At 41.2% G+C, this 144179-nt stretch overlaps 3 protein-coding genes, 1 long non-coding RNA gene and 3 pseudogenes across 4 annotated transcripts; 4 read left to right on the top strand and 3 right to left on the bottom strand.

Annotated features, from left to right (window-relative positions):
* Nucleotides 1-38216: 38216 nt before the first annotated feature.
* Nucleotides 38217-40230, top strand: LOC148877287 (cinnamyl alcohol dehydrogenase 1). Its single transcript, XM_088964755.1, has 5 exons — nucleotides 38217-38449; nucleotides 38614-38727; nucleotides 38849-39076; nucleotides 39206-39645; nucleotides 39743-40230. Exons 1-5 carry the CDS (start codon nucleotides 38361-38363, stop codon nucleotides 39943-39945), a joined length of 1074 nt encoding a protein of 357 aa, XP_088820881.1. The 5' UTR covers nucleotides 38217-38360; the 3' UTR covers nucleotides 39946-40230.
* A 16284-nt stretch (nucleotides 40231-56514) lies between these two features.
* LOC148877284 (CBS domain-containing protein CBSX5 pseudogene) lies at nucleotides 56515-101844 on the top strand (annotated as a pseudogene).
* LOC148877286 (putative aspartyl protease At4g16563) lies at nucleotides 58231-60472 on the bottom strand (annotated as a pseudogene).
* Nucleotides 76090-79367, bottom strand: LOC148877285 (protein FAR1-RELATED SEQUENCE 5-like; annotated as a pseudogene).
* A 155-nt stretch (nucleotides 101845-101999) lies between the features above and the next one.
* LOC148877283 (uncharacterized) lies at nucleotides 102000-115944 on the top strand. The gene is made up of 3 exons (XR_016112866.1): nucleotides 102000-102216; nucleotides 105866-106042; nucleotides 114862-115944. It is a non-coding gene; the product is annotated as an uncharacterized LOC148877283 (long non-coding RNA).
* A 4772-nt stretch (nucleotides 115945-120716) lies between these two features.
* On the top strand, nucleotides 120717-121954 carry LOC148877282 (uncharacterized). Its single transcript, XM_088984208.1, has 2 exons — nucleotides 120717-121113; nucleotides 121189-121954. Exons 1-2 carry the CDS (start codon nucleotides 120718-120720, stop codon nucleotides 121822-121824), a joined length of 1032 nt encoding a protein of 343 aa, XP_088840334.1. The 5' UTR covers nucleotide 120717; the 3' UTR covers nucleotides 121825-121954.
* An 8121-nt stretch (nucleotides 121955-130075) lies between these two features.
* Nucleotides 130076-131747, bottom strand: MYBR1 (myb domain protein r1). Its single transcript, XM_088984198.1, has one exon. It carries the CDS (start codon nucleotides 131503-131505, stop codon nucleotides 130513-130515), a length of 993 nt encoding a protein of 330 aa, XP_088840324.1. The 5' UTR covers nucleotides 131506-131747; the 3' UTR covers nucleotides 130076-130512.
* Nucleotides 131748-144179: the final 12432 nt, after the last annotated feature.

Genomic DNA, 144179 nt, shown 5'->3' with positions numbered 1-144179 from the left:
AGGGGTAGTGTGGGGCGACCAGCTCGAGTCTCGTAAATACTACGTCGCCGCCCTAAAAGGGAAAGCCAAGGTGGCCAACGACTTCGAGTTGGAACGACCTACGGAGTAGCATGAAGAGCGAGCTATGCCCATAGAAGAGACGTTCGTTGTACCTACTTTGACAGATGATCTAGATCAGACTCTCTAGATCGGCGCTTCAATCGATGAGCCTCTACGATCTTAGCTAGTAAGCTTTTTGCTTAAAAATTTAGATGTTTCTGCATGGTCCGCGGCAGAGATGCCCGGCATAGACTCCAGAATCATTACTCACAAACTGAACACTGATCCTATAGTTAGGCCCGTTAGAAAGAAGAAATGCAACCTAGCCCCAGAGCATTGGAGAGCAGTTGACAAGGAGGTCGGGAAGCTCCTCGCTGCCGATTTCATCAGGGAGGTCCATTACCCGAGTTGGGTAGCCAACCCCGTTTTGGTAAAAAAGGCCAATGGTAAATGGCACATGTGCGTTGATTATACCGACTTGAGTCGAGCTTGCCCAAAGGACTGATTCCCACTTTCCAAGACAAACCGTTTGGTGGACGCGACCTCAGGGCATGAGTTGTTGAGCTTCTTGAATGCTTACTCGGGCTGCAATCAGATCAGAATGGACCCCACCGATGAGGAAAAAATGGCCTTCATAACCGAACTAGGCATGTACTGTTACAAAGTCATGCCCTTTGGGCTAAAAATGCCGGGGCTACTTTTCAAAGACTTGTAAACCGACTGTTCGAGCCGCTGATTGGCAGAAAAGTAAAATGTTATGTAGATGACATGGTTGTTAAAACTCAGTTTTCAAATGATTTAATAAAAGATCTACATTCTATTTTTTAAATTTTGCGCAAGTTTAACATGAAATTAAACCTGAACAAGTGCGTTTTCGATGTCACCTCGGGTAAATTCTTAGGTTACATCATCAATCGACGTGGCATTGAGGCCAACCTTGATAAAATTAAGGCCATCTTAAATATAAGACCACCCCGGAAGTTGAAGGAGGTTCAGAGGTTGAACGGCCGCATAGCCGCTCTAAGCCGCTTCATGTCTAAATCAGTAGATCGTTGCATGCCTCTTTTCAAGGCAATTAAAAGAAGCAAGGGCTTCGAATGGACCGAAGAGTGCCAACTCGCTTTTGATGAGCTCAAATGGTACCTCGCTAGCATCCCGGTGTTGACCCGACCTGAGGAGGAAGATGTGTTGGAGTTGTACCTCTCCGCAAGTGGCGAGGTAGTCATCTCGGTAATAATAAAAGAAGTAGATCGGGTCCAACGACCCATCTATTATGTTAGCAAAGTATTGCAAGAAGTAGAGACGAGGTATCCAGAGATCAAAAAGTTGGCGTACGTGCTAGTTGTAGCAGCTCGGAGACTTCGACCGTACTTCCAAGCTCATACGGTCGTCGTCCTCACCAATAAGCCTCTGAGGCAAGTCTTGCTCAAGCCCGAGGTCTCCGGTAGGTTGACAAAGTGGGCGATTGAACTCAGAGAGTACAACATCCAGTACAAGTCATGAACTGCTATCAAGGCCCAAGCCTTAGCTGACTTTATCGCGGAATGCACCTTCAGCACCGAAGTCCCTAGATCAAACGAGCCCGAGCACAGCGAGGAAGCTTCGACCAGCGCGGCCTCTCTCCTAGTTAGATAGAACCCGACCTGGGATGAGGAGCCCTGGATCCTCCATGTGGATGGCTCATCAAATCAGCAGGGTAGCGGGGATGGAATCGTTCTGTACGGGGCAAGAGGTGTGAAATTGGAGTATGCGCTATGCTTCGAGTTCACAGCATCCAACAATGAAGCGGAGTACGAGGCACTGATAGCCAAGCTGACCCTAGCGAGTGAAGTAAAAGCTAAGCACATCGTTATCTGTAGTGACTCCCAGATCGTGGTCAACCAGGTCACCGATGAATATGAAGCTCGCAAGCCAACCATGATCGCCTACTTAGCCAAAATCAGAGAAGCTCTACTCAACTTCCAGTCCTACTTCATCAAGCAGATCCCAAGATCTGAGAATGCTGAGGCCGATGTCATATCCCGATTAGCCAGCACAAGCGATAACACCATGAAAACCATATACATAGAGAACCTGCCTCGACCTAGCATTCTCGGGGGGGGGGGGGGGGGGCAGAGGAGGTTGCTCCTATCATACAAGCAGAGCCGAGCTGGGTTGATCCACTCATGAGCTATCTGTTACACGGGACCCTCCCTACAGATCGTAATGCTAGCAGAAGGGTAGAGCGTTAGACAGCCAAATACGTCATAATAGACGGACGGTTGTATTGAAAATCCTACACGCTTCCTTATCTACGCTGCTTATGACCTTCTGAAGCCGAGTTCGTGCTCCGTGACACAAATGAGGGCTTGTGCGTCGGACACATAGGGGCCAGAGCTCTCACCCAAAAGGTGCTACGACAGGGATATTATTGGCCAATGATGAAGGCAGACGCGATTGAGTTCGTGAGAAGGTGTGACAAGTGCCAGAAGCATGCCAACATCCACTACCAGCCCGCTGCCGACCTAAAGTACCTTACCAGCCCGTGGCCCTTTGCACAGTGGGGGATCGATATACAAGGACCGTTTCCACCAGCGACAGGACAAAGGAGGTTCTTAATGGTAGCAGTTGATTATTTCACTAAGTAGGTGGAGGCCGAACCTCTCGCAACGATCACGGCACAAAGTGTACAGAATTTCTTCTGGATGAATATAGTTTGCCATTTCAGACTACCCCGAGTGCTTATCTCTGACAACGGCAAACAATTTGAGGACATCAAATTCCATAACTGGTGTAAAGACAAGGGGATACAACAAAATTTCACCTCGGTGGCGCACCCTCAAGCAAATGGTCAAGTGGAGGTCACAAATAGAGTCATTCTCTATGGACTGAAGGCATGTCTAGCCTAAGCTAGGGGACTGTGGGTAGATGAGCTACCCAATGTACTATGGGCTTACCGGACCACTGTGAAGACCGCAAAGGGTGAGACTCCCTTCAACCTCACTTACGGGACAGAGGCAGTCATCCTAGCCGAGATCAAGGTCCTAACACTACGCCTGAAAGCATAAGACGATGAAGCAAATAAGGAAGAACTACGCACCAACCTCGACCTACTTGATGAGGTATGGGGCCTTGCATACATTAGGACCGTGGCCTACCAGAAGAGAGTAGCTCAGTACTATAACACCAGGGTCAAGAAGTAGAACCTCCGCATCGGGGACCTGGTTCTTCGTAAAGTCATGGTACCTGAGCCCGGTGTTGGTAAGCTCGAGCCAAATTGGGAAGGACCCTACCGAGTAAAGCGGGTGCTTGGGGAAGGAACGCATGATCTCGAAACCCTAGAAGGGAAGCAAGTACCTCGGGCATGGAATATTGTCAACCAAAGGCAATATTACTTGTAACCGAGCTGAGTGGACCACAAGTCACTCCTTGAGCCTAAGGGCCAAAGTGTCAAGCTAAACCTCGACATTATAAGACCCATTCGCCTCTTTGGCATGAGCGAGCTCCAGAAATGAGTGGACCACAAGTCGCTCCTCGAGCCTAAGGGCCAAAGTGTCGAGCTAAACCTCAACACTATAAGACCCAGTCGCTTCTTTGGCATGGACGAGCTCCAGAAGTGAGTGGACCACAAGTCTCTCCTCGAGCCTAAGGGCCAAAGTGCCAAGCTAAACCTTGACACTATAAGACCCAGTCGCCTCTTTGGCATGGGTGATCTCCAGAAGAGAGTGGACTATAAGTCGCTCCCCCAACCTAAGGGCTAAAACGCCAAGCTAACAAAAGGCCTCGGCACCACCAAAGACCTAGTTGCCTCTTTGGCATAAGCAAAGTACTCTAAAATGCCTAAGGTATAGGCAGCTCGGATATGGAAACCTATAATAGCTCAGGCATACCAGGCAGTTTGACATAGGCGAAGTAACTAGTGCGCAGACAGGTTGGGCATGCTCCCTACAATGTTGCTCATTTTGGAGTACACCTTGTGAAGTTGCCTCTAAGTACTGAGCGAGTTTGGGACAACAACTAAGGAAGCCCCCCACTTCGGTTGTCTAGCTCGATGGCTTAACAGATTGGGGAAAATTGCACCCTTAATTTGCAATCAGAAACAAGGTAATTGCACGACACTTAGAAAGAAAAAAAGTGTTCCATTAACCCTACAGTTCATTACAAGGATAGAAGAAACAAAAAAATGCTGAGCTCGCAGGCCCAAAATACAAAGACTACTCGAAATACTTGGGGGACTCGTCACTCTTGCTCGAAGCCTCCGTGGAAGTACCAGCCTGGTCGGTGGCATTAACATCTCTAATGTCGTCGTCACCCTCCTCCTCAGAGTCCAGGTCTTCAGGCATCTTGGAGGGCTACCTCTCCTATGATTCACGAGGTAGTGATGGCACTTACGTCGAGCTGCGAGAACTCACGCTTGATCAACCACCTACTGAGCTTGAAGCCTTTATGGTAGGCCTCTACCAATGCCCCATCAAACTCTTCCGAGTTCTTGTAGTCTTCGACAGCCTTGACCTTGGCCTTATCCATGGAATGGAGAAAAATCTCAGTTTGCTCCTTGACATTGGCCTCTAGGTTCTCTACCTGGTGCTCCAGAGTTCTTTTATCCGTCTCAAGGTTTTCCACCTTGCACAGTAGGTCTTCCTTCTCCGACATCAACAACTTGATTAACTCTTTCTAAGCTAGTGCATCACCCTCTAGCCAATGGATCTGGCCACGAGCCAATTTCAGCTCAGTATGGGCCTCACGGGATAAGCTCTCGACGGCTAGAGCCCGCTTTAGGTGTGCCTCGGATTCGAGAGTCAAGGCGTGCACGGCGCTATTCACCTACCAAGAGTGCCAGTTAGCACCAGTAAGGCTACAAATGTAGAAATTGAAGTTTAAATAAGACTTACCACCATGTAGTGGGTAGCTACTCGAGCACTGAGCTGAGTAGGCGATAGTTTGACCCAATTGGAGACCTCCTCGACACACACAGCCCCTTTTCTCTTGCGAAGGCTGTATTGCGGGTTTAGAATACTCCGGGCTGATCCCTCACTCCTCGAAGTAGTAACAGTTGTCTTAGGAGCAGGTCCTGCAGTTGTCTCGGGCTCTTGAGGTGGGGCCTTCTCCGGTTCCTCTAAATCAATCACCGGAACACCAGGTTGTTCAGGCTTGAGAGTAGGAGGCCATGGAGATTCGATGCGAGCTCTTTTGACAACCCGCTTCTTCTTTCCCTTCATCTTCCTGAAGAGCTTGTCCACACTGAGCTGCTCCATGGGGTCTGCAACAAAGCTCAACATTAGCAAACACTATTAAAAAGAGAGCTATTAAGGTAAGATACTAACTGTAGACCAAAACGACCTACCAGAGCTCAAGCCAGCTTGTATGATCTTATACTCGGCGATATATTCCTTGTAGTCGAACCCGAGCTCCGCCCAAGATTGGAGCATCTCTCTTGTTTTCAGGTCCAGCCTAATACCGGAGTCCTGAATAGCCGTCCTCCAATGAGTAGGAAAGGGTCACCCCGCGGAATTGTGGACTACGAAATAATCCTGCTTCCAGGCCGGGATTTTACTGGGAAGCTTGTGCAACAACTTATAGCCAGGGCGAGGGGACAGGTAGTAGGCCCGCTTATGCTCGGGGAGGACACTAGAGGCATTCTTCTTTATGGATAAGATGGAGGAGAAAATGTCGAGATCTAGTGTCAAGGCATAGTTGAAGCAGAGAGAAATTGTCAAGACCTCCGAATGGAGTTCAGGTGAAGTTGGTCTATGGTGACGTTAAAAGACTTCAAAACTTCTATGATTAGGGGGTGTAGAGGAAAATGGAGTCCAGCGGCGAGTTGTTCTCCAAAAATCACGATCTCGTCATGACCGTGTTCCCAATGGAAGTTGCCCGCGGAAAGGTTATAGGTATACTCTCTCGGAAGGTTATACTGACATATCAGGGCCCTAAGTCTCTCTATAGTCATAGTTGAGGGACCGAACTTGTTCGGTACCCAAACTCGATGAGAGGTGGACATTGGGTTATCCGAGGCCTCCCGCGCCTCATAGGTTGACTATGCCTCAAAGACACCTACTTGAGCTGAGGTACCCACCTCGGGCTCATCTAGAAGACTATCAAAGCTATGGTTTGACATAACTACGAATTGAAACGAACTAAAAAAAAAAAAAGAGGAGCTAGGGAAACTCACCAAGGGAAAACGACCGAACTAGGAAGATGACGAACTAGAGAATCCAAGCTGAGGAGTTTAAGCGCGACCTCAGAGTGAACGCTAGTGAACTTACGGCGGAGAAAATGACTCGGGTCCCCTCTATTTATAGCTGCTATTTCTGAGAATCAACAGTCAAGATCAGGATGATCCAACGGCTCTCAAGAAAATTGGCTGCACGACCCCCGAGGTGAAATCAGTTTTGCGCATTTTTTTGGCATCTACGGAGTCTATAAATCACGTGATGTCCACGCATGATCTGTATGCAACCCGTGTTATCCTTGATTGAGCTGAGCAGCGAACTAGTCCGACCAGCGGACTATCTGACTAGACAACCTAGACTTCGAGTCAAACCCGTCACGTCATGAACTCCCCACACCAGGCTAGGACCCCTGGCCTGGGGAGTGGGGGCAATTGATGGAGGGTGATTTGGGCCGACCTCATAATAAGGGGACACGTGGACATTACTCGACATAAGTGAAAGCTCAACATAACAAGCTTGGTACAACTCAGTGTAATGAAGCTCGCTAGCCCAGCCTGACAGCCCGCCTAAAGTGGCAGCTCGCTACAAGATGATACTCCGTTGCCCCGAGCTAAGATTCTCCCAAGTAGGGAGCACCCCAAGCTAAGATTCTCCCAAGTAGTGAGAATCCCGAACTGAAGACACTTCGGGTTAAGCCCGTCAGCCCCTTAACTAGAATAAGCTCGCTCCTGCCTAAGGCTACCTCAGGACCCTGTCTCGGAGAAGCACCTCGGCACATCACCAGCAGCTCGGTGTAAGGTAGCTCGCTACAGAATAGCTTGGCGTATCATAGAAGATTTTCTGCCTGACATTCGTACCTGCCAGACTGTACCCATGTCTCTTGCCTGGCGGCATCGTGCCTGCCAACCCTGGAGGTTGTCAGGACCGTACTCTACAGTGGTCTCCTTTGCCCGACAGCTCAGATATGACAAATAACGACTAGTCGCTCCAAGCCGTTATCTGACAGCAGATCGCCACAATAGAGACCCAAAGGTGGTTGCACCTGACATGTCAGGACACTAGTATATAAGGACCCTGACCCCCAGGGGCGAAGGTAATTGCGTGATCACCACTCTTAGCTCATTCATTTCCTTGCAATTCTCTCTCTTAACTTTCAATCCGATTACAAACTTAAGCATCGGAGTGTTTCCATCGGGAGAACCCCCCCGGGATCCTCCATCTTCTTCCTCACATGTAACTCTCGTCCATCGCTAAATAGGAGCGTAGCCACTTCCAGATAGGAGTGAGCAGGTCGGACACCATCACTAATAATATATGTGGAGACGTTACTGAACTCCTGTCAACCATGTGGTTTCAAGCACACCACTATGAGGCCCACTAGATTCAAACATACTGAGACCGATCTCTTGTTTTCACTTCTCTCTATCATTAATTTGCTGGTTTGCTACTTAAAAAAAAAAAATCACAAGTAAAGGCCAATGTGTATATCGTGTTCACTCGTTCTTTATTGATTGGGTAGCAACTGTTAAGTGATACACAAGGGTGGGAGGTTGGGGAACAGCAGATTCGCAGTGGGAGTGAAAACTGAAAAGGTTGCAAATTATACAAATTTTGTCAAACAAAATACAAATATGGAGACGAAACAATTAATTAAGCTCTTGGGAAAGAACGGAAGCGGGAAGCCGCGCCGAACGAATTCTTAATTATCTCTCGCTCGCTTGAATGTTTAAAGACAGATTCATCCTTAAAAATTAATATTAAAATACTACAGACGACACAAATATTGAAGCGGAAACGGAGGCCTGGTCAAAGAGAATAACAAGTTGGGAAAGTTCGAATTGGTATATTGCATTGTTGGCTCTTCTGTTGTTTTGAATGCCTGCCCCCACTTACAGTAAGAATATTCTTCCATTACGTTTCTCTCTCTCTCCATCTGGGCTCTCGTCTTTTCTGCCCAAAACCTTCCAATTTGGACTCTATTCTCGCATTTCCCGAAGTTCAAGTATTTGATTCTTCTTTGATCAAATTAAAAAAGCAAGAAGCCCGTACGATGGTTCCTTAGGTGGCTATGACTCTACTCTCACCTCTCTGACCTCACGTTTTTTGAACAGAGGACTGCGCTCGGTGCTCTAGTCAAATTAATAACATACCTATATAAATGGGTACATGCATGCTCACACATCGAATTGAATATCCAACAAGCTTTCAAGTTACAGCCAAATATACTTGAAGAGCTAAGAGATCCTTAGTTAAAGTTTTAACACATCATGGCTAGAGCGCCCCAAATCATTCCTCTCCTTCTGCTGCTGAGCTCTACCCTATTCTTTACAACAGAGGGTCGACCTTTTAATATTTTGATTAAATCAGTTAGTTTCACCACCGGTACTGATCAGTCCATCGAGGGATTCACAGACACATTGTCTCTCGGAGCCATCAAGAATTCTGGCCCTAGCCCTGGTACAGGTAACAAGTTCACCAACTCTCAAACTCTCGGTGGTATGAAGATCTCCAGTAGTAGTCCTAGCCCTGGTGTAGGTCATCGCAAATTCATTAACGTTCCAACCCTTGGAGGCATAAAGAACTCTGGTCCTAGCCCTGGTGACGGAGGTGGTCACAGCTTCACAAATGCCCAAACTCTGGGAGGAATTAAGAACTCTGGCCCTAGCCCTGGCACAGGTAACAGCTTCATTAATGCAAGGAGGAATTAATCCTAGCTCCGGTGAATCAAGGAACAAGCATAGAAACCGAGACAGACAGTATATGTTACTGATCGTTTTATTTTTTATCAAATTTTATTATTTATTTATTTAGGGTCCGTTTGGTTCATGGGATAGAGGTCTAGAATTGGAATGGTTTGATATCTTATGAATCAAAAAGATGGAGGGAATAAGCAATAATAATTCCAATTCCGATTCTGACCACAAATCAAACTGACCCTTGAAATTTGATTAAGTTGTTTTATGATGAGTGGCTGTGTACCCAATTCAATAACGATACAAGGTTTTTTTTTTTTTTTTTATTGACATTTGTAATGTAGATCTCCACTATGATCCAGTTTGTTTAATTTGTCTTTAAATGTAGGCAATGAAGTTCCATTCGAACATTTCTCACAGTTTACGACTTATTCCACCTCACATACATATGTGTCTTGTGAGGGGAGGAAACGTGCATTTTCTTCCGAACCTAGGTGTAGTAAAACTGTGAAAGGTTCTGCATAAGAATCCAAACAAGTTTGTCAAAGGAGTATCAACAAAACGGGGTTACTCCCCATCTAAACCTTGGCTGCTTTCAGCCTGTTTTATGACAGTCAAACTAGAAATAAAAAAAGAAACTCGATTCCTGATTCCTGCAACAATAACAAATCGTTTTCGTTGTTGAACCTTATGTTGTGGAAAAGGCCGTAAAGACAGTAAAGCTTGCAATTATTCATACATGAAAGCAAGGAACCACCATTTTCTACTCCCACAATTCAGCTTTTCTTTTCTGCTTACCAAAAGAAAAAATCAAGAAAATAAAATCATCTTTTAGAGAAATCGGAAAGATGGTGTTTGTGATTTTGATCTCTTCTTCCTTCCTTTTTTTCGATGGTAATGCTTATGAACGAAGTTCAAGTTAACAAAGGACGACATAACCATATTGTATATGACTTCTGAGATTGTTGCCCAGCATTAGCCTCATTATGTAATGGAAATACGGCATCAAACATGCAGAACTGCAGGTTCTCTGTCCCTAACATACAGAGAAAATTTTGGCTGTCCACAGCAGGCTTTCTCCATGGAGCACGTTAGTTCATAGAGTTATAGCCTCAACATTGTTAATGAAACTGGGAGTTTATGTGGACTAATAATGTATCACCTAGGAAGTACAAAGAGTCTTCGAATGTAATAGACAATTAAACTGGTATTCCCTTCACCCTTTAGCGTTTCATCGAGAAAAAATGTTTTTTATGAGCATTTTTATTTATTTATTTTTTTAAGGTATGAGCATTTTTGAATTATAAAATTCAATCCTTAAACCACTAATACGTATCGTTTTGATGAGGACCCAATACATGAAAAGTGTATTAATGGCCAGTTTCATATCGTTCCATTTGTATCGGCCCGATACAATGTATGCATCGGCTACTACAGTCGAATTTTATACTCTTCAAATTCAAATTTTAATTCCCTCCCTCTCTCTAAATTAAATCACTCTTAATTAATTAAGTTTTCTATATCACTTTTAATTAAGACTTAAACGCCATTAAAGGCAACATTCAATTTTGAATTTGAACTAAATGCAACATTTTTCAAATTCAAATTTTAGTTCGCTCCCTCTCTCTCAATTAAATCACTCTTAATTAAGTCTTAAACGCCATTAAAGGCAACATTCAATTTTGAACTTGTATTAAATGTAACATTTAAGGCTAGAATTGTATTTAAGGCAATATTTAAATTCGAATTTGACTTTAACATGTTATTAAAATATAGCTCATTTTTTTTAGGCAAAAGTAAAGCATATTTTATTCAAAAAGTTTCAATCATGTTTCATTCATTCAAGAGATTGTTACAAATAGATGCCAACCAGGCCAAATAAAGAACAGAGATACATTCTCAAGAAGAACAAAACAACTAGATGGAAGTAGGGGAATCAGAAGAACTTCTGCGGCCAAAGCAAGGTGTATTAACATCACTAATAGAAGTAGTGGATAAGAACATCTCCAAACCACCATAACTACCGAGCAAACTGATAGAAGTTACCAACCAAACCGAAAACTGATAGAGGAGGTTACATAGTCCCAGCAACTTCCAACCATGCCAAAAAACTGTAAGCACACCGAAGAATTGCTAACTATAAGACGCATTATCTGTAACTGCCATCCAGCACACCGAAGAACTACTAACTGCAAGTTGTCTTCCAAAGAAAGCCGGAGAACTGTAACGTCCATCCACAACGCCGAAGAACAGAACGTCCATTAACAACGTCGGAAAGTGTCAGAAAACTTTAACTACCATCTAGAAAGTTGAAGAACTAAAACTACCACCCAGGACATCGGAGTACTATCACAGCCATCTAGGACACCAGAGAAACACAGAAATAGAGAGAAAACTATCGTCGGAGCACTATCTCGGCCATCTAGCATTATCTTGGTCAACTAGGGCATCAGAATGCCCACAGAAAGAAAGCAAACAAAGAAAAGCATAGAAGATTAGAGAAATAGAGAAAAAAAGGGGTGATCCTCGAGAGATTTAGAGAGAGAGAGAGAGGAAATATATGAGAGGGGAAACAGAGAGCTCGAGAGAGATGGGTGAAGAACTGAAACAATGGAATGAAAGAATCAAGAGAGAGGTCTAGAGAGAGAGAGAGAGGAGTGAGGAGAGGGGAGAAGAAAATCAAGAGAATGACTAGAGAGATAGTATTATGATTCGAACCCAAGTTATTAACTTATATTACCATAAATTAACCACTACACTTGATGTGGCGTAATCCGGCTACTCCCTGCTAGAGATGATCTGGCTGCCAGCAATGACGAGAACTGAGGTTCCTGCAAGAAAGGAGTCAGAGATCCTGAGGTGGCTTACCCAGCGGGGACACTCCGATGGCTAAGTTAGCACTTTGTAGTAGAGAGCTTGAAGATGATATCAGAGAATTAGAGAGCTAGAGAGCAAAGATTACGCATCATACCTTCGCCCCTAGGGGGTGAGGTCTTTATATAATGGAATCCCCGTGGGTTTAGTGGAGCAGTTCCTGGATCCTCGCTGTGATGGGATCCGTTTGCATGTTGGGTGGGGATAATGCCACCATCCGGTAAGGTTGCCCACTTCCGCCTGTATCGGGGAGTGGATGAGTTAATGTAGCAGTTACAAAGTACGGTCCCGTAAGATGCGGGATAGGGTGGTGAGCTCCTCGGGGTTGTCACGTGGAGGTTGGCATGACTAGGTAGTGAGTTGCCTATGAAGTGCTGGGTTACTTGGTGGCGAGCTGCCTAGTGGCGAGCTGCCTGAGCTCGTGCTCTTTAGACATGACCTGCTCTAAATGCCGAAGTGCTTTAGTACTGAGATGATCTTACACCGAGGTAGGCTTGTCTCGAGGTGGATTCTTTTCGAAGTGGTCCATCTGTCTAGGTTTGATCAGTAGCGGACTTGATATCGTTACCCTGGTCGTGATCTGATACCGAGGTGATCTTAGTTCGAAATAGCTTCAGTTTGGGGTATCAGGGTACGCGAGGTCACTTCGTAGTGAACCGATCACGCTAAGCTGTCACTTATGTTGAGTCATGTCCACATGCCGATCTGATCATGTTGAGCTGTCACTTATGCTGAGTCACATCCACGTGTCTCTCTATTACGAGGTCGGACCAAATTTCCCTTCATCAACACTTTATCCTAATTACTTACTACAATAGTACACATTTGATTCTTAAACAACTTCTCTCATCTTAATGGATGTTTGTCATAAATGCTAAAATTGATTATTAAAATTTATAAATTAATAAATATTAACACAAATTATACTTATTTTCTATAATTTAAGGTATATATAATATTTACTTTTACCATTATTTTTTCAATGTTTACCAATTATGTCTGAATAATTCACACTTCATATAATTATTAGTATAGTTTTCTATGTTTAAATAACTTATTTATAGTCATATAAAACTCATATTTATTCTTATTAATATATTTGTTTAGGATTGATTTGAGTTTTCTATTTTATCCATATTTATCTTAATTTTTCATTGTATCCATGCATATCCAAAGTTTATTTTGATATGTCCTTAAAATTACATTTCTATACACTTTGTGTTTCGGATACTTTAAACCTTGGTTATAAGACTCATATAAAGTGGGATATAAGGCTGATATGACCAGATAATGAATGGATGTAGAGTGTCAATTCAAAGCTTTCCCTATCTAATGGATGGTTATGGTTAGTCACACAATGGGGAAAGGGTGAAAGGAATGTCTAGCAAGCTTCCTTATTTGTCTACTTGAGATCGATGATGGATCTAGGATCTTTGATCAGTGGGGGAAGGTGCTATCATAACATCAATTTAGTTAGAATATTTGAGTAATTAAAATAAAAACTTGAGATTAAAATATTTTAAGAAAAATAGATACATCATACATCTCACAAACAGGTCGTCTTTTCTCTTAGACTTTTCTAATGTTCTCAAACATATAGGGATCTAAAAACTAAAAGGAAAGGAAAGAAAACATCATTCCTAACACAAGAATAATTAAGTATGATTTTGCATAAAAACTAGGGATTGTAATTTGTAAAACACCAAAAGAGAGATCTCCTCAATTGTGTTTCATCCTTCTGGAAGGCTAGAGTGAACAAAGATATTAGGGAAGGACTCCACCTCGTTTCATCTCCTTGATTCTCCTCCACTGTCCAACAACCTGCTCCAAGTGTCTAATCCTCCAACCTTAAACTTGAAAAGACAATAAACGGTTTGAAATACCCAATTAGTTTTTTATTAGGGATAATGCTTGTCAACTGTCACATTGGAAAAATAACGAGGGTGTAAGAGTCACTTCTCTTCTCATTATTTCAATTTTAGATTTTAAAATAGGTCATGGGACATGGATGCCATTATTTAACCCCTCTTTCATTATCAAATAGAAATAAATAAATAAATAAGTTGATTCCCTATTATTTATTTGAGTGGGGGCAATTGTGAAAAAATAAATTTTTCTTATTATATAATTTTTTGGGTAAAAGACTTAAACATACCCTGGATTTTTATTAATTGACTTAAAAGTACTTTGAGTTTTCCAAATAGACTTAAATATATCTTATGGGCTAACCCCACTAGACTTGAAATACCCTTTTATCTTTGAAGCCTCACATTCACGTGAACTTATTTAAAATTCTGGAAATCCTAATTTGCCTTTCTATGCCTTTTAACACATGAGATGCAAATTCTCTTCTTTTCTAATGGCTAGAGTGATGTTCGGTTATGCTTCTAGTCTTAGGCTACATTTGGCATTTCTTATTTTGAGGACTTATTTCCTTTATGTAGCTAAAAACTCAATATTGATAGGGGCATTTTAACATAAAAAAGGAGATAAGTTCTTAAAATAAGGAATGTCAACTGCAGCCTTAATCTCGTTGAACATAATGAGAGGGCAATACAATACGTTTCTGTTAGTAGTTTCTTCCTCTTCAACTTAAAACAAAGAATCTGTATCAACAAGTATTGCTTCCATTAATTCTTTGATTATCAAAATCAAATTATTTTCTGGAAAGTAATAGTAACAATTTCCTTTTTAATTAATTTAATTCTCCAAACTAAAGTAGGGAAGAAAGTAGGGAACGGGGAGTTATGACAGGAATAGACCGTAGAAGCATTTAACTTCACTTCTGTTTAGGTTTAATTAGCATTTATTCTTGAAGAAAAAAAGAAAAATTAGTATTAATGTATTCATGTACTTTTTGAAATTTTGAAATAAAATGCAGACTAAAATAGTTACAAGGTATATTTAAATCTATTTAACAAATTCAGAGTACTTTTAAGTCAATTCAAAAACTCAGAAACGTTTAAGTCTTTTACCCAAAAATTTTCAAATCTCAGTGGCAACAATCAACAACATATATATAGATTTCACCTATGTTTGAGATTATTAGCGCTAATTAAAAATTTTAAATCTCATGTCATACCAACGGAGATTTCAGCGAGTACTGATACAACCATTATCCAATGTCCCAACTATGTGGGTTCTTGGGTGAGGTGAACTAAATATGTTTTCTTTTTTTGTTTAAAACTAAATAAAAAAAAGGTTTTGGGCCAACCCAAAATTTTGTCATCCCATCAAGCAAGGGCCCCTATTTTCAATGTTTTAAAAACTGGCCTGGAATTGAAACTACTTCCCGCTTTCGGATCAGCAGTTCGACCATCTAGTTTGAATAATTGGATCATTGTAATTTAAAATATAATTAAAATAAAAAGCAACCAAAATCACTGAGTTGAAAATTCAACTACCCGGATCAATGGGTCATCACCCAGTCAACAGTTTTTGTTAAAAGATTGGTTCAGAGGTGAAATGGATCCGGTTGCCTAGATGGTTTCCAGGCCAAATGGTCCAACCGGTTGCCCATTTCAACTAGTATTGTGCATGAAATATTTTATGTGAACAAAGTATGCGAACTTGGACACGTAACCCATCACCAATGAACATGTTCCTATACATGGGATGGGACGTGAAAAACTACAAGCTTGTGAGTTTAGCAGTTACGTAATTGGGCCAAGCCCATATCCAAGCCGATGCCTCTTGGGCTTGGGCCATTTAAATCATCCGGTTGTAAAATTTTAAATGACCAGCATAGACCCAAACACCTTCCCTCTACCTCCTATCATCGATCGGTGCTACATTAATCCCCGACGAAGCAAGCCGCCGTGAAGCTCTGCATTAACCTCTTCTTATAGCTGAACACTTCACATAACAATGCGGCCGCTTCCTAGAAAGGAAAGAATGACAGAGAGCAGGAAATGGATCACTTTATCTCCCTTTTCTCCCACCAACACCACAACTTCTCAAATGGATTCTCCATTGCTTCCTTCACCTCCCAAGAAGCCTTGTGCAAAAGCTCTTCCTCGTAAGAGGCTAGATAGGTTCCTCTCTCCTCCCATCGTCACCGCTTTTTTCTTGCCATTCCCCTCGTAAGAAAGTTTCTTCTGTAATGTTCGGTTTAACAACTGTGGTTTTGATTTTGGGATTACTCTGATAAATACCCGATTAAACTGCGGGACTTTTATGTTAGTGTGTTATTTAAATTCGACTTTATACTTTTAATTTCTGTTTTAAGTACTTTCAGATGTGTGACGATTAGGGGTTTTCATGTCTTGACTTAGGCAGGTTCAACTCGTCAAACAGAGAACTGTTGCTACATGAGTTCCCATGATTCCATGAATTTTGAAATCCTACTCTGCACCCTCCTAAACTAGGACCTTTAGTCTGTTGCCTGGGTGACGTTAGCTTCACTGATAAAATGTCGAGGTGAATTACACATGCATGTATAGAAATAGAGGTGGGTGGTTGTGATTGCCTATCTGTTTGATTGATGATATGCATCACCTCTATCACGCCAAAAGGCTTTCATGTGAAATAGTGGCAAATACATGAACACAAGTAGGTTTGAACGATCCTTGAAGGAGAGGTGTAGTTCAGATTTGAATACGCTGTTTAAGTCTTGGTGACAATAAGTATGCTTTGTTTACCATATCTTGACTATTGTTTGGAGAGTTGGAGGAAACATTACCTTGGAACCTAAGGCTATATATGTTCGAAATTTTGAATAGTTTGAAAAATGTATTAGCCAATCTATGCCTTATTCATGCATTGAACAAGGACAAATTTGGTGGCTCTAGTTGTAGGCATTAAAATTTTCATGGGCTTCTAAATGGGCCCTATCCCCATAAACTCAAATTTATTTATGGGCTTTACTATATGCATGGGCCTTGCTGTTGCAAATCCATTAGCATAATGGAATGATCCATGTGGGACCCACTATAAAGTCAAGTTAAAATTCAAATTCATATGTGAATTACAAATCTTAATGGTTTATGAAAATAATCCAACTAGAACCCATCTCAAGTCCTAAATATGGAAATCTAGTCAATAATTAAAGAGAGAAGAATTGATTAAAAATCATTCTCTCTATAATAAATTACTAACCCCCTTCTTCATAAAAAGTAACTATAGTCAATCAAATCTCTACATGAATGACAATAATGATTACTAACCCCCTTCTTCATAAAAAGTAACTAATGATTAAAGAAAAAATAATGGAGAATAAATGATTCTCTCCATGAATGACAATAATTACAACCTTCCACTCTCTAAAATGGGTAAGAAGAGCTAATAAAATCCTTAATCAAGGAGACTATGCTGGCATTTGATAGCGCTTTCTAAAATGGGTAAGAAGAGCTAATAAAATCCTTAATCAAGGAGACTATGCTGGCATTTGATAGCGCTTTTAAGGGGTCTGAATCTGAAAACATTACTTTTCAAACACTAAAAGCGTTTTGTTATACATCTTAAAATTGATTTGAAATTGAATTTCAGATCTGAAATATTTAGATCGCAGGCCATCACTGAATGCACTCAAACGCGTTTCAGATGTGTTTGAAAGTCTTAAGTGTTCATCATAATATTGAAATGAACATCCATTTTTAAACCCAATTCTTTTTTCATTCGACTCCTAACCATCAATGACGCAGGGACAAGACTTGAAGGGCGTTCTCTCTCCCTTCCTCCATCTATCTCGCGTTCTCTCTCCCCTGTCTTCCCATCAATTTTTTTTTTTTCATTCAACTCCTAACCATCAATGACGCAGGGACAAGACTTGAAGGGCGTTCTCTCTCCACTGTCGTTGTTTTTAGTCGGCCGGCGACAGTCTTCTTCGATTTCTCAGCAGCAACATTCTTAGTCGGAAGTCCTGTTAGACAGTTTTGTATGCCCTTAGCTTCAATCAAAATGATGTACTTTATGAGTTTATTGTAAATGAATAAAAGTGCATATTTGATTCATGTTCCCTTGGTATGTTTCTGTGTAATACCCTTAAATTGGACACTTAATGGGACTCGTGTTAGTTTAGAATATTCATAGCCAGTGGGTCGGTCTTGGGAGACCTATCCTGACAAGGCTAACACTGTGGTGCCACCAAGTCGGTTGGCGTGGCATGTCTCAACTGCCAGGGTGAGACCCTAGGCACTTACAGTGTAGGATTAATTGAATCTATGAACTGGATCAGATTTCCAGTATTACCCTGGACCTTGGAGATTGATGGGCAAAACTGGAAAGTTACACCCGACCCCTAGACTCGATTATGATACTGCACTAGATGTCGGATTGGATTGTCTTTGATATACCAATCAATAAGATCCTTAGCGGGGGTCAAAACTTGGGTATGTTGGGACAGTTTGAGAATTCATCTGAGTGGGTGATCATAGTGATAGGATCGGCCCCTTTGTCGGACAAAGGTAATGATTAGGGATGCACTCTCACTGATGGAAACCAAGACTGCAGGCAGCCGATTTCAATCGTTGAGATTTGTTTTGCAAAATATATTTTATATGAGATATGAAAGTATATATGTTATGGTTTCGAAATGATTTGCAAAAGATTTTAATTCCCGAGATCCATATAAGCAGAGAGTGCAACATTGTTCCTTGTAGCTGAGGGAGAGGTCATCTCTTGTTGGGCAGTGTATGATTATTAAGGGCTGAGATGTTCAGTGTAAGACCATTGAGGATAATACCTGATGGGCTAATCTTGCATTTGCCTACAGTCCCAGGGTGTTACAAGGTGGCTTGGCCCAGGGACCACTTAGGGTAAGTGTTGGGCCCATAGAGCCCATGAGATGGGTTTCAGGGGGTGCACTGTCCATAACAGTGTATTCGGCCAGGCCTTGTAAAAAAGGCTGGGCTGAACCAATGTGGCTGATGTGTATATCAATGTTTGGGTCCCACGCCATACAAGGAAGCCCAACTGGGCAGTAGTTTGGAAGGCTAAGTGAATACATAACCTTAAATGGGCCTTAAGCCCATTTCAAATTGGGCTGATTTGATTAGTCACTTAAAGGGGTGAATTCTGAGATGGATCAGCTGATAGGATTGGATCCAGACCCTATCCACTTAGAGAGTCCAAGATCTAAATAAGATTTAGATCTGAAAGCCTACTAATTAGATTAGGAGATGGCTGATCTGATCTGCAGATAAGATAAGGACTTTTAATCCAAATATGATTTGGATCACCAACTCCTAATGGTATTAGGAGCTGATCCCTTTAAGATTATAAAAGGGGGAGGGGGCGGTAGCCTTTTGACATGCAACTAATACATTCTTGTCTTCAGAGCTGCGATCACAAGAAGAGAGAATTCTGCACCCTGCGAATACTTTCTTGCCACCTCCTTCATACAACCACCACCTCCAGCAGTTCGATCTCCTACTTTCTACAGGAGTAATCAAGATTTGATCTTGATCTCAATCTTTTGGGAAAAGATTGATTGGAGCTGTATTCACAAGCCATCATGTTGATTATTGCGAAAGGTCAAGTTCTTTTGGAAGAACATTGCTGACTCTGCTCCACCCTACACTGCGCCATCTTCAATGGGAGCAGATTTTGGATCCTTCCTTGGGCGTGAGCACCTCCATTGGGAGATATTATTTCTCCATATCAGGTATAATCCCTTTCTATTCCTTTTGGTTCATATCTGGTTCAGTTTGTGGTTCAAGAATGATCATTGAAAATATGATTTTCTAAACAGGGAATGTGATTCCCAGTTGAAGGGAGAGAAAATTTTTTGAAATTCGCCCCCTTATTCCGCAATCTTTGGGTGTTCATGTGATGGATATCCTATCCCTTCAGTGGTATCAGAGCCATGGTTCAAATCTTGAACCAATTTGTTTCAGATCTGAACCTACGCAAATGGGCAGAAGGCGTTCTACCCGATTTGCACAGATATGGGTTTTGGGAAATTTCTACCCAAAATTGATGGGCAAATAATCTGAAATTAATTTTATATTAATCTGATTATTGTTTAGAATAGTTCTTTATGATTTTCCTGATTTATGGGTTGTTCGTAGAAGAGGAGATCAAATTCTTGATTTGCGTAGGGAACCTGCAAGATTTGCCGTTTCTTGATTTATTTATGACATTTGGTCTGTAAATAACTTTTTTTTATTTTTTAAACTCAATGTATTAGGCATTCGATCTAATGTAATTATTAATAGAAATAGGATTTTTATTTATTTTATTTTTGGATCGAAGATGGCAGCGCATGGAAGGAGATTTCGCAGATGGGACATTCGCTACCTGCGATTTGCAGTTTGTGAAACTGCATTCTATGATCTAACCTCTATTTTGCATGATGGATTGTGCGAACAACCCTGTTAGACTGATTATTGATTTTCTTTTATCAGTATTTAATTTCAGATTATTTTCTTGAATTAAAGATCAAACCCTAGACCCACCCATTCGAACCAAGATTGGTTCAAACTGTTTGGACCAAATCTATGGTTTAATCAAGGCCGAAAGTCAGCCCTAATTGTCCCACTAATGGGCGCGAGGATTGATGTTTAATTAAATGGTTAATTCGGCCCAACCTGTAAAGGCCTAGTTTTAAATAGTTAAAACTGCCAAAAGCCCACTTCAAAGGATAAAGCTATATGGGCCGAACTGGGTAACCCTAATTCAGCCCATATACCTAGATAATATTAATGGTTAATATTATGGATTTAAAACGGGCTTCTAATGGGCCTTACAGATGATTAATTGATTGGATCAATTTATCCCTGCATGAGATGTATGGATGTGTGATGTGCTACGTACATGGGCCATAAGTGCTTGGCCCATGCTCAATCGACAGTGGCTCATGCGCACACCATGGCTGAATGCACATCATTGCCATGGTGTCCCTTTTGGTCATTGGATGACCTCCCTCAATGGTGGGCCCCACACCTCATCAAGAGGTTACGCACGGAACCCTAACCGATTAAGGCCCATCGAAATCTGACTTTATGAAAGTCAGTGGGAGCCACTTTGGTTTGACCTAAATCAAACTAGGGCATAAAAACTGTTCCCTCCAACTAATATGAGTGCATGTGATAGGGAGATTCATATGATGAACTCTCTAAAGGCCTTCCATCATTAGCATGAGGATGGGTCCTTCAGTAATGAGGAAATGCACTAGAAAATGGGCTATCCATTTGTTGTTGGGCTTGTCTAAGTGTTTCATAAGATGATAGGGGCGTCATAGACCGATGTGGGAGGGGCTTCACCAGAAAATGGGAACTCTCTCACAATACCTTGGCGTTCACGAATATGATGGATAAGCACTCACTGGACAGAAAGGTTTACCTGAAAATGGCTCTAAACCTTGTCTGACAGAGGCCAAAGGAAAAACTCATATGATGATTGGATATGATCTTTCACAGAAAGGTGGTGGGGTTATGCAGCTGAAACAGTTGGCTCCATGCACCCTATGTAATTTCCCACATTTCTAGAGACAACCCGTAGTCTCCGTCACTGAGAAAGGAGGGAAATCTCAGAGATGAATAAATGGAAATGGAACGTAGATTAAAATCCATATCTATGTAATGAACATGAATCAAATCAGGTTGTGAACTGATGTTTGCTCTTTTATCAGAAAATGGCAAATGGATCTTTTGCAAAGCTTCTTGACGACAACAAGCTTAAGGGCCCAAACTATGTCGATTGGTACAGGAACCTTATGCTGGTCCTAGCTTCTAAAATGCTGGACAAAGTGGCAAAAAATCCTGCCCCAGAGCGTCCGGGCGACAGGGCTTCTGAGGCCCGAAGGAGAGACTATCAGGAATGGGAGGAGAAAAACTCCCCTGCCCGGTGTTACATCATTGCCTCCTTGAACAACCCAATACAGAGGCAGTTTGATCAGATCGAACTTGCCAAGGACATATTGGACAGTCTCAGGACAATGTATGAAGAGCAGAATCGTTCTACTCGACAAAAGGTCTTGAAACAGTTTATAACTGCACAAATGACCAAGGACCAACAAGTTCACGACCATTGTCTTCGAATGATGGGATACATCAACGAACCGGAGGCTCTTGGATCTGGGCTGGACCTTGCGACCCAAATAGAAGTTATCCTTAATTCTTTGCCTCCTTCCTTTAATCCGTTCATTATGAACTATAATATGAACAAGCTGAAAGTCAGCTTGTAAGAGCTCAGCAATATGTTGCAAAGAGCCAGAGAACTGATTAGAAAGGATGAGCCTGTAGCTATGCTTGTTGAAACTAGCAAGATAGGCAAGAAAAAGAGGAAGGCAAAGAAGCCTCAGAAGAAAGCCACTAAGGGTAAGAAGCAGATGAAAGACAAAGCATCGAATGCCTGTCACTTCTGCAAGAAGACTGACCACTGGAAAAGGAACTGTCTTGCTTACCTGGAATCCAAGAAAGGTAACTTTGAAACTTGTGTTATAGAAACCAATTTATTGGTAGCTTTTGCGTCCTGGTGTATTGACTTCGGGGCTTCAACTCATGCGTGTAACTCACTACAGGGGTTCAAGGTAAGCAGAAGGCTGAGTGAAAGAGAAGTCACTCTACTTGGGCACTACTACAACTATTGCAGTCATGGCCATAGGAACAGTGTAGTTAACTTTTAGAGAAGGAACAATTATACTAAAAGATTGTCTTTATGTACAAAATTTAAGGAGAAATTTGATTTTTGTCTCAAAACTGTGTGCAGATGGTTATTCTATCTTCTTTAGTAATACAATTACTATTAAAAGAAATAACAGATTCATCGCATATGGGGAACTGGAGAATGGTCTCTATGTTCTACATCCTTCTCTAGAAACTAACATAACTGAAACTACTCGACTAAAATCCCCAAGAAGAGAGCCCATGATACAGTTAATCCCATGTGTCTGTAGCATTACCGACTTGGCCACATCGGTGTTGACCGAATCACAAGGTTGGTAAAGGATGGTCCTTTGGATTTTCTAATTGTAGAAGATCTTCCCACCTGTGAGCATTGCCTACAAGGCAAGATGATGAAACAGCCATTTAACAGTAAGCCTGACAGATGTACAGGCACACTTGACCTAATACATACTGATGTATGTGGTCCCCTGAGTGTTAGGACACGAAATCAATACGTGTATTTCATCACCTTCACAGATGATTTTTCACGATATGGTTATGTGTACCTAATGAGACACAAGTATGAATCCTTTGAAAAGTTCAAAGAGTTTAGACAAGAGGTCGAGAAACAGTTAGGGAGAGAAATTAAAGCCCTTCGATCAGAACTTAACGATGTTTCAGAGAGGAGGAAAAGGACTTTATTAGATATAGTTCAGTTGCTTCTCATACACTCAGAGTTACCCATATCCTTTTGGGGTTATGCATTAGAGACTGCGATTTACATGCTGAATCGGGTTCCAATCAAATCAGTTCCGAACACTCCATATGAACTTTGGACTGGAAAGAAACCAAGTGTCAGACACTTGAAGATTTGGGGTTGTCCAGCACACATTAAAAGAAACGAGTGCAGACAAATTGGAATCCAAGACCAACCATTGCCTATTTGTAGGCTACCCAAAAGGCTCTGTAGGTTACCTATTCTATGACCCAAGTGAGCATAAAGTTTTCTGCAGTCGAAATGCACAATTCTTGGAAACCGATTTCATCCTGGACACCCATCATCAGGAAGTTGTTCTTGATGAGGAGAGCTCAGGAGCAATGGGAGATGTCCCACAAGTTCCAGGTAGTGACCAACCTAAAAGATCCATTCGAGTATCCAGGCCACTAGTTCGTTATGGTTATGACCAGGATAGTTACCTGGTGAAAACCTTGACTAGTGAGGAGGATCCTGTGACTTACGTGGAATCTATGTTGGACATAGAATCCCAGAAGTGGGTGGAGGCTATGAGAGCAGAGATGGACTCAATGGAGACCAATGGAGTCTGGACTCTAGTAGATCCACCCTCCGAGGTAAAAACAATCGGTTGCAAATGGATTACAAGAGGAAGAAGGGCCCTGATGGTAGGGTTGAGACCTTTAAAGCTCATTTGGTGGCGAAAGGGTACACTCAGAAAGAGGCCCCAATGGTAGGGTTGAGACCTATGCCTCTACCGTAGGAAGCATCATGTATGCCATGTTGTGCACTCGTCCTGACATTGCTCAGGCAGTGAGTGTGGTAAGCAGATTTCAGGCCAACCCAGGGCAAGAGCACTGGACTGTTGTGAAAAACATACTTAAGTACCTTCGAAGGGCAAAAGAGTTTTGTCTAGTATTCGATGGTAACTCACTACAGATCCAAGGGTATACAGATGCCGATTTCCAGTCGGATCTAGATATGTTTTCATGATAGGATTGTGTGCTGTTTGCTGGAAAAGCAGCAAACAGGGGTCCACTGTAGACTCCACGACTGAGGCCGACTACATTGCTGCAAGTGAGGCTGCCAAAGAAGCTGTGTGGATGAAAAAGTTCGTTCACGAGTTGGGAGTAGTTCCGTCCAGCACATCACCCATCCCATTGTTGTGTGACAACAATGGAGCCATTGCTCAGGCTAAGGAGCCACGAGCCCACTCGAAGTCAAAGCACATCGAGAGGAAGTACCACGTACTGCGGAAGATTGTTGGCAGAGGGGACGTCCTGATTCAGAAGGTAGCGTCAGCAGAAAATGTAGCAGACCCATTGATGAAGCCACCATCACAGAAAGTGTTTGAGAAACACGTGGGAAGCATGGGACTCCGGCTTGTACCTGATTGGACCTAAGTGCAAGTGGGAGCTATTAGACTGTTTTGTATGCCCTTAGCTTCAATCAGAATGATGTACTTTATGAGTTTATTGTAAATTAATAAAAATGCATATTTGATTCATGTTCCCTTGGTATGTTTATGTGTAATACTCTTAAATTGGACACTTAATGAGACTCGTGTTAGTTTAGAATGTTCACAGCCAGTTGGTCGGTCTTGGGAGACCTATCCTGACAAGGCTAACACTGTGGTGCCACCAAGTCGGTTGGGGTGGCATGTCTTAGCTGCCAAGATGAGACCCTAGGCACTTATAGTGTAGGATTAATTGAATCTATGAACTGGATTGGATTTCCAGTATTGCCCTGGACCTTGGAGATTGATGGGCAAAACTGGAAAGTTACACCCAACCCCTAGACTTGATTATGATATTGCACTAGGTGTCGGATTGGATTGTCTTTTATATACCAATCAATGAGATCCTTAGCGGGGGGTCAAAACTTGGGTATGTTGGGACAGTCTGAGAATTCATCTGAATGGTGATCATAGTGACAGGATCGGCCCATTTTTCGGACAAAGGTAATGATCGGGGATGCACTCTCACTGGTGGAAACCAAGACTGCCAGCAACCGATTTCAATCGTTGAGATTTGTTTTGCAAAATATATTTTATATGAGATATGAAAGTATATGAGATCCATATAAGCAGAGAGTGCAACACTGTTCCTTGCAGCCGAGGGAGGGGTCCTCTCTTGTTGGGCAATGTATGATCATTAAGGGCTGAGAGGTTAAGTGTAAGACCATTAAGGATAATACCTGATGGGCTAATCTTGCATCTGCCCACAGTCCCTGGGTGTTACAAGGTGGCTTGGCCCAGGGACCACTTAGGGTAAGTGTTGGGCCCATAGAGCCCATGAGATGGGTTTCAGGGGGTGCACTGTCCATAACAATGTATTTGGCCAGGCCTTGTAAAAAAGGTTGGGCTGAACCCATGTGGCTGATGTGTAGATCAATGTTTGGGTCCCACGCCATACAAGGAAGCCCAACTGGGCAGCAGTTTGGAAGGATAAGTGAATACATAACTTAAATGGGCCTTAAGCCCATTTCAAACTGGGCTTATTTGATTAGTCACTTAAAGGGGCGAATTCTGAGATAGATCAGCTGATAGGATTGGGCCCAGACCCTATCCACTTAGAGAGTCCAAGATCTAAATAAGATTTAGATCTGGAAGCCTCCTAATTAGATTAGGAGATGATTGATCTGATCTATAGATAAGATAAGGGTTATCCCTTATCACTTAAATGGACTTTTAATCCAAATATGATTTGGATCACTAACTCCTAATGGTATTAGGAGCTGACCCCTTTAAGATTATAAAAGGGGGAGGGGGCGCAACTTTTTGACATGCAACCAACACATTCTTGTTTTCAGAGCTGTGATCACAAGAAGAGAGAATTCTACACCTAGCGAATACTCTCTTGCCGCCTCATTCCTACAGCCGCCGCCTCCAGCAGTTCGATCTCTTACCTTCTACAGGAGTAATCAAGATTTGATCTTGATCTCAATCTTTTGGGAAAAGATTGATTGGAGTTGTATTCACAAGCCATCATGTTGATTCTTGCGAAGGTTAAAGTTCTTTTGGAAGAACACTGGTGACTCTGCTCCACCCTGAACTGTGCCATTTTTAGTGGGAGCAGATTTTGGATCCTTCCTTGGGTGTGAACACCTCCACTGGGAGATATTGTTTCTCTGTATCAGGTATAATCCCTTCCTACTCCTTTTAGTTCAGATCTGGTTCAGTTTATGGTTCAAGAATGATCCTTGTAAATATGAATTTCTAAACAGGGAGTGCGATTCTCAATTGAAGGGAGAGAAAAATTTTTGAAATTCGCCCCCTTATTCCTCAATCTTTGGGCATCCATGTGATGGATATCCTATCCCTTCAAGTCCTATTCGATTTCGCTCTCCCTCTCTCCTTTCTCACATTCTCTCTTCCCTATCTTCCAATCGGCCGCCACTATCGCTATTCTCAGTTAGTCGATGGCGGTCTTATTCGATTTTTCAGCAGCGGCGTTCTCAGTCTGCAGTCCTATTCAATTTCCCTCTCCCTCCCTCCCTCCCTCCCTCCCTCTCTCTCTCTCTCTCTCTCTCCCCTGTCTTCCAGTCAGCCGTCGTTGTTGTTGTTCTCAGTCGACGACATTTGTTTGAAGGAAACCCTCGATCCAAGCAGTAATGAAAATTTGAAACCCAGCTCCAACAACGGTTCTCAGTTGACAACGTCTATTTGAAGGAAACCCTCGAGCCAAGCAGTAATGAAGATTTGAAACCCAGCTCCAACAACGGTTCTCAGTGGACAACGCCTATTTGAAGGAAACCCTCAAGCCAAGCAGTAATGAAGATTTGAAACCCAACTCCAACAATAGCAACTCGCTCTTTTCTAGCGGGGAATCATATAATATCAAGGAGTTGACGGAGATTTGAACAGCTCGGGTTCTGAGTCTAGCTCAATGGTTGTGTCTGTGGAGTTCACGAGAGGGAGAAGGAAACAGTAAGGAAGGTTTCGAGAGAAGTTGAATTATAACTTATAAATTTATTTATAATAATTATCAAATTATAAATTTATTTTTAATTTATAAATTTATTTTTAATTTAATATTTATTAATTATTTTGTTCATTGTTTCATGGCCTTTATTACCATTTTCATTATTATTTTAACTCTTAACAATTTATTTTAATATAAAACTACATGTATTTTTTAATTTTATTCTTATTTTAATAAATTATTTTTTATTTTTATAATTTACTCATATTTTTAATATTATTTTGAATTTAATAAATTATTTATATGAAATAATGAAAATTGAACTCAAAACTACCACATAGTCTGTTTTAGGGGTAAAATAGTAATTTAGGGAATTTTAGATGTTGAAAGGTTGATCCAACACAAACAACTTTATCTATTTAGAGCCTCTAAGAAGTAGAAAAGCATATGTGGCTCTTTTCATATTTCAGACACTTTTAATATCTTTTTAACTTTTCAAATTTTAGGTGGCATTTGATTGCACTTTTCAGACGTCTAAGGTCTAAAAAACGTTGCTTTCCAAACCTTAGACCCGTTTGGTATCTCCTCTTAAAACTGAATTGAATTTTGTTTTCAGATCTAAAAACCATAGCGCGGGCTGGCTCTTAACGCACTCAAACACGTTTTAGAGCCAGTGCATGGTCGAAATTACCCTTCAAATCTTTTTAAAATAACACGCTTTACCCCAGTGTAACCCCAACCCAAAAAACCTAGGTCATTCGTGTTTTCGCTCTTAGGGACGAGAAGGAATAATGCCACTTGTATTTTCGCTCTCTTGTGAATCCATTCGACCTCTCTCTCTCTCTCCCATCTTCATACCACTACCACTGCAACTCTGCGATTCTCTCTCTCTCTCTCTCTCTCTCTCTCATCTTCATACCACTAGTAATAATTATTACTATTATTAATTATAAACTATTTTTACTAATAATTAATTATTAAGTATCTTAATATTTGTTATTAAACATTAATTATTTTTTATTGGTGATTAATTATTTTTAGCAATTATTATTTATTTTATTATTTTTGTTCATGTTATTTCAATATTATTAATAATTAAATAATTATTTATTTATTAATTATTAATTTTTATTGATGATTTTAGTTTTTATTACATTTTAATATTTTTTATTAGTGGTTAATAATTTTTATTGTATTATTTATAATTATTAATTATTTTTAGTAAATATTATTTATTTTATTATTTTTATTCGTGTTATTTCAATATTAGTGATTTTTAACAATGCACATATTTTTGTATCTTATGTAATCTCCTCAGTTGAAGCCCATAGGTCATAAGTTTTTACTTCATCTAGAGAGACATCATACTCATCAATAGAATGTAGTATCTCTGTCTCTTTGTCAGGTTGAGATAAACCTCCTTTTGGGTTTAAGATTAATACGGATGGTGGTTGGCATCAATCTGAGATGTAATCTTGTTGGAAGTTGAATGCATATGCCTTTAGGCCTAAAAGAAAGTCTTTCAGTTCTTTATTTTGAGTTAGTTACAACTAATAATCCTATAATATGCAAGTGTATCCCACAAGTACAAGTCATGAGTGCACACATGGACTTCAGCCAAGGCAGATTCATCTGCTTTTGCCTCTTCCATTTGAACTTGTCTTTCTATTTTCATTGCAACTGCGTTATTCTTATTTAGTCAAATTAATAAGAATTATTAGTATTTCATTGGTATAAATCCTTCCATTTTCCATTATTTGCTGGTCATCAACTTGAAAGCAACAGTATAGACGTATCTTTCAGAACAAAAGGATTTCAGATGAAGTAGTTATAGAAAAAGTTTTTAATTTTATCCATCTTAGGGATTGGGTGGGCATATATAATAACTGTTATTTTCGGTGAGAGCCAACTAACCTGCTCTAAATGTGTGCTAATTAAGCTCCCCAGATCATTGTAGGAATTAGCTTCGTTTGACTAATCTAATTGAAATATCAATAAGTAACTATGTGATGTATACGTTGGATCTGCATTGTCAAACTCGAATTGGGCCGAATGGTCGGACCATCAGAGTGGGAGTTCACTGCCCGCTTCTTGAAAATGTTGTCTTTGGCAAACATAACTTCAATTTGAATACATACATATATAGTTTTTTTTTTAACATAAAAAATGCTTTAAAAGATAATCTCAACCGGTTCTTTGTTGAATTTTTAATTGATCGAGTTAAAATGCTCAGACGACAAATCTAGTCCAGGCGATCAGGCCGACCATACCGATTTGGTTGTGGATGCTTAACACTTAAAGTATTCTTTTCAAGCATTCAGTGGTCGTGACCAATGTATATGGTAGCTGGTACAGTGGTAGGTGGTAGACTCTAACGAGTGGGACATATAATAATAATAATAATAATAATAATAATAATAATAATAATAAATTTGGTGAGGGTGGAATAAGTAGTTTAATTTAAGCGTTCGTTTTCCCTTAATTTAATCAGGTTTAGTGACTACGGCGGCGTTCGGTAACATCATAGACATGGTTTTGAAACCGGACAGTATTAGACAGTCGGATCAATTGACCCGAGAACTGGTTAAGTAACAGGATTCGTTTCACCCAAAAACAACTTTTAGGTCAAAAACCGTTGATTTGATCAGCCATTCGCTGATTCAGACAGTTGAATTGTCTTTGGACAATGGTTTTGTCTGTTTTTTATCTTTAAATCATAACGGGTTTTGACCCAAAAACCGTTGGCCATAATACTTTTATGTCCATTCCAGTTTTTAAAACTTGGTAGTAGATACTCATTCCAGCCCGTTCTGGAATGGAACACATAAGATAGCGTTCTTTTAATTTTATGGCATATTCCAAAAGGAGTCATGACTGGTTTTAAAACACAAAACAATGTTTTAAAAAATTACCTGAAATCAGAACCGTTCTGACTATCGATTTCTGAGTTGATGGTTTAACCATCCGGTTAGAATGAATAGTTCATTCTGACAAAAAATAAAAAATAATAATTAAAATAAAAAAAAGGCTAAAAATCATTGAATAGATCAAACAATCAGCAGTTCAATCACCCGGATCAATGGATCATTGACCAATTCAATGGTTTTTGGCCAATGACCGAGGTTGAGGTGAAATGAAACTGATTGCCTTAATGATTCTCGAATCAAACAGCCCAACTGTCCGGATCGATAGTGGCTCGAAAACATTGACACAAAACATTATGCCATTCCAACCACACCATTGTGGCTCGAGTCAAACAGCCCAACTCTCACATATGGTGATTCAAATTTGAATCCATTAAGGAAAGTCGGATATCCAAATCAGATCCAATCTTTAATAGGTTGAAGTTGAACAATAAAGCATAAAACAACAAATTTCTTAATCAGTATTTATTAAGTTTGATTTTAAGTAAAACTGAAACATTTTTAATTAACATTTGAAGGAAACCAAATTTCTTAACTTTTATTAACTATTATAAGATAAATCTATCTTTAATTTTTACTAAGCTTTATTAATAATTATTATAATACTTTAAAAATAGTATTGGAATCGAAAACGGAATTGGAAACAGAATCGGGATTAGAATCACCTATTGCTAACGCCTGTTTGATTCAGTTGGGAACTGGAATTGGATTTTGATTGTTGTTTGGTTCATTTGGAGTTGCTATTTTATTATCACTTCAATACTTTATTATTTTATTACGTTTTATTTTCTTATTGGTTTATTAATATTTTGTTAATTTATACTATCATTACTTTAATTATATTATATCAATATTAACTTTATTACTTAACTATTATTATTATATTATTAATAATATTATTACTTTACATTGTATAAATAAAACATTTATACATTATTATATTTAAAAATTCATATCTTAGTTTCTTGTTATTAATTTATTAATATTTTATTATAATACTATTATTTTATTACTATTTTACTAATATTTTATTAATATTTTTGTCATGAGTCTATTTAAAGCTCTTGAATGGGATTTCCATTCTCTAGGAGGGCCTAAAATACCCAAACCTCCCCTCCCCCCCCCCCCCTCTCTTGTGAATAACATATTGCATTATCAACTCATTCTTAAATTACATTCCCTAGGGGGCCTAATAAACTATCCAACCTCTCTCTATCTCTCTTTAATAATATAAAATTTTCTCTTTTTAATAATATAATATTTCTTTCTCTTTAACTCATTCTTAAATAATATAATATGTCTCTTTCTCTTTCTTTCCCATTAACACAACATTAATTCTTTCTCTTTAATAATATAATATTTCTCTCTCTCTCTCTCATTAACACTCTTAATTCTCTCTCTTTTATAATATAATATTTCCTTTTCTCTCTCTCTTTCTTTGATAACATAATATATTGATAATAGTGTAAAGTTTTATTGGTGACATGATAATAATGTCTAGTTGATCAATGACAATAATTACTTTTTATATTTTTAAAATAAAAAAATACAAAAATTGAAAAAATAGATAAATAGCTTATCTCTAAGAAGAGAAATGTTGACATGGACCATCTAATTTTATTATATATATAGATAAATAGATAGATTAATTAATTAATTAATGAAGATGAATGTAATTTCTTTTTGAGTTATATATTTTGAGATGAATCAAATGGTGTACATTATGAGTTTATGGCTAAAAGCCAATTGATATGGGCTTTGAGAGCAGTAAAGCAATTGGCAAAAGCAAGGATTCATATTCTCTGGGTATAATATGCCAAGCATTATGATTGAATTTGAATTTATACGGTTCTATTCTTAAATCATGACACACAATTTCAGCTTTATAGTTAATTTCTACCTCCCTTAGTCCAGGATTTGGGCATGCAGTTATGAGGGAGGTAATGATGTAAGGACCTCAAGGGTTCCGCTAGTAAGAAGAAACGTGAAATATAACCCAGAGATGAAAAAAAATAATAAAAAAGATAAGAGTATTTTTATCTGTATACAGTTGGCAGCGTTGTTTTGGTTCCCTGGCATCAATGATCAATGAGCACGCGTTTTCACCGAATAAGCCACAAGAACCTTGTTATTTTCATCAATTTTTGGCTGGGAAATTGAGACAATCAAAATTTCGTGAGGAAAAATGGAACAAAGAAGAGCTTTGTTTTCGGGCTTCGGCAACTGGACGTAAGAAGGTGTCGGGGATAGCTCTTTTAGGGCATTAAGCCCTTGGACCGGAGGTCCATTCCAACAGAGAAATCATTTGAAATCGATTGTATTAACATTGAAAAATCAAGTGAAATAGTTTGATACCGACACCATATAAGTGTATTTTAGAAATATTTTAAAAATATATAAGCTACGTGATGTCACATGTGAATGGAGGAGGTAGCATTTGATTGTATTTTTCATGTCTTAATCTGAAAACGTTGCTTTTTAAATGCCACCAAGCGTTTGGTATGCCCTCTTATTAGAGATCTGAAATTTGATTTCAGATCTTAATTTCTAAGAGATAGAGCGGCTGCTTAATGGGTCAGGCATAATTTAGATGTATGTAAAAGACATAAATGCCCTTAAAAAATTTTAATATTAGGTATTGTCCTTCGTGTAAGTCAAATCGAACCTCATTGCAAGTCTGCAACCTAATGAAGCTCCACTGCCTAATCGAACCTCGCAAGTTTACAACCTGCTCCACCACCACCATCGCTGCAAAGCAGTAGTTCCTTCTCTCTTGCTCTCATGCTCGCTCTCTCTCCCCTACCTTCCCATCACTGCTACTACAAGTTGTAGTGGCGACAATTCCTTCTCTCTCTCTCTCTCTCTCCCCTACCTTCCAGTCATCGCCGCTACAACTTGTAGCAGCGATGATTCCTTCTCTCTCTCACTTTCTCTCTCTCCTCCTTGTCTTCCCATCACCGCCACCATTGCAGCAGTTCCTTATCTCTCCTACTTGCTCTCTCTCTCTCTCTCTCTCTCTCTCTCTGCCCTGCCTTCCCATCATCGTCGTTGCAACAGTAGCAGTGGTTCCTTTTCTCTCTCTCTCTCTCTCTCGCCCTGCCTTTCCATCATCGTCGTTGCAACAGTAGCAATGGTTCCTTTTCTCTCTCTCTCTCTCTCTCTCTCTCTCTCTCTCTCTCCTGTCTTTCCATCACTGTCACTACAATTGCAGTGGGTGGTTCATTGTCTCTCTCTCTCTCTCTCTCTCTCTCTCTCTCTCCCTCCTATCTTCTTGCCACAGCCATTGCAATTTGCAACATCAGTTCGGTGAGTAGTAACAATAATAATATTATTAACTATACATTTTTTTTATTAATAATTAATAATTAATAATTAATTATTAATTTTTTTTATTAAACATTACTAATTATTAATTATTTTTATTAACTATAAAATTTTAATTATGTCATTCATTTTTAAAAATTATCTTAATTTTTATTTGTGTAAATTATTAATTATTTCAATATTTTTATAGTCATTAATTATTTTTTTATTTTAATCATTTTGTTTAATAATTAGTAATTTTTAATTATTATTTTATTATTTTTTATTTGTATTGTTTCAATATTATTTTGAGGTTGAAAATTATTTTATGAGATAATGAAAATTAAATCCAACATTTCCAAATAGTATGTTATAGGGTAAAATAGTAAAATCAGTGAATTTCATATGGTAAAGGGTTGATTGAACACAAACAAACTTATGGATTCAGAGCCTCTAAAAAGTAGAAAAGCATCTATGTCTCTTTTCAGATTTCAGACACTTTTAATATTTTTTAACTTTTCAGATTTCAGATTTATAGCAAGAAAGGTTTTAGACAATTGTTAGAAAACTTAAGGATACTTTAAGTTAATACGTAAATAATAAGGGTAGAGTTAGTCAATTTCCTAAACGGGGTACTTTAAGAAATTTGTCCTATACTTTTTGAACAAATTTGGATGTGATTGGTATCCCCACATTTTATCGTAGTGGGTCTCAATTTCATCATGTACATATAGGGGTGTCAATCTGTCGGTTTTGGGTTGGATCCAATCTGATCCAAACCTTATCAAATCGGATTTAGATTGTCCATATAATTATTGGATTGAGCCAATCTAAAATAAATTGATCCATATTCTTATTGGTCTGAATTGGACCTAAACCAAAATTTCAATAATCCAATCATGAGGCCAAACCTTGTCCAATTTGAAACCGGTCAAAACTGAAGCCAGCATAAAATCACTTTAATGAAATTACTTTTATGAAAACACTTATAAAAGTAATTTTATAAAAAATACTTTTACAAAAGCACTTCATGAAAGTGCTTTTATGAAAGCACTTTTACAGAATCAGTTTTATAAAAGCACTTTTACGAAAACACTTTAATAAAAGTACTTTTACATGAAAACACTTTTATGGAAGTACTTTTATAAAAGCATTTTTACGAAAGCACTTTTATGAAAGTACTTTTATAAAAACACTTTTACAAAACCATTTTTACAAAAGCACTTCTACGAAAGTACTTTTATGAAAATACTTTCATAAAAGTACTACGAAAGCATTTTTACAAAAGCACTTCTACGAAAGTACTTTCATTAAAGTACTTTTACAAAAACACTTTTATGAAAGTAATTTTATGAAAGCACTTTTAATTTTCAGATTTCTTCATTTTAATATATATTCATAATTTTTATATGTTCTGTATTTTTATATATAAATTTTGATATTTCATTAGATTTGGTGTGGATCCAATCCACTCCATTTACATTTTAATGGATTGGATTGGATTGGACTTAGTTTGTATTAGGTTTGGACTAGATTGGGTCTAGTCCATTTGTAAGTGGACTCACATTGGACTGGACCGGGTTGGACCAAACCCAGTCCGATTGACACCTCTAAGTACATACATAAATAATTAAGGGATTATCAGAAAAAAAGAATAAACATAATTAGAAAATATTTTAACGTTTGAGTCATCTCTGAAACTGGAACTTTACCTGGAATTAGTAAAAATCTGAGTTGGCACGAACCACCACTTGGGTAAGGTGTTTTTTTTTTATACAATACTTATTTAGGGTTTTTTTTTTTTATACATTACTTGTGTAAGGTGTTTTTTATGAAAAGCGTTTTATCTCTCTCTATTTGACCAGGTGTATAATTTTGGAAAAAAAATATATTTTAAGAAATATGCTTTATAGTAAAAAAGTTAAGATACATAGGGAAAAGTCAATAAATCTTAAAAATTAATAAAAATAAATAAATCCAAGTCTCAAATGATTATAATTTAGATATATACTCAAAAAATACAATTTTTATTGGTTTCTGTGGGGTGTAAACCATCAAATAAATACTCAAGGAAACGTTTAGAGAAATAGTTAAAGTAATTAAGAATATCTTGAACTGGACTGTAGATGTGAACGCTCTTTTGTTCAATGCCTTTATTAGGTAGGCAATTAGCAGTTCACCACATCGTCTTGTACGAATTTAATATCAAAATTGTAACAACTAATATAATTTGTGGTGGTTGAATACAAATTTGTAGTAGGTGGTAACGATTATAGTAATCAAGTATAGAACGTGACACTTTTTTTATAGAAAAAGCAAGTACACATTGATGCAAAACACAATTCGTGGTGTATATATAAGGTGAATCAATGGCGGGCCATATAGATATTGTAATTCATGACAGCCCACAGCCTATCGCGGCCCACGGACCTCTAATTTAAAGGACAAACCGTTCAATAAGCCTATATATTTGCAAAGATTTTCTTTTTTTTTTTCTTCTTTTGCCCTAAAACATTTTTTATTGGTGATAGTATGCGGCGTTGGGCCCCTACGTTCATTGATACACTATGTAATGCCTTCTTTTTCACAACTTAATCTATAACTCCTGGATATAAGGAGTTTTATTTCTAAAGCTCAGTTTGAAAAGATTATAAATATAAATATGTACAATAAAAATATATACAAAATACAAGGTTTTAACAAAGTGGCATGACCTTGACATCCATCATAAAAAGGGCAGAAGTATGTACTTTAAGATGGTGCAAAATTATTTTTTAGTATGAAGGATGCCTTACAACCATTTCGATCAACTGACGGATTGGCCTAAATATATAATGAATTTTATATATGTTCCAAATTAAATACAAATTTGCCACCAACTTGGATACATTAGTGAATACATCATTGTTCCATATACATGAGGCCCAACTAACGTATTTATTTTTTATTTGAGATAGCAGCAACTACAAGTCTACAAGGCGTTCATATAAAGTTTATTATTAACAACTGGTAGTATGGGATGTTAATGTGAGGTATTCCACATAGTAGAATGGGATGCTGTGTTGTGGGGTATATATGTGCTTGGGTTCCCTCCCTCTAACCCCTAGTTTTTAGGGGTGAGTTCTCTTAAAACACATAACATAATCATAACAAAATGATAAGAGTTTTACGTTCTCTCTCTTTTTGTCAATGATAGGATTTTCTATTTTCAAGTATGCCCCCTTGAATTCATTATATTCCTATTTTGGATTTTTTCCCATATTATGTGTTTGATTTTCTATTCATACGTGGTAATATGGTTTGCCACTAAGTGTTCCTTTTAACATGATCTATGTTTAAAACACCAACTCTGAAATTAAGATTTTTGGGTCCATTTGGTTTACAGTTAAAATTAGAATGGTATATTCTCATAATCTGTTTGATTCAGATAGGAATATGAATAGGAATTAAAATCAGCAGAAATGAGATTTCATTCACAAGAAAGGAGTAGGGAATGGCCGTTCCCTTAAATGGGGGAATGCCATTCTAGCAGGAATGAGAATGGGATTCTGATTCCGTTCAATCAAATAGTTGGAATAGGAATAGCCCATTCCGATTCCATTGCCAGACCTATTCCCACGAGCCAAATGAGGCCTAAAAATATGTCAACAATATTGTTGTTAAGCACTTTACAACTTGTAAGATAGAAGTTGGTTGAATGCAAAACAAGAATTTAGTCCAATGTGACAAAACACCACCCTGAAAGATACATGACGAGATAGGTCCTTAAATTCAGAATAAACAAGTTGATTAGGCAACAAAATTGATGAAAAACTAAGCATACATGCATACATACATATAACATTAGTAACCCAAAAAAAAGTCAATACCTACCTTACATCACTACTCTCCAAAACCATCATAAAGTGACTGCTCCAAACAGGTTCCAACATGATTTGTATCCACACATTTCATGCATGAGACTATGTATGGTTGTAATGTAAATAAATTTGCTCTGATGCAAAACCATGATAGTGCAAATGATTTGAGTGTAAATTTTGACTTATTTTTATTTCAAATTTTAGATTATTTTGTTTGATTGTAGTACAAATGAAGTAAATTAAGACATGAAGCAAAATAAAGTGAAGTTCAAAATAAAATTAAACAAAAATTTGCATTTTTTTTGCATTTGTACTAGTACAAATAAATTTGCACTACAATCAAACATAGCCTAATGGATTCCAATTTTTTTTTTGTTGGAACATATTGAGACGAGTTTTTTGTTTGGAGGAGATTCGGGTTCACATAATCCCTGGTCCAGCTAGAAAGACCAGGTTTATAAGTGAATACACATTACCCTATTATTCATAGGGATGACACTTTTTCCTATTTCCCTGATCCCTATAGGGCCCCAAATGGAGCGGGGATGGGATGAATTTCTTCTGTGGAGACGGGGTTGACAAAATTTTCATCCCCATTAGTGAAAACAGACCAAGGACAAGGAAAGCATTTCCCGCCCTATGGGGATCTAATCCCCACCCCATGGGATCCCCACTAATATACATGTATATATGTATGCATATGTTTATATACATATATATATATATATATTAATATTTTTAAAAATATGTTTAAATCTTTCTTAATAAGATTATAAAATTTAATTATTTTATTAAAATCACAGGAATGGGGATCCCAGGGACGGGGAACCTTGTTACCGTCAGCGGGGACGGGGAAGACTTATAACTTTTGGTTTTCCTGTCTTTCCCGACCTTTTTTTTTTTTCAAACCAAACACTGACTGATTGTCCCAAATGTCAGCGGTTTGGTGGTTCTGATCATTCAATTTTTAGCTGACTTTTGGGGAGTAGGTGGTAACCGACTGATGTGGGTCAAGTGCTGCAATCACCGTTACTGGTAGCGGGACCACTCGACCATACTTGGCACTTTAGCGGTACACAAGTTGGAGCCTGGAGGACGCAGAGTTCGCATGACGCATCACATTTACCTACCGTTTTGTATAAATCCGCTTTACGTACGTTCAGTCTCTACTCTTCATTCGACATCCTTATAAATTAGGGGATTCCTCGGGCTCGTCTCCCCGTCCTGCATCCTTCCGAGTTCCGAATCTCCAATAAACAGGAGCGGTAGAACTCGAAACCTTTTCCCTCCCTCTCTCTCTCTCATCACAAAAATGGGTAGTCTGGAAAAGGAGAGAACTACGGTGGGTTGGGCAGCAAGAGACCCAACAGGGTTCCTATCGCCTTACACTTACGGTCTAAGGTAGAGCTTTCTTAATTTTGACAAAACCCTCCAAACCCTGCTTTGAAATTCCATTGATAAATATATTCTATTTTAATTTTCCTTCACAACCCAGTCTGCTCTTTTGTCTGCTAAAGCTTCTTCTTCTTTATCTATGTTTATTCTGTGGTGGTGAAAACAAACAGAAACACAGGTCCGGAGGATGTGTTCATCAAGGTGCTATGTTGTGGCATATGTCATACCGATCTCCACCAACTCAAGAATGACCTCGGAATGTCCAACTACCCCATGGTTCCTGGGTATGTATGTAATTATATATTACTCCGACCGTCCCATTGCTTGTCTTTTGTTTCTCTAAATTGTGTTTTGTTTGTATGTTTCGATTATTTTGTTCTGTAAATAACTGAATTAACTTTGAAGGCATGAAGTCGTGGGTGAAGTGGTGGAGGTTGGGTCTGGTGTGACCAAGTTCAAAGCCGGTGATCGCGTCGGAGTTGGCGTCATAGTTGGTTGTTGCAGAGAGTGCTCTCCTTGTAAATCGAACATCGAGCAGTACTGTAACAAGAGGATTTGGTCCTATAATGATGTCTACCCCGATGGTAAACCCACCCAAGGAGGGTTCGCTGGCGCCATGGTCGTTGATCAAAAGTAAAAGAAACAGAATCTAGAATCGCTTTACTGTTCTCTTTCTTTCCTCCTTTTCAGTTTTTAGTTCCACCCCATAATGGAAGGTTGATAATTTCTTTTAACCCTGCTGCTTTGGGGTGTTCATGCTAGATTCGTGGTGAAAATACCAGATGGATTGGCACCAGAACAAGCGGCCCCGCTACTATGCGCTGGGTTGACAGTGTATAGCCCGTTGAGCCATTTTGGATTCAAGAAGAGTGGGCTGAGAGGAGGAATTCTGGGTCTCGGGGGGGTTGGACACATGGGTGTGAAGATTGCCAAGGCGATGGGTCACCATGTCACTGTGATTAGCTCCTCCGACAAGAAGAGAGAGGAAGCGTTGGAGCATCTGGGTGCCGATGCCTACCTCGTAAGCTCTGATGCTGAAGCGATGCAAAAGGCCGCTGATAGCCTTGACTACATCATCAACACTGTCCCTGTTTTTCATCCTCTCGAACCTTACCTCTCTCTCTTGAAGGTTGATGGAAAGTTGATCTTGCTCGGCGTCATTGCAAATCCTCTGCAATTCGTTACTCCCGTGGTGATACTAGGTGGGCCTACCTATCTTCTATACTCTCTACTTCATCAGCTTTCTTAATTTTACTGAAAATGTTAAAATGAAATTCGTGTATTGTATGTACCTTGAAGGGAGGAAGACGATCACGGGGAGCTTCATAGGCAGCATGCAAGAAACAGAAGAGATGCTCGAGTTCTGCAAGGAGAAGGGGCTGACTTCGCAGATCGAAGTGGTGAAGATGGATTATGTAAATACAGCCTTGGAAAGGTTGGAAAAAAACGATGTGAGATACAGGTTCGTGGTGGATGTGGCCGGGAGCAAGCTTGATCAGTAACGATACTACAATCAACAATTGCTAGTGTTATTGCTTCTTTTACATCACTTCGTCCTCACGCATTCTTCTTCTTCTTCTTAATGCTGACTTTTATTGTGAAGTTGTGGTTCTCTCTCTCTCTCGCTAGTGTTTGAGATTTTTTCTGGAGATTCTGAATAATATCATGTAATAAGAATGTGTTATGTAGTGACAGTTAGTCAGGGAATTTGTACTTTTTCTTTTTTCTTAACGATGGAATTATGGAATCAGGAAATAAAGGTTTTCCAGGGGATTTGTACTCACAAATAATGTGAAATGTTAGTTCTGTGAATCCCCATCGCCGTGGGCCCCATAGCATAACCTGGGTGTTGATCGGCCACATGTTGGGTCTCCTTATAATATCCTCGGAAACATGGCAATCAATCCCATTAAATCCGTACATGGACGTTGGAAAATCAGAATTCTCATACATACATATTCCTATGTAGATTTTATATAGAACAAGTTAAGCGGTTCACTATCCCCAGGTTCATTTCATTTATGGTTGTTGATGTGGATGAAGGGTGGCCTCCATTAACTTGGGTAGCCAAAGTTTTTCTCACCACCCTGCATACTCGGCAAAATGATTTAAATTGAGTTGAACGTGATCAACAATCTAGTCATGACTAGAATGTGGATAAGATTATTGTGGGTGGAAGATCCTGATTATAATGGGATATTTGACGTAGGCGTACATGGCAGGCATGGGATTTTGACATGTGGCATTGTTCGGATGGCATCTTGGGCCATCCGCTGCTAACAAATTCCAGGCAACCTTAATATACCTGTTCATGGGCCGGGTGGTTCGATAGGCCAGTCCGGCCCGGCCCAACCCCCGGACGGGCTTGAACGGGCTTTTTGGCCCGTGAGCTTAACCTCGGGCCAAAAAGCCTGGCCCACATAAAATTCGAGTCGGGCTCGAGCTTTGCCAAAATAGCCTGGCCTGACCTATAGTTAAACCTAAGTAAAAACCCTATGTGATGTCCATTTGAATAATTTTTTTTTATTTGAGAAGGTTGTTGATTCACTTATAGGCCCATTGTTCATTTAAATAGGGGAAAAAAAACATCTGAATTAAAATAGATAATGTTTATTTGAATAGGGAAAATTTTGAATATCTTTTATTAGGTTGGGCTTCAAGCTCGGGCTTGGGCTTCAGGCTTTTTATCAGGGCCGGGCTCGGGCCCAAGTTGTAGGCCCATTGGTCGGGCCGGGCTCGGGCTCGGGCCTAACATTTTTCTGTTAATAAAGAGTCAAAGCCCGGCCCAAACCCGGTCCGGCCCGACCCATGAACATGTCTAAAGCTCAAGTATAAATAAGTGGCGTTAGGGAAAGTTATCTTGTCTTTTATAGGGGTGAGCATAATTTGGTTAAAACCGAATAATCGAATCGAAAATTTTGATTTTGGTTTTTTTGGTTTTTGGTTAAATCGGTTCGGCTATTTCGGTTTTTGGTTTCGGTTTTTGGAATTAGAATTTCGGTTAACCGAATTAACCAAACTTTTTATTATTATATATAATATATAATATATAAAATATAATATGTAATATATAATATATAATATATTATATATAATATACTGAAATTCGATTTCATAATATATATTTTATAATATATAATATATATAATAAAGTATATATTATTAAAATTCAGTTTTAATCGAAATAACAAAAAACTAGACCTGGCAAAAAGTTGACCCAACCCGCGAACCCGACCCGAAAATAGGGGTAGGTCTCATATTTAGCAACCCAAATGTGAAAATGACCCGACCCGACCCAAAAAAACTGGGTTGGGTTGGGTCATGGGTCAACCCGTTGACCCGACTGTCAAGTCTAATTGGGATTATTTATGCATTGCTAGAAGTTTCCACTCTTTAATTTTTTCTATTTAGTATTTACTTTTTATTGTTTACTCTTTAAATTGTTAAATCTTCAAGTTTTTATTTTATATTTGGAATTTTAAGGTTAATTCTTTTAATTTTGATATTTTTCATGTAATTTTTCTTTATTTTTTTTAAATTTCAATTATTTTTTAGGATGACCCGAATTGACCCATGGGTCAACCCTAACTCAAACATTTTGGGTTAGGGTCTAGCATTTGACAACCCAACCCGAAATCGACCCAAAATACCTTAACCCAACCCGAACCGGACCCACCCAACCCAATTTCCAAGTCTACCGAAAACCGAACCCAAAACTTTGGTTTCGGATATTTCAATTTTTCTAAATTTCGGTTTTGGTTTTTATTATTTTAGTTTCAGTTTTTAAAATTTCAGTTTATTTGGTTAGGTTTTTAATCCAATAAACCGAATGCTCACCCCTAGTCTTTTCTACTCTCAAGCTCTCTAGCATCCTGGTGACCTTGCCTAAGCTCTCTCTCTCAGGCTTTGTCCGACCCCTTGCTACACACTTACTAACTTGACCTTTGGAGTCTCTGCCTCTAAGATAAAACCCAGGGCCTCTGACGTGCTTCTTCCCTCACAAATTGGACTTACAGGCCCTTGACTCATCAACCCTCGAACTCAATTAGCCCTTGTCTACGGAAGCATAATTACATTGTTGCCCTCGACCCAACCTTGGCAGCAACAATTGGCGCCGTCTGTGAGAACAACTACTAAGGCTTCCCCTAAGTAAAGACTTGCTTCAAAAAACTACCAAGCTTCCAACACAATGGCTGATAACCAAGATTACACTCAAAATGCTTAGAACCTAGCCACCATAGACCAATTCAAGATGGTCCTTGACCAACTCGACAATATTACTTAGAGACTAGATGAGGTGGGGCGCTCATTAGGAGGCCACCCATAGGGTAGCCACCCCATTGGGAGCTAGCAGCTAGGGGCATCACAGTGGACGCTCTTCCCAAGCTCCACTGATCCAATGCCCCATTGCACCTAAAAGAGTCGACCCCTCAATGTCCAATAGTAGTAGCCCACGTGCTAGCAAGCCGTTGAAGACCTCTTGCCTCCCCAGCCGATAGGGGGTGATCTAGTCAGATCCTAAGACAATTTTTGGGACTACGACCGCTACTATCAAGTGGAGAGCCCTCGGAACGAAGGCAGGCGCTTTGACAACTACAATCTTCCTCTAAGGGCTAGAGGCCAACACCTCGCCTCTCTCTCTCATGTGTCAGATCTCCATGAACTCCTCAATGATCAATGGGCTCAAAGGAACCAGGACATGCCCGCGTCAAAGTACTCTAGGAACCGGTCTGACCCATTCTGTGTTCGAGAGGACAAAGATGAGGCCCAAGCCCCCATTGACAAAAGAATTCGCGACCTACAAGCGTAGATCGGCATCATGCAAGATGAACTTCGACAAGTCAAGGAGGGCCGAGGTGATGCCTCCACCAGTCAAAACCCCTCGTCCAACAGAATGGATGCCTTCACCAACAACATCACCTCGAAGCCTCTCCCACCTCACTTCAAAAACCCCACATTGGAACTGTATGATGGAACCACTGACCCAGACGACCACCTGGAAAGCTTTCGAGCGCTCATGCTCCTATATAGATATTCTAACACCGTGACGTGCCAAGCTTTCCAGGTGACCTTCAAGGTGGCAGCCCACCGATGGTTCTTGGGACTCACTCCTCGCTCCATCATCTCGTGGGAACAGTTCACCAATCTTTTCCTCTCCCACTTCATCAATAGCCGACGGTGCTAGAAGACCGTCGTCTCCCTCATGTCCATCCAATAGAAGCATGGTGAGAGTCTATGGTAGCTCGAGGTCCGAGACCTCAACTCCTTGGCTTCAATGCATGCAACAATCAACGACCTCCAGCCTAGACCCCTCAAGTGATCCATTGTCAAGACACTGCCCAAAAACAAGGTAGAATTTTTGAAGAAGGCACAAAAGTACATCGCCACCAAGGAGGCCTCAACCGGCAAGCGTCTGGAGGGCAAGGCTGATCCCAACCGAGGGAGTTTAAAGAAGAAGAGGAAGTAGAGACATCCACGACAACAATAACAACAACAATGTGGCAACAAGAAGCCACCAGCCTTAATCTACAACAAATATATGCCACTTAACTCTACCGAACGCAAATCCTCATGCAAGTAGGGAAAGAGGAGTACATGAAGTGGCCGGAAAAAAAAATGAAGAGGAACCCCAAGAGGGGTAATCCAAAGAAGTACTACAAGTGCCACCGCAGTACTGTCCATGACACTAAGGATTGCTACGACTTGAAAAAATGAAACCAAGTCTCTCATCCTCCATGGTCACTTGAAAGAATATGTGGGGGGCAACACCGGTGCCTTGTCCTCACATCAGCAACAACAACATAATAGCAACATGGCCAGGGTCATTGATGTCATAGTGGGGGGCATAAGCTCATGTGGAGCCATAGCCTCAGCCCAAAAGGCCTACACCAGGCAACTCAACATCCAAGGGTCAGCCCCAAGAAGCCAAAGAAATACGAGGGAATCACCTTTTTGGATGACGATTTGAAGGGGGTCTCGGTGCCCTATGATGACGCATTGGTGGTGTCGATGACCATTACCAACTTCATGGTGAAGAGGATCCACATCGATAGTGTGTCATTAGCCAACATCCTCTTTCATGATACTTTTGAAAAGATGAAGCTGACCCCAGAGCGGTTGCAGCCGACCGACGTGCCACTGGAGGGAAGAATCACCCTACCAATAACGGTAGGAGTAAAGCCTCGGCAATCAGCGAGGATGATCGAGATCTTGGTCATGAAGATAAGCTCCCCCTACAATGCCATCATCGGTAGGCTGACCCTTCATGCACTCAAGGTGGCCATTTCTTCCTACCACCTTGCCCTAAATTTTCCCATTGAGCACGGCGTCGAAGTTGTTCAAGGGGATTGACAAACAGCCAGACAATGCTATGTGGCAGTGCTAATAGGCAAAAATAAATAAGCTTTGTCATTGGAGGGGCTCGACCTTAGGAATGAACCAACAAGCCGAGGACCTTCCTCCAGACACCCTTTCTGAACTGGTAAGCTTCCTTAAAGCTAATGCTTACGACTTTGCTTGGTCTTCCACTGACATGCCCAGAATTGACCCTTTGGTCATTACTCAAGGCGGAGTGTGGACCCAAGTTGTAGGCGAGTTCAACAGAAAAAGAGGAACTTTACATTGAATCATTGGAAAGCCATCGGGGAGGAGGTTGATAAGCTACTTGACGTTGGCTTCATCCGAGAGGTACATTACCCTAACTGGTTGTCCAATGTGGTCATGGTTAAGAAGGATAATGGGAAATGGCAGATCTGTATTGATTTCACAGACCTCAATTGAGCTTGCCCCAAAGTTAGCTTTCCTTTATCGAGGATTGACCACCTCGTCAACACCACCACAGAGTACGAGCTATTAAGCTTCATGGATGCCTTATCTAGATACAACCAGATTAAGATGCATACCAAGGACAAGGAGAAAAACTCATTCATCGCTAAGCATGGAACTTACTGCTATAAAGTCATGCCCTTCAGCCTGAATAATGCCGGAGCCACCTATCAACGACTTGTGAACAAATTTTTCTAGCACTAGATGGGAAGAAACGTCGAAGCCTATGTGGATGACATGGTTGTGAAGAGCGTAAAGGCACTAGATGGGAAGAAATGTCGAAGCCTTTGTTATGCTGAGGAAGTACGACATGAGGCTTAACCCCAGCAAGTGTGCTTTTGGCGTCACCTCGAAAAAATTCTTGGGCTTTATCATCACACAGTGGGGTATTGAGGCCAACCCAGAGAAGATTCAAACTATACTTGACATGGCACCACGGCTTACTGGCCGAGTGGCTGCCCTCAACCGATTCATGTCAAAGTTGGCCAACCATTGCCTACCCTTCTTCTAAGCCACCAAGAAACTGAAGGCATTCAAGTGGACCAAAGAATGCCAACAAGCCTTTGACAAACTAAACTCTTACCTCACCTCACCCCCTCTGCTCACTCGGCCGCTTCTAGAAACACATTGTTCCTATACCTCTCGGTTGGGACGATACCGTCAACTCTATTCCAGTGAGAGAAAAAGAAGGAGTGCAAATGCCTATCTACTATGTTAGCAAGGTCCTCTACGACACCGAGACCAGGTACCTGAAGTGGAGAAGTTGGCTTCCACCTTGGTGGTCTCGGTTAGAAAACTCAGACCCTATTTTCAAGACTACAGCACCACAGTCTTGACTAGCCAACCCCTCAAGTCGGTACTTTCCAAGCTCAAGACCTTAGATCAGCTAACCAAATGGGTTATTGAGCTATATGAGTTTAACTTAAAGTACTAGATGAGGCCTATAATCAAAGTGCAAGTCCTGGCGGATTTCTTGGTGGAGTGCACCTTCAGTAGATCCCTCAACTAGGCTCCCATAAAAGATGAGGGACCTCAACCGATCTAGAAACTATTCATGGATGGGTCTTTCAATGCAAAGAGAAGTGGAACAAGCCTCATACTCGTTACCCTGGAAGACAATGGGGTGGAGTATGCATTGTGATTTGACTTCTCGGCCTCCAACAATGAAGTTGGAGTATGAGGCCCTACTTATTGGATTGCAACTTGCTAAAGACCCCGACGCCCAACACATTGAAGTCTTTAGTGACTCTCAACTGGTGGTGAACCAAGTAAATGGCAAGTACGAGACCAGAGAACCCAACATATCACATACTTGGCCAAGGTACGAGAGCTAGCCCACCACTTTCAACGCTTTGCCATGCTGCAAGTACCACGAGTTGAGAACATGAGGACCAACACCCTATCCAAGTTGGCAAATACTTCGGATCTAGCCCTCAACCACACTATCCGTTTTGAGAAGTTAGCATGACCCAGTAGAAGAAGCTCACGTACTCCCTGTGCAAGTGGATCCCTGTTGGATGGATCCCATACTCAACTACCTACAACATGAACAACTCCCCTCTGATAGAAATAAAGCAAGGCGATCTGACAACAAGCAGCCCATTACCTTGCCCTACCCCCAATGCCTTCGTTAGGAGGAGGGTGAGTACATGCTCTAGGAGATACATGAAGGCATCTGTAGCAACCACCTCAAAGGTAGAGCCTTGGCCCAAAAAAGTACTAAGGCAAGGGTATTTTTGACCACCATATAAAAGGATGCAATTGAGCTAGTGCAAAAGTGTAACCGATGCTAGAGACACTCCAACATCTCCCAATGGTCATCCACAACCCTATTGGCTCTCAATAGTCTATGGCCCTTCGCCAAAGGAGAATGGATCTCCTCGGCCATTTCCCTCAATTCACTAGGAATAGGAAATACCTTGTTGTCACAATTGATTACTTCACTAAGTGGATCGAAGCCGATCCCTTGGCCACCATCACAGCCAAGATGATTCAGGATTTCTTTTGGAAGAACATCATTTGCCACTTCGGCATCCCCCACATGCTCGTCGTTGACAACAACAAGCAATTCGACAATGCCAGGTTTAGAGAATGGTGTGCCGGCCTCGGCATCAAGCAATAGTACATCTTGGTGGGCTTCCCCTAAACCAACAGGCTACTGAGGTCACCAATAGGACTATCTTGGACAGGATGAAGACAAGACTAAATAGAGCCAAAGGCCTCTGGGTTGATGAACTATACAGTGTCCTATGCGCCTATCAGACGACACCTCGGACCGCCATGGGTGAGACCCCATTTAACTTGACTTATGGCACCAAGGTTGTCATTCCAACAAAGATTGTCTAGGCGACACTTCAGACTGAGGCATACAATGAAGCTGAGAATGATGAAGAACTTAGAAATAATATGGACCTATTGGAAGGCGTCTGAGAGCAGGCTCAATTCAAGGTTGTGGCCTATTAGCAAAGGGTACCCCACTACTACAACTCTCAAGTGAAACACCGACATTACAAGGAAGGCGACCTTGTCCTCAAAATGGTCATGGTGCCTAAGCCTGGTGTTGGAAAGCTCGGCCCCAACTGGGAAGGTCCCTACAGAATCAAGAAGGTCATTGTCCCTAACACCTTTTGGCTAGAAAACTTGAATGGAAGATTGGTTCCTCATACTTGAAACTCTAAGAACCTCCAATGAAAAGTGCAAAGTTCCTTCCCCCCTTAGCTCCAACTTTAGTGTTAATGTTTTGACTTCACTCAGCGCCCAGGACCCCTCGACCGTGTGACTAGCTAAAGGACACAACCTTTACAAAGTATATGCGCTTGAACTAGATGACAGCTAAGGCACACAACTCTAAGTGAGTCATACGCCTACCTACCCTTTTAGCTAAGGTAGAGAATCTCGCGCTCTTGCCGAGGTGAGTCCACCTCGCATGGGTTGGAGTCCGCACCCCGCACTGAGGTATCCACCTCGGCAGGGTAAGACTCTATGGCCTGCCTTGAGGTGCCCACCTCAGCCCCAGCAAACTCTTCACTCTCATAAAAAAAGGCTACCCAAACTAATACTAGACATATTGAACTAAGTCGAAGAAGACAACATGAAACAAAAATAAGGAGAGATGAACTCACCAAGAAAACCGGAGGAAGCGAAAAGACCTTGGGTGCAAAGGCAACTGACACCAAATCGGATGAACTGGAGCACGACCTCAACAAAATCAAGCACGCAATATGTGGCAAAAAAATGGGTCCCTCTGGCTCATATTTATAGCCATCGTGATTGGATCTCAATGGTCGAGATCTATGCAATCCGATGGCTCCCATGAAAACCGGTTGCACGCTACCAGAAGTCGAAATTGGTTAAGCGCGTGTTTTGATGTCTGCGGAGTTAATAAATAGCATGACGTCCGCGCATACCCGGTACGTGATCTGGGCTTTCCTTGGTCGAGCCAACAAGTTATGTAGGTCTGACCGAAGAGTCATCTCACGAACTGGCTGGAAGTCGTGCCAAACCCACCTGGGCTTACCATGAACTCCCCACATCGGGTCGGGACCCCTGGCATGGGGAGTGGGGGGCAATTGATGACGGGTGGTTTGGCCCAACCTAATGAGTAAGGGACACGTGGATGCAGCCTGCCATGCAGACAACAGATCAGCGTGTGGTGTCATGACATCAGATTGCAGGACCTCAAGAGCTTGGTCCCTTCGGGATCAAAGCACCTCGAAACTAGAGTACCTCGGTACCAGAGCACCTCAGCACTAGAGCACCTCGGAACTAGAGTACCTTGGTACCAGAGCACCTCGGTACCCATACATGCCGAGATGTCACGTAACCGAACCTAGTAGGTCGCCAGTTATCTCCGAGCCTCCTAGGATCACATTGCGTAACCGTAGGCCTTATATTCTCCCCGTCCGAATCGGAGGGAAACAATAAACCTCATTAATTGACACATTACTCTCTTTCCAAAGCGGAACGGATCCTAACGTCATGGATCGAAGGTTCTGGGAACATTTCGAGAGGCCTACAGCATGTTAGCTACATAAGGGCATCACCCCCCAAGACTCAGGAACGCGCGATTATTTGCTCACTAGCACTCAAGTATTCAGCTCGCATCCATAATTCAATACGAACTTAAGAATCGGATCGACCTTGCTGGGTTATCCACCCTGGGTTCTCTGATCCTTTATCTTGCAGCTTGGTCCAACTCGCCATGCGACTAGGGTCTAGGAAATCTTCTAATAGGAGCTTCCAGATCGTGCACTATCATAATTATTCCTCTTTTTTGGGATAGAAATATGAATTCTTCTTTTACTTATTTGTTAGATAAATTTCAATCCAAATTAAATGGGTGGAAAGCTGTCAATTTTTCTCAGGTAGGTAAGCTAGTTCTTTTGAAATCAGCTCTTCAATCCATTCCTAATCATGTCATGTTTGTTGTGGCTCTTCCAAACGGTCTGAATGAAAAACTTGTTAGAGTTCTAAGGAAATTTTGGTGGTCTTTTGGGAAGAATACTAAGGGTTTTAGTTGGACAAATTGGAATCAAATTTGCTCTCCTAGATCCTATGGTGGTTAAATATGTTCAATTTCACTGTATTTTTCCTCATAAATTGAAATCTAATTATTCAAGAATTTGGAAAAATATTTATAGATCCATTTTTCTTCTTAAACCTAATATGGTGTTTAAGGTTTCGTTGAATTCTGCTGAGAATATTTAGAATGTGCTTTGAATTCAAGTAGATAATCATTTTATCATGGTTTTCAAAACTGGACCAGACCGGATGGTCGGACCAGAAAACCAGGAGCCGGTTCCATTTTCCTCCAAACCTGCCTTTTTCCACCAAAACCGTTGATTTTGGTCAGCAAACCGCTGAACCAGCTGGTTAGTTGTTCGAACCGTTTGAATAGTTTGGACCGTTTTTCAATTTTTTAAATTTTTTTTTCAAAACGGGCTGACCATTCGGGTCGAACGGTCAGACCGTTCAAACCGATAACCGGTTTGGTTTTAAAAACCATGCATTTTATAGCTAGCTCCTTTGGCCCTGTGGCTCGGCAAGCTAGGAATATCTCATTTAATGAGCTTTTGGATTCCATAGGAAATTGGAATTTGGAAGCAGTATGTCAATCTCTTAGGGATAATTGGGTGTCTTATGTTTTGAATGTGCATATATTTAGGGATATCCAGGTTGATAGGTTTAGTTGGAGGTTAGCAAAGAATGGTTCTCTGAGCGTTAAGAATGCTTATATATCAATCTGGAGGAGGAGGGAATTTCAATGATCCTCGGAGAAAGAAAGGTTAATTAGAGAGGTTTGGAAACTGAAAGTTGGTCCTAGGTATAAGTTGTGTTTATGGAGGGTGATTAGAAATTTTGTTCCGGTTGCCGCTTTCACTCTTGAACGAGGATTTAATGTTTCCAGTTGTTGTGTATTTTGTGGAAATATGGAAGAGAGTGCTATGCATTTGTTGGCAAGAGCTCTGTAGTTTAATTGTACTTGGAATGTGAAAACTGATTTTTTTGCTAATACGTACTGAACCTACTGCTGATATTATTATTGAAAATTTAGTGAAGGTTTTATCTCGGGTTTGTCCTACACTTACTTAAAGTAGTTTTCAATTTAATGCAATCTTAATCTCGTTGGATGGGTTTGAACTTGCATGGTATGTACAGGAAGCTTAAGAACAGCCAGAACTGCCAAAATATATTTCCTCTGATCCTCTCATCGTCGACTACATTTTTTCAGGGTAAAAAGCTCTTATGGAAATGGATCTATCAAGTCCAGAGTCCAGATCATGGTATTCTTAAGCCCATGCCCAGGCCCAATTAAAAATTTGGCCCATTAGTTCGCAGCTTCAGAGAACCTAAACAAAGCAAATTGGCAATGTGCAGGAGGAGAGGAGCCTTAATAGAAAGTAGAGCTCTGGCCTAGTACAGTACGTGCCTGCAGGCGCCATGCTATGTGCCAAAGCTTCATCATATATACTGACAAGACAACGAGAAAAATAGTTGAAGTAAATTTTAAAATAAACAGCAAAATCTTTTTACTCTGTTATAAAGTGGCAAATATAGAGGAGACATTTCAAGAACATCTCATAGTTGTAGCAATCATATTTCTTTTAAGATTTTCTCCATGCCTTCAATATCTTCAATGGCGAGAAAGGATCAGGTTTCTTTTCTCTTAGTAGTTCGTTTATATACTCTTTCTTATCTTATTAGTTTTATATAATCTTGTGGAAATGGGTTTTAGTTAATTTCCTGTGCTGGAATTTAACTACTTTTGGTTAAATTTCTAGCAAATTCTATGAAGTATGAAATCGGCCGGGTTTTGTATTATCAAAATCATAGTTCTTTTGGTACATGAAATGGATTTCAATATGCTTTCTAGACTGGGCACTTGCTTACTGCATGTTTCACGATTCAGGAATTCAAGAAATGTTGAACAGTTTTGTTAATGAGACATCAATTTTCTGATGATGATTTTCATCTGCTTCGTTACACAAGGAATTTGGAAGTTGACATTCGTGTAATGGTTTTTTGGTTTCTATTTACTGGGTACTTAATTCAAGTACAAGGCAGCTAGACTGGTACTTTAAATGGTCTACCATGATACAGAATTTCTCGTCTTTTGTTTATGAAGAAGCCCTTGAAAAGGAAAAAAAAAGTCAATTAATCAATTATATTTCAACCCAGTAATTAGAGTGAAAGTCCTTCGAAATTGGCTGTTATAGGAGATCTCTAAATTCTCCTTTTATTCTATGCATTAGTCTCAGTTTTGGAGAAGGGAAAAATTTTTAGTAGACACTTCCTCATTTAGCTTTTCAAGGAATGAAAAGGCCTAATGGGGAGGTGGGACATATTTGTCTTCTTAGAAAGAAATAGTTGCAATTCAGAAATCTAATCATAAAATAAAGGTGATGTTTGACATCGATGTCATTTTCTAAGAAAACAACACCACGTAGGCACTACATCAGAGAAAGAGGTGCTTCAAACAATGCCCTCTTGTTTGGTACCGTTTGTATAAAAAAAAAAATGTTTCTCCAGACTATGCATTGGAAATCAGGAAAGTGTGGTCTAGAGCATGCCAAATTCAATGTTTATTGAGAAAATGGCACATTGCTTCTAGTGGTGCAATGATATGGCATCATCTTGGACATTGGATAATATAGATCAATGTTGAAAACATTGCTACCAGCACTGGTACTAAATAAAATCAGTATTGTTTTCTCGGAAAACACATATGTGTTCCAAACAAAAAATAAGTACCATTTTCTCAACAACGATGCTAGCACCGTTTTTATTAGAAAATGATGCAATGTTCCCAGCACCAATGCCAAGCACCTACTAAACCATCAAAAGGTCCAACTACCGTGTGGAAAAGTAAAGTTTTCACACGAGAAGGGAGAAACCTCTCACTACATGGGAAGTTAGGTGATAAAGTGGGACACCTACAAATATGGGGTTGTGTAGTTCACAATTAGTTTAGTATTATAACCTTAATAAAAAATGATAAAAAAATACTAAATTATTTTTATATTAATAAGTTAAACATTTTAACTAATACTATCTAATTTATTTTCTATCAAATTCACTATTTCATACATAAAAAATGATAAAAATTATATATTTCATAAAATAATCATTTCTGAATCTGAATCCGTTCTAGACAGGTAAGAACAAAATCCAACCCAATTATTAATCAAGACAAAATCATGGAACTAGAACTGTTATAATTATGTTCAATCAATTTATCTCCATCGGGTAGACCCAACCCATTGGTTCAACACTAGTTTTTTTTATAATAAATTTTTATTTATATAATAATTTATTAAATTGAATAAAATAAATAAATGAATAAATGAAAGTTTATTGGGTTGGGATTGGTATAGGCTATCTTGAACTAGACCCAACACATTGATAGCCCATATTGGGCTCAAGGGGAGAGAATAATTTGTTAGTATATTATTTCTAAATAAATAAATAATTTAGTAAACTAAATAAGTGTTTATTAAAATCTCTCTCTCAATGTCAAATCTCATTTATTTTATTGATTTATTTTTTTAAGTAAATAATCTATTTACTTTGATTAAGTAAATATATGTTCAGATAATAATAATAATAATAATAATAATAATAATAATAATAATAATAATGATGATGATGATGATGATGATGATGATGATGATGATGATGATGATGATAAATGAATAAATAAAAGTTGAGATAGAGAATAGGAGGAGAGAGAGAGAGTTAGGGGAGAGAGAAGAGGGATGGCATTTTATTTTATATGATGGCAACATCATAAATAATTATATGTGGCATTCCTATAATTTTCAAATGTAATAGAGTCAATTACATATGGAGGTTTGTCCTATATGTCATTATGTGGCACTCATGTAATTTTCAAATATTTGTCACTTATATAATTTTTGAATATCATATAGTTAATTATATAGGGAGGTTTCTCTTATATGTGGCATTCTTGTAATTTTTGAATACCATAAAGGCAATTATAGAGGTAAAGAGAAAGAACCGAGAGAGAATAGAGAAAGCATATATATATATATATATAGAGAGAGAGAGAGAGAGAGAGAGAGAGAGAGAGAGAGAGAGAGAAAGGTAAAGGAGAGAAGGGAGGGAGAAACACGCATCAAAATTTTAGATAATGCCTGTTAAGCTAATAGCATACCATGTGTCAACTTCTAAATGCTATTCGTACACCTTTCCCAATGCTTTAAGTATATACTTATAGATATGAAATTAAATGAATTGTTGCAAACCAGCTTCAGTCAAGGCCAAGCCGATTCGAGCACCCTCTACTGCCTTGCATTAAGAATATCTCCATACTTTTGTTCTTTATTTCATGGGGATATATTCCCAATGCAAGGGTGAAAAAGGCTGTTAGAATGGTGTGGAACAGCTTTGCCCTGATAGAAGCCGATCTTAATTAATTGTGTTTTCAATTTTCACACACTAGCATTGACAACTATAAACTACATTTTAAAAGTTAAGCTTTTCATTTGAATACTTTAGCATATAGAAAGTACAAGTTACAACAAAGGTGGATGGAAATAAAGACACATTAGGAAACTCATGGATCCATTTTTTCATAAGCTTGTTTGATCGAGTGATATTTTACATTTTTGGCAAATTAGTCCATTTGTTTGATGGCACATATAGCTTGAAAATACATGAACAATAATAATAATAATAATAATAATAATAATAATAATAATAATAATAATAATAATAACAACAACAACAACAACAACAACAATAATAAATACTTCTAGAAAAATGCAATCACAAATCAAGAAAAATATAAACATTTAACTAATTATTCATACAAAAATCAAGAAAAAGTCTATAACCCACATATTTCAGCATATTTTTTGCATGACTTTCAATAAAAAGCGATAAAAAAATCCTACATATGCATAGGAACCATCACATAGACCATGCAAAAAAAAAAAAAAAACAAGCATAAATAATTCAGATTTCTCATATGAAAATTTGAAAAAATCGAATCAAACAAATATTCATCCAAAAAAACCCAAAAATAACATCAAACATGGAGGGGAGGAGTTTGGGCGAACTAATATTTGTTCGCTGGTAGTTGGACGATGGGTTATCACCGTTAAACTTGCCCAAAAACAGATCCATGAACACAAAGAAAAGAGGAGTTTCAAGCGTTAAAAAAACTCACAAAAGTGGTTGAAATCAAAGAAAAACTACACAAAAATACAAAATAGCAAAATGACTGGTTTGCCAGTCATTTTTTGCACCGTCAATTGTCACTGGTGGACTTGCAAGTGAGTGTGTTGCCCTTACGTTTGTTGTGTTCGAATGGGAGGAGAGGGAAGAAAACCCTCGCACAGGAGTAAAACTAGGATTAAAAAATAACTAGGGACTATATTGTCCATTATACTCGAGAAAACACTTTTCCAAGAAGTGTTGAAAAAGAAGCAACTCTCATGTCACTTTTTTTATAAGTACTTTTTTACCAAACAGATGTATTACTTATTTTACCACTTAATATATGATCTCAACACTTATTTATTCTAAATAAAATCGAGGGAAATTCTCGATAGATACCCTATAATTTAGGCCGAGTGCCAATTTAGTACCTGAACTTAATGCAATAATCTAGTACCCGAACTTTCATTTTGCGATGATTTAGTACCCGACTTTAACTCACCGCCAATTAGAAGACGGAAAGACCTAATTACCCATCAACTATTTCGAGCAATGCATGGATTCCTAGTCAAAATTATGAAAATGACCCCAACTATAATTTCTCTACAAGTGGGAACCGTTGTTCACACTTGCAATTACTTGAGATTCTGAAAGCTAGCTCCTCATGCCGGTGATGTCAAGCGAATGCACCACCAAAAAAGTTCAAATCGACGCTCGAACACGATGCAGGAAAAGTTGAAATCGGAGAATCCAGTGCCGTTGCCAGAGAAGACAACTCTTGTTGTCGTATTGTTGCGTCCCCTTTTTTACTCAACCGTTGCCGGAGAAGACAATTTGTTGCCAACGCTGGAAGAGATAACCAGGGTATGTTATTTTGCTATTGTTTTCTATCATTTTCTATGCTTCTCGACCATCTCTTCTTTCTTTTCCTTACCATTTGCAGAAGATGAACTACTCTCTTTTCGCTTTGCTCTTCTACTTCCCCCCATCTCTACTCATTCACGTCCTACTTTTGCTTCTGACATATAACAGTTCCAAAATTTTCTGCAAGTGAGTGTGTTTCCCCTACGTTTGTTGTGTTCGAATGGGAGGAGAGGAAAGAAAACCCTCGCACAGGAGTAAAAATAGGATTAAAAAATAACTAGAGACTGTATTGTCTATTATACTTGAAAAAACACTTTTCCAAGAAGTGTTGAAAAAGAAGCAACTCTCACGTCACTTTTTTTATAAGTACTTTTTTACCAAACAGATGTGTTACTTATTTTACCACTTAATATATGATCTCAACACTTATTTATTCTAAATAAAATCAAGGGGAAATTCTCGATAGATACCATGTACTTTAGGCCGAGTGCCAATTTAGTACCTGAACTTAATGCAATAATCTAGTACCCGAACTTTCGTTTTGCAACGATTTAGTACCCAACTTTAACTCACCGCCAATTAGAAGACAAAAACACCTAATTACCCATCAACTATTTCGAGCAATGCATGGATTCCTACTTGAAATTATGAAAATGACCCCAACTATAATTTCTCTACAAGTGGGAACCGTTGTTCACACTTGCAATTACTTGAGATTCTGAAAGCTAGCTCCTCATGCCAGTGATGTCAACCGAATGCACCACTGGAAAAGTTCAAATCGATGCTCGAAGGCGACACCAGAAAAGTTGAAATTGAAGAATCCAGTGCCGTTGCTAGAGAAGACAACTCTTGTTGCGTCCCCTTTTTTACTCAACCGTTGCCGGAGAAGACGACTTGTTGTTGACGCTGGAAGAGATAATCAGGGTATGTTATTTTGCTATTGTTTTCTATCATTTTCTATGCTTCTCTGCCATGTCTTCTTTCTTTTCCTTACCATTTGCAGAAGATGAATTGCTCTCTTTTCGCTTTGCTCTTCTACTTCTCCCATCTCTACTCGTTCACGTCCTACTTTTGCTTCTGACATACAACAGTTCCAACATTTTCTGTGTTCAAGTCCATTTTCAGGCAGAAATCACCCCCCCCCCCCCAAATCCCATAGTTTCTCCCTGGAAAATGCAGTTGGAGATACAACACGAAAATGGTCTTCCTTTTCGTCTTCGTTATCCTCCATCATGGAAGAAATCCCACCTTCTAAACTCAAGACCCATTTGCCGCTACTACAAGAACCTAAGTCTTCTTCGGTCCTTTCATTTAACTCTTTTCCAATGGATGCATCACTTGTGGTTTTTAAGTCATAAAAAGCACAAATTGATGGACGGTGGTTCTAGCCGACGGAGACCGAAGTTGGAACGCCGGAACGCCATGAAGAACACTGACTACGATGCCTTCTCCCCTTCGTCTTTGTCACCACCTAGTGATCTCGACCCTTCTCTCCGCGCTACTCGCTCCCTCGAAATCTTTTCTATCACCAACAAGACTAGCTTCCGAATTGAAGGCACCGATGAGGTCAACCAAATTTGCCAGAGTTTGGGACTTTCCGACCTGGAGGACTTCGTGATTCCGACCACCTCATGGAAGGCCAGGAAGGCCCGGTCTTCGTCTGATATCTTCCCGAGGCCGCGATTGACTCATCTAGTCGATGATGGAGATGATAAACAGGAGGAATCAGTTGAAGCAAAAGAAGAGGGGGAAGATGGCTCACGCATTGTCTTCTCACATAGAGAGAGAATTACAGATGAAGATATAAACCAGTTAGTGGAAGATCAATGGTTTCCTTTGGTTTCTCCTCGTGGAGTAGAGGAAGAAGATGGGAAGGCAGTTTGTCGACTAGGTTTTCAGATAAGTTTAGAGTTAGTGATGGAGCTGCGGAGCGATCGACAAGGGATCATTCTGCTCCCCTCCTCTATTCAATGACGGGAATTCACTTGCTCTGGGATCTTTTGGTGCTGGCATCAAAGGCGTTGGCGGAGGTGGAGGAATTAAGGGGGTTTGGCCGCCAGTGCTCGCTCCATCGCCGGTAGTGTTGCTGAAGGTTGAGGATCGTTGTCAGTCATTCCTTCAACACAGATTGAAGAGAAAGGGAAATAGGGTAAAAAGAAAGGGGAAGGGTAAAATGGTCCAAATATTATCATTAAGGTTATTTTTGGTATTGTGAAATTATTTAAACGACACCTGTTCTCACATGATGGTCTTTATTGGTGGTGAATTAACGCCACTATTTGAAAGTTGGGATACTAAATCGGCACTCTGCCTAAATTAGAAGATAACTATTAGGTATTTTCCCTTAAATCAAAGTGGGCGTAAATAACCAACTCTAGAAATTAATTAAAAGGTAAATTCCTGATACAAACCCCCCATTCTTTGTTTTGCGACAAATACCCCATGTACTATGACCTTGACCCCTAGGCTTCCATAAAATTACTGTTCATCTTCCCCAACGTAACAATTTAATAGTTACAATGCCTGTATCAGATTCGTTCAGATAAAATAAAATGACGTAACGTAACGTAACGTAAGTTATCGGGATCCAACCATTGCAGACACCGCCTGAAACTCAGCAAATCTGTTCTCGAAACCCTAATCTATCGTTCTCCAAATCGTACTCAAATGTAGAAATTCTGATGTTTCTAGTTCCCTAATATGATCGATGGTCCACCCGATACATCCGTATCGGGGATAATGCCGTTCGTCACGATGGTCAAGCAAACCACACCGTCGGCACTGAAGATGGAGTAGTAATTCGGCAACGGTAGAGCCATCTTCGCACCTCCCTTGAAGTGGAAGACCAGCTCCGGAAAGGACAATGTCTTCTCGTCCGATACGTTGAAACAGGGGCGCAACCCGGTAATGGTTTCCACATCTAATGCTCTACTGTAATAAGATACTTGGTTCTCGAATTCATGTGCAACCATGTCAAACACCCGCTTCTCCATGAACGTGAACGTCGAGCCGGAATCTATTATTGCTCCTTCATTGCCATCTAAACCCATGGCAAGGTAATGGTACGGGATTTTGACGGGTTTGCTGCCGACGGTGATTTTTCTAAGGCAAATGTAGTAGTAGACAGAGAATGCGTGTCTCCCGGTGGCTGGGTTTTTCAGAAATGGGGTGTAGCTGAGGCCCTTGATGTTATGGTCGTCGTAATATGGTCCACCGTACAGATTAAGCGAGGTGCTTTCGGTGGTGTCGACGAAACGGTGAGAGACGAGACAGTAAGAGAATCTCTTTAGACCAAGCTGGGAAGGTAACGAGGGTGACCCACGGCCGAAGCCGGCGATTCCGGAGAGTTGCGGGAGGAGAAAAGTGAACATCCGACGACAAAATTGGTACCTTTATCTCAGGAAAATCGAGTGCTTCAAACAGGAGAAGCCCGACCGTTGAACCGGCATCGTAGGCAATAGGGTAAGGCCAACAGATCTGTGTGCGGTTACTCGAATTGGGGTCACAGTCCATGCATGTAGATCGAGTGTCTGGGTCGTGAATCCAACCACATTTCGGGTTTCTACAGCCTACAATCTTCGCCGAAGAGGATGTTTTAGGGATGAAAATTGGGTCAGTTGTGAGGTTCTGGTTACCGGTGGAAGGAGAACCTCTTGTGCCTCTCACTCCCCATCTATGCGACTAATGTTCCAATCTATTGTCTCTCCTTGGAGTTTATTTGATGGAAGCTAGAGTAAATCTTCAACTAAGTAAAAATCTTAACTTTTTTCATTGTTTCATGACAGACCAAACGAACAAATAAACAGGTCGCGATTCGATGAATTCAAATGAGTTGCACCACCGAAAATGCAAAAAGAAAGTCTAGAAGATGGTGTTAACTCTCTGGTAATCCTGCACAGATGGGGCTGAAGTTACGGTAGATTAAAGTCTTCAGGGAGTTCCCGACATTGTTAAGGGGAAGAAGAGAGAAATGTGAAGGAATTTGAGGTAGAGGGGATTACCGCCAAAGTTGTTGTTCGTGTATCGTGAGATCGGAGAAGATGAATAGTATTTTGGACGGAAGACTAACGGAAGGGAGTTTGTCTCACACTCATAGTATAGGGAGGTTCTTTGTCATAGACCCCATAGTATAGGGGGGTCTTTGTAATTTACCCTTTATTTTATTTTAAAGAAAATCAAGGGAAAATTCCCGATAGGTACTTGCACTTTAGGCCGAGTGACAATTAGTACCCAAACTTTCATTTTGCGACAAATTAGTGCCTAAACTTTCATTTTGTGACCTCATATGCAATTTAAAACTTTTAAAAATGTCAAAATTATTTCATCATCTTCTTTCTCAAGAAAATGAAGATCAAGTTCCGGTAACCCAAATCTCTTGATGAAGGTAAAGCCTCCATCCACCACCAACCAGACATTCTTCGCCGCACTAAAGAATGCTTGCAGCAATGGCTAAGTGCGCAGGTAGCTCCCTGTTGAACCGAATGGTAAGGCGGGTCCCGCGGCTCTCTAAACCGCATTATCTTGCGAACAGGGTCTCCCCGCTAATCCAATTCCCGGTAAACTCTGTCTATAAATACCCCACACCTTAGGTGATACGATGCCACCCTCTAGCTTCCGACCACCATCGCCGAGTCTTGTTGTTTCGAGGGTCTGTGTCATTCTACATCTATCTTAGGGTTTGTTTCTGCAGGGCTTCTGTCCAGAGTTTCTTCTTCTCTTGCATGGCAGTTAGCTTGTTGGCTTGCGAGGTATCCGACATCTATCTTGGAAAGCCGGTGCTGAGGTCGCTCTCCATTTCCGCCACCATCAATGATGCATTGTTGATGCTTAAGGGGTCGGGTGAAAACTTTCTCAGTGTTTGGAGCTGTAATCACTCCTCAAATGCGAAAGTCGGTGAGGATTGTTGATGTATCGAGAAGCTTTGCATGGTTGATATGATCTACTATTTCTGTAAAGAGGAGAACCTCACTTCCCTTTCCTTTGTGCTTAAATCTCAGGTCTCAGTTCTTCTCACGAAGCCAACAAGAATAGTGAGGCATATAGAGCGTCATTCAAGGTCCGCATTTGGAAGCAAATCCAAGCTTGATTCTGTATTCTTAATAATTTAATTTTACAATTTTTCCTTTTTTTACTTTGATTGTTTTCACCCTTTGAATTCTACATTGATTAATGAAATTTTTTCTTTTTTTTCCATTTTAGGTTGTTATTTCATACTCTTAACAGATTTTCCCTTTTAATTTAGGTGGTGTTCGGAACTGTTTATATCCCGTGGATGGGACCGTTCATGCCCACACCCCAAAATACCGTAAACAGTAAAATATCCTGGTTTGGTCCCTTCCACGATAGACTTTTGATCATATGCTTCACAAATATTTCTGAAACCTTCGTCTATTTCACATTACCGTTGAGCTTCTTCACTGCCCGCCCACCCTGCCCGCTGAAGCTTCTCCGCCGCTGCAACTCTCCACCGGTAAGTATTTCTTTGCTCACCATTTATCTGTCTCTCTATTTCTATCGATAAACAATAACAAATCGAAAACAAAATAATGATAATAATAATAAGAAGAAGAACAACAACAAAAACAAGAACAATGGGTTTGGTGTTTAAAGTACTATTTACAAAAAAAAGAAAAGCGGGTTTGGTGTTTAGAATACTATTTACAGAAAAAGAAGAACACTATACTATTTTCGAACAGTGGTTGAACTACTGGGGGAAGACGAAGTGGTTGAACTAATGGTTTCTCTTTGGTGTTTAAAGTACTATTTACAGAGGACTGTGCTCAAAGTACTATTTTACTATTTACAGAATACTATTGACTGTACTCACTTTTATTCCTTCCCTTATTGTTTTGCTTGTCGTTAGTATCAAGTAAACTTGGTTCGGATGTAGTAAGCATACTAGGGAAGCACCTTGCATCCAAACTCCAAACGTTTTATTCTTTTGTTAGTTATTATTTATTATTTTAACATTTGTGTCAGAAATAAAAAACCAAAAACCAAAAAGGAAAGCCTGTCCCATTAATGCGTCCGTCTCTCTATCTCCAACCTTTTATTTATTATTTAATATTTGTGTCAAAAATAAAAAACAAAAAACCGAAAAGGAAAGCCTGTCCTATTAATGCGCCGGTCTCTCCATTTCCAGCCTTCTACCATTTAGGGTTCTTCCACACCTCTGGACCTTCAGCGCCATTGCAACTGGTTGGTTGGGGCAACAGTTCTTCAAGCCCTCACCAGTGGTTTCATCTCAAGAAATTCATTCATCCAACCTCAAGAAACCCATTCATCCAATCAAAAAATCCATTCATCCAACTTCTCCCACCTCTGCACCTTCAACAGTTGCAACTAGTTGGTTGGGGCAGCAGTTCTTGAAGCCCTCACCTGTGATTTCGTCTCAAGAAACCCATCCATCAAATCTCAGGTGACTATAGTCTATCATCGCTATATATGCTTTACGGTTTCAATTTATCTCCCACTTTCATTTCTTTAGGGATTTGCATAAACAACACGGGATTTCAAACAAAATGCAAATTCCTGATTTTCTGCAATGGTTTTGTTGGATTTTTATGGGATTTTATCTCAGTAACCATAAGTTCAAACCATGATATATTGATTGGAAATGCGGATTATGTTACTAATCATTCGCGGTATGGATCGACCATCCCCATCTTGTTGCAAAGGTACTGGTGGGAGATCATCTATAACTATGTTCTTTACCACTTTTTTTTTTTTTCTTTTAGTTGAAACTTAGTGATTTAATCCCTTGTAATTTGGTTGGAAGAGTCCTATAAAGATGATTTGCTCTGTTTGATCACTTTAATGCATTTGGACTTGTTTAGACATTAGACTACAAGGGTAAGTTTCAAAAAGAATAAACATTCATTTACCTATCAAAAAAGAAACTTTCATTTTGGTCCATTTGCAATTTTGTTGTTTAAGTTGAAATATTTATTCAATTTGGAAAGCGGCATTGTTGAAATTGTATTTGGAGCTATTGGGTTTCTTGGGCGTTATGTTGCTCAACAACTTGCTAAGACTGGATTTAGCATACTTATTAACTAGTTTGGTCTGGGATCATCTACAATGGTCCTAATCACTAATAATCATGCTTTTGTTAATAATTAAATCTTATTAGTTAAAGATAACTGATGGAGGGTGATTTGGCCCGACCTCGCAGTACGGGTACACATGGGGTGACCTCACTCAAACAGTGACTCAGTATGACAGCGCAACGGATGTGACCACAACTCGGAGGGAAGATCCCACCGAGTTCAGCTCGGCAACTGGGCGGATGAACCACTTGCCGGAAGCCGCCTCACTCGCACCTCCTCTCCGGGGTTAAGGCACTTTGGGGTTCCCAAAGTTCGGGGCACCCTGACCTCTCCTGAGGCCCGAGCTCCTCCTAATGGACCTCAGGCCACTCCCAGATAGGAACACAGTGATCCATCTCTAGAAACCCCGAGGCATGGACACCTCAGGTCAGCCAGCTCGGCATAACTTGCTACGGGCAGCACGTCACTCAAGAGACAGCCCAGCTCAGGGTAATTCGTGGAAGGGTAGCTTGGCGTACCGCAGGAAGGCTTCCTGCTCGATTGTCGTGCCCAACAAATCTGTGGACAGCAGACATGTCGCTCGTCAGAAAGCACCGCGCCTATCACTTTCAGAAAGGTGTCTCATACCTGACAGGCACGTACCCTGCAATGACGGCCCTGCGCGTGCCACCTCAGCCTTGCCAGTAACGGCTGTGGCAGACTGGCAGTGGCAATTATACCTGCCCTTTCAGAAGCAGAGGGCCTGAAGCAACAGAATTCAGTTGTAAGGGGCTTATTCTCAAGGAACAAGGTATCTTCTAATTATTTGCCCAATCTTCACTCTTAGCCTTCTTTTTCCCTTCGCTTCTTGCACAAAGTACTGACTTAATCATCGAAGTGTTCCCGCCAGGCAAACCCCCGGGGGAACTTCTTCTTCCCTCTTGTCCCAGGTACCTCTCAGGAGCCACGCGAGTGCCAGTTAGGAGTGACCGAATCGTGCTACATCATTTGGCACCGTCTGTGGGAAATGCTTCAAAAGGCCTTTCACATCTCTCTTCTTCCTTGGAAAAAATCCAACACTCATGGCTTCCTCTAGCAACGTTGGACAAAGCGCGGAAATGGATAACTCCAGGGAACAACCCCAGCTTCCTACGGTCTACATCGGACAGTTCACTGTCCCCCTCTCGGCGGACGGAATCCCCAGCTTGAATGTGCCTCTCACAGTGGTACCTGTCATCGCCCCACTCCCTGCTACAGTCGGAACGACGTTCACTAAACCTTCGGTCGTGCCTCCAGCGGCTAGCCCGAACCAACTTGAGGACTTGATGCAGTGCATACGGGCCATGCAGGCCCAAATGCAACAGTTCCAACAACTTCAGCTCTATCAACAACACATACTGCACCAGGTCTCCCAGTATCAGTATCAATAGCAGTTCCCCCAGCTACCTCAACCTCAATTTTAGCAGCCATAGTTCCCGCCTCGACACCCAACCTCGCAGTAAGCTAGGTCTCTCTGCCAAGATGAGCGCCCCTCTGGCCAAGGAGAGTCCCCTCAAAACCTCCCAAAAAACCAGGCCTCCCCCTGCGGTAGACGAGAGAGACCGACTACCGCAGTCTCCCCATGGGCGGACAGGTCGGGAGGACCCCAGCTTGCCAGGTCTATATCACCTCGACAGTTGAAACTTGAAACCTTGCTCTTTGAGAACCGGTTTGAGATCCTGGCAACATACTCCAAATAGGACCCCTCTATCCGCAGTCATCACCAGCAGACCGGGCTACTTCATGCACAAACCATTCCGGACAATGCAGAGGTGAATAGCACGAACGCCGAGCCCACCAAAAAGCAGAGACGCTATCGCCAAGCTCGTCGATCTATTACCTGTGGTTTGTCCAAGCTCGGTGGCAAAGAAGAGGTAAGCTCGGTTGAAGTCAAAACTCCCCTCCTCTCAGTTTCATCCCCCTGTCTTCCGAACTTCTGGCAGTCCCAATGTCCAAAGACTTCAAGCTCCCCCCTCTTGACAAGTATGATGGGTCGTTTGACCCAAATGACCACGTAGATGCCTTTCAGTCACAGATGCGCCTGGCGAGAGCCAGTGAATCGTGCATGTGCGTGGCCTTCTCCACTACTTTTAGGGGAGTAGCCCACATGTGGTACCGGAACTTGGCACCTGGGTCGATAAGAAGTTGGGCGCAGTTCGCACAAGCCTTCACATCCCACTTCGTCACCAGCAAATGGTGCTCGCGAACTGAAGAAAGCCTCCTCAGCATAGTGCAAAGAGAGGGAGAGTCCATCCGAGGCTATATCAAGTGGTTCAACGATGCTTGTATGCAGATATCGTGCCTAGACCCCGTTGTACGCCTTGTAGCATCCAAGAAAGGTGTGACACACAAAGAGTTCAAATGACACATGGTCGTCAACCAGCCTGTGACCATAACCGAGTTTCTGAAGCTTGTGAACAAGTTCATAGCCACCGAAGAGGAGATCAACCAGAAGGGCGAGGGTGCACCCGAAAAAAGAAAGAGAGAAGGAGAGCCTTCCAATCAAGGGGCAGCCGAAAGAAAAAGGATACAGTTTGAGGGGCAAAGTCGGGTTAATTGTTCCGAGCTCCTGCAGCGGACCAAGCTGATTATACCCCACTAAACGCAAAGTGGGCTGAAATCCTGATGGCACAGTACCGAGAGTCTGTAATGCAATTTTCACAAAGATCACGGTCACAGTACCGAGAGTTGTAAAAACCTCCGCGATGAGATAGAGGAGCTCATCCGTCACGTATATTTGAGAAACTTTGTACAAAATAATAATAACAATAGTAATAGAGTAGGTCGGCAAGGGGAGCATGGTAAGGATGCTCCCGAGTCCAACAGCAGGCTGGCCGAACAACCGTAGAGGCAGCCTTCGAAGGAGAGGCCAGTTCGGGGGACCATCCACATGATAGTGGGAGGTTCGATCGTTGCGGGTTGCACTTCAGCAGTAGCTCGGACGTTAGTTTGTGAGGCCACCCGGGAAGAGCAGAACCCTCCAAAGCGGTCGAAGATGGAAGACCCAATTTTTTTCACAGAAGACGATGCGCGAGAGGTCCACTATCCCCACGATGATGCGTTGGTAATAATGCTAAGAATCAACAACTTTGAGGTCAGGCGCGTACTTGTTGACTCAGGTAGCTCAGCTGACATCCTTTTCAAAGCTGCGTTCGACCAGCTTCAGTTGTAGAGAAGCGACCTGAAACCTACAAACACTCCTTTGGTGGGCTTTAGTGGAGAAGAAGTCCATCCCCTTGGGAAAATAACAGTACCTGTAGAAGTCGGCACATAGCCTTATGTGGTTAGTTTCAAACACGACTTCCTGGTGGTCATAACCCTCTCCCCCTACAATGCCATAATAGGTCGACCAACACCCATGTCATATGGGCGGTGGTCTCCACTTACCATTTGGCTATGAAGTTCCCAACAGACTTCGGTGTGGGGATAGCGTGGGGTGACCAACTCGAGTCCCACAAGTGCTATGTTGCCGCCCTGAAGGGGAAAATCAAGGTGGCCGACGACCTCGAACTAGAGCGGCCCACGGAGCAAGGCGAAGAGCAAGCCACACCCACGGAAGAAACAGTCGCGATCCTGACCTCAGCAGTAGACCCAGCTCGAACGCTTTAGATCGACGCTTCCGTCCAGAAGACCCTACGATCCGAACTAGTAAGCTTCTTACTTCAAAATTTAGATATTTTTGCATGGTCCGCGACAGAGATGCCCGGTATAGACCCCAAACTCATAACTCACAAGCTGAATACTGATCCTGTAATTAGGCCCATTAGATAGAAGAAACGCAACCTATCCCTGGAGAGGTGGAAAGCGGTCGACGAGGAGGTCAAAAAGCTCCTCGCATCTGACTTCATAAGAGAAATCCACTACCCAAGCTGGGTAGCTAACCCTATCTTGGTAAAGAAGAAAAATGGAAAGTGGCGCATGTGCGTCGACTACACCGACCTGAACCGGGCTTGCCCAAAAGACTGCTTCCCGCTCCCCAGAATTGACCGCTTAGTGGATGTGACCTCAGGGCATGAGTTGCTAAGTTTCTTGGACACCTATTCGGGCTATAACCAAATTATGGACCCGGCGGACGAAGAAAAGACTAACTTCATCACGGAATTTGGCATGTACTGTTACAAGGTCATGCCCTTCGGGTTGAAAAACGCAGGGGCAACCTTTCAAAGGCTTGTAAATAAATTGTTTGTGTTGATAATCGGCAGAAAAGTAGAATGCTATGTAGACGACATGGTCATCAAAACTCAATTCTTACATGAATTAATACAAGATTTGCATTCTGTTTTTGAAATTCTGTGTAAGTTTAATATGAGACTGAACCCAAACAAATGTGTATTTGGTGTGACCTCGGGCAAGTTCCTAGGATACATCATTAAATGGCGTGGCATTGAAGCCAACTCGGATAAGATTAAGGCCATTTTAGATATGAGACCACCCCGAAAGTTGAAGGAGGTTCAAAGGTTGAATGGCCGCATAGCTGCTCTGAGCCGCTTCATGTCCAAATCGGTGGACCGTTGTCTGCCGTTCTTTAAGGCAATTAAGAGCAAAGGGTTTGAATGGACCCAAGACTACCAGCTCGCGTTCGACGAGCTCAAGAAATACCTTGTTAGTGTGCCAACCTTAACCCGGCCCGAGGAGGGCGAGGTTTTAGAATTGTACCTCTCAGCAAGCGGCGAAGTGGTCAGTTCAGTGCTAATAAAGGAAGTAGATCAGGTTCAATGACCCATCTATTACGTTAGCAAAATATTGCAGGGTGCAGAGACGAGATACCCGGAGATAGAAAAGCTAGCATACGTACTGGTAATTGTAGCTCGGAAGCTCCGCCCGTACTTCCAACTCATGTTGTTATCGCCCTCACCGACAAACCTCTGAGGCAAGTATTACTTAAGCCCTAGGCCTCTGGTCGGTTGACGAAGTGAGCCGTTGAGCTCAGCGAGTACGACCTCCAGTACAAGTCGCGAACTGCCATCAAGGCCCAAGCCTTAGTAGATTTCATAGCCGAATGCACATTCAGCTCCGAAGTCCCCAGGCCGGTTGAGCACAAGGCTCCCAGCTCGGGTGAGCCTGAAGCTCTCAGGCCAGTCAAGTCCGAACCCCGTGAGGTAGCAGCCAGTGTGGCATCTCTCCTAGCTCGGCCAACCGCAAGCTGGGATGAGGAGCCCTGGATCCTTCACGTAGATGGCTCCTCGAACCAACAAGGCAGTAGAGCCGGAATAGTTCTACGTAGCCCAAGTGGCATGAAACTGGAGTACGCGCTACGCTTCGAGTTCGCGGTGTCTAACAATGAAGCAGAGTATGAGGCATTGATAGCTAGACTAACCCTAGGCAGAGAAGTAAAAGCAAAGCACATTGTTATCTGTAGAGACTCCCAACTCGTGGTCAACCAGGTCACCGGCAAGTACGAAGCTCATGAGCCAACCATGATTGCCTACTTGACCAAAGTTAGAGAGGCCCTGCTCAACTTCCAGTCACACTTCATCAAGCAGATACCAAGGTCAGAGAACGCTGAGGGTGACGCCTTGTCCATACTAGCCAGCACCAGCGGCATAACCATGAGGGCTGTGCACATAGAGGATTTGCTCCGGCCTAGCATTCTCGGGGGGGGGGGGGGGCAGAGGAGGTCGCTCCCGTCGTTCAAGTAGAGTCGAGCTGGGTTGACCCACTCGCGAGCTTCCTTCTACACAGGACCCTCCCTGCAGATCGCAATGCAACCAGAAGTGTGCAGCGCCAAGCAGCCAAATATGTCATGATAGACGAACGGTTGTATAGGAGATCCTACACGCTCCCCTATCTGCGTTGCCTATGACCTACCGAGGCCGAGCTCGTACTCCGCGACACTCATGAGGGATTATGCGGCGGACACTTGGGGGCAGGACCCTCACCGAGAAGGCACTTCAACAGGGGTATTATTGGCCAACAATGAAAGTAGACACTATTGAGATCGTTAGAAAATGTGACAAATGCCAGAGACATGCTAATATTCACCATTAACCCGCTGCCAACCTCAAGTATCTCACTAGCCCATGGCCCTTTGCATAATGGGGCATCAATCTACTCGGGTCATTCTCGCCAGCAACGGGTGGAAGGAAGTTCTTAGTAGTGGCAGTGGACTACTTTGCCAAGTGAGTAGAGGTCGAACCCCTTGTAACGATCACAACCCGAAATGTCCAAAACTTCTTTTGGAAGAACATCATGTGCCGCTTTGGATTACCTCGGTATTGATTTCTGACAATGGCAAGCAGTTCGAGGATATCAAGTTCCAAGACTGGTGCCAGGACATGGGAATCTAATAGAATTTTTCTTCAGTCACACACCCTCAAGCAAATGGTCTGGCCGAAGTCACGAACAGAGCCAGCCTCCGTCGACTAAAGGCACGACTGGATTGAGCTAAAGGACTATGGGCAGAGGAACTACCCAGTGTTCTATGGGCCTATCGAACCACGGAGAAGATCGCCATGGGAGAAACACCCTTCAATCTCACCTACGGCACCGAACCTGTGATTCCCGCAGAGATCGAAGTACCCATGCTACGATTAGAAGCATACAGTGATCAGACAAACGAAGATGGGCTATGTACCAACCTCGATCTACTCGATGAATTAAGGGACCTCGCGTACATCAGGACAGCAGCCTACCAGTAGAGAGAAGCTCGGTATTATAACGCTAGGGTTAAGAAGCGGAATTTCTGCGTTGGTGACCTGATCCTTCGTAAAGTTATGGTACCTGAGCCCGGCACTAGCAAGCTTGGGTCCAATTGGGAAGGTCCCCATCGAGTGAAGTGAGTGCTCGGGGAAGGAACTTACGAGCTCGAGACCCTCGAAGGGAAACAAGTACCTCGGGTATGGAATATTGTCAACCTAAGATGATATTATCTATAAGAATTGAGTAAGCACGAGCCACTCTCAAAGCCTAAGGGCCAAAATAATGAGCTAATATGATCTCAGCACAATAAGACCCAGTCGCCTCTGTGGCATGGACAAACTCTGAAAGTGGGCCACGATCCATTCCTCCAGCCTAAGGGCTGAAATGCCAAGCCAATGAAGGAACCTCGGGAGCATACAAAGTTAAGTTGCCCCATCAGCATGAACTAAGTACTTGCAGCACCTGAGATGCAAGCGGCTCAGGCACGAAACTTACGATAAATAGCCTGCCGTGGCATGCGAAGAGTTAAACCCGTAAGGACAACTGATAGCAGGCTACCTCAGGTGTAGACTGGTCGGGCATGCACCCTAAAATATCCCTCACCCTGGCATACACAAGGCTACCCCTACTAAATAGTTCGGGGCCACGATAGCCGATTAAGGAACACCCACTTTGGAAGTTCAATACGATAGGCTAACAGCTCGGAGTGAATGACCACTCCGACAAGATAAAATACACAAAATCTTGGCAAAAAGAAAGAAAAAATCTCTTCATTACAGGAAGTTTGGCACATAAATTTCATTAAGAACGTCTTGATTACAAGGGAGGTTAAATTTACAAATGCAAGGAGCAAACTACTTCAAAAGCTCGTTGCCTCTGTTAGGGACCTCCTCGGGGGCAGTAACTGGGCCAGCATCCTCTGCTTTATCTTTGGCACCCTCATCTTTAAGATCTAGATCATCTTTTGACTGACGCAGGATGTCGTCGGTGATTTGTGAAGTGGTGATGGCGCTTGTATCCAGGTCGGGGTAGATGTGCCTGATCAGCCACCGACTAAGCTTGAAGCCCTTACGGTAGGCCTCCGTCATCACGTCGTCAAACTTTGAAGAGTTGATGTAGTCAATGGCTGCCTGAGTCTTGGCCTCCTCGAGACCACCCTCGAAGATTGCAGTCTTCTCTCTTATGTCTTCCTGGAGGTACCCCACTTCATGTTCCAGCTTACCCTTCGCCTCCTTAAGACCTTGCACTTCAAGCTTCAAGGCATCCCACTCAGCCTTGAGGCTGTCCACCTCGAGCCCTAAGGCCTCCTGACCGACCTTGAGGTCGTTCACCTCGGCCCTCAGCTTGTCTTTGTCTCGGGCCAGCTCCCCCTTCTCTGCCATTAACACCTTGATGAAGCTCTTCTGAGCCGAGGCGCCACTCTCCAGGCGGTGGACCAGACAACGAGCTGCCCTCAACTTAGTATGTGCTGTGCGAGATGACTTCTCAACCTCTAGAGCCCGCCTTAGGTGCCGCCGATTGAAGGGTCAAGGCGTGAATGGCGGTGTATACCTACAAAAGGGAAACCAGTCAAGAGAGAAATCAAAAAAAAAAGGGGGGGGGAGGGAGAGAGAAGAAAGACTCACCACCATAGTATGAGTGGCAGCTCGGGCACCGAGCTGACCAGGAGTGAGTTTGGCCCACTTGCTGACCTCCCCCGGGTATGCAACCAGCTTGCTCTTATTCAGGCTACACTCAGGGTTCATAACAATTTGACTCCCCTGGCCCTCCGAGCAGGATGTCGTCATCTCCACATCGTGAGTGGAACTCTCAGAGGCCTTGGCAGCCACCTCAGCAGGACAAGCCCCAACAGCAGCCTTTGCAGCACGAGCCTCGGTAGCGCTCTCAGCAGCAAGCTCAGTAGGCTTGGCAGCAGGTTCGGTGGGCCTAACAGCAAGCTTCGCTACCACCTCAGGCCCTCAAGGCACCGCCTCTTTTTTCAAATCGATGACAAGCTTCACTACCACCTCGGGTCCATAGTCGAAGTCTATGGAGGTTGGGGCTCGGCTAAAGCTTGCGGGGACTCAATGCACGCCTTCTTGGCTATGCGTTTCTTTCTCTGCATCTGGCGGAAGAGCTTTTGGTTGTCTATTCTCTCCGCCTCCATGGGACCTACAGCAAAACACGACATCAGCAACCTGAAGTAAACATATGAACAGAAAGACGAAGTGAAGGAGGGCCTACCCGGGCTCAAGCTCGCCTGGACGAGCTTCTCCTCATAAGTGAAGTCTTTATAATTCAACCCGAGCTGAGGTAGTGACTGGAGCACCCTCTTGGTCTTCCCGTCTAGGATGACACCGGGGTCTTGAACGGCTATCCTCCAATCGATGGGGAAGGGCCACCCCATACTGCTCTGAACTACGAAGTAGTCCCGCTTCCAAGCTGGGACTTTGCTCAAGAGCTTGTGCATGAGTTTGAAACCCGGGTGGGGGGACAGGTAGTAGGATCGCCTGTGCCTGGGGAGAGTGCTCGAAGCGCTCTTCTTTATGGCAAAAATTGTGCAAAGAACATCTAAATCTATAGAGAGGGAACAGTGAAAACAAAGAGAGATGGACCCCACCACATTCCATATGGAGTTCGGGTGGAGTTGATCCAGGGTGATTTTAAAGTGTACCAACACCTCAACGATCAAAGGGTGAAGAAGAAGTCGGAGTCCGGCTATCAGTTGCTCCATGAAGGTCACGATCTCGTCAGGACCGTGCTCCCATGGGAAATTGCTAATGGGAAGGCTATATGAGTATTCCTTAGGGAGGCGGAACCTTTGTATGAAGTTCTAAAGCCTCTCCGAAGTCATTATAGAAGGGCCAAACTGATCTGCCTCCCGACCTCGGTGGGAGGTGGGCGCCAGATGACCCAAAGCCACCCGTACCTTGGATGGCTGAGCAGTAGAGGAGCCACCTTGAGCTAAGGTACCCACCTCAGGCTCGTCGATAAGGCTGTCTACACTAGACGACATAGCGAACTAAAGCGAAGAAACAAATTGAAAAGGTGAAGGAAGCTTGGGAGGACTCACCAAAAGAGACACAACCGGACTGGGAGAACAGGACGAACTGGAAGACCCAAGCTAAGAGACCTCCGACGCGAGCTCAAACACTATTGAGGAGAGCTTTGTGGCGAAGAAAATGGCCAAGGATCCCCCTATTTATAGCCACAACTGCGGGTTCCTTGAGGCGAAAATGGTTGAGCGCGTTTTTGATGTCCGCGAAGTCCGAATCGCGTGAGATCCGCGCGTAATCCAGATGCGACTCGAGTCTTTTTTTTTGTCAAACCGGGCGTTAAACCGGTCCAGCTAGACAGAGCCCACGACAAAGTGGCATGAAGACCAACGCCAAATCCACCCAGCATGTCATGACCTCCCCGCACTGGGTCACCGCTGCCAGCGTAGGGAGTGGGGGGAATTGATGGAGGGTGATTTAGCCCGACCTCGCAGTACGGGTACACATGGGGGTGACCTTGCTCAAATATTGACTCAGCATGACAGTGCAATTGACATGACCACAACTCGGAGGGAAGGTCCCACCGAGTTCAGCTCAGCAACTGGGCGGATTAACTACTCGCCGAAAGTTGCCTCACTTGCACCTCCTCTCCGAGGTTAAGGCACTTTGGGGTTCCCAGAGTTCAGGGTGCCCTGACCTCTCTTGAGGCCTGAGCTCCTCCCAATGAACCTCGGGCCACTCCCAGATAAGAACACGACGATCCATCTCTAGACACCCCGAGGCATGGACACCTCGGGTCAGCCAGCTCGGCATAACTTGCTACGGGCAGCACGTCACTCAAGAGACAGCCCAACTCAGGGTAATTCGTGGAAGGGTAGCTCGGCGTACCGCAGGAAGGCTTCCTGCTCGACTGTCGTGCCCAACAAATCTGTGGACAACAGACATGTCCCTCGTCAGAAAGCACCGCGCCTGTCACCTTCAGAAAGGTGTCCCGTACTTGACAGGCACGTACCCTGCAACGACAGCCCCGCATGTGCCACAACCTTGCCAGTATCGGCTATGGCAAACTGACAGTGGCGGTTATAGCTGCCCTGTCAGAAGCAAAGGGCTTGAAGCAACGGAATTCAGTTATAAGGTGCATATTCTCAAGGAACAAGGTATCTTCTAATTATTTGCACAATGTTCACTCTAAGCCTTCGTTTTCCCTTCGCTTCTTGCACAAAGTATTGACTTAATCATCGGAGTGTTCCCGCCGGGCAAACCCCCGGGAGAACTTCTTCTTCCCTCTCGTCTTAGGTACCTCTTAGGAGCCACGCGAGTACTAGCTAGGAGTCACCAGATCGCGCTACATCAGTAACTAGTACAAATCTTTGTTCTTTATAACTTTTTTCTATGTACAACATTTTTCCCTTGCAACTTCAATTTGTATTGTAGGATATAGGTGTACTTGGATTAGAATTGAGTTGGGATATCACTTGGTTAATCATTAAAAAGGGCTATGTTTGTTTCTTAGTTGTTGGTGCAGAACTAGTAGCTCTTGGAATCCATTTCCAAGAACTAGCACTATCTGGTTAAATGCTCAAGTACAAACAACTTTAAAACATGTCCATAGATAGAACAAAACAATTTAAACAATTGATTGGGATGACTAGTGAGAATGATTAGCCTAGATTATGGTTTCTGCGACTTTTTTTTTTTCTTTTAGAATCAACTTGTTTCTTTGTGAACTTTATTTGCTACCAAAAACATTAAGATGTTGGAAATTTGTCCTTGCAGTTTTTTCTTCAATTTATTTTCTTCTCTTAACTCTTATAGGAACATATTACAAGAACATGCAACACAAGGCTAGTAAAAAATCTCCTCAATATGCTTTTCATTTTTGTGCTAATTGCATTTTATCTCATACTTAATTTTTATGTTTTTTTTTTTTTTTTGCCTTTTGTATCAGCAATAGAAGATGTAATTTTTGATTGGTGCATCCTATACAATTTTCAAGACATGTCTGAATTAGCATATGCATCAAGTGGATAGACAAATTTACTGCTTGGAAGATGGTTGGATGCAAAAAGCAAAGTTTTGGAGTAGTTCAAAGAACAAGTATCACTATAAGAGAATAGTAGTATGGAATGTTTTGAGAAGCAAGTTTCCCACTTGGAGGATAGATTGAAATTAATAACATGTCAAATGCATTATACTTATTATAGTATTGTTATTTTATTGAAGGTATGGTTAAAACAATAGACTTCAGCATGAGCATTATTAGTTATGTAAAGATATGGCTAAGTTATATTTGGAACATCAAATTATTTGAAGTTTTTTTACTTCTTGTTGTGTTCATATGAAATTTATGGCCGGGATTGGATTACCAAAAAAAATTATGGGATTGTATTGCTAGATGTAATGGAAATTAGTAATTTGTCAATACCAAATGGGCAACTTGAACCCTAATTGTAACTCTTTTGACTCCTAAGTTGCATACTCTATGTCAATTTATTAGGCTATGTTTGATTTGCTAGAAAATAAAAGACGGACAAGTTAAAGTAGAGTTTTTAACAAATTTTATGAAATTTCTTTAAAAATTTCCCTCAAATTTTGGTTCTTTCAAACTAAGCACAGCCTCAACGATAACTACTTGGAATGTAACAATCTTATTTTATATGGATATCTTATTTTAATATAAATATTAATAAATCATTGTTTCTTCACAACTATGGTTAGATTTCCAATTAATAAATCATTCCATTGTGGGAATGATGAAATCTCATATTACCCATCAAATAATGTGTAGTTTTTGTTAATACTTTCTTTTATGACAGTTAAGAACTACGGGTCCATTAAGATCATAATCATAATCGAAATCAAAATTGGTCTATTCCCCACCTGAATTGAAATAAGCTAGTAGGGGGTTCATCTTCCCTAGGGAGGGAGAGAATGGGGGAATGTCATTCCACCCAGAATTGGAGTCAAATTCTAATTCTACCCAACCAAAATAAACCTCTCAAATTAAGTGTTACCTTTTGGTGCAAAAACAAAGAAAAAATCCATAAATTTTGCATATATAGTAGCAAGAAAAAGCTTCCCCAAACACACTAGGCTCATTGAAAGGCTATAAATTCCAAATTTCAAGCTTGAATTAGTATCGAATGAAAAGCCAATACCCAATTCATATCCCAACTAAACAGAAGAAAAAACCAATAAAAATATGCTAAGCAAAAGATCCTTAAAGATAATTACTTCCTTGGTTACAATGATATTATTAACCAAAGAAACTATAAAAAATTACCAATAAAAGAAACTATAAAATATGTGTTTAGCATGTATAGAAAAAAACTATATAAAAAATTATAGCCATGCTTCCAAAAGAGAATTGCAAGGCTTTTGTACAATTATATGCAATCAAATTTCATACAAAAGAATTGTCCAAGTATCTCTTTGCCCTTCAATTCCTGCACTCAAATACAACAAAAAGATCTGAGACTTAATTATTAAGGTTTAAAATTTAAATGACATAGATAACTTAGCTAGAGGAAACACCTTTTTCCACTTTTTACCTAGACTAGATATCATGAATTGATACGAGTTTTCACCTAGGGTATCAGTCATTATTTTCCTCTACATCTTCTAAATTATTGCAAGCCATTGTTTGTTGGGATACTCCAATCCCAAATGATTCCTACAAAATGTATATATCATTCAAAGTATGTTTAAGAATATATTCAAACTATAGTTCATTTGATATAGGAAATTACCTTACTCATATAAGAGCCACTGGTAGGGAATTCTCTGAAAGTAGTAGCAGATATCTATGCGTATATGAAGACAATTAAACAAATAGTAAAACCATAAAAAAGAAAGAAAAAGTATTATTGTATTTCTTAAAACATGTATATTAGCTATTTACTTGCAACAACTGAGACATACTAGGATCATTAGCAAAGGAGTTAATGTGTCCAGATGTGAAGATGTTTTGTGGTTAGGACAAATACATAAAAAATATAATAAACACTTTTAATTATAAAAATAGAATATGTTTAAGATATATAAATTATTCAAAATAATTACCTGAAGTAATAAAGGTACAGTATGAGCATGACCATTCTTCAAACCAATCTTGAATATGAAAAGCACATAAGAATAATTAAATAATCAAGAAAAAATAAGTTTATATGAATCATGAGAGAGTTGAGTTGTGACTTACATGAATGTGATGTGAAACAATGTTTTGTTGATTTCTCATTGTGACATTCTCATTATTTTTCTCGAACCCCGATTCCTATATAATAGGAATTTTAATATAAAAATATTAATATATTATTTAAATAAATTTAATCAAAGATATACTTTTATTGATGAGAGAGGTTGATTAGATTGTTGTGCTCTTGTCCTTTTTGTCTTCTTTGGAGGCACATGTTTTTGGCTGCCACCATCTCCATATTCCTGGATCAAAACAATTTAATAAAGAATTGTCAGACATAAAAACATATTTAATTGATAAATTAAAAAAAAAAAGATACATGTATAGGTTGTTGGGTAGAACTTTCTTCGGCAATATGATTCTTTTTCCGCTATGTTCTCCTTGTTATGGCTTTTTCTAAAGCATTTTTTGGCCTCTAAGAAGAATGCACATTGGTCATCTTGTGTTTAATTCCTTTCACTATTGTTGAGGTCCCTTCTTCAGTGAAATTGACATTTTTGCCATCAATATCCCTGCATATTTTATCAACATGTAAGGAAGGAGAGCTATTATTGGCATTAATTTCAGCTTCCATGCCCTCTAGTGAAATAGATGGTTGGTCAAATGTTGTATGTTTCAAACATTCTATCACTTCTTATAACAACCTTGTAAGCATTCTTAGAATATGCAGCTCTATTTGCTATTTAGGAAAGCAATCAATTCATCTCTTTTTGATACATTGCTCTTTCTATGTTTTGATCAACACATGTAATAGAGTCGTGAGATGTTTCAACAGTCGTCACCTTTGCATCAATAGTCCATCTTTGTAGTGTATAGCATGGAGGAATCATTTTAATGCATCTACAATCAAGTACTTTCAATGCATGCCCACATAAGATCCCCATATATTCAATTTTTTTACAAGTACAATTGACCAAATCATCTACTGAGTCAAAAGTGACTGTGTGCCGATGACTTTTTCCAGATACACTAACAACATACTTAGTTGATGTTCCACATACAACATAATCTTCTTCAATACTACAATTGAGTTGTCGCATTACTTCAGTGTAAAACAAAGAAAAAATAGGTGGAGTATATATACGAGAAAAATAATTCAATATATCCACAATTGCAGTCAAGGCTGGGATGCCTTGTGTTGCTACAAATTCAGCTTTTAACTCTTCATATCGCCTATCAGCAACTACTCTCTCAAAATGCCAAAGGAGTCTTGACAAATCATGCTTAATTTTGTGATGTTCTTTAAGACAACTATTCACGCTTTCACTTCTCTGTGTGGTGCTCATACCAACAGAAAATGTTTATTGCCCAAATACTAAAGCCCATTTATGCCTTTTATCATATAACTTTGTAACCAATCATTCTCTTGGAGGTTATACCTCTTAACCATCTTTTCCCATGCATCTTCAAATTCATCTATATCCTCATAATTATAAACACTTCAAAAACACCACTAAGGTGTTTTGTAGCATTTTGAAACATATGCCAAACACATAATTGATGATTTATTTCTAGTAATACCAAATTGATTGCCTTTTCCATAGCTGCACCATCATCAGTTAGAATCGTCTTTGGTTGTTTTCCACCCATTGTTTTGATGAAAGTCTTAAATAGCCACTCAAATGTTTCTGCAGTTTCATCATACAACAATGAAACACCAAAAATTGTTGATTGCATATAATTGTTCACCCCCACAAACATTGCAAATGGTCGATTTTCATTGTTTGTTCTATATGTTTTATCAAAACATATAACATCACCAAAATGACCATAGTCTACTACCATCTGACCATCTGCCCGAAATAAATTTGTGACTAATTCAGCTTGATCCAATTGTATTGCATATACAAAAGAATGATCTTTTGATTGCATGTCTTGAAAGTATTGTAAAACACCACTTGCTTCTCCCTTCTCCATCTTCTTAGTTCGGTATGAATGCAAATAATTCTTAAGATCCATAGAAGTGAATCCAACTTTTTCCCGTCCACCAGCCTCCTTGGCCATTAGTTCCATTGTTGCTTTGGGAGCTATTCCTGAACCATCAACTCTTTTAACATGGGTTGCTTGTACCTCTGAAATATTTCTTTGTGATCTTAGCATGTGTGTCTTTTTTAGGGGTTGTAACAATATGATTATGATTTTCATTAAAAGAAATCACATGATAGAAACCATCTTCTCGATGGCTTATCTTCATTTCTGCCATACACCCACGTCTTGTCTCCGCTCGGGGTCGTTTGACAATGAATCCAAGTTTATCTTGGATATGCTTCCCCTCTCTAGAACAATAAAATTTTCTAAATCTTATTTTACCAATCCAAGAGCATAGAATTCTATTGGCTTTCTGAACACTAATTCCTACCTTTCCAGTATACCTATTATAAAATTCATATGCTTCTTCTATTTTAAACGCCATGCCAATCTTCGGGGTCCACTCTTTAGGAACAAGGGAGCATTTTTCCTTGAACATTTTCTTTATACTTGCATCAAATATCTGTTGGCCTTCAATTTCATGCAATTTAGCAATACTATATTTTCTTGTAATTAGCTCGGTAGGACTTGATAATTCATCTACTTTGGTTGCACCATTTGCCTCAATATCAGTAATGTCAATATCTTGACATTTGCACCCCACCTAAATAAAATATCAGCCTATGCTTGGAGTGAGGACCAACCTCCATATTCGTTTTGACTATTCTAGTAAACATGACAAAAATATTTTACCTACTTATTAAACACATAAAAATGGAAAGAAATCATCAATTTAACAAAAAAAAAAAGTAAATTATAATAATAAGAAACAATATATAATATAGGCTACTATGGGAATGTTTTTTCTTAAACATTTTGTTTGAAAATTATAAATTCAAGTACATGGTTTAATAAGTTTGATATAAAGTAAAAATTGGTTTTATCTTTATGTTAGATACATTGAGGTAGAGGTGTAAAACAGGTTGTGTCGGGCCGACACAACACTAGGGGTGTAAACGGATCGAATTCGAATCGTATTAGACAACATCCGAATTCAAATTTGATTCGATATCTGACAAATATTGAAAATTAATATTCGAATTCAAAACTGATTAAATATTCGAATATTTGATTCAAATTTGATTAATTAATTATTTTAGATAATTAGTAAATATATAAAATAAATATCTTATTGATGTAAAGTATATAAATATATAAATTATTTATATAACTTAATTATTATATATGTTATATAAAGTATTATATATATTACATGTAAGAATTAAATAATTGGTCGAATTCATATATTTGTCGAATCAAATAAGATCATATCCAAATTCAAATCCGATTAATTATTCGGTAAGAATAGGATATCCGAATTTGATCGATTAGATATTCGAATTATCCGAATTCGACTCGATTCTGGTCGAGTGGTGGGCTGGGCTGTGCCAGCATGCAGGTCGCGGAAGGCATGGCCCAATCGATTGTACCAGCATGCGGACCTAAAACCCCAGGCCCAGCACAGCACAGGCCATCATGCCAGGCCTGGCACAACCCGCATGCCATCATGTCGTGTCGTGCCAAGCCGTCCCAAACCCAACTTGATTTACATCTCTACGTTGAGGAAGAATGGCAAATTAGAGAATTCAATCAAAGCATAAGAAATATTCTCTAAAATTGTAATAACATGTAATGCTTTGTTATACATTAATTCTCCAAAAATAAAAAGCTTTTAAGTAAAGTACTAGTGATGAAGGAAGATTTGGCCCGACCTCGTAACCACTCAACACATGGCAAAGGCAATAGCACCCCCCAAGCGCGAGCTCCGAAAGGAGGAACCAGCGGTCCGAACTCCTCGCAAGGAGCCCGAGCTCTCCCTTAGACCATGAGCCTTACGAAACAAATCGAACTGGCCCGCCCCATGGCAGTTCGGGCCACACCTCCATCCGAACTCAAGGCTTCACCTCGCACACCACTCAAACACTTCACCTTCAGGATGCCAAACTGAACAACCATATCGTACCAAACACCGAAGTAGTCCGTACCCTAAGGTGGTGCACCTGACTAACTTGGGATCTGACGCTTGATAGCCGCACTTCAATGGTCACCTGCCACTGCCACCTGCCACCGCCATCTCCAGTCACGGAGATGGCTCCGACAAAGAGAGCAGTGGTGGTTCTGCCCTAGCAGAGGTGATGACACCCGAACTGGCAGAAGCGCAGGGGTAACCATACCTGACCTAACAAAAGCTTAGGAGTGAGTGCGCGAAATGGTTATAAAAGGCCCCCATCTGGTTTTTATCTTGCCCTTGAGGAAATACTAACTTGAGCTTCGGAGCATTCTCACCAGGTTCTCCCTTGGAGATTACTCGCTTTCTCCTTTGTTTCAGGCACCTTTTGCTCTAGCCCGAGGCAAGATCTTTGGCAGCTAGGACCGGCCGGATTGCGCACCATCAATTGGCACCGCCTGTGGGAACACGCTCCTAAAAGCCTCCCTCTAAAACTCTTATAATCCCTTTTTTCCCAAGAAACCCCAACACTCATGGCTTCTTCCAGCAATGCCGGACGTAGCACGGAGATGAACCCCCCCGGGGAACAACTTCAAGTCCCCGTGGTGTGCATTGGACAGTTCACAACCCCCCTTCCAGTGGATGGGATCCCCAGCCTGAATGCGCCATGAACAGTGGCGCCAGTGAACCTTCCCGCTGTGAATGTCCCCCTTCCTCTCCCTATCAAGACAACCTTTACCGAACCAACTTCTGTCCCCGTGGCGACTAGCTAGAGCCAGTTTGATGACTTGATGCAGTAAATGCGGGTAATGCAAGCCCAAATGCAGCAGTTCCAGTAGCATCATCTCCAGCAGCACCAAATATTGCACCACCTCTCTCAGTATCACTATCAGCAGCAGTTCCCCCAACTGCCTCTGAACCAACCACAGCTTCCACCTCGCACCCTGCTCCAAAGCCAGTTAAGGCTTCCCCTCAGGGTGGACGCCATCACCAAGGAGAAGCCCCCAACTTCAGAACCCCCCTAACAGTCAGGCCTCATCCCCGGGTCGGAAGGAAAGAAAAATCACCCCCGCCTTGCAGCTCGCAGGCGGGTCGGGAACCTCGCCTGCCAAGTCAGCGCCTCGGTGCTCCAAGCCTGAGCTCTCGCTCACAGAAAACCGATTCAGCGTCCTAGCAGCGGACTACCAACAGTCCGGGCCCATCGAGCTCAGCAACACAGAGGCCAGCAACGCCAGTACTAGGCCCACCCAGTAATGAAGATGCCAGCGAAGTTGCCGAACTGCCACCCGTGTCCTACTCGAGCTCAGAGGTAAAGAAGAGACAAGCTCGGATGAGGTAAAAGCTGCCCCTATTCTCTCAGTTCCTTCTCCCCTCTCATCAGAACTCCTTCCGGTCCCCATGCCCAGAGACTTCAAACTCCCCCCTTTAGACAAGTATGATGGGTCCTTCGACCCCAACGACCACGTCGATGCCTTCCAGTTCCAAATGCACCTAGCAAGGGCCAGTGAATCGTGCATGTGTGTGGCCTTCACCACCACCTTCAAGGGGGTGGCCCGCACCTGGTACAGGAACCTGGCCCCCGGGTCAATAAGAAGCTGGACCCAGTTCGTGTAGGTCTTCACCGCACACTTCGTTACCAGCAAGCGGTGCCCTAGAACCGAGGAAAGCATCTTCAGAGTAGTCCAAAGGGAAGGAGAGTCCATTCGGGGCTACATCAAGCAGTTCAATGATGCGTGCTTGCAGATACCGCGACTAGACCCCGCGGTGCAGCTTGCGATAGCCAAGAGAGGAGTGACGCATAAGGAGTTCAAGTGGCACATGGTAGTTAGCCAGCCCGTGACTGTAGCTGAATTCCTCAAACTCGTAAATAAATTCATGAGAATAGAGGAAGAGATCAACTAAAGAACTGAGAGCGATATCGAGAAAAGGAAGAGAGAAGGCGAGCCCTCCAACCCAGATAACAGGAGAAAAGATCCAGCTCGGGAGACAAAGCCGAGCCAGCCCTTTTGAGCTCCCTTAGCAGCTCGGATGGACTACACACCCTGCGAAGCGGGCTGAGATCTTGATGACGATCAAAGATGCCCCATACGTAAAGTGGCCACCTCGCTTAAAAGGGAACCCCAACGAGAGGAACAAAAACTTACACTACAGTTTCCATAGGTACCACGGTCATAGTACCGAGCATTGTAATAATCTCGGGGATGAGATAAAGGGACTCATCCATCGCAGGTACTTGAGAAATTTTGTACAACATAGCAATAATAATAATAATAAGACAGGTCAGCAAGGGGAGCACAGTAAGGTTGCTCCCGAGTCCAGTAGTAGGCTAGTCGAACCGCCACAACAACAGCCTCTGGAAGAGAGGCCAGTTCGGGGAACCATCCATGTAATAGTGGGAGGTTCAATAGTCACGGATTGCACTTTAGTAGTAGCCCGGGCGTCAGTTCGCGAAGTTGCCCGAGAAGAGCAGAACCCTCCAAAGCGGCCAAAGACGGAGGAACCGATTTTCTTCACAGAAGACGATGTGTGAGGGGTCCACTACCCCCACAATGATGCGCTTGTCAACAAACTAAGGATCAGCGACTTCGAAGTCAAGCGTGTGCTTGTTGATTCAGGCAGCTCGGCGGACATTCTCTTCAAGTTGGCGTTTGACTAGCTTCAGTTGTAGAGAAGCGAGTTGAAGCCCGCAAACACTCCTCTGGTGGGCTTCAGCAGAGAAGAAGTCAGGTCCCTCAGGAAAATAACAGTACCTGTGGAAGTCGGCACATGGCCTTGTGCGGTCAGACTCAACCACGATTTCCTGGTGGTCGCAACCCCCTCCCCATACAATGCCATTATAGGGTATTCTATCATGCATGTCCTACGGGCAGTGGTCTCCACCTACTACTTGGCAATGAAGTTCCCTACAGACTTCGGTGTGGGGGTAGCACGGGGTGACCATCTTGAGTCCCGCAAGTGTTGTGTTGCCACCCTGAAGGGAAAAACCAAGGTGGCCGACGAGCGAGTTGTGCCCATAGAAGAAACGGTCGTGATCCCAACTTCAACTGCGGACCCAGCTCAGATGCTACAGATCGGTGTTTCCGTCCAAGAACCTCTACGATTCGAACTGGTGAGTTTCTTACTTCAAAATTTAGATATTTTTGCATGGTCCGCTTCCGTTATGCCCGGTATTAACCCCAGCCTTATAACTCACAAACTTAATATTGACCTGTAGTCAAACCCATTAGACAAAAGAAACGCAACTTAGCCCCAAAACTTTGGAGGGAAGTCGACGAGGAAGTCGAAAAGCTCCTCGCAGCAGACTTCATAAGGGAAGTTCATTACCCGAGTTGGGTAGCCAACCCAGTGCTGGTAAAAAAGGCAAACGGCAAGTGACGCATGTGTGTCGACTACACCGACCTGAACCGAGCCTACCCGAAAGATTGCTTCCCCCTCACCAGAATTGACCGCCTAGTGGACGTGACCTCGGGAGATGAGTTGCTAAGCTTCTTGGATGCCTACTCGGGCTACAACCAAATCAGGATAGACCAGTCCGATGAGGAAAAAACCACCTTCATAACCGAGTTCGGCCTGTACTGCTACAAGGTCATGCCCTTCGAACTGAAGAATGCTGGGGCGACCTTCCAAAGACTCATGAATAAGCTATTTCAGCCCTTAATTGACATGAAGATAGAATGCTATGTAGACGACATGGTCGTCAAGACACAGTTTTTGCACAAATTAATACAAGACTTAGATTCTGTTTTCCAAATTCTGCGTCAATTTAGTAAAAAACTAAGCCCAAACAAGTGTGTCTTCGGTGTCACCTCGGGTAAGTTCCTAGGGTACATCGTCAACCGGCATGGTATTGAGGCCAACCCGGACAAGATAAAGGCCATCCTAGATATGAAACCACCCCAAAAAGTAAAACAGGTCCAGAGGCTAAATGGCCGCATAGCCACCCTGAGCCGCTTTATGTCCAAGTCAGCAGACCGAGGCATGCCTTTCTTTAAAGCAATTAAAGGCAAAGGGTTTGAATGGACCCGAGACTGCTAGCTCACGTTCGACGAGCTAAAGAACTACCTCGCTAGTGTGTCGGTCTTAACCAGGCCCAAGGAGGGCAATGTCTTAGAACTGTACCTCTCGGCAAGCGACAAGGTGGTCAGTTCGGTACTAATAAAAGAAGTAGATCGGGTCCAACGACCCATCTATTATGTTAGTAAAATTCTGCAGGGAGTAGAGACGAGATACCCATAGATAGAAAAGTTGGCATACGCACTGATAATTGCAGCTCAGAAACTCCGCCCATATTTCTGGGCTCACACTGTCATCGTCTTGACTGACAAACCTCTGAGGCAAGTCTTACTCAAGCCCAAGGTTTCCGGTCGACTGATGAAGTGGGCCATCGAGCTCAACGAGTACGACCTCCAGTATAAGCCACGAACTGCTATTAAGGCCCAAGCCTTAGCAAATTTCATCGCCGAGTGCATGCTCAGTTCTGAAGTCCCTAGGCCAGTTGAGCCCGAGATCCCAATTCAGGTAAGCCTAGAGCTCCCAAGCCAATAGAGTCCGAACCCTGTGAAGTAGCAGCCAGGATGGCATCTCTCCTAGTTAGGCCAAACGCGAACTGGGATGAGGAGCCATGGATCCTTCACGTAGATGGCTCCTCGAACCAACAGGGCAGTGGGGCTAGAATAGTGTTGCACGGCCCGGGTGGCATGAAATTGAAATATGCACTATGCTTTGAGTTCGCGGCATCCAACAATGAGGCGGAGTATGAGGCATTGATAGCCGGGTTGAACCTAGCGCAAAAGGTAAGAGCAAAACACAGTATCTGCAGCGATTCCCAACTTGTGGTCAACCAGGTTACGGGTGAATACGAAGCACATGAGCTAACTATGATTGCCTACTTAGCAAAAGTGAAGAAGGCTCTGCTCAACTTCCAGTCACACTTCATTAGGCAAATCCCGAGGTCAGAGAACACTGAGGCCGATGCCTTATCCCGATTAGCCAGCATCAGCCACAACGCCATGAGAATCGTGTATATAGAGGATTTACCTTGGCCTAGCATTCTCGGTAGGGGCAGAGGAGGTCGCTCTCATCCTTGAAGTAGAGCCGAGCTGGATCGACCCACTCGCGAGCTTCTTGCTAAGATGGAACCCTCCTTGCGGATGGCAATGCAGCCAGGAGGGTGCAGCACCAGGCAGCCAAATATGTCATAATAGACGAACGGTTGTACCGACGGTCCTACACGCTCCCCTACCTACGTTGCTCGCGACCTTGTACTTCGCAACACTCATGAAGGTCTGTGTGGCAGACACTTAGGGGGCAGAGCCCTCACCCAAAAGACACTTCGACAAAGGTACTACTAGCGAATGATGAAGGCAGAGGCTGTTGAGCTCGTCAGAAAATGTGACAAATGTCAGAAGCATGCCAATATCTACCATCAGCCTGTCGCCGACCTCAAGTAGCTCACCAGCCCATGGCCCTTTGTGCAATGGGACATTGACCTCCTGGGTTCATTCCCGCCAGCAACAGGTGGGAGGAAGTTCCTAGTGGTGGCGGTAGATTACTTCACAAAGTGGATAGAAGTTGAACCTCTTGTAACAGTTACAACCCGAAACATACAGAACTTCTTTTGGAAGAACATAGTATGTCTCTTCAGGCTACCTCGGGTACTGATCTCCGACAATGGCAAACAGTTCAAGGATATCAAGTTTTAGGAATGGTGCCAAGATATGGGGATTCGGCAGAACTTCACATCGGTCGCGCACCCGCAGGCAAAAGGTCAAACAAAAGTGATGAACAGAGCTATCCTCCACGGACTGAAAGCGCAACTAGATCGAGCTAAAGGTTGTGGGCGGACGAGCTACCAAGCATCCTATGGGCTCACCGAACTACAGAAAAAATCGCCACAGGAGAGACCCCCTTTAACATCACATACGGCACTGAAGTGGTAATCCTGGTGGAGATCGAAGTACCTACGCTGCGACTAGAAGCATATGACGATCAGACAAACAGAGACAAGTTACGTACCAACCTCGACCTACTGAACGAGGTAAGGGACCTCGCATACATCCGGACCGTAGCTTACCAACAAAGAGTAGCTCAGTACTACAATGCCAGAGTAAGAAAGCGGAACTTCCACATCGGCGATCTGGTTCTCCGTGTTAGAATGTTGTATGCCCTTAGCTTCAATCAAAATGATGTACTTTATGAGTTTATTGTAAATGAATAAAAGTGCATATTTGATTCATGTTCCCTTGGTATGTTTCTGTGTAATACCCTTAAATTGGACACTCATTGAAACTCGTGTTAGTTTAGAATGTTCACAGCTAGTGGGTCGGTCTAGGGAGACCTATCCTAATAAGGCTGACATTGTGGTGCCACCAAGTCGGTTGGGGTGGCTTGTCTCAGCTACCGGGGTGAGACCCTAGGCACATACAGTGTATGATTAATTGAATCTTTGAACTGGACCAGATTTCCAGTATTGCCCTGGACCTTAGAGATTGATGGGCAAAACTGGAAAGTTACACCCGACCCCTAGACTCAATTATGATAAGGCACTAGGTGTCGGATTGGGCTGTCTTTGATGTACCAATCAGTGAGATCCTTAGCGGGGGTCAAAAGCTGGGTATGTTGGGACAGTGTGAGAATTCATCTAAGTGGGTAATCATAATGACAGGAACAACCCCTTTGTCGGATAAAGGTAATGATCGGGGATGCACTCTCACTGATGGAAACCAAGACTGTCGGCAGCCGATTTCAATCGTTGAGATTTGTTTTTGCAAAATATATTTTATATGAGATATAAAAGTATATATATTATGGTTTCGAAATTTTTGCAAATAGGTTTTAATTCCCGGGATCCATATAAGCAGAGAGTGCAACACTGTTCCTTGTAGCCGAGGGAGAGGTCCTCTCTTGTCGGGTAGTGTATGATCATTATGGGCTGAGAGGTTAAGTGTAAGACCATTGAGGATAATACCTGATGGGCTAATCTTGCATCTATCTGCCCACAATCCCTGGGTGTTACAAGGTGGCTTGGCCCAGGGACCACTTAGGGTAAGTGTTGGGCCCATAGAGCCCATCTGATGGGTTTTAGGAGGTGCACAGTCCATAACAGTGTATTCGGCCAGGCCTTGTAACAAAGGTTGGGCCGAACCCATGTGGCTGATGTGTAGATCAATGTTTGGGTCCCACGCCATACAAGGAAGCCCAACTGGGCAGATTTTTGGAAGGCTAAATGAATACATAACCTTAAATGGGCCTTAAGCTCATTTCGAATTGGGCTAATTTGATTAGTCACTTAAGGGGCGAATTCTGAGATGGATCAGCTGATAGGATTGGACCCAGATCCTATCTACTTAGAGAGTCCAAGATCTAAATGAGATTTAGATCTGGAAACCTCCTAATTAGATTAGGAGATGGCTGATCTAATCTGCAGATATGATAAGGGTTATCCCTTATCATTTAAAGGGACTTCTAATCCAAATATGATTTGGGTTATCAGCTCCTAATGGGATTAGGAGCTGATCCCTTTAAGTCTATAAAAGGGAGAGGGGGCGGTAGCCTTTAGATATGCAATGCAAGAAACACATCCTTGTCTTCAGAGCTGAGATTACTAAAAGAGGGAATTATGCACCCTACAAATACTCTCTTGTCGCCTCCTTCCTGCAGCCACCGCCTACAGCAGTTCGATCTCCAGTTCTTGGGAGAAATCAAGATTGGATCTTGATACCAATCTTTTGGAGAAAAGATTGGTGGGAGTTGTATTCACAAGCTGTCCAGGTGATTCTTGAGAAGGGTCAAGTTCTTTTGGAAGAACACTATTGATTTTGCTCCACCCTGCACTGCGCCATCTTCAATGGGAGCAAATTTTGGATCCTTCCTTGGGCGTGAACACCTCCATTGGGAGATACTACTTCTCTGTATCAGGTATTATCCCTCTCTACTCCTTTTGATTCAGATCTAGTTCAGTTTATGATTCAAGAATGATCATTGAAAATATGATTTTCTAAATAGGGTATTCAATTTCCAATTGAAGGGAGAGAAAAATTTTTGAAATTCGCCCCCTTATTTCACAATCTTTGGGCATCCATGTGATGGATATCCTATACCTTCAGTAGTATCAGAGCCATGGTTCAAATTTTGAGCCATTCTGTTTCAGATCTGAACTTGCGCAAATAGGGAGAAGGCGTTCTACCCAATTTGCGCAGATATGGGTTTTGGGAAATTTGTTCCCAAAATTGATGGGCAAATAATCTGAAATTAATTTTATATAAATCTGATTATTGTTTAGAATAGTTCTATATGATTTTCTTGATTTATGGGTTGTTCGTACAAGAGGAGATCGAATTCTTGGTTTGCGTAGGGAGAACTGCAAGCTTTGCAGTTTCTTGAATTTATTTATTACATCTGGTCTGTAAATAATTTTTTTTTTAATTTTAGACTCAATGTATAGGCATTCAGTCTGATGTAATTATTAATAGAAATAGGATTTCTATTTAATTTTATTTTGGATCGAAGATGGTGGTGCAGAGAAGGAGATTTCATAGATTAGACATTCGTTATCTGCGATTTGCAGTTTGTGAAACTGCAATCTATGATCTAACCTCTGTTTTGCAGAATGGAGTGTGTGAACAGCCCTGATTAACTGATTCTTGATTTTCTTTTATTAGTTATTTAATTTTAGATTATTTTCTTGAATTAAAGATTTAATTAAAGATCAAACCCTAGACCCATTCGAACCAAGATTGGTTCAAACTGTTTGGACCAAATCTAGGGTTTAATCAAGGCTGAAAATCAGCCCTAATTTTCCCACTAATGGGCCTGAGGATTGATATTTAATTAAATGGTTAATTCGGCCCAACCTGTAAAGGCCCAGTTTTAAATAGTTAAAACTGCTAAAAGCCCACTTCAAAGGATAAAGCTATATGGGCCGAACTGGGTAACCCTAATTCGGCCCATATACCTAGATAATATTAATGGTTAATATTATGGATTTTTAACGGGCTTCCAATGGGCCTTATAGATAATTAATTGATTGGATCAATTTATCCCTGCATGAGATGTTTGGATGTGTGATGTGCTACGTGCATGGGCCATAAGTGTTGGGCCCATGCTCATTCAACAGTGGCTCTTGCGCACACCATGGCTGAATGCACATCATTGCCATGGTGTCCCTTTTGGTCATTGGATGACCTCCCTCAGTGGTGGGCCCCACACTTCATCAAGAGGTTATGTGCGGAACCCCAGCCGATTTAAGGCCCACCAAAATCTGACTTTATGAAAGTCAGTGGGAGCCACTTTGGTTTGACCTAAATCAAACTAGGGCGTAATAACTGTTCCCTCCAGCTAATGTGAGTGCAAGTGATAGGGAGATTCATATGATGAACTCTCTAAAGGCCTTCCATCATTAGCATGAGGATGGGTCCTTCAGTAATGAGGAAATGCACCAAAAAATGGGCTATCCATTTGCTGTTGGGCTTGTCTAAGTGTTTCATAAGATGATAGGGGCGTCATAGACCGATGTGGTAGGGGCTTCACCAGAAAATGAGAACTCTCTCACGGTACCTTGGCGTTCACGAATATGATGGGTAAACACTCACTGGACAGAAAGGTTTACCTGAAAACGGCTCTAAACCTTGTCTGACAGAGGCCAAAGGGAAAACTCATATGATGAGTGGATATGATCCTTCACAGAAAGGTGGTGGGGTTATGCAGCTGAAACAGTTGGCTCCATGCACCCTATGTGATTTCCCACATTTTCAGAGACAACCCGTAGTCTTCGTCACTGAGAAATGAGGGAAATCTCAGAGATGAATAAATGGAAATAGATCGTAGATTAAAATCCATATCTATGTAATGAACATGAATCAAATTAGGTTGTGGACTGATGTTTGCTCTTTTATCAGAAAATGGCAAATGGATCTTTTGCAAAGCTTCTTGACGACAACAAGCTTAAGGGCCCAAACTATGCCGATTGGTACAGGAACCTTATGTTGGTCTTAACCTCTGAAAAGTTGGATATGGTAGCCAAGAATCCTGCCCCGGATCGTCCAGGAGACAGGGCTTCTGAGGCCCATAGACGAGAATACCAAGAATGGGAGGAGAAAAACTCCCTTGCCCGCTGCTATATCATTGCCTCTTTGGACAATCCAATTCAGAGGCAGTTCAATCAGATCAAACTTGCCAATGACGTATTGGATATCTTAAGACAATGTAGAGCAGAATCGTTCTATTCGGCAGAAGGTCTTGAAACAATTCCTAACCACGCAGATGTCCAAGAACCAATAAGTTCACGACCATTGTCTCCGGATGATGGGTTATATCAATGAACTGGAGGCTCTTGGATCCGGGCTGGATCTGGTAACACAGATCGATGTTATTCTCAACTCTCTGTCTCCATCCTTTAATCCATTCATCATGAACTGCAACATGAACAAGCTGAATGTCAGCTTGCAAGAGCTCAACAATATGTTGCAAAGAGCTGAAAATTTGATTAAAAAGGATGAGCCCATTGCCATGCTTGTTGAAACTGGCAAATCAGGCAACTAAAGGAAGGAAAAGAGAAAGCCCTAGAAGAAGACTGCCAAACTCAAGAAGCAAAAGAAAGACAAAGCATCGGACGCCTGTCACTTCTGCAAAAAGACCAGCCATTGGAAAAGGAACTGTCCTACCTACCTGGAATCCAAGAAAGGTAATTTCAAATCTTGTGTTATAAAAACAAATTTATTGGTAGCTTCTGCATCCTGGTGTATTGACTCCGGGGCTTCAACTCATGCGTGTAACTCATTGCAGGGGTTCAAGATAAGCAGAAGGTTGAGTGAAGGAGAAGTCACTCTTTACTTGGGGACTACTGCAACTGTTGCAGCCACGGCCATAGGAACCGTGGAGTTATTTTTTAGAGAATGAACTATTGTACTGAAAGATTATCTTTATGTACAAAATTTAAGGAGAATTTTGATTTTTGTTTCAAAACTGTGTGCAGATGGTTATTCTGTCTTCTTTAGTAATACGATTACTATTAAAAGAAATAACAGATTCATCACATACGGAGAACTGGAAAACGATCTCTATGTTTTACATCCTTCTCTAGAAACTAACATAACCAAAACTACGTCGGTTGAAATCCCCAAGAAGAGAGCCCGTGATACAGTTAATCCCACGTGTCTGTAGCATTACCGACTTGGCCACATCGATGTTGACCAAATCACAAGGTTGGTAAAGGATGGTCCTTTGGATTTTCTAACTGTAGAAGATCTTCCCACCTGTGAGCCTTGCCTACAAGGCAAGATGACGAAACGGCTATTTAATGGTAAGTCTGAAAGATGTACAGGCACACTTGACCTAATACATACTGATATATGTGGTCCCCTGAGTGTTAGGACATGAAATCAACACGTGTATTTCATCACCTTCACAGATGATTTCTCATGATATGGTTACGTGTACCTAATGAGACACAAGTCTGAATCCTTTGAAAAGTTCAAAGAGTTTAGACAAGAGGTCGAGAAATAGTTGGGGAGAGAAATAAAAGCTCTTCAATCTGATCAAGGTGGCGAGTATCTCTTTGACGAATCTAGAGACTACTTAAAGGACAATGGGATAGTATCACAATTAGCTCATCCTGCTACACCACAACTTAACGGTGTTTCAGAGATGAGGAATAGGACCTTATTGGGTATGGTCCGGTCACTTCTCATACACTCAGAGTTACCCACATCCTTTTGGGGTTACGCATTAGATTGTGATTTACGTGCTGAATCAGGTTCCAATCAAATCGGTTCCAAGCACTCCATATGAACTTTGGACCCGAAAGAAACCAAGTGTCAAACACTTGAAGTTTTGGGATTGTCCAGCACACGTTAAAAGAACGAGTGCAGACAAGTTGGAATCCAAGACCAGTCGTTGCCTATTTGTAGGCTACCCAAAAGGCTCTGTAGGTTACATTTTCTATGACCCAAGTGAGCAGAAAGTGTTCTGCAGTCAAAATGTCTAATTCTTGGAGACCGATTACATCCTGGACACCCATCGTCAGAAAATTGTTCTTGATGAGGAGAGCTCAGGAGTAGTGGGAGATGTCCCACAAGTTCCAGGTAGTGACCAACCTAGAAGATCCACTCGGGTATCTAAGCCACCAGTCCTTTATGGTTATGACCAAGATAGTTACCTAGTGGAAACCTTGACTAGTGAGGAGGATCCCGTGATTTATGCGGAAGCTATGTTGGACATAGATTCCCATAAGTGGGTGGAGGCCATGAGAGCAGAGATGGACTCAATGGAGACCAATGGAGTCTGGACTCTAGTAGATCCACCCTCCAGGGTAAAAGCAATCAATTGCAAATGGATTTACAAGAGGAAGAAGGGCCCCGATGGTAGGGCTGAGACCTTCAAAGCTCGTTTGGTGGCGAAAGGGTACACTCAGAAAGAGGGCATCGATTATGAGGAAACCTTTTCGCTTGTGGCCATGCTTAAATCCATTAGGATCCTGCTAGCTGTAGCAGCATACCATGATTATGAGATTTGGCAGATGGATGTCAAAACTGCATTCCTGAATGGAGATCTTACTAATGCAACAACCGCAAGACTTCATTGCTGCAAATCAGGAAAACATGGTATGTAAACTCAATAGATCCATTTATAGACTTAAGCAAGCTTCTAGAAGTTGGAACATTCGTTTTGACTCTTGTCAAATCGTTTGACTTTGAGCAGAATCTGGATAAACCGTGTGTTTATAGGAAGTACAGCGGATAACAGGATTATTCCAATCTGCCTACATTGACAAAATAGTCAAAAGATACGGCATGGAAAACTCCAAGAAATGAAATGTTCCATTTAGGCACGGAGTCACTTTCTCCAAGAAGATGTCTCCAAAGACTTCTGAGGAGACTGATGGCATGAAAGGCATTCCCTATGCCTCTGCCGTAGGGAGCATTATGTATGCCATGCTGTGCAGTCGTCCTGACATTGCTCAGGTAGTGAGTGTAGTAAGCAGATTTCAGGCCAACCCAGGGCAGGAGCACTGGACTGCTATGAAAAACATACTTAAGTACCTTTGAAGGACAAAAGAGTTTTGTCTAGTATTCGATGGTAGCTCACTACAGATCCAAGGGTATACAGATGCCAATTTCCAGTCGGATCCAGATGATAGAAGTCTACATCTAGATATGTTTTCACAATAGGATCGTGTGTTGTTCCCGGAAAAGCAGCAAACAGGGGTCCACTACAGACTCCACAACCGAGGCCGAGTACATTGCCGCAAGTGAGGTTGCCAAAGAAGTCGTGTGGATGAAAAAGTTCGTTCATGAGTTGGGATAGTTCTGTCCAGCACATCACCCATCCCATTGTTGTGTGACAACAATGGAGCTATTGCTCAGGCTAAGGAGCCACGAGCCCACTCGAAGTCGAAGCACATCGAGAGGAAGTACCATGTACTAAGGGAGATTATTGGTAAAGGGGACGTCCTGATTCAGAAGGTAGTGTCAGCGGAAAATGTTGCAGACCCATTGACAAAGCCACTATCACAGAAAGTGTTTGAGAAACACATGGAAAGCATGGGACTCCGGCTAGTACCTGATTAGACCTAAGTGCAAGTGGGAGCTGTTAGACAGTTTTGTATGCCCTTAGCTTCAATCAAAATGATATACTTTATGAGTTTATTGTAAATGAATAAAAGTGCATATTTGATTCATGTTCCCTTAGTATGTTTCTGTGTAATACCCTTAAACTAGACACTCATTGAGACTCGTGTTAGTTTAGAATGTTCACAGCCAAGTGGGTCAGCCTGGGGAGACCTATCCTGACAAGGCTGACATTGTGGTGCCACCAAGTCAGTTGGGGTAGCTTGTCTCAGCTACCGGGGTGAGACCCTAGGCACATACAGTGTATGATTAATTGAATCTTTGAACTGGAGTAGATTTCTAGTATTGCCCTGGACCTTAGAGATTGATGGGCAAAACTGAAAAGTTACACCCGACCCCTAGACTCGATTATGATACTGCACTAGGTGTCGGATTGGACTATCTTTGATGTACCAATCAGTGAGATCCTTAGCGGGGGTCAAAAGCTGGGTATGTTGGGATAGTGTGAGAATTCATCTGAGTGGGTGATCATAGTGACAGGATCAGCCCCTTTGTCAGATAAAGGTAATGATCGGGGATGCACTCTCACTGATGGAAACCAAGACCGCCGACAGTCGATTTCAATCGTTGAGATTTGTTTTTGCAAAATATATTTTATATGAGATATAAAAGTATATATATTATAGTTTCGAAATGTTTGCAAATAGGTTTTAATTCCCTGGATCCATATAAGCAGAGAGTGCAACACTGTTCCTTGCAACCGAGGGAGAGGTCCTCTCTTGTTGGGCAGTGTATGATCATTATGAGTTGAGAGGTTAAGTGTAAGACCATTGAGGATAATACCTGATGGGCTAATCTTGCATCTGCCCACAGTCCCTAGGTGTTACAAGGTGGCTTGGCCCAGGGACCACTTAGGGTAATTGTTGGGCCCATAGAGCCCATCTGATGGGTTTCAGGGGGTGCACTGTCCATAATAGTGTATTCGGCCAGGCCTTGTAACAAAGGCTGGGCCAAACCCATGTGGCTGATGTGTAGGTCAATGTTTGGGTCCCATGCCATACAAGGAAGCCCAATTGGGTAGCTTTTTGGAAGGCTAAATGAATACATAACCTTAAATGGGCCTTAAGCCTATTTCGAACTGGGCTAATTTGATTAGTCACTTAAGGGGTGAATTCTGAGATCGATCAGTTGATAGGATTGGGCCCAAACCCTATCCACTTAGAGAGTCCAAGATTGAAATGAGATTTAGATCTGGAAACCTCCTAATTAGATTAGGAGATGGCTGATCTAATATGCAGATAAGATAAGAGTTATCCCTTATCACTTAAAGGGACTTTTAATCCAAATATGATTTGGGTTAGCAGCTCCTAATGGGATTAGGAGCTGATCCAGTTAAGTCTATAAAAGGAAGAGGGGGTGGCAGCCTTTAGATATGCAATGCAAGACACACATCCTTGTCTTCAGAGCTGAGATTACTAGAAGAGAGAATTTTGCACCCTGCAAATACTCTATTGCCACCTCCTTCTTGCAGCCGCCTATAACAGTTCGATCTCCAATTCTTGGGAGAAATCAATATTGAATCTTGATACCAATCTTTTGGAGAAAATATTGGTGAGAGTTGTATTCACAAGCCGTCCAGGTGATTCTTGAGAAGGGTCAAAGTTCTTTTGGAAGAATATTATTGATTCTGCTCCACCCTGCACTGCGCCATCTTTAGTAGGGGCAGATTTTGGATCCTTCCTTGGGCGTGAACACCTCCATTGGGTGATACTACTTCTCTGTATCAGGTATTATCCCTCCCTACTCCTTTTGGTTCAGATCTGGTTTAGTTTATGATTCAAGAATGATCCTTGAAAATATGATTTTCTAAATATGGAATTCGATTCTCAATTGAAGGGAGAGAAAAAGTTTTGAAATTCGCCCCCTTATTCCGCAATCTTTGGGCGTCCATGTGATGGATATCCTATCCCTTCACTTCGTAAGATCATGGCACCCGAGCCCAGCATAGGCAAACTTGGACCGAATTGGGAAGGGCCCTACAGAGTAAAGAGAGTGCTTTGGGGGGCATACGAGCTTGAAACCTTAGATGGCAAACAAGTACCAAAGCGTGGAATGTCGTTAAATTGAGGCGATACTACCTATAGACCACCAAGCGAAATGGACTAAGTTACTACCAGAGCCTAAGGGCTAGGACGGCGAGCTAACAAGGACCTCGGCATGGGCAAGCAAAGGCAAAAAATTCCAACTAAAACCTCAGGCAAAGTGCCAACAACGAGCTAACAAGGACCTCGGCATGGGCAAGCAAAGGCAAAAAATTGCCAACTAAAAGCTTAGACAAAGTGCCAACAACGAACTAATAGGGGCATCGGCATATGGCTAGTTCGGCAATATGGCCAATTTAGAGGAAAGAGTGACCAACACTTAACCAAAAGAAAATCATTCTTTTGCAAAATACTCTGTGTACATTTCCAAAAAAAAACAACAGAAGTGAGCTCACAGGCCCGGAGGTACTTCTTCACCATCAAAAGGCACTTCAACGATACCTGAAGGTCCTGCCTCATCCTCATAATCTGGCTCACCGTCAGCAGCGTTGGCCATCTCCTGGGTAATGCACGAAATGGTTATGACGCTAATATCGAGCTCAGGGTACGTATTCTGGATCATCCACCGGCTTAGTTTAAAGCCCCTTTTGTACGAGCCCACCATCAGGTCGTCAAAGCGCGGCGAGGCAATATATTCATCGACGGCCTTCTTTTTGGCATCCTTGATGCCCTGAGAAATTATCTTTGTCATCTCCCTAACATCCTCTTGAAGGTATTCAACCTGATGCTGCAAATCTAGCCTCAGGTCTGCCATATGCTTCACCACGACTCCCATGGCCTCGGTATCTCTTTGAGACCTCGCCAACCTGGCCTATGCAGCGCGAGAAGCCGCCTCAGCAGCTCGAGAAGCCACCTTGGCAGCACGGGAAGCCTCTTCGGCAGTTTGCGCCTGCCTTGAGCTCCTTTCCACTTGGAACACTTAGAAGAATTCACCTACTAAAAGGAAAAATAACAAATGATCAAAAGAATGATAGCAAGAAAGATAATAGCAAAGAGCCCAACAAGAAATCATTGACTTACCACCATGGCATGAGTGACAGCATGACAAGCCACCTGGTTCAAAGGAAGATCGATCCATGCCGCGACCTCCTCAGGGTAAATGGCCTCCATACTATTCTGAAGAGCGTGGTTCGGCAACAACATGCTCCTGAACTTGCCTTGAGCTCCCAAGCCTGAAGGCCCAGGTCACGTATAAGCAGACCCAGAGTAAGTGGTAGCCCCCGTGTAAGTAGCCTCGGCGTAAGGGGCCCTTGCTGCTTCTTGTACTGGAGGGGCCATCTCGGGCTCCGCATCTTGGGGCAGCTCGGCACGAGTTCATTTGGTGACTCGCTTCCTCCACTTCATCGCATGCAACAAGTTCCCACCACGACTCTTCTCTGAGTCCATCACACCTGCAAAAGGAGCTTAGCATCAGTAAAAGGAAAGAACAGAACAAAACAAAAGGCAAGCCTCTGAGTAAGGAACCTACCCAAACTCGGACCGACCTCGATGAGCTTGGCCTCCGTTAGATAATGGTGGCATTTTAGCCGAAGTCGTGCCCATTGCCGGAGGCCCTTCGCCGTCTCCCTATCAAGCGTAACACTGGCATCAGGGACAGCCATCCCCTACATGGTTTGGAATGGCCACCCCAATGCACTTCGCACCCCGAAGTAGTCCCGTTTTCACGTCGGGACCTTGTTGGGAAGATCGTGTAAAAGCTTAAACCCTGAGCGAGGAGATAGGTAATACGCCCGCCTACGCCCGGGAAGGGGACCCGCTTGCTTCTTAAGCATTAGAATGGAAGAAAAAATCTCCAGGTCTAAAGGCAAGATCTATTCACAAAATAGGGAGATTGTCCCCACTAAGTTACGAATAGAATTTGGGTGAAGCTGGACGGCAGTAACGCCAAAGTGGTTCATAACCTCAACAATAAGGGGGTGGAAAGGCAGGCGCAACCCAGCAACGAGCTACTCCTAGAATATTACGATCTCATCGGGACCGTGTTCCCAAGGGAAACTGCCCGAGGGTATAAAATAGGTGTACTCCCTAAGCAAGTTGAACTGGGTAATAAGGGAGTGAAGCCCCTTAGGCATCATGGTCGAGGGCCCAAACTTGTCTAACGTCCGAACTCGACGAGAGGAGGACGCCAAACTACCCGAGGCAACTCGGCCTATGGGTTCAAACTCTTCATCGAGCTCTACCTCGGGTTCACTAGGGCTGTCGGGGGATGCAGCTCGGTTTGTAGAACCTGCATCTGACCCACTCGAGTCACGCTGAAGCAAAACGCATGAGTGACAAAGCGACTGGGGTCCCCCACTATTTATACCCACAGTAACCAGAAATCAACGGTTCTGATCAAAGCGAATCCAACGGCCCGTAGTCACGTTGACCGCACGTCTCCTGAGACTGAGACGTGACTGGCCGCACGTCTTTTGAAATTGTAAGAGCGCTAGCGCACGTCTCCTCACATTAAAGGCGGCAGTGACGCATTTTTTCAAATTTGAAAAGACGCCCGCTGTCACGTCTCCCAACAGTGCATTTTTTGAATTTTGAAATAAGCGTGCGCTGTCACGTCTGTCAACATTTATAGACGGATTGACGCGTTTCCTGACTTTTTGGTGCTCGAGAAATCCAAAAAAAATCCTGATGAACGTGCACTTCTCGCTATCAGTCAAAACCAGTTCAAAGTACGGGTCAAATTCACCCGCCACCTCGCGAACTCCCCGCGCCAGGGCAAGTCTCTTTGCGTAAGGAGTGGGGGGCAATTGATGAAGGAAGATTTGGCCCAACCTTGTAACCACTCAATACGTGGCAAAGGCAACAGCTCGACACAATAGCACACCCCAGACACGAGCTCCGAAAGGAGGAACCAGTGGTCCGAACTTCACACAAGGAGCCCGAGCTCTCCCTTAGACCCTGAGCGTTACGAAACAAATCAAACTGGCCCGCCCCATGGCAGTTCGAGCCACACATCCATTCAAACTCAAGGCTTCACCTCGCACACCACTCCAACACTTCGCCTCCAGGACACCGAATTGAACAACCATACTGTACCTGACACTGAAGGAGTCCGTACCCTGAGGCGACACACCTAACTGACTTGGGATCTAACGCTTGACAGCCGCACTTCAATGGCCACCTACCACCGCCATCTCCAGTCACGAGGATGGTTCTAACAAAGAGAGCAGTGGTGGTTCTGCCCCAACAGAGATGATGACACCCGAACTGGCAGAAGCGTAGGGGTAATCATACGCGACCTGACAGAAGCTTAGGAGTGAGTGCGCGAAGTGGTTATAAAAGGCCCCCTTCCCCCCAAGAAGAGAGGTATGTGATAACTTTGCGCCATCTGGTTTTTATCTTGCCCTTGAGGAAATACTAACTTGAGCTTCGGAGCATTCTCACCGGGATCTCCCCCGAAGATTACTCGCTTTCTCCTTCGTTTCAGGCACCTTTTGCTCCAGCCCGAGGCAAGATCTTTGACAGCTAGGACTGGCCAGATTGCACACCATCAACTAGTTTTTGTAGAAATTGTTTATTTTATGATACTAGCATAGATGAATTTTAATGGCTACTATATTTGTCTTATCGTTTTTGTTTATTGAGAAAGACATAAATTGTTAAAGTTCTAACAAAAAAAGACATAATTAATTTTGACAAAAAGACATGAATCAATTTTCTAGGAATATGCATAAACTATTATGACAAACTGATAAGTTAATACATGTGTTTCTACTTACAAATTTATGATAATCTTGTAGTTCTCTTGCCCTTTTGCACCCTAAAAAGCAACGCCCATAGCAGAAAGTTCAGAACTCGCAAATGAGGAATACGAATATAAGATGGCTAGAGATCAAATGAATAGGTTTCTTGAGGTTGGATGAATGGGTTTCTTGAGATGAATTCGTAGGTGAGGGCTTCAAGAACTGCTGCCCCAACCAACCAGTTGCAACTGTTGAAGGTGCAGAGGTGGGAGAAGTTCAGAACCCGTGAATGAGGCATACGATGGCTAGAGATTGGATGAATGGGTTTCTTGAGATGAAATCGCAGGTGAGGGCTTCAAGAACTGCTGCCCCAACCAACCAGTTCAATGGCACTGAAGGTCTTTAGATGATATCGCAGGTTAGGTGCTTACTTAATGTGCTCACCTAGCGTGCTTACTACATCTGGACAAGGCTTTACGCCTACACCATTTGTTTTGATCCTGCATTAAATCATTTTGATTTTTTTTAACTACAACACAAGAAGAAAATTTTTATTGAAGGTTACTGTCCAATGGGTTACTCACTCTTATGTACATATATAGATACTTGCTGGTATTGTTTGTTTTGGGTTCTCTTTGGTGTTTAGTACTGTACGTTTAGAGAACTAAATTGGCCTCACTCTCAATCTTATTCATTCCTTTACTGCTTTGCTTGCCAGAAGTAGCAAGTAAACTTGGTAGCAGCTCTAGGCATTAATACTCAAATCTTTTACTATTGTTTTATAAAAAAATTGATATTTTTTTTGTTAATATTAATTCATTGATGCATTTTTTAAAATATTTATCATACAAAATGCAAAAATTACATATTTATGATTAATTGTGTATATCATTCATTCCATGTACATGAGATACATGGAATCAAAAATGTGTGGTACACCACAGAACGCTACTATGGGTGTGGACTGGTCCTGTCCACACAGTGTCCACAGTTCAGAACACCTGGGGACTGTGGTGTGGTGTGGATTGGTCCATGTCACAGGGTGTGGTGTGGACCAGTCCACACCCACCAATTTCTCATCCACACTACAGAACACCCCCTTAATCGATATTCGTTCGGGACTCTGTTTTTAACATACATATTTTTCTCATTAAAGCTCTTTATTTTTCCCTAAATTTTGATATTTTTTCCTGAATTTTTATCATAGTAGAGGTGATTGATCTTATAATGGAAGGCGCCCAGAACATGGTAGTTACAATACAAAGCAGCATCAGTAGCAGGAAGAAGCTCCTCCAAAAATCTTCATTTGGTCCCACTCTACACAATGGACATCAATTATGTTGGCTCACCCAAGAGGATGTCATCTGGTTCCTCCTGAGCTCCATCAACCTCTTTCCACTCATCTCGGCTCTGTCGATCGATTCTCTCGGCATCATCGGCACTGAAGTCCTAGCCATCGGATATCACGATCCGGGCTATTCCACTATGGATTTAATCTCTAGTTCCTTGTCTCATAAGGCCTCCGTTGCTGTCGTAGATGATGACAAGAAATTAATCAGGGAGATCTCCCCATACACCCCTGGCAAGCTGTGATGAAATGGTCGCAACGACAATTACAACCCTCTTAGTGGACAATTTAATGGCTTGCATCGACTACGGCAATCCGTCGGAAGCCCTAGTGTAGGTGGTAAAGGCAAGGTTGAAAGAGAGGAAGTTGGAAGGAATTGTTGGAGGAATTCTCCCCATCATCATCGTCATCGTGTTCGTCAGATGAGGAGTCCTCTTTGTTGTCGCCAAGGGTGCCGTTGTGGTCGTGCAGGTATAGCCGATAAGGAAGTTATTCGGTCAGGATGGTTGGGAGAGCGGAGACATGTGTCTCCACCGATGCTTTATATAGTTAAACAAGTACGTAATTGTGGAAGGTTGGGAATTTACACTTGGGCATTTTTGTCTTTTTGCATTTTATTTAATGGCTGGTTAACGCCGGGTTACTTAGATTGTCGCAAAGTGAAAGTTCGGATACTGAACAGGCACACGACCTAAACAGGATCGGGAATTTTCCCTAAAATCAAACATTGCCTCGATATTCACCCTTTCCTCTCCTTCTTCCTCTTCTCTTCTCACATCAAATTGGATGGTTCTTCTTTCGTATGGGAGCAGGATAAGAGTAGATCGATTGAAGAAGATGGCAATCGGCCATATAGGTGAGAAAACCCTGCTTCCCGGCCAAATAGTTTTTTCTTTTCGTTTGTGATTTCGAACCATTTAGCGGGCTGTTACATATTCCTTTATGGAGTTTTCTCTGAAAACGGAAAACTACATTTTCTGGTTATTTGGTTGCCGTGGTTCAATGAGAAATTGATGGAGTTCTGACTTACACGTTAGACTCCTACTCTTTTTCTTAAACCATTGATAGTTGTTTCACTGGTATGATGAAGTACTGAGACTGCAGTATCTATTTATTTCCCTCATATTTGCCGCACAGGGGTTGATTGTTTATGCTGGAATATGTGTGCTGGACTATTTTGTTCTGCAGGATGCCTTCCTCAGTGGACACTTGTCGGAGGAAGTATATATACTACCCCTCATGGTTTTGTTACTCATAGGATTGAAGATATAAGCTTAAGAAATCTGTCTATTTTGTCAACCAGTCTCATCGAACTTGGTTTTGATAGATTCAGTGGTGATGTTAAGAAGATGGAAAATGTTCTAAGTCACGTAAATCACATTTTCTTTATTTAGCATTAGAGGAAATTGCATTAACGCATTGAGTGTGTACATTGATGATATTGTGGTGATAGGGAATTGACCTTTTGAAATCAGAAAGTCAAGTAATTTTTGGCGGCTTAATTTGAGATCAAAGAATTTTGAGGTGCCTTCAGGAGCTTCAGGAGCTTCAGGGGATTTTTGTAGATAATATTGTTAGAGGGTGGGCGACAATAACTTTATCTTCAATTTCAAAATCAGCTTTTGTAGTAATTGGGTTCCTCCCACAGGAGTTAATTAATTTTTTATGGATGGTCGATTGGATATTGTGGCCAACCAGGGTTTTTGAGGTGCCTTCAGGAGGCACGTGAGAGAGGTCATTCCATTTTATTTGTGTCCCTATAGATATGGGACCCTGTTGGGGCTCAGCTCCTTTCTATAGTCCATGACTTAGGTTGGTTTATGCTATGGAGTTTGATCAAGTGGAGGTGAAAGGAGACTCTCAGACAATTTATTGGCTGGATGTGTCAAATAGTGGATGCTCCATGGCTCCTTCAGCGCATAATTAGGAAGCTCATCCATTGACTTTTTAGGATAAGTATTCCATTCAAGTGAATTACAAGACTGGCTAATTTCCTTGCAGATCTTTTGAATAAGTATGAGCTGAAAAGGAATCAGATATATTAGAGTGTTAACTACTTTCTGTGATTGTGTTGTTCTTGAGGTTTAGGATGTCTTTGATTTCTTGCTCCTTTTGGTGTTTGGTTTTCCTGTTCGTTATTTTGTTTCTTGTGATTCTCGGTGCTCTCTCTCTCTCTTTTTGAGGCTGTGCAAGTCCTTCATTCTACAGCCGTTTCCTCTTTTTCACTCATCTAATAAAACCTTGGTTACACTTCCAAGAAAAAAAATGTATAGAGAGTCACAGACTCTATTGGCCAATAGATAATGTCATGACTCTTGAATATGGCTTTGAACTTAAGCCAAAGTGAATTATTTTGGCCAAAATGATATGGTTTCAGTTGGGACCTAAGAAAAACATCATTGGACAAATAAAACTACATATGTACCAGGGTTGGTTTTGGTTCCCAGTGGGATGAAATAGTCAGACACTACTAGTTTTGTTCAGTTTCCCTGTCTTCCGTCTTTTTTGTCAAGTATGTACACAGGTTTATATGAAGAAGATTCTTTCGTTCTCTTCCTTGCATCCCTTGTACAGTTGTAATTAATAAAATCTGATTATTACCTATTAAAAGTAAAATGAATGCAACTACATGGTTTTGGTTACACTTCATATGTTCCAGTCAGAGCATTACATTCTCTATAGAGAGTACAAGAGTTGACAGAGATTTCAATAATTCAGCTAAAGTTCTACCTTCAAAGAAAGAAAAAAAAAAGAAACAGCACAAGAGAGCAATAATAAAATCTATTTTTTCCCAGAAAGTCCAATCCTATATAGGAATGAAATGGAGAGGACTAAAATTCCTGTTTTGGTTGTGTGCATGTACGCGTGTGTGTTTGAGAGAGTGAGGTGGCAAAGGAAACACCGCCCAACCAAAATATCCTCAGTTTTGAAGGCATTTTGTTCATTTAATACTTGGATATATTAAATAATACTTCAAGGGATAAATACAAACTTCTTCTATTGTTTCTTCCTTTTTTGTCTTCCACTTCTTTTTGTACTGAAAAAAGTTTGACAACAATTCTTATTTATCCCTCTTAGAATAATGTTTTCAGTTACAGATATAAAACTAAGACAGGTAACAAGCCACTTATAGTTTAAGGGTTGGGTATAATATACAAAATAGTCAGGACACACTTTCAAATGGTTCTACCTAAGAAATCCCTATGCAAAAAATCAACAGGAACAAATTCTTTTTGAACATATGATTAGGAGTTGTTTTGTAGAACTTTGCTTGCTTGTATAAACAATTATTAAAACATTATGTATTTCTTTCTTTCTAAAAAAATATCCTACTAGATGAATTTATTCTGCTTCTATGTGTAACATGCGTGACATTTTCACAACCATTATGTAAGCTGTGTGTCTTTATTTCTGTAAGGGTTTGGCTTTTGGAGATAATAATATTTTATGATTATGGATACTATCTATGTATGTATAAGTTGGATCTTCTTATTATCAAGCATGCATTGTAGAATATATCATTGATTATATTTCTTATTTTAAATAATTATGTTGGTTATAATAGCAGTTGTTAGTGTGCACACTTATTCTATAATTTTGTAAAGTTTCAAGCTCAATTTCAAATGTTTCCCTAATTTGTCCACAACTTCTGTAGTTTTGCAATGTTTACAATGAACTCCCTTAAATTTCCACAAATTAATACCACTTCCATGGGACTAAATCACATTGCAATTGAAGTTTAATCCCTTGGTTTTCAACAAGATGGACTTGGGGTGTGGAAAAGGCCTTTTATAATAATTGTCCTCAAAACTCTTTTCCACAACTGATTGCATCCAACTTCTACTTATCTCCGTATATGTTTTTTAACTTTATCACCATGTGCAGAGCATTAACAAGTTATCATCAAGTTTCAAGTTTAGAATCTTAAGAAACAGTTTATCTGAACAACCATCCACATACACACTATCATAAGAAGATTATGGGGCTGTTTGGCAAGCCTTTCTAGGTATATCTTTCAACAGCCCAGTAGACAAGAAGATGTGCTGAGCTTTTGGGGTCTTGTCTTTAAAGATCAAGACCATTTGGCATCATGGTCTACCATGCTGTTAAAAACATCTGGGAAGGCTCTTTTCAGCATGGAAAGACCAAAAGCTTCATTTGAAGCTTCTTGATTTTCATCTTTTCCAGTATTTCCATGCAGACATCTTCACGTCTTTCGGCCTACATATACCAAACAGAAAATACCATTTTTTGGTCGTTTGAGCTTTCTGCAGACAAAAAGACATGCCAAAAGGACGCACCAAACACCACTTATATGTTCAGGATTCGTCTGTAACCTTAGTGCTTTCTGTAAGTAATAGGAAATAAAAATGTTAGACTTTGTTACTTGTAGGAAAGAATCATTGAATATATCTGGATAGTAGCTTCTATATGATGTCATTAACCTTTTAAGTATGTAGTTTTGGTAACATGAATCTACTTTCACTTTGTTTTGTTGTAGTCAGGAATTGGAGACAGTAACCTTTATAGACATCACATGGTTCTGTGGCGTACATTACATCACTTGTAAATCTGTGTATGAGTCGAGTGAGATAAAGGGAAGCTGCAAAAAATCTGCTCATAGATGAATCTTTGGAATCAAAACTAGGCCTGCAAATGGATCTGATCAAATCAGATGTAAGGTAAATCCAACTTTGGTTTGTTTATATTCGAATTCGAATCTGAATTGCAATCAGATATTGAACAGCATTAACAAAATTAAACTAGAACTTATCAAAATATTATATTATTAATAAAATGAATTAAAAATGTTTTTGATATTATCATGAACAAAATATATTGAAAATAAATTTCATAAAACCTGAATCGATAATTCTAGTAAAAGTACAACATTCAAACTAACTTTACTAATAGATGGAAAGTAAATGTTAAGTATAAGCATATACATTTAAATCTAGTCGAATTGGAATATATCAGATCGAATAGGGGTGGATCCATATTCAATCCAATTGGAATTCTGTTTGGTTCAGCTGTCTATCTTTTGAGATCAGTGTCTCTCTATTATTTTTTGCTTTACACCTCTTTTGTATGTCTGTGAGTACTTACAGTCATATACTCTTGTAATGTACCAAGGTTCCCTCACCCTCCATTATAGTAATACACATACTTCTTGGTCATTTATCAAAAAAAAAAATCCAATTAGAAGCTCTATCCTATATGCTTTGCAAGACCTCTAGACCTTGGCACTGGAGAATCAGACCTCTTTTAACTTATTTTTTGTGAAGTTAGGTTTCAAACAATGTTATCCTCTTAGGCATGACTTTATTATGTTTTTGTCCTATTGATCACTACTTCTGTAGGAAATGTGATGTAAGGACCCATTCCTAATCACTTACTCAAAAATCTATTCATAATCATTATTCTTGTTGTGCACCTTAATCTCCTTTTCATGCTACTGTTTAACTTCTGTAAATTATGCCTTTGTAATTGTTCAAGGCTTCAAGCCCATTGGACAGGGCTTACATTAAAGTTAATATAGTGAATCAAATGTGTGCCTTATCTCCTTTTCATTATATTTATTCCATCTCTACCTTGCTTTCAGATTTCTCAATCACTTAATTCCAAAGATCTGGTCCACTTATTCATGTTGTGATTGTAACTGCATGCTACCATTTTAGCAGTGCATCCCTGCATGATTTGTAGTAACATGACCAGATGCCATTGATGCATTGATCAGGCAAAGTTCCATATAATGATGCTTACTGGTGAACATGATACAAGTACATGGAGAGTTGCAAACACCATGGGTATTGATAAAATCTATGGCAGTTTAAAGTCTGAGGATAAGTTCAATTAAGTGAAAAGCATCTCAAGAGATACCTGGAAGCAATCTTGGAGTGCATCTTAGGAAGGGTGATTCACTGGGTAAAATTTTTGGACATTTTCTCATCATATTACCATGATGATATTAGAAGAAATTGGAGGGAGGTGGCTTTATCCTCTTCAAGGAAGAGTAAAGCATAGAAAGATTGGGAACCGCCTGAAGACAATTACATAAAATCAAATTTTGATGGGAGTAGTTCAGGCAAGCCAGGACCTTCGGGCATGGGAGGAGTTTTTTAGAGATAAGGAAGGTTATATACTACTATACAAGCTTCGTTTTTTGGCCCTGAAGATATAGGAGACTTTACAAAGGCTGAACTAATGTCTTTTTTTTTGTGGGCTACAAAAAGCAAGAGTTGAATTTGAAAAGTGATGATAGGGTGGCTAAAAGATGAGAAAACAGCAGTATGGGGCTATAGAGGTGTGTTAAAGCAAATTATATGATTGATCAGGAATATGGTGATTAGATTTCAGTGGGTACCCATGTTGGCAAATGGCTTGACTAACTCTTTGGTCAAGCAAGGGGTAAGTAGGGGACAACTGTTCTGGGCTCAGTTGTAATTTTTTTCTTCTTCTTTGGGTGAGATAGTATTACCTCTCCACAGGGAGCTTTTTATGTACATATTTTCCTGTTTATATTAATAAAATTCTACCTTGTTATCCATAAAAAAAAAGAACCATCTCAAGAGATACAGGTAGTTTCTAATTCATCATCTTGGTATATTCTAAATTAAATCCATTTCCTAGAATTTTACTTTCTTTTGTTTAATATGTGACATTAATAATGCTTTGTAATATTGACATTGAAAGCAATTGAACTGGTTGGTGATGGTGAAATATATTTTATTTTGCTAGGTCTGCCTTCAGTACCTAAAGGGCCCTACCTTGGTATGTTGCATCAGTGCCAAGTATTCAGATATCAAAAGGTGTCTGGCACATCAACCTTCAAAAATATGATACAGGGCTATGCTGTTCAATAATATTTACTTAAATAAATGATTTAAAAATAAAGCAAGCAAGTTGAAGTTTTCACTCCCTATAGGATGTGTTCTTTCTAGAGATATCTTACCTAAGTGCCTCAATTTTTTCTTTTTTTTGAACTTCATGGAGATGTTGCTAGAAGTTTCCTGCTGAGTACCAAGTCCTTGGGTAGACCCTCCCTTTAATTTTGATGTTGTCCTAGTAAAATTGGATTGAAGCACCACTGAGGGTGTAATGACTAGACGTCCGTTCTTGTCTGTTGAGTCGGTTTATCTTATGAAATGTGAAAGGTGGCTACTACAAGGCAGAAGCTTGGTTCTGGGGAGCAGGACCTGTAATTGGTCATGTGCGACTTCTGATCTGTCTTAGATCTGGATGATCAGGACCCAGAATTCAACAAATCCCATTTGAAGATTGATTATCTGAGCCAATGATCAGCTTAAAATACTATAAAATATGCAAGGTTTTGAAGAAAATAGTTGGACGATGTTAAAAGGTCATATTTGTTTCTTTGGAATCTCTGATTTTGATGTAGGTCATGACGTATGTCTTGATCTTCTTAATAATCTGTCATGTTGTAAGTTATGAGTGTTAGACAGTTTTGTATGCCCTTAGCTTCAATCAAAATGATGTACTTTATGAGTTTATTGTAAATGAATAAAAGTGCATGTTTGATTCATGTTCCTTTGGTATGTTTTTGTGTAATACCCTCAAACTGGACATTTAATGAGACTCGTGTTAGTTTAGAATGTTCATAGCCAGTGGGTCGGTCTGGGGAGACCTATCCTGACAAAGCTGACACTGTGGTGCCACGAAGTCGGTTAGGGTGGCTTGTCTCAGTTGCCAAGGTGAGACCCTAGGCACATACAGTGTGGGATTATTTGAATCTTTGAAATGGACCAGATTTCCAGTATTGCTCTGGACCTTGGAGATTGATGGGCAAAACTGGAAAGTTACACCCGACCCCTAGACTCGATTATGATACTGCACTAAGTGTCGGATTGGACTATCTTTGATGTACCAATTAGTGAGATCCTTAGCAGGGGTCTAAACCTGGGTATGTTGGGACAGTCTGAGAATTCATTTGAGTGGGTGATCATAGTGACAGGATCAGCTCCTTTGTTGGACAAAGGTAATGATCGGGGATGCACTCTCATTGATGGAAACCAAGACTGCCGGCAGTCGATTTCAATCGTTGAGATTTGTTTTGCAAAATATATTTTATATGAGATATAAAAGTATATATATTATGGTTTCAAAATGTTTGCAAATAGGTTTTAATGCCCGGGATCCATAGAAGAGAGAGTGCAACACTGCTCCTTGCAGCCGAGGGAGAGGTTCTCTCTTGTCGGGCAGTGTATGTTCATTATGGGCTGAGAGGTTAAGTGTAAGACCATTGATGATAATACCTGATGGGCTAATCTTGCATCTACCCACAGTGCCTGGGTGTTACAAGGTGGCTTGGCCTAGGGACCACTTAGGGTAAGTGTTGGGCTCATAGAGCCCATCTGATGGGTTTCAGGGGGTGCACTGTCTATAACAGTGTATTCGGCCAAGCCTTGTAAAAAAGGCTGGGCTGAACCCATGTGGCTGATGTGTAGATCAATGTTTGGGTCCAACGCCATACAAGGAAGCCCAACTGGGCAGCAGTTTGGAAGGTTGAATGAATACATAATCCTAAATGGGCCTTAAGCCCGTTTCGAACTGGGCTAATTTGATTAGTCTTTAAGGGGCGAATTCTGAGATAAGATCAGCTGATAGGATTGGGCCCACACCCTATCCACTCAGAGAGTCCAAGATCTAAATGAGATTTAGATTTGGAAACTTTCTAATTAGATTAGGAGATGGCTGATCTAATCTGCAGATAAGATAATGATTATCCCTTATCTTAAAGGGACTTCTAATCTAGATATGATTTGGGTTAACAACTCCTAATGGGATTAGGAGTTGATCCCTTTAAGTCTATAAAAGGAAGAGGGGGCGACAGCCTTTAGACACATCATCACAACAGACAACCAACAGTCTTGTCTTCAGAGCTGAGATCACAGAAGAGAGAATTTTGCACCCTGCAAATACTCTCTAGCCACCTCCTTCCTGCAGCCGCCGCCTACAGCAGTTCGATCTCTATTCCTTGGGAGAAATCAAGATTGGATCTTGATTCCAATTTTTTGAGAAAAGATTGGTGGGAGTTGCATTCACAAGCCGTCTAGGTGATTCTTGAGAAGGATCAAGTTCTTTTGGAAGAACACTGCTGATTCTGCTCCACCCTGCACTGTGCCATCTTCAGTGGGAGCAGATTTTAGATCCTACCTTGGGCATGAACACCTCCATTGAGAGATATTATTTCTCTATATCAGGTATTATCTCTCTCTACTCCTTTTTGTTCAGATCTTGTTCAATTTATGATTCAATAATGATCATTGAAAATATGATTTTTTAAATAGAGAATTCGATTCCCAGTTGAAGGGAAAGAAAAATTTTCGAAATTCGCCCCCTTATTCCGCAATCTTTGGGCGTCCATATGATGGATTTCCTATCCCTTCAATGAGGAAACCAGACCACCACAATTAGTGGTTCTTTGTGCCCCAACCCAAGCCACTCCCTTGAGACAATATATATTCTCTGAACAACCTTAGCCATTTACATGAACAACCTCTTCATTTTCCATTTTTCCAAAATGTGTAACCATAACAATCATGTTGTACTCAGTCCAGACATGAACTAGACCATTTTTAAAGCACAAGTGCACAACTGTCCAAAGTTTTATTTATTTATTTTTCCCTTCATGCCTTCCACAATCTGGTTGAACCTCTGTGTATAATAAAATCATCTCTTATAACAAGGGGAGTAAAGGGTACCATACCCACCATTGTTGGTCATCATCTGTCAAAAGACATTGATAAATACGAATTTGCATATGTTGGCAGTGAACCCATAGATCCCTTGTGTATAGATTTGGTATTCAAGAAAAATTCAGTTAATTTCCAGATCGTGTCATTTTTCAGTGTTATGTATTTTCTTATCAATATAATTTCATGAAGATAAAGGAGGAAATGTAATGAGAAATGGCAAGAAGTAAGCAAAGATTCTTCCTTCTGGGAAATCATATTATTGTAACAGATTGTCCAAGTTGTCGAACATAACGTCATTGTCAGGCAATCAGTAACCTCCAAAGGATGAGTCCTTAGGTATCTGAGCTCCACATAAGTGAATTTTCTTCTACCAAGTAGGGCCTTGGGGAAAATACTTAAAAATTTGCTTCCTTCAAATAAAGACCACAGCTCTACTTTATCTAGTTGATTGCTTATGAAAATTATAATCATAGTTACCTTATTTGCAAGTTAGTTCATACAAGTTTGTAAAAATGAATGTGTTGCTGACCAATAGGCAATTTTGGAGAAAGAAATACTGATAAAAGCTTCAAAAAAAATTAACAGATAAGAAATAAAACCCTAAAAGTTTATGTATCTAGGATATCTCTCCTTGATTTTTTAAATAACATTGGTATTAACTCTTAAGCAATTAAAAACCAAATATTAATAAAAGAAAACTGCTATTTCCTGCAATACCCACTTGTAATTTCTCAATCATATAGTGCTTCATACTTCAATGTGGTACTCTAAACAAACTGTTGGATGTTGTACAGTACAAATTTAAAACAACAAAATGAACAAAGTTATAGGGGGCAAAAAAGAGAAGCTTGACACTAATGAACCCAATTCATCTAACGAACATGAATGCGTATTATGAACCTGAATCCAAACCAAGTGAACCACAAATGAAGTAACTATGGTTATAATTATCCATGCCATCCTTAAAAGGACCTTAAATTCTGGTTGGTTTTGTAATAAGCATATTTATAATCAAATTCAATGCTTTCAAAGGAGGGGAAGCCTCTAGTTTTTCCATCTGCCTACCACAGGTATTCCATTCCTTCTTCAATATTCCCATTTATATCATGCATTCTGCTGGAGAATGCTTCCCCTTTAAATCTCTTATTGTTCTCTCTTTTTGGAATCTCAATACAAAATGCAGAAGATTCCCTTAGAGATCTTTGTTGCTTCACTTCCCAAAGATGGATAGAAAATCTCCAAACCTTCCATGATGGCATTCTGAGCTAGAAATCCCAGAGGCCCATACGACCACCATAAATCCATAACATGACTGCCAAGAAAGTAATCCACAGACAACCCCCAGCTTCCCTTGCACCTGCAGAGACATCTACAAATTCTGGATAGTTTCTTGTGGGTTTTTACATGAAATTTGCTTTTTAGAACCAACACTGAACCACATAATGGATATCTTAAGAATTCTGTTACAAAATTCAACCTTTTCCAGCTGAAATAGGATAAATCGAATAATGTGTGGCAGATGTACACTTGTAGTTTGTGGCCCTTATTTTATATGTTGTTTGTATTCTTTTATTCAGAGGAGCTCCTTTCCTTGCTTATATCCAATCACACATTAATTTGGCTTCAAGTTCAACCTGGGTATGCCTTGTCCCCAATTGTGGCTTCAGCATCATAGAAGCTGTTCTGACATGTCACTTAATTCACATCCCTTCATCCTCTTAGAACCTTCCACCTGCAAAAGATTCCTTCTCATTAGTGCAGTCATTGACTCATTTGGTAAGATGTGTGATTGGATGTCTCTTTCCCTATTGGGCTACCCTTAGGCTCACACAGATGTCCTTTTTCCAATTTTATCCTTCATAGTTTCTCCCAACCATTTTAACATTTTTGTTGTGGCTACCCTCAAACCAGTTCTTTGATTTTTCAATGTTTTCTCAATTTTGATGGATAGAGGATTTTGTCATGTATTGTCTGGTTTCTTTCTTTTTTTGATTTACTGAGGGGGTGGGGTAATGAATAGGGATGGCAATTTTTGCAGGAATTTTAGGGTAGCAAACCCCTCCCGACCCTAGCAGGACCCGTTTATCAAAGCCCTATAGGGTTTGGGTTTTGACCTTAGGGTACCCGGTACCCAAACGGCCAAACCCAAATTATACTTAACGTGGGTACCCACTCCCAATACCTGATTATAAACACGTCTATCTATATATAAAGAAATAATATATAGTAAGAAGGGTTAAGGGAGGATGCAAAACCTTGCCCTCGTACCATTATAGGCTCTTTAGCACTGGTCTACTTGGTTAAAACATGGCTTGGTTGGTGCTGGACCAACAAAAAAAAATTAACAAGGTTTATAAAAGAAGAGGGGGGAAGGTTTTAGCATCATCGTTTGAAGAGTTTGGGGAGGTGGTTTCACAGGCTCTCAGCAGTCCAGACCATCAGGTGGAAGAAGAAAACGAATCAGCTGTCAGTTCTGAAGTGAGATTGGCTGATAGCAGTCTTGAGGAGCAGGAGGGATCTAGTAGAGTCCCTATCAAGAAAATTCTTGAGAGAGAAGTTGAGATTGGTAAAAGTCTTGGATTATTTTTTTGGGGTGGGGAGGAGTTTTCTAAGAAGGCTTTTGAGGTGCTCGAGAGAAAGAGGATGGAAGAGAAGCTGAAGGATTGGGAGCTGAATGCTGTGGTGGAATTGCTGCATTTATTATATAGCACACAGGTGGAGATTGGGATCTCGGATAGAAGACTGGCAGTGGGAGAAATCAGGAATATTCTCTGGGAACTTTCTTGACAATGCACTTGTTGGTTTCAGAAGAGCATTCAGTCCCTGTCAAAATCATTTGGTGCGAATACCCAAAGAAGTGGCTTTTTTCTCATTTGGACCGCATACTTGAACAGAATCCTCACTAGAGACTGTGTACTGTGTGCTGTGTGCAGGGCACTTGGAATCAGTAAACCATCTAATGCTACGTTGCAGTTTTTCTTACAAAATATGGTCTATAATATGGAACCTGTTTGAAGGAAAGAGCTGTTGACCAAGGACAGATGGTAGAGTTTGTAAAGGGTTGGAGGGTTGAAGGGCTGAGAAAAGTGGAAATTTGGCTTAGAATTTGATCCTTGCTGTGGCTTTCTGGTGTTCGTGGCAGGAGAGATGCAAGAATGTTCAAGAACAAATGCAGCTGTGCCAATACAGTTGTTCAGGTGTTGGGGAAGATGTTTTCATGGTTAGCTACACATAAGCTGTTTACAAATATAGGTTATAATTCCTTTTTTGTACATGGAAATCTTTTTGTAATTCGGAGCTTGGGGGTTAGTGCTGCAGGGGTAGCTTTTTGTATAGCCTGAGTACAACTTCTTGTTGTAAATGTTCCTTTATTTTCTATCTATCAATATAATACAATATTTTACCTTCTCTCAAAATAATAAAATAAAATGAGGGAGGGTGGCCTAAGATGGTTTGGGCACATGAAAGACCAACCACAGCACCAGTAAGAAAGTGATCTTTTACAGGTTGAAGGGGCTAAAAGAGGGGCAGGCAAAAAAGTCATGGGTTGAAGTAGTGAGAAATGATTTTAACTACTTTTCTTTAACAATGAGTAATTGGATATGACATCGAATAGAACAGAATGGCAGCACAGGATTCATCTAGCTGATCCCATATAGGTAGGACAAGGCCTAGACGATGATGATGATATGATAATTACTCAGTTACCATTACCTCTGTTGCTACTCCCACGTTTTGGGGAGAAGCTGACACGATCATGACTGCTCTCTTTGGTTAAAATGCAGGTTCTTTTGCATGAAGGTGGTATCCTTCTCATTTCCTCGGTTTAATGCGTGCCCTAATTCACCCTACATGGTCCTGGAGGCAGGATATTCAACAAATGCTTGATGGATTAAAATCTGCCGTGTCTGGTGTCCTAAAAAGAATTCCCACCTCAAGCACCATACGATTGCACCCTTGTATTGGATTTGTTATAGGCTGTAATTACAAGTTTATCCATTCCTGTTGAGCTTAGTTTGGATAAGAAATAAAATATCAAATTAAAAAGCGTCATTTAATGTATTTTCCAGAAGCAATTTTTATATTTTGCACAAAGTTGATAGAAGGTCCATTTTTATAGTTTATTTCTCTCCTAGTTCAAGATTACGGTAAACAAACTTGATTTTATTAAGGCAGTTCAACTACAGAAAGCAGTAATTGTATTAAGATTGAAAGTAGAAAAACCCCAGCATTCGAGAAAATTTGGAATGAGAACAGTATAACAGCCGAAGGCAGCAGTCAGTTTCTTTGCTGACAGTTTCTTCTGACCTCCCTTTTGTTAAAACCAGTCTTGACATTGACGTTTTCCAAATGGATGATGGCCTCACTCAACCTTCTTCCATGCAGTCGATTGTTTGTAAGCTCCAATTTCAAGTTACCATATATTCTCTGATCAAGATGGAAGACCGATACCCGTATCCAGGTTGTCATAGTACATATTATCAAATTTTGAATGGGGTCAATGGGTCCAAGGGCAGAACGAAGCTTGGATTGTAACTTCTTCAGCACATGCTCCTCAGTTGTAACACGAGGTGCTGTCGTTGCGTGGATATGCACCAACTGTCTTGGTTCAGGATGGATAAGCAACTGGATAAACCTATGGTATGAGTACTATGAGATGCACAAAAGTGATCAAAAGGATAGAGACAGAGAATGCTGTGGAAAAGCTCCTAGTTCATGCCTGTAAGATCTTTTTTTTTTTGGAATTTCTTATCTTATGGCAAGCCAACTGCAGATAGTTGGGACAAGACTTAGGCTACGTTTGGTATTTGCCGTTTTAAGGACTTGTCAACTTTTTAAGGAAAGGTAATTCATAGTCTTAAAACAAATATCTTCTTTAAATGCATTATGTATGGAGCCTATGTAGATAGCCAGTTCCAGATTTCCTCAACCACCATATTGATTACCCCAACTTCAGAAGATGTTTTCTTTGATGGAGCACTTCTCCCAGAACACCACCCAAACAAAAAATTATACTTTTGATGGTGCTGCTGTTTCCCATATAGCATTGGAAAATGCTGCTTGGGTTCACCAATTAGGCCCAAGTAAAATGTCTTTACTAAAAACTCCCGAGGCCCTGACCGTGCCCATTTTCAAACCCTTGAATCTTGGGCATGTAGATTCAGCTGTAGCAAAGCTAGTTCAGACACTAGCTCTAACTTCCAGTCATTAAGGACTTTTCAACTTTTCCCGGTTAGAGAAAAGGAGAAAAGTTTGGTTGAGTTGGGTAGAGCTTGGGTTGGGCTCACCTAAGTTGCACCCTTATATTCTTTTGCTTTAAATTCTTTTAACTTGGGGTGTTCACATTAAATGTCAAATTGACCAAACTAGTCTAACCCAACCAAAGTTGGTCGGTTTTCAAAACCACTTATCGGTTTCGGTTTATATGAGAAAATAAATCAATCCTATATGTATTATTAATTAGTCCCTACCCTATATGCGAAATGTTGATATGTTTTATTTGTTTTATTTGAACTTTGAAAAGAATTTGGTTATTTATGATAAAAACTAAAAATTTAAAAGTCAAAACCAATACAAATATAATATAATGGTACAATTTTGCATAAAAAACTAAAAAAAATAATAAACTTAAACATAAATAGATATTTAGATATAGATATTTTAGTTTAATATATATATATATATATATATAAACCAATTAAACCGATAAATCAATCCAAACGGACCCTTCATCTTTGAGTCGATTTTACTTCAGGTCGGTTAGTTTTGGTTTAGTGAATAAGTAAACTGACTAGGTTAAGTCAGTTGAAGAAAATGACTCAAACCGACCCAACTTTTAAGAAAGGCCGTGTGTTCCTCATAGTGTGTGTAATAGCTATCTTTTCAGCGGCAGGAAAACATTCATTATGCTGACACTGAGCGAGCAAAACTTGTCCGCCTTAACAAACAGACCATAAGCACCAAAATCATATTTGCTACTCTCCTTATAGGAGATGTTTTCAATGGTTGTGCGGTCGGTCTGAGATGCATTTGTGAGGAATAAATCCTGATTCATAAGCGCTGCCATTTGCCATTTCCCAACCACCAATTCCCGTTCATCTCTAAAAGTTCAAGTGTACACAATTGACCTGAATGCAAGAGGTTTGTATTTTGTATTGTAAATCTAATTCATTAATAATTGCAACCACATTCAAGTTCACAAGTGAATTAATTTTATCAGTTAAGGTGTGGAAAAAGTTGAATGATAATAATCCAAATATCTGTCAAAATTCAGATATTAAGGAAAATTTGTAGTTTTAGTTTGGCATATTTGGAAAAATAGAAATGAGAAAACTTTCAAAAATAGAATCTTACCTCTGGCATATTTGGGAGATTAAATCAGCTTCTAAGGAAAATAAGAAAAAGGAAAAGAGTTGGATTCCGGTAAGATGGATGAGTTCTTGTTTACATGTTATTAAAATAAATTTTGATGCATTGTGTGTAAAATGGTCACTGTTCTATAGGTTGTGTTGCAAGAAATCACTTGGGAAATATTCTTGACATAAAAGCCTATAAAATCGGATTTACCACTGTTAACTTAGCTGAAGCTTGGGCTGTTTGGGAGGCCCATAATATAGCAAGCAATTTAAAAAACATGTACATCTTTATTGAAGGTGATTCGAAGCTTGTTATCGACTGCCTCAACGACAAAACCAAACCGCTGTGGAGATTAAAGCATATCATTGAAGACTGTAGGACCATGAGATATAGTTTGGAACATGGTTTCTAAAAACAAAACCGGTCAGGGGGCTGGTTGCCGGTTTGAACGGTCCGATCGTTCGACCCGAACGGTCGGCCCGTTCTGACAAAAAAAATTAAAAATAATTTAAAATTTTGGAAAATGGCCAAAACCGTTCGAACGGTTAACCAGCCGGTTCAGCAGTTTGCTGACCAAAATCAACGGTTTTGGGGGGAAAGACGGTTTTGGAGGAAAACAGAACCGGTCAGGTGACCGGTTCCCTGTTTTTTCAGTCTGACCGTCCGGTCCGGTTCGGTCCGATTTTAAAAACAGTGGTTTGGAAGGAAAAGTTCAGTATCAGCATGTTTTTAGAGAAGCAAATGAATGGGCTGATCCAAAGCCTTTAACGTTAATTTCTTTCTTAGATTTTTGGGGACGTGCTACCCCAGAGATGTGTAGCCCCTCTGTTATTATCTCGTTTTATCAAAAAAAAAAAATCATTAATAGTTGGCAAGTAGAATTATTAGTTTATACATTGTAATACTGTTTAACACTAAGAGATGACTAGCCCTAATCGCTGGCAAAGTTATAAGCCGTCTTGTTACGGCAAAACTAGTCTTTTAGGTTGTGATTGATTGCAATGCAAATAAATTTGTATTGATGCAAAATTATGGCAATACAAATGATTTGAGTGTAAATTCTGACCCATTTTTGTTTCATTGCAATACAAATGAAATAAATTAAGACATGAAACAAAATGAAAAAACAAAATTGATGGTGTACAATCTGGTTACTCCTATCTGGAGGGAGATTCGGACTTCGCTTGGGCAGCGAACTGGACTGATCTGTAAAACAGTGGATCAGAGAACTCAGGGTAGCTAACCCGTTGAGGTTGCTCTGATGCTTAAGTCAGTACTTATGTTGTGAATGCGAGCTAAATGCTTGAAAACTTGAGTGCTAGTGAGTAGAGTAATCATGCATACCTTTGCCTTGAGATTTCAAATCTTTATATACTGGAGTAGTCACGAGCCTTATGAAAGAGCTCCGGGATCCCCAGGTTGTGGAGATAAGGTCGGTTCCATTTTTGAAGGAGAGAAGTATGTTGGTAAGGTTTATTGCCTATCTCTGATTCAGGCGGAACCGGGATGAGTTCTTATCGTGGTCTCAGGAAATTTTGGATCTGTTGGCTCATTGTGACCTCAAGAGATTCAGGATTTGTTGGGGAGGCCTTTGGAGTCGATTATGTAGCATTTCGACTCATTAGATTCGTGCTGGGACTTTGACTCTTTAGTCCCAAATTGGATTGGGTGTCGAGGTGCCACTACACCGAGGTGGGTTTTGGGCCAAGGTGGCTGAATACCCTAACTCCGAATGTTGCAAATTGGGCTTGCTTGGCTGAGTTGTCATTCTTCGATCAGATTGCGCCTACGTGTCCCCTTCTTACTAGGTCGTGCCAAAATCACCCTTCATCAATTGCCCCCACTCCTCGTGCTAGGAGTCCCAACTCGATGCAAGGAGTTCATGAAGAGCCTAGGTGGATTTGGCGTGAGGTCTAGTAAATTTGGAGGGCGAACCATTGGTTGGGCCTGTTCAACCATCTAGCTCAACCACGAAATGACCCAGGTCGCGTCTTAGGCACGCACAGACATCACACCATTTATAGATTTCGTGGATGCCAAAGAGCGCACTCAACCGATTTCAACGGGTAGCGTGCAGTTGGTTTTCATGGGAGCCGTCGAATCGTACAGGTCTCAGCCGTTGATCGCCGAATGCGGTGGACTATAAATAGGGGGCTGAAGGGCCCATTACCTTCGCCATAAATCTTGTTATTGAGCTCTCCTAAGGTCGCGTCGGAGTCTTTCAGCTCGCCACTCTTTCCTTTGTGTCCGAGGTCTTGCCATCCTTTTGGTGAGTTCGTCTTCTTTCATTAGTTGTTCCTTTTCCTGTCCAGTATGTCTAGCGCTAGCATATATAGGTTACTTAGCGATTCTAGTGAGCCCGAGGGCACCGAGATTCGGTCCTCGGCTCCCACCAGTGAGGTCAGCTCTTCGCTAGAGAGATCCTCTCTACACCTCTTAGGGGAAACACCTTTACCCGAAGTCAGGCCATCTCGGCCTGAGGAACCTGAACCTCGGGTAGAGCGACTGACCTCCGGAGAGGGGGTCCCAACTTCTTCTCGGGGTCGGAATTCCGATGACTTTGGCCTTTCCATGATGACCTCAGGCAGATTATTGTCCTTGGTAGCCCGTTATCGTCTTCCCGACACCCTTACCTTCAGTATTCCTTTGGGTCAGTACCCTTGGGTCCACGATCACCACGAGCTCGCGGTCTTTGAGGAGCAACTCGTAGCTAGGTTGCGCTTCCCGCTCCACCCTTTCATCATAAAAATTATTAACTTCTTCGACATTACCATTGACTAGTTACACCCGAACTCCATCCGAACCATTGTTGGCACGATCTCTCTGTTCCACGAGTATAACCGACCTCTTTCCCTAGACACCTTTAGTTTGATCTGCTCCATCAAGAAGAACTCAACTTGCCTGTGTGGGGACACCCAGCAAAGTTACTACATTTCTCCTCGCACTGGGTTCAAATTTCTATTCGGTAACCTGAACAAAGTACCATCCTGGAAAAGGAGGTACTTCTTTGTTCAGAACCCTGAGGGATGGCCAATCCCGACTCACTAGCGAGTGGCCACTAAGGACCCCGGGGTGAGCCTGGATGCTGAGACTAGGGCAGTCAATAATTCCTGGAGGGACCTCGGCCTTGAAATGAAAGATTTCTCGGTTGAGGAGAAGCTTGTACGAGTTGGGCTGAGTCCTCTTGGTAGGCCTCCACCTCGGCACACACATCGCTTTTCTTTTTTATTTTTGCATTTACTTTAGTTCGTGTCTAACTTTTTTCTTTTTCTCTTGCAGAAGCTATGGCATGTGTTAATGCAGCAAACCTTCTATGGAGTGTTCAGAAGGGAAAGAAGAGGAAGGTTTCGAAGAGGTCCCATTGGGAGGAGGTCAGTCCTTCAATTCCTGCCCAACTCGAGGTTGCTACACCAGAGCCGATCTCGACCGAGCTCCCAGAGGACGTGGTTCACCCCCAACCTCTAGTTGTTGACCTGGACGAGGACCAGGACGATGGGGACCCGCCTCATGAGCCCGAGGGTACTTCGGTGCCCGAGCCTCAGTCCTTGAAGGAGAGCATAATGACCCCACGGCTCGGGCTCCTCAAGAGCAAGGATGTCGTGTTTCCTTCGGAGGTCGCAGAATGGATTGACATGCCAACGAGTCAGCTCGGAGGAAGAGCAGCTAGTTATTGCATGGTGGTGAGTAACCCACCCCTTTGTTTTATTTTCTTACTCTTCTGTTAATAGTACTTACGTCTGCTTTCTATTTTCCAGGTGAACTCCGCCATTCATTCACTCGTCTACCAGTCCGAGGTCCATTTGAAGCGAGCCTGGGAGGCCGAAGAGAATGCTCGGAAGCTTTACCGCGAGCTGGATTTAGCTCGGAGTGAGGTTCTTCGAGCCAAGAAGGGAGCTCGGAGCCAGGAGGAGCTGATCCTTGTACTGACGAAGGAGAAGAAGAAACTCAACGGGGAGAAGGAGGCTCTCTTGTGGGAGAACGAGAACCTCAAGGCGATGATCAAGGAGCGCACCGAGATCTTTGACATCTCCATCCAGGAGGCGCGGGTTCAAGAGAGAGATCGCACCATCAAGGATTTCAAGGAGTCCCTAGAGTTTCACGAACTCCAGGTCGAGTATGGATCTAGCTCGTACCGGTTAGGTTTCAAACTTTGCAAGTGGATGATGCGGCGGAAGTTTCCCGAGCTCGACTTCAGATCTGTTTCCATGTCGGTCGTCACTCCCGAGATGGCGAAGGAGGCAGACAAGGAACCCGACTCCTCCAAAGGGGATAGCGACTATGAAATTCTTGAGGCGATGCTGTTAGGGGAGGCAGGCCGAGAGGACCTAGAGGAGGACCACATGGAAACTGACCTACCTACTGGAGGGGATTCTGGCAGATCGGATGTATAGTCGTGCCTCTTTTCTTGGACCTCCTTACATACAATGTACATCCCGAGCCTCCGAGCTCGGTTATAATAGTTTTTTTTTTTTTTTTTTGTACTCGAAGTTCTACATCAATGAAATATAAGTGTTTTGGAAATCTTTACGTGCAAAAAAAAATTTCTAAGTGTAGATTACTCCCGAGCTGGTGAACTAAACCAAATAGGAGTAAACTTTTCCTAAGTATAGGTTGCAACCGAGCTGATGAGCTTGACTCCAAGTAGGAATAACCTCGTATCGTTGTACGCCAAGGTGGACAGACACTGTAGGGTATATACCCGACCTGTTTGCGCACGGGCCACTCACTTGCTTAAGTGTTGGTTATCCCTTAGCGCCGAGCTAACGAGCCTGACCCCAGGTGGGATTAACCTTATGTTGTTGTACGCCGAGGTAAATTAGACACCGTAGGGTTTGCACCTGAGCTGTCTATGACTCATAGGCGAGTAAGACTTGTCTATCTATGCCGAAGAGGCGACTAGGACTTGTCTGCCTATGCCGAAGAGGCAACTAGGGCTTATCTGCCTATGCCGAAGAGGCGACTAGGACTTATCTGCCCATGCCGAAGAGGCGACTGGGACTTAGAACGCCTATGCCGAGGAGGCGACTAGGACTTATCGTAGTGCCTTGGTCTTCTGTCAGCTCGGCGCCATAGCCCTTAGGCTTCTGGGAGTGAGTCACAGTCCTCTCTCCAGTCCGCCATCTTTTTCAACCAGTTCGGTGCTCACATAGACTTGAGAAAATTTTTCTTTTGAGTTGTAAGTTCACAAATAGTACCTTCTTAGGTTATTGATATTCCATGCTCGAGGTACCTGCTTTCCTTCCAAAGTCTCAATCTCATATGTGCCTTCCCCAAATACCTGCTTGACTCAGTATAGACCTTCCCAATTCGGTCCGAGCTTACCAACGTTGGGCTCTGGTTCCATAACCTTCCAAAGAACCAGGTCACCGACGTGGAAGTGTCATTTTCTTACCCGGGCATTATAGTACCGAGCTACTCTTTGTTGGTAAGCTGCGGTCCAAATGTAAGACAGGTCTCGTACTTCTTCTACCAGGTCTAGATTGGTACGGAGCTCGTCATCGCTTGTTTCCTCATCATAAGCCTCCAATCATAATGTGGGTACCTCGATTTACGCTAGGATTACTGCTTTTGTGCCATACATGAGGTTGAAAGGGGTCTCACCCATTGCGGTCTTAGTAGTAGTTCGGTAGGCCCAAAGGACACTAGGCAGTTCGTCTACCCACAATCCCTTGGCCCGAGCTAAGCGAGCTTTCAATCCGCGAAGTATCGCTCTATTGGTTATTTCTGCTTGTCCATTCGCCTGGGGGTGTTCCACCAAGGTAAAATTTTGTTGAATCCCCATTTTGGCACACCAGTTTTGAAACTTAACAATTTCAAACTGCTTCCAATTATGTCCGAAGCGACATACTATGTTTTTCCATAAGAAATTCCATATGTTGTAGTCTGTGATCGTCGCCAAGGGTTTGACTTCCACCCACTTTGTAAAACAAGAACCTCCTCTACCCTGTTGCTAGTGGGAAAAGACTAAGGATGTCGATTCCCCACTATGCAAAGGAACACAGGCTGGTGAGGTATTTCAAATCAACAGCAAGTTGATGGTGGATGTTGGCATGCCTTTGACACCTGCCACACTTTTTGACGAGCTCGAGTGCATCTACTTTCATTGTGGGGCAGTAATAGCCTTGCCTTAACGCTTTTTGTGCGAGAGCCCTGCCCCCAAGTGTCCACCGCACAAGCCTTCATGGGTGTCGCAAAGTATATGCTCAGCTTCTGAGGATCGCAAGCAGCACAGGTAAGGGAGTGTGAAAGACCTTCTGTATAACTATCTGTCTATGAGGACGTATTTAGCTGACTAGCGCTCTACCCTTCGGGCTACGTTATGTTCTGCAGGTAGGGACTCGTGGAGCAGATAACTAACGAGTGGGTCGATCCAGCTCGGTTTCGCTTGTGATACGGAAGCGACCTCTTCTGCCCCCCCCCCCCCCCGAGAATGTTGGGCCGAGGTAGGTCATCTATGTACACAATTCACATGGTGTTGCTGCTCGTGCTAGCTAGTCGTGACAAGGCGTCGGCCTCAACGTTCACGGACCTCGGAATTTGTCTGATGAAGTAGGAGACGAAGCTGCGTAGGATCTCTCTGACTTTGGCCAAGTAAGCTGCCACAGTGGGGTCACGGGCTTCGTACTCACTAGTGACTTGGTTAACAACTAGTTGTGAGTCGTTGCATACAATGAGGTGTTTTGCTTTCGTTTCCCTTGCTAAGGTTAACCCGTCGACCAATGCTTCGTATTCTACCTTGTTGTTTGATGCCTCGAATCCGAACCGGAGAGCATATTCCTACTTCACCTTGCTTGGGCTGTACAATATCAGTCCTACACCGCTTCCCTATTGGTTGGACGAGCCGTTAGCGTGGAGGATCCAGGGCTCCTCGTCCCAAGTTGGTTCCGTTCTGACTGGGACTGGTGCCGCACTAGTTGAAGCTCCCGTCGTGTGATCGAACTCGGTTAGCACGGGGGTCGTTGTGTTGAACGTGCATTCTGCTACAAAATCGACCAAGACTTGAGCTTTGATTGTTGGTCGAGGCTCATACCGGATATCGTATTCGCTCAGCTTGATGGACCACTTCGTTAATCTCCCAAACACCTCGGGCTTGAGCAAAATCTGCCTCAAGGGTTTGTTGGTGAGAACGACGATAGTGTGGGCCTGGAAGTATGGGCGAAGTTTCCAGGCTGCTATGATTAGCACGTATGCTAATTTCTTGATCTCTAGATATCTAGTTTCTGCATCCTACAAAATTTTGCTAACAAAGTAGATGGGTCGTTAGACCCGATCTACTTCTTTGGTCAGTACTAAACTAATCACCTCGTCGCTCGCAGAGAGGTATAGCTTTAACACATCCCCTTCTTCGAGTCGAGTTAAAAATGGGGTGGTACCTAAGTATCTTTTCAGCTCATCAAAGGCGAGCTGGCATTCTTCATTCCATTCGAAGTTCTTACTCTTTTTTATGGCTTTAAAAAAGGGTAGGCACGAATCTGTTAACTTGGACATGAAGCGGCTTAGGGTGGCTATCCGACCAGTCAGCCTCTAAACCTCTTTTATTTTCTAGGGTGGTCTCATATCTAGAATGACTTTTATTTTGTCTAGGTTGGCCTCGATGCCACGTCGGTTGACTATATAGCCTAAAATTTACCCGAAGTGACTCCGAAGACGCACTTATTTGGATTTAACTTCATGTTATATCTTCGTAAAATTTGAAAAACATTCTTTAAATCATTCAACAAAAAATCTGAAAACTGGGTTTTCACGACCATGTCATCAACATAACATTCTACTTTATTGCCAATTAACGCCTCAAAAATCTTATTTACAAGGCGCTGGAAGGTTGCCCCAACATTTTTTTAATCCGAAGGGCATGACCTTGTAGTAGTATAACCCGAGCTCAATTATGAAGACAATCTTCTCTCTGTCAGTAGGATCCAACCTAATCTGGTTGTAACCGAAATAGGCGTCTAGGAAGCTCGGCAACTAATGCCCTCAGGTCACGTCACTAGGCGGTCGATCTTGGGTAGTGGGAAGCAATCTTTCGGGCAGGCTCTGTTCAGGTTGGTGTAATCGACACGCATGCGGCACTTGCCATTGGCTTTTTTTCACTAGAACCAGGTTAGACACCCAACTCGGGTAATGGACTTCCCTGATGAAGTCTGCCGCGAGAAGCTTACCAACCTCTTCATCGACTACCTTTCAACGTTCTGGGGTGAGGTTGCGCTTCTTCTGCCTTACTGGCTTGACTAAAGGGTCGGTATTCAGTTTGTGAGTTATAATTTTTGAATCAATTCTAGGCATTTCTATCGCGGACCAAGCAGAAACATCTAAGTTTTCAAGTAAGAAACTTACTTACTGGAAGTGAAGTGGTTCATTGATCAAGGCATTGATTTGGAGAGTCTTGGCTTGTTTGTCAACAAAGACCGGTATGTGGATCGTCTCCTCTGTTGGGGCACCTCGCTCATTGGTATACTCTACTAGTCGCTCGAGCTCGACATCCTCTGCTAGCTTTGCTTTTCCTTTTAGAGCAGCCACATAGCACTTGCGCAATTCAAGTTGGTCACCTCACACGACTCTCACTCTGTAATCTGTTGGTAACTTCACCGCCAGATAGTAAGTGGATACTATCGCACGTAGAACATGCGTGATGGGCTGACATACTATGGCATTGTAGGGGAAGGGAGTCGCGACTACCAGGAACATGTGCTCAAATTGCACGATGTTTGGCCACGTGCCGGCTTCCACGGGTATTGTGATTCGACTAAGAAGTCTAACCTCCTCGCCACTGAACCCTACCAAAGGAGTGTTCGCCGGTCTCAGGTCGCTCTACTATAACTGTAATTTATTGAATGTTTCCTTGAAGAGTATACCTGCTGAGCTACCTGAGTCTACCAAGATGCGCTTTACCTCAAAGTCGTTGATTTGTAGGTTCACCACTAAGGCATCGTCGTAAGGGTACTGGATTCTGCGTGCATCATCCTCAATGAAGCATATCGGTTCTTTGAGCCGAAGTCGCTTTAGCAGGTTTTCCTCTTTGTTCTCTAACTTGGGCACCGAGGTCCTCCTGGCTGTTGATGTACACCCGACGATGATGGACCCTCCGGTGATCATGTTAATTACCCCGCAGATCGGCTTTCCTCTGGCAATTGTCGCGGTGGTTGCTCATTCTACCTGCTAGTCTCGGGGGCATTCCTCCTCTGGTCCCCCTGTTGATCTGCCTGACGATCTATTTGTCCCCTCTCTTCTCATAAGATGAAGTTCTTCAAGTATCCGCGTTGGATAATTTCCTCGATTTTGTCACGAAGATTCCTGTAATTCTCTGTGTTGTGCCTGTGATCTCGGTGAAAATGGCAGTAAACGTTTAGGTTTTTTGTTGCTGGTTCTCCCCCTAGCCTGGGAGGCCATTTGACGAAGGAGGAGTCCTTAATGGCCATTAGGATCTCTCCTCTCTTAGCATTCAAAAGCATGTATCTCGTTCTCTCTATAGGTGGGGTCCTAGAGCGCCGACCTAATTTGCGAGTTTACGAGGGGGACCGACTTCTGGAATTGTTTCTTCCCCTGCTCGGGGACTTGCTTTTCTTCCTTTTCTGTCCACCTTGCTCGTTCCTTCACTCTCTCTCTTCCTCTTTTCCGGTGGTGGGTTGTCGATCTTCTTATTGATCTCCTCCTTAGTACCAATGAACTGATTTGCTAACTTAAGGAATTCGGTAATGTCCTTTGGTTTGTTAGTTACCACATGCCACTTAAACTCTTTGTGGGTGATTCTTTCTTTGCTACAGTGAGTCGTACCGTCGGGTCGAGGTCCGGCATCTGCGGGCCAGTGTCATTGAAGCGCTTGATATAGCTTTTGATCAATTCTCCTTCGCTCTGAACCATGTTTAGAAGGCTTTCCTACGACTTCGGACACTTTTTGCTAGTAATGAAGTGTGCAGTGAACAAGTTGGCGAACTGGGACCAACTTTTGATGGAGCCCAGCTAGGTGCATCTGAGACTGGAAAGAGTCCACATGGTTATTGGGGTCAAATGACCCGTCATACTTGTCTAATGGGGGCATCTTAAAATCTTTTGGCATTGGAGTTGCCAAGAGCTCGGGAGACAGAGGGGATGACCGGCAAAGTAGTGGAGACGCAATCTTTGTAGCCACCAAGCTCGCTTCTTCCTTTCTTTTGGTTTGCTCTTCTCGTTGGCCTGGCTTTGTTGGCGGGTTGTTCCTGGACAAGGGGCAGCATGTTTTGCGACGTCGCCGCTACTGCTTCTTCACCAGCTCGGCGTTTGTACTGCTCACTTCGGTCTGGTCTAGTACTTCGGCATTGTCGTGAGGTAGATCCTAGTTCCTTCTCGTTGGATTCTCTTGGTTGTGGGGCTCGAATTGGCTATCTCGAGGGACAGAGAAGTGTTGTCTCGAGTTCGCACCTCAAACTCTGAACTAGTTATTATCTACTCATGTGTCCTCATTTTCTTGCTGTGGGTACCGAGGCGGATTGGGCTGACTTTCCTCAGACCTGTTTCTGATATTTACTTGCGAGGCGAGAAGAGTGTGATGACCGTCTCTCCTCCCCACGGGGCAAAACCTAACTCCTAAGAGGAATCGGGACTTGTGAGGTCTCTTCACCCCGATGGGGAGATCGGGTTTTGGTCCTGACAGGGCCCTAAGTGCAGAGGTGGAACCGGTTGCTGGTTTGGATGTAATGGAGGGAACTGGTGTTGATACTACTGTTACAAACAGTATTGCTGGTACTGCTGGACCTGCTGCATCTGGATCTGAATTACCTAGACGCACTGAACGAGGTCATGGAACTGGGAATTCCTGATTCCGGGAGGAACCACGGATGGCTCAGAGAAAGTTGCGCCTACCATTGGGGGAAGTGGGACGCTCACTTGCGTGGTGCTCAGTGGTGCGAACAATGATGGGACTCCGGACGCTGTAAGCGGAATAGTGAACTGGCCGATGCACACTGTAGGAACTTGGGGGAAGGTTGATTGTTGGGCTTGCCTCCGGTGACGTTCCTCTCGACACTTTTTCCGGTGTGGCTGGAAGATGCCATTGAGGTTGAGATTAAGTTAAAAGCTATAAAGAGATAGGGATGACCTTTCGATCGTTTCACATAGACGACGCCAATTGATGGTGCGTGATTTGACTACTCCTAGCTGGTGGGCGATCCAAACTCCGATTGGGCAGTGAGCTGGACCGATCAACAAAATAGTGGATCAAAGAACCTAGGGTGGCTAACCCGGTGAGGTCGCTTCGATGCTTAAGTCATTACTTATGCTGTGAATGCGACCTGAACGCTTGAAAGCTTAATTGCTAGTGAGTAGAGTAATCACGTGTACCTTTGCCTTGAGATTTCAAGTCTTTATATACTGGAGTAGTCTCGGGCCTTACGAAAGAGCTCCGGGATCCCCGGGCTATGGAGATAAGGTTAATTCCGTTTTTGAAGGAGAGCAGTATGTTGATAAGGTTTATTGCCTATCTCCGATTCATGCAGAACCAGGATGAGTTCTTATCATGGTCTTGGGAAATTCGGGATCTCTCGGCTCATCGTGACCTCAAGAGATTCAGGATTTGTTGGGAAGGCCTTTGTTACGTGGCATTTTAGCTCATTAACTCCGAGCTGAAACTTCGACTCTTTAGTCCCGAACTAGATTGTGTGTCGAGATGCCACTACACCGATGTGGTTTTTGGGCCGAGGTGGCTGAATACCCAAACTCCGAATATTGCAAACTAGGCTTTCCTGACTAAATTGTCATTCTTTGATCAAATCACGCCTACGTGTAGTCTTCTTGCTAGGTCGTGCCAAATCAAGCTTCATCAAAAATTAAACAAGAATTTACAAATTTTACATTTTCACTGTAATGCATTTGTACTAGTGTAAATAAATTGGCACTGCAACCAAACATAGTGAATATTGAGCAAGTCAATGAGGCTGTGAGCTGCCTAATGGGTGAAGCTTAAATTATTGATTGCTTAAAATTTGATAATTCGGTTAAATTAAACCACTTACAGCCATTATCAAACAGCCGACGGTTAGTTGGTTGGATGGCCGGTCGAATATTTGTTGGTCCAGGTTACGGGAATCACACTGCCCGCCCTCCTTCCAAGGCGGTTTCCCTTTATTTAGAAACCAGTAGTTGATTGTACATTTTTATGACAGACAAGATACCAATCAATTAATCTATCAACAAAGTGTCTATAAGCACTCTGCCTTGAAATTTTTGAATTTCGTATCTGTTGAAACTACCAAATCAATTACAATAACCCCTTTAGAAATCTCAAATCATAATCCAACGCATCTCTCTTAGTAAATTATCTTTTTCTCAACTGCTAGTGCCAATCCACACAATTTTCCATTAATTTATTTTATTTTTTCAACTGCAACTAACATTATCCACAGTTTATTCTTAAAAAATTCTCCATTAAATTCGAACCTAGGTACCCTTTCGTCTATGGTTCATCATTTCAACAAACACAGTTTATACTTCTCAAATAAATCTATTCCATACTATATGTATGTAACGAATAAGTCTCTTAAGTTGATGCTTTTCGGCCTCAACTTTCCCCACTTTCATCTTTCTGTGTACGTCTCCTCAACTTGGCATTGCAAACTATTGAAGGTTCTCAACGAAGAAAAACTTAGAATGAAAAAGGAAATCGTCCAAAGCTGAAATAAACGAAACTATTATATTTAATTTTAATTTAAAAAACCTAAAAGTAGATACTAAAATGAACTTGGATTCCATTGAAGGTTTTTTTCTTGCATTTTGTTTTTTCCCTCCTTTTCTAAAACTGGTGAACGAGGCCGGAGAAAGAGAAAGTTCGTTCTTTTCTTTGTCTTTGTTCAAGGAGACTCTTTTTTTCCCTTCAGTTCTTCTGACTTAAGATAACCATCTGGGTTACTCTTGTTTCCTTCTTTTAATTCCACATATTTGATCCCTGGATCTTTCTCCATCTCTGTTTTCTGTACATGAGCAAAATTATTCTGTATGAAATGATAAACGAGAAGAGAGAAAAAAAAACAAGATTGTTTTTCTTTCTCATTCTCTCTCGAGCAGTCGAGCTCCCTCCCACTATATTCACTATCTTCAGAGCCTTGATTACACTACTCGATCTTGCTGATGCCAATACGCTTCACTACAGCATTCCTAATTCCATCAGCACGGAAACAAAGACCATTCTGCTCAAGTCCCAACATGTAGTTCCTGACTTCTTTCTTGATCATCTCTTGCATCACTGATAGAAACTCTGGACTGAACGGCATGAAGGGCTTCTCGGCCGGCGGTGCCGACGTCGCGAACTCGTTGTACTCGGTATGGTGAGGCGGCTGAGAAACCTGTTGCAATGGTACAACCGTAGGAGGGGGCAGGGACAAGGAAGAAGCCAGCTGACTAGGTTGACTGGGATTTGTTGCATGGTTGGATCCGGGGACATGATTTGAAGCCTCGCACGAGTCGGCTCCAGGGAGGGAGAGACTCAGGGACGTCGGTGGATCGTTGGTCGACGAGGACGTTTCGAGTTGTGGCTGCTGCTGTTGCTGAGGAGGCAAAATCCCTCCTGTCCTTGCAACAGGTCGGTAGACATGAGAAGGAGATATCACGGGAAGGCTCGAATCGCTAACATCAGATACAGAGGGGCTGCTTGGGCTACTTAGATAGAGGGCAGAGACAGGCGGAATGGCGGCGCCCGCGCTCACCGATCTCTTCAAAGGCTGGTTCACATGCCCATCGACACTATCTTCATCGGTCATGGATGAGCATTTGCGCTTCAGAGTCGAATTCCAATGGTTCTTAATCGCGTTGTCGGTGCGACCGGAGAGAAGACGAGCAATCGTCGCCCATTTGTTGCCGAACTTGGCATGTGCTCGGATGATCGTCTCATCTTCCTCCGGCGTGAAAGCGCGGTGTTCCACCTGGGGAGAGAGCTGGTTACACCACCGGAGACGACAAGACTTGCCAGATCTACCGGGAATTGATTTACTTATCAGAGACCAGTTTCTCGGCCCATGCTTCTGAACAAGCTTCTGCAACGCGTCATCTTCCTCTGGACTCCATGGTCCTTTGATCCGATCTTGATCTTTCCTTGAAGAAGAAGACATTGGGGACGAATATGGATAACGCTTTTTTCCGTTAAAGAAAAAACCCTAACCCTAAATAGATACACAGTTAAAACCCTAAATACTAATAATCCCTTCCAATAGAAATCGAGGAGAAAGAGAGATGAAAGACGGGTTACGAGAAGATGAGGTTTGGGAGGCGCAGTAGAGAGAGAGAGAGAGAGGTAGGGAGTTGGCTCCTCAAGCCTTGAACCTTCTGGTGTGTTATAAGGAGTAGAGGAAAGGGCCATGGGGGTAGGAGTGGAATGGTATATAACGGAAGGATAGAGATTACCGAAGGAGCCGGTTGCCGTGACCGGTTATAGGCGTTATGAACACCGGGTTTCTTCCAGGCAGGCGGTTGCACTTGCATACAGCTGTCATGAGACACGCGTCTCCCCACCACTGACCTGATTTACATTGTCACATCCAATATCACTTTTAAGTTTTAATTTCTCGAGATAACTCTGTGCTGTTTTTTTTCTTTTTTTTTTTTTTATTCGATTGAAGCCTGGAAGGTTACACACTTATCTTATACAAATACAGTGGTTAAAACTTGAAAATTTAAAAATTCTGGACAATAAATATAAATAGAAATAGAAAAAAAAAACAAAAAAAGAAGGATTATCGGCAGACAAAGTTATCGCGAGAAAATCGTAAAATATCGATAAGTTAGGAAGTACGGTTGGGAGCGGATGAATTTGACTGAGCCAGGCTGGAGAGCATTTCGTGAGGGATTTTTCTTTATCAGAACGGCCGCACGGAAGTGCTGAACTGGCAAATAACGACGAGAGCGGTCGCCGAATCGGAGGGCGGATCATTACTGCCATCCTGTCAGTCCAGCCTGTAAACCTGCCACTCCCTAACGGCCTTCGCCCATTCACCGACACGAGCCGGTGACGGACCCCCTTTTTAGAACTGCCAAAACCGACTGCTTTCACCTCTTCACCTGTACCAACAGTACACTTCACTTGAAGATAAGTGACTTTCCAACTTGCTTCCCTCCTGCTGCTTCCGCTTCTGCTCCTGCATGCTTTCTGATGAAATCTGAATTCTGATTATTTAAAAAAAAATCAGTTTTTAAATTTTGAAATGGATTAAGAAATGATTAATTAAATTTGAGAGGGGGAGAGGACTGAGGAGGACTGACGACTCATGAGGAGCATCATTTAATAATTTAATGCAAGAGATAGCATAAACGGCCGATCCGTATCCGTTTCTGTTACTCGTACGTCGTACCTACTTACTACCTACTAATGCTTTTGCTCTTGCCTACTCTTGCTGCTATCTTAATATTGTTATGGATGGATGCTGGACGCTTCCCCATTTCATTTTTTTATGATTTCCGTTCTGGAAACTTTGACTAATCTTCCAATGGGTCGGTGGGTAATATCTATCTAGTCGTGGGATCCGAAACTTCCAACTTCTTTACGTTTTAAGCTGGTTTAAGTGCAGATTCTCCAGTCGGGAGAAACTCAATAAACCATCTAACTGCGATAACCGTCTAACGGCCGAGGGGGAGCGCGGCGCGGAGTTGGGATAATGGGCTCTGGCGGGATCATGGGCCATGGACCAATTGACCATGCACCACTGGCGCTGGGCAGTGGGAATGCATTTCGGAAGAAAAACCGAAAAATCGGAAACAAAAAAAATGAAAGAAGGAAATAAAAGGGCAAGGAAAGCAACAAAAAGAAGGGGAGAGAGATATGGGGAATCGTACTTTTTAGCATGTAGCCGATGCGTGGGGACAAGTGGCAAAACCGGTAACGCGCCACATAAACGTATTACTTTTTTTACTTCACTTTGGTTGAACCTAATTTGTCCTATAGTGATTATGACACGTGCCACTTGTACAAGGTCATGTGCTTAAGCCCCCACTAACATCCGTCGGTCATCGCTCGAGGCAGGCAGAGAGGAAGGGATGGACTCTTTCCTTGCCGACTGCCGAGCCTCCTGAGTCCTCTTGCCTGACCCAGGGGAGAGACGAGTATAAATGCAGGAACCGAAATATCACAGGCACACGTGTGGCTTTGTACTACTTTTCGCCAACATACAAATACAGTTCCATTCTCAATTTACAATTGTACCCCTCAGTATTGATTTTGAGCCTTAGGGAGAAAGCTATGAGGGTCTATCGTTTAAGAGTGGATTAGGTTATTAAAGGATATTACATGAAGAATTCATGTTTGACTTGAGGCCACCAACCGATGGTGGCTCAATTCAACTGATAGGATTTCTGATTCATTAATCATTACTGCATAGATACTCCTCTAACTAGGGTTGGGGTTAAAGGAGACGGGGAAGTGGGGATGATTACCACGTTGATTGGCCAATGAGGTCAAAAAAAAAAAGGAAAAATGTTTAACGTGAGGATGTATTTAGTATCATTTTTACTTGGATTTATTAATACAAATATTTGATAAAATAGCACAATGTTTATTATTCATCAATACTTGGATTTATTAATAAGTGACGAAGGAAGATTTGGCTCAACCTCTCTATTATGTGACATGTGGAAGAAACAACAGCTCGGCAAAATGGGTCAAGCCTAGGCGGGAACAAGGAGACACACTTCGCCGAACTGACCCTTGTAACAGCTCAGGATACACTTCGCCGAACTGACCCACCTTGTAACAGCTCGGAACACACGTTGCCGAACTGACCCTTGTAACAGCTCGGGATACACTTTGTCGAACTGACCCTCTGTAACAGTTCGGGATACACTTCGCCAAACTGACCCACCTTGTAACAGTTCAGGATACACCTCGCCGAACTGACCTGTAGACACCTCCAAGCTCAAGACCGCCTCGCTCAGCACTTCGCATCACTTGGCACGGAAACCAAACAAGTCGTACCACGCCTAACACTAAGGAAGTTCGTGCCCAAGGGCACCGCGCCTGACTGACTTGGGATCTGACGTTTGGCGGTAGCACCCTAAACGGCCACCTGCCACCGCCACTGACACCGCCATCTCCATTTAGATGATGGTTAGGTAGTGACGGTTCTGTCTCAACAGAAAGGACGACGGCCGAATTGACAAGCACAAGGGTAATCATACTTGACCTGACAAGGGCCCCGGGACGAGTGCACGAAGTGACTATAAGAGCCACCTGCCCCCCGACAACGGAGGTATGCAAACTTTGCGCTATCTGGTATTACTTTGCTTTTGAAGGATTCTAACTTGAGCTTCGGAGCCTCTACACCGGGTTCCCCTCGGAGCTTCTCCATCTCCTCCGTTTCAGGTTCCCTGCTACCCCGTTCAGAAGCAAGGCAGCGGACAGCTAAGACCGGCCGGATCGCGCTCCATCAGTAAGGAATCAGGTGTTATTTATCAAAATTGATGGATGGGTTTTGTTTAGTCAAAACTCTTTCCATATCATATCTTTTTCGTATCATAGAATTTTCTTTATATAAAATTTTCATTTTAATATTAAGGATGAAATATAAAAACCTCTCCTGAAATTTCTGACAATCATAAAAACCTCTCTTATAGTTTTACTTTAACAAAAATCTCCGATCTATTTTTAAAAAACTTGACAAAAACCTCTCTTTCGTTAATGACTAATACGGAAAACGTTAAATTGATGATTAACTTTATTTTAAATACCTATTTTACCCTTCTACAAATAAATTTACTTCTATTTTTACTAAAATACCCCTATTGGCATATTATACCTCTTTACCCTCTTATTATCCTATTTTCTATTTTTCCAATTTGAAGAGGACAGGAGGAACGAACACACAAGGGTTTCGATGAACACAACACAAGCCGTTTTTTTCGTCCTTTTCTTCCCCTTTCAAACGTATTTAGCCAAGTGAGTGAACACATCACAAGCCGATTTCTTACTGTTCCTCTTTCGGCCATTATTTTGACACTGATCTTTGGTTCATTGTTTTGAGATTATTGATCGGTTTAAACAGTATTTTAGTGTACACGAATTTTGGTCATTATTTTGACATTGATCTTTCGTTCATTGTTTTAACAATATTTTAATGCACACGGGTTCCGATCATTATTTTATCAGTATTGCTTTGTTTTCAGACGTACTCATCCAGAAGGTTTCTCTCTTTTCATTCAAATTCTTAGTAGTATTGTTTTGTAGAATTTTAATAGTATTGCTCTGTTTGGAGCTTCATTAAATGAATCACTCGATGGATTAGTCTTGGATTTCTATAGAGGAGGTATCGGTGAGCATGGGATGCTGGGAGGGAGGTTTTCTAGTCAGAAGTTCCAGTAGGAGAACGCCATAGATGTAGACATCCGATTTGGAGGTGGCTCGACGATTGGACTTACAAGCCTCAGGGGCCCTATATCTGGCGGAGTCAGGGGTTTCATCTTTAGAGGAGGTATCGGTGAGCATGGCGAGGTAGTAACCGGTGAGACAAGCCTCAAAGTCAGGACCCAAGAGTTACATTGGAGGACTTGAGGTTGCCGTGAACGAGCCTGTATGCTTAATGTTATATATGCCAGGGCCTGTGCCACGTCCTCTGCTATTTTGAAGCATGAAGTCTAGTGGAGTGGTCTGGCCCGTCCCGTGTTGATCTCGAACCTATGACATTATTTATTAGGCTAAAATACAAAAAAGATAAAATGGGTATTTGAAAAAAATTAATCATTAATTTAACCCTTTTCGTCTTATTATTAAGAGAAGGAAGGTTTTTATCAATTTTTTTCAAAAATAGAGAGAGTTTTTTGTTAAAATAAAACTATAGGGGAGGTTTTTATAATTGTCAGAAAATTCAGAGAAGGTTTTTGTATTTTACTCTAATATTAAATTATAGTATCATTAGCATTTCTTTTTATCAAATGCTAAATGCCAACACCAAACCAAAGCATTTAATTTTTAGAAGTAGTATATCTGATGTGATGTGACGATAAAATTTCTCAAAAGGTTAGATTTTAATGTTGAGAAGACACGATACCGAAAAACTTATAACCAAACTCATGAGGTTTTCATTGTTCAAAGCCTTTTGGGTATATGATGTCTTTTTAGAATCATAGATTTTTCCTTTCTCAAAATAAACCCCAAACTTAACAATAATGATACAAAAACAATTTAAGTGTGTAAATAAATATTAACCATGCATTATATTTGATATTTAAATGTAAATTTGTGAACTATATACTAAACCATATACGACACTGAAAATGATATTAGGAACATATGATATCGGAAAATTTTGTAAGAGAATTTTAATTGGTCAAAGCTCTTTGGATATCATGCCTTTCCGCAACTTATTTTTTATGAGTGAGTAAAAATATTATTTTTTATTTATTTCCGAATATAAAAAATCAAAAAAATATAGGACAAGATACACAAATAAAACAGAGAGTGTCTAGGGCTTCGTCATAGGAGTATAGGACAAGCCGTTCGTAACTTGGGCCCCAGACCTTGCCACGTGTTGTGTAAATCAAATTATTCTTGATCGTCTGATTTATACACCTTAAGTTTAGATAGAGATATGTAAAAGAATTGGTTGAATTTGAACGGAATCCCGAACCAAGATTTATTTGGTAGTGGTACGGCCAGATGCGTTAAGAAAAGGACAAACCCTAGAGTTATTCATGGGTCCTATACGTATTGATCTTGTAAGTCGTGCATTTGTCGTTTGATAAAAGAGAAGGGCCCAAGTGGGTCGGCCTAGAAGTCCACGAGGAAATTATTTTCAAATTTTACAGCCTGGAGATTGACGTGGCATGACCGAATTATTCACTTATGTTGTCACGTGTACATAATGATAATTAAGTTGCAAGAACCCAACCTTTTTTTGGTTGCACTTCTCTTGCAATTTGCCTTTAATTTCAAAATATAACATTCTTTTTTAATTTTTATTTTAAAGTCTTTCACGTGTAGCGTTGAGAAAACAAGTGGACCAGAGTTTTCAATTGATACCGCAACCACCAAATAGATACAGAGCACCAAGTTGGTTTTTAATTTCTTTCGTTTATCTTTTATCATCAGTCAACTGACTTCTTACAAGAACCAAAAATAAATAAATAAATATAATAAAATAAACTGACATCTTAGTTCCTATCAATCTTGAAACCAACAATATAGAAGCCCGTTTGATTTGTAGGAATTGGGGTTTGGAATCGAAATTAGAATGTGTCATTTTGATTCCAATTATTCTAATTTTCATTCTTAGTGGAATGTTCTTCATCCCATAAAAATGAAATCTCATTCTTGTTCATTCCAATTTCTACTTCAATTTTTGTTTCAATCAACAGATTAGAGAAATAGACCATTCTGATTCTGATTCTGATTTTGCTTCTAACTGTGAAGTAAATAGATCTTAAGATTAATAAATTAAAAATCTATACTACTTTAAAATGCACCAATGGTCTCATTTTCATTCTTAGTGGAATGCTCAATTCTTCTTCATCCCATAAAACTGAAATCTCATTCATGTTCATTCCAATTTCTACTTCGATTCTTGTTTTGATCAACAGATTATAGAAATAGACCATTTTGATTCTGATTCTGATTTTGCTTCTAACTGTGAAGTAAATAGACCTTAAGATTAGTAAATTAAAAATCTATACTACTTTAAAAAGCACGAAAGGCCTCAAGAATATATCTGAATTTTTTTTAGAACAAAATTTACCCCTCTACATTTAAATTTATTGATAAAAAGTGAGGGCAAATAGGGTAATCAGTTGTTGATATTAAATGAGTTGAAAAGAGGTAATTTTATGATATTCAATGCATTCAATTCCCTCTCAATAAATCCATTATTTAATTTATTAACTTGAATTCATGTTCAATGAATCTTATATTTAAGTTATTTTTGTTTTCTTCTCATCATTAAGTTCTATTAATTAAATCTATAATTAATAAATTAATAATTCCAATAAATATAAAAGCTTATACTTTAAAAATCAACCTAGAAAAAATAGAATTTTCATCTAGATGGTGGTAATAAATTAAAAAGATAAAATGAAAAAAAAATAGAAATTAAAAAAATTTGAGAACATTTTCAACATACATATTAAACAATAATAAATAAGATAAATAAGAAATATTTATATTAATGATGGAAATTGAATGTAAATATTAAAACCAATTGGAAATAAAAATATTTTCCTATTCTCTCTCATTAAATCTTATACTTAAAATATATATTTTTTATCATTAAATTCTTGTAATTAAATCCACAATATTAATTTTAATAGTATAAAAATAAATATTTTGAAAAGTAATTTGAAAACAAAACCATTTTCTTCCCTCCCAGTGGTGGGCAAGCAATTCGATTATTTGGGGTCAAATGGATTAATAAATAATTCAATAATTAAATAATAAAGAATTTAAAATAAATAAGTATGAAACGTAAGAAGTATTTTTATTAATGATGAAAATGGAATGTCAAATTTAAAATCAACCTAGAAAGGAAATGATGTCATAGTCAAATAATAAAATTTTTAAAAATATAAAATACAAAGAATCACACAAATAAATAAATAAAAAAAGATAGAGAAATTTTTGGGCACATATCTAATGTTACATATTTATATAAAATAAAATATTGGGTACATCTCTAATATTATGTGTAGGTAATGTGGCGCTCACTCGGACCCTCAGAATGCCAAACATCAAGATTAACACCACAAAAATGCATGCGAGAATCTCACAACTAAACTCTACGCTACGATGAACCCGCAACACACCAATATCCTTGCGATTAACTTGCAATACATATCACAATAATCGCAATAAAACAATAGTTCACCGAGTCTAGTTAGCACTCGAACCTAAAGAAACCACAACCGTACCCATCTGAGGGCCACAAGCCCAACTAAATGTGCGATGAAGCTACACCCACTAAGGCGTGCGATGAACCCACAACCCGTGAACTCGCTCACAACAACAGGTTAGAAGGGGCGCTGCCTGAGCCCATGATGAGGTCCGCATATGCCTGAAGACACGTGGAACCCACAACAGTAAAAGACACTGTGAGCCGCCACATGGAATTAGAAAAGTGCCAACTGCCGAATGGTGACGTCACCGATGCCACGAAGGACTAGTTCTGATGCGCAAAAAGGCACTAGCACACGTGAGTAATGAGAGATCTTAAGGATAAGGAAAGTCGATCCTTGAGAAGATCCTCATGAGACATGTGGCAATACCCTAGTAGCCCATCCAATAATTGACAGGGAATCAAATATTCCCTTCCCCAATACGGAGCGAATATTCTCATCCCCTACCTTTTAGGATCTCAGGTCTCTTCCATAAATAGAGATCCTCCTCGTATCAGGAATCATCCGATCCTAAGCATTCATCACCCAGTACTCCCGAGTATGCCCTAATTTTCCCACCGTGCATCCCTAATCTAGAGAACATCTTTTCTTCCTTCTCACAGGCCTTCCTCTGTCTTTCAAAGAGACTGCTCCCCAACCAAACCTTACCCTGCCTACATTATGCATTCATTATATTGAACAAAAATAAGTATTATACAAAAGAAAAAAAAATCAATGATGGAAATGTAATACAAAATTTAATGTCAACCAAGAAATCAAACTATTTTTCTTTTCGAGTGGTGGGTTAGTGTTTGGGTCAAATGATATCATAGACAAACAAAAATTAAATAAAAATTAAGTGTGACAAGTAACAATTATTTATATAATGTAAATGAAATATATAATTTAAAGGGAAAATTATAGTCGAAGTTGATTATACATTTAAAATTAGGTTGTAGGCTATTCCAGAAACCAACAAAACTCTAACAATCAACTCTACATTTCAAATTACAAAAACTCTCGCCATGTCATCAATGGCTTATATGGTTGTTGACAACATGGGACTCTTAATCCATGTTGGATACAAAAAAAGCCTATACCGAAAATAGGTTTTCAGTTTCTCTCCCGCTCCCCCTGTCTCTCGATTTCCCTCCCTTCTCTTTCACTCTCGCAGTCATCTCTGGATCTCCCACACTCCCAGCTTCGGTATGTAGCCAAATCAAAACCTTAGTTTCTCTCTCTCTCTCTCTCTCTCTCTCTCTCTCTCTCAATCACTATCGTTCTCCCTCAGTCTTTCTCCCATTACCTTTCTCATTCTTTTTTATTTTTCTTACAAACTTTTATAATATTAATCACATCGTAAAGGGACCAACCACTTGTACAATCAAGTTATAAATTTCTATCAAGTTAGTGTAAGTTTCATAGCCAAGAGCTTCTTGTGAACATTTATCAAATTGGTGTAATAATTTTTAAACTATACCATTTTGGTCTCATGCTCTTTTATATGGTCTGATTAATACCATATAAGTGTGTAAGAAAATAAAAAAAAAAGAACAAGAGAAAGAGAGTGAGAGAAACTGAGGGAGAATAATAGAAATTACGATAAGAGAGATTGACCGGGAAAAAGAATGAGAGAGATTAAGGGAAAACGATAGGTAAAGAGAGAATAAGAGAAATTGATAGAGAGAGCGTAAATATAGAAACCAAAAACCATTTATATTTATTTTCAAATCACACAGTCATTGAGCAAAGAGAGATGATAGAGAGAGAGAGAGAGAGCGGGAGAGAAACTAAAACCATTTTCTTATTTTCCAATCACCAAGCATTAAAGGGCAATTTAAGTATAAGCTTTTTGTTGTGTGCAACATGGATTAAGAGTTCTGTATTGGTAATAGCCACATAAGCCTCTGATGAAATGGTAGGGGTTTTTATAATTTGAAATGTAGAGCTGGTTGTCAGAGTTTTGTTGATTTTTGGACTAACCTGAAGCCTAATTTTAAATGAACAGGCAGTTCTGACTATTATTTTTCCTAATTTAAAACTAATCTGAAATCAAAGCTATTTTCCTATCTAGATGGTGGTTCAATAATCAAACTTTTCTAAGAAACCCCTAATATCATAATTGAATAATAAATATTTTAAAAAATATAGAACACCAAAAATAAAAATGCACATAATTTTGTCAAAAACATTTGAGAACATAAAAGTTATTTTTATTTATGATAGAAATGGAACATAGAATTTAATAATAATAATTGTTATTGCGCTACGCCCGACTACCGGAAGGATGAAAGGGCTTGCTTTAACAATGGTCAGAGTGAACTATCTTTTCGAGCGAAGAAGCCGATATCGTTGTTGCTTTCCGCATGCCAACTAAGGATAGAGCGGTCGACGAGAGCCGTCATATAACCGATTGTCCTATCGGGTTCGAACCAACCCAACCGGCTCCGCTCGGGAAAGAAGTATAAGCAAATAAGTTTATTTTTAATCATATTGTTAGTCCCAACTATGACAACTATCACAACTAGAATGCCTTTCAAGCTTCAACTATCACAACTAGAAGAAAATATGGCAACCCAAAATGTCCCAATTAATTTCTTCACTTATACATGTCAAATTTTAGCTTTATAGAATTAAAGAACTCTACCAACATGAACTTGTCTTACACTATCAGTCCCAAGCCCGAACAAAGGAGGAGGGTGTGTCAGGTCAGCAATTGGCACCCAAACTCTTGTCAAACTCTCGTGGCATAGGTATTGGTTTGCCTTTTATTCTCATACTAGGGTCTTCTCTAGAAATGACACGTTGCACCCTAACTCGAGTGTAGTGTTAAGTGGGTAAGGGTTTGCTAGAGTGGTCCTTGTAAGTGGCACGCCATGGAAATGCCCGGTTGTGGTGTCAAATAGGCAAGGGTTCCCACATCTTTCTGAATATGAGTGAGTAAAGAAGATGTTCCAAGAAACATGACTTTGTTTATCCACTTGGAACGTAGAACATTAACAAGAAAAACTATAGAATTAATGAACACTATGAAAATGAAAAGGGTTAATGTTGTATTCTATAAACTAAATGAAAGGGTAAAAAAGATAAAGAAAAAATTGGTGGTTACAAATTATGGTATAAGGGAGACGTAAATAATAAAAATGGTGTACTAATAATAGTAAATAAGGATTTAAAAATGACATTATAAATATTAAACGATTTGGGGATAGAATAATTTTAATTAGACTTGTTTTTGGTGGGAAAATCATTAACATAATTAGTATTTATGCATCTCAAGTAGGTCTAAAAGTAAAGAAAATTTTGGGAAAATTTAGAACGATTCAACCAAGAAATCCCATGTGAAGAGATGACTTTTATAAGAGGAGACTTAAATGGGATATACGGAAAAAAAGTATAGGATATGATATGGTGAATGAAGGATTTGGGTTTGGGGAGAAGAATGAATAAGGAAATACAATACTAGATTTTGAAGTAGCTTTAGCTTATGATATGACAAATTTAAACACCTATTTCCAAAAGAATAATGAACATTTAATAATATTTAAAAGTGGGTTAAACATAATTCAAATAGATTTTTTTCTTATAAGGACAACATAAGGAATAATGTGTAAAGGTTGTAGAGTTGTTTTCTGAGAAATCTTAACAATGCAACATAGACTAGTGGTGGTAGATGTGTGCATTAGGAAGTGAAAGAGAAATAAAGAAGAAAATAGGTGCCCCAAGAATTAAGTGGAAAAATCTAAAAGGGGGAAAAATAGTTCAATTTAGAAATAGATTGATAATAGAAGAGAATTTGAATTTAGATGAAAAGATTAATTATATTTGGCTTGAAATGGAAAACAATATAAAGAAAAGTAGCAAAGGATGTCTTATGAGAATATAGAGGGAAGTGGTAAGGTACTAAAGAAACTTGGTGATGGAATGAAAATGTTTAAAATATAATTATATTAAAACAACCATGCTACAAAAATGGCAAAAACTAGAAATGTAGAAAACTGAGAAAAATGTAAACCATAAGAAAGGAAGTTAAAAAAAAAAAAAAGTAAATGAAGTCAAACGTAAGCCTTATGATGAGATTTACCATAAATTAGGCACAAAAAAAGGGAAAAATGTATAAACTAGCAAACTAAGAGAAAGGAAATGTAGATATTTAAACCATGTCAGATGCATTAAAGATGAAGATCAATGTGTTTTAGTAAAATATGAGGAAATCAAAATTAGAAAAACTATTTTGAAAAATTATTAAACAAATAGTAGAGAGAGGGTGTTAATGGACGAGAATCTAATAATACTAATAATGTTAAAAATAATATGTACTCTTGTAGAGTTAGGCCCATTGAAATAAAAGATAAGATAAAGGGATGGTAGAGGGGAGCCATGCCCCCTCCCCTTCTACCTATATTTCCTATCTTTTGGCCCCCTATCCATGTTTACTAGGGTTTGGCTCCCCTCAATAAAAAATCCTGGCTCCACCCCTGAGTAGAAGTATGGAAAGGTATGAGAAAGATAGCCTATTATGATGAACCAAAATATTTAATAACATTGTGAACAAAAAAAAAAAAAAAGCGTGATGATCAGAGAAACAACAACATGGTTACAATATTAAAGAAGGAAGGTAATATACAAAGTTGTAATAACTATCGGGGGATAAAATATATAAACCACACTATGAAACTTTGCGGAAGAATAATTGAACAAATACTACAACTTAAAACAAGCATATCAAAGAACTAATTTGGCTTTATGCTAGGTAGATCAACCATGGAAGTAATTTTTCTTTCGAGACAATTAATATAAAAGTTCAGAAAGAAAAAGAAAGATTTTCATATGGTTTTCATTGATGTAGAAAAGACATATGATAGACTTCCTAACGAGATAATATGGTGGGTCTTGAAAAAAAAGAGGCTTAAAATAGATATATAGACTTAATTAAGGATAT

The sequence above is a fragment of the Nelumbo lutea genome, chromosome 1 (genome assembly GCF_056320005.1).
Source record: "Nelumbo lutea isolate HS-2025 chromosome 1, American lotus-T2T, whole genome shotgun sequence".
Classification (NCBI taxonomy): Eukaryota; Viridiplantae; Streptophyta; class Magnoliopsida; order Proteales; family Nelumbonaceae; genus Nelumbo; species Nelumbo lutea.
The sequence above is the reverse complement of the archived record's forward strand: the minus strand, read 5'-3'. Positions and strand labels throughout refer to the sequence as shown.

What these genes read in the sequence shown, in the direction of transcription:
- LOC148877282 (XM_088984208.1), top strand. Translation starts at nt 120,718, where the DNA reads ATGGCATGTGTTAATGCAGCAAACCTTCTATGGAGTGTTCAGAAGGGA. An exon ending in CAGCTAGTTATTGCATGGTG is followed by an intron (nt 121,114 to 121,188) that starts GTGAGTAACCCA and finishes TCTATTTTCCAG; the next exon opens with GTGAACTCCGCCATTCATTC.
- LOC148877287 (XM_088964755.1), top strand. Translation starts at nt 38,361, where the DNA reads ATGGGTAGTCTGGAAAAGGAGAGAACTACGGTGGGTTGGGCAGCAAGA. An exon ending in CCTTACACTTACGGTCTAAG is followed by an intron (nt 38,450 to 38,613) that starts GTAGAGCTTTCT and finishes GAAAACAAACAG; the next exon opens with AAACACAGGTCCGGAGGATG. An exon ending in TACTCCCGTGGTGATACTAG is followed by an intron (nt 39,646 to 39,742) that starts GTGGGCCTACCT and finishes TGTACCTTGAAG; the next exon opens with GGAGGAAGACGATCACGGGG.
- MYBR1 (XM_088984198.1), bottom strand. Translation starts at nt 131,505, where the DNA reads ATGTCTTCTTCTTCAAGGAAAGATCAAGATCGGATCAAAGGACCATGG.